Here is a 144,179-nt window from a genome sequence, read left to right on the forward strand (position 1 = left end):
GTCAGTAATGGGGAGAAGGCAGGTTAGAACCCAGTCTCTCCACAAATCCAATACTCTGTCCATGAACCACAGGAAAGAATTGTCCAAATGCAAGTATAAAAGTAAAACCTCTGTCATGTACTTCAGGAAAAATGTACATCTTGGGGTATTTATTTACTGAATAAACTTCTCCTGGCTGTCCACATGTAGTAGGTCCACTCTTCAGTCAAGGATACCTAATGGATGCCCATTGTATTCTGTTCTCATGCTGCTCATAAAGACATACCTGAGACTGGGTAATTTATAAAGAAAAGAGGTTTAATTGACTCAGTTTCACATGACTGGGGAAGCCTCACAATCATGGCAGAAGGTGAATGAGGAGCAAAGTCACATCTTACATGGTGGAAGGCAAGAGAGAGCATGTGCAGGGGAACTCCCATTTATAAAACCATTAAATCTTGTGAAACTTATTCACTACCATGAAAACAATATGGAGGAAAGAGCCCCCATGATTCAACTATCTCCAGCTGGCCCCAACCTTGACACGTGTGGATTTTTACAATTCAAGGTGAGATTTGGGTGGGGACACAGACAAATCATACCACTCATTAAGTGCCCAGCACTATTCCAGGTGCTGAAAACAATAAAAGTCAGATAAGACTCATCCACTGCATTTAAGGAGTTAGCAGTCTATTGGGTGACACAGACCGGCAACATAGTAGCAGGGCAGTGCATTGGTGCAGCCATAGAGACAGGCAAGCATTATTATGGGAGCAAAGAGGAACCTGCTCCAGGAGCCAAGAGAGGCTTCCAGACAAAGTGGCCACTGAGAGTATTTCTAAAAAATGACTAGGAATTAACTGAAAGATAGTGACAGAAGAATAATTTATACAGAAGAAACGACATGGACGAAGGCTTGGAGTCAAGAAGTAGGGCTGCATGTTTGAATGGGTGTGTTTGTGTGTATATGTGTACATGCATATGTGAGTATGAACATGTGTGTGTACATGTGAGACAGCAACAAGGAGCTCCCTGTGGCCTGAGGGTTAAGTGTGAGGCAAGGAGAAGGAGACAGGGTTCAGTAGATAGAGTCTTGTTGCCTTTTTCCAACCTCTCATTATGTTGTTTGGGCTTCATCCAGGTTGTCATGGGGAGATATAGCAAATAGGAGAAATGGGCACTTTATTATATTATTTCTCTTTTAGGAAATTTCCAATATTCAGTACATTATGGAATGTATTTGTTACTGAGCAATGGGCTCGCTGTCTGACGATATGCATAGAAGTGAATACTGTGGCACCAGCTTTTGAGAAAAGAAAGGCTTGATTGCAAGCAGACTGGCAAAGAGACAGGAGGCAGCACTCAAATCTATCTCCTGGAGCTGGAGTCTGGGGGCAGATTTTATAGGCAGAGAGTAACAATGAGTGACAGGAAAATGCAATGAGGTGTGATCTGATTGGGTCATACAGAGGTAGTGCTAGGTCCTTGGCTTTTAAGTTAGTACTGCAACAAAGCAGAGTACCCCTCACTTCTTGACTTGGTCTTTGATCCTTGATCCAAGTACTTAGGCTCTGCACGTGGTTGATTTTGTCATTGTGGCTGGCTTGGTGGGGGTCGGGGAGCGCACTGGCTTTCTCTGGACGTGCTCAGGTCACTGACTTGCAACCTGGGGATCCATTGCAACTGAAAAACAACTCACCATTTTGTTACTGACAAAATTGAACTGGTTCTGCAGTTACATATTGATGTGGCAAACAGTCATATACTCACCACCCAGAATTAACATAGGTTAATATTTTGTCCTCTTTAGCTTAGAACTTTTTTAAAATGTGAAACATCAAAGATAGGGTTGAGGTTCCTTCTTAAGGCTTCTAATTCCACTCCTGCTCCTTGGGGACAGATACTGCTATCAATGTGCAATTAAGGATGAAATTTCCTGGGCTTACTTTGAACATTGCACTCCATGTGCACATTTCCACCTAGATTGCCTTATGAGTTTTTGAGACTTACTTAAATGGTAATATTCTGTATGTTGCATTTTGTCACAAAGTATTTTTCAAATGACATCATGTTTTCCATATCTGTCAATACTGATACCTGTAACCCTAGTTTCCTCATTTTAACTAATAAGTAGTATTTCATGAGAATAAATAGAACTCAGCTTAAATATTATTTTATTGGTAAGAATTTTGGTTGTAATTTTTGTTACAAAGTTTACAATAAGTATTTGAACATGTGTCCCTGTGGTTGTATGTAAGAGTTTCTTTGTGGTATATTTCTAGGTATAGAGACTTGGCAACTAGTTATGTGGATTTTCAACTTTACTACATATTACAAAGTACTTATACCAGTTTACCACTTATTGCAACGGATTATACCAATACATACTCTCACCTACTGTAAAATAAAATGGTATCTCATTGTGGGATTTATTTGTATTTTCTATAGAACTGGTGACTTTGAGCATCTTTTCAGGTTTTTCTTTTTAATATTTATTGGCCATTGTATCCATTTTTCAAAGACTTGCCTATTCTTTTTTTTTCTCTTAGTTATTTTTTTCTTTGTGATTTGTAAATTATTCATTTATTCTGGACATTAACCTTTTGTCCATTATATTTTTTAAATTTTCTCTTTTGGTATGTCTCTTAACTTTTTTTTTTTTTCCTGAGACGGAGCCTTTCTCTATCGCCCAGGCTGGAGTGCAGTGGCGTGATCTCAGCTCACTGCAACTTCTGTCTCCTCAGTTCAAGCAATTCTCCTTTCTCAGCCTCCCATGTAGCTGGGACTACAGGCACGTGCCACCATGCCCGGGTAATTTTTGTATTTTTAGTAGAGACAGGGTTTTGCCATGTTGGCCAGGCTGGTCTCGAACTCCTGACCTCAGGTGATCAGCCCGCCTTGGCCTCCCAAAATGCTAGGATTACAGGCATGAGCCACTGTGCCCGGCTTTAACTTCTGTTTATGGTGTTTTTGTTGAACAAAAATTTTTACCTGTGATACAAATATGTTCATTGGTATTTTCTATAAACTGTGATTTTTTGGCTCATTAAAGAAATCCTACCCAATCCAGATACACAATATTTTTATATTATTTTTGCAAGTTATAAGCTTTGCTTTAAACTTGCTTGTGTGTAAGAAGGGATGTAATAATGTGAAGTAGTGATCTAATTTTATTAATTTACATATAGTTACTCAATTGCTCAACACCATTAATTGCATAATCCTTTCTTGCCCACTGATTAGTAATTTCACTTTATTTTTCAAGTTGATATATATGGGTGGATTTCTTTTTAGGATCTCCTTTCTCTTTCATTGATGTATTCGGCAAATTGTTTGGAAAAATGGTCAGAACTTAATGTGAAAACAGTGGTAATGGTGGGTTAACAGCATTTGTCACATGATTTTACTCTTTAATCCATCAATGTGGTAATTTGATTAATGGATTTTTCTAATATTGAAGCATTCTTCCATTGTGTGTGTGTGTGTGTGTGTGTGCATGTGTGTTTAAATACCTTGCTGGAATGCATTGGTTAATATTAGGATATTTACCTCTTTGTTCAAATGATAGTGCCAATATGTTTTCCTACTATTATCCTCATTTTTTTGGTATTGTTTACACTAGCCTCATAACTTAGATCTTACAATACCCACAGCAACGGTCTTAGTTTCAACCAGACATTTAGATTCTAGATCTGAGTAGGTCACACCTGGCACCAGGATACACAGAAGGATGCAGGCACCCCTTTTTGGTGATAGTCCTTGTAGCAGCTCACACAGCAGTCTATTGTCTAATCTCAGATCACACAAATGACAGCTCAGGTGCAAGGGAAAAAGACCACACAAGTGGATTTCAGAGCCATCATGTCTTAAATCCCCCACCTAAAATAAGATCCAGTATAGCTGAAACAGCTCCATGAACACAGTCTCTAGAGCCCCACAAGGGATGTGCCCAGTTACCAAGTGGCTGCACACGGGAAGGTCAAAGTTCTAGCTTCCCACCAGGTATGTATGATCTGTCCGTCCACAATCCTCCTAGGAATGATACAACTTACCTATCACAGAGCTTTCTAATTTTTTTCTAACCATACATTATGTTGCCTGGAACAGGGCTGACATTCCACCTTTATCAGTTGCCCAGGATTAATACTCAGCCACATTTGTCCATTGGGAAAGAGAGGTTTTTTGGCTTTTGACCCTTACCCACAGCTAGTGTACCTTTTTCTAGTTTCTAGAAAAGCTTGCATAAGATAGGAGTTGTCTATTCCAAGAAGGTTTGGTAAAATTTGCCTGTGAAATTATCTTATGCTGTTGCTTTTCGGGGGTGAGCAGATGGTTGACTACCAACTTAATTTACTGAATGGTCAATTCAGCATTTCTATTTTTGTTGAGTCAATTTTATTAATTTTAATTTTTCTGAAAATATGAATTTCCTTCAAGTTATCAAAATTATTGTCATAATACTATTTGCAGCATTGCTTAATGATTGTTAAAATTTTTCCTGAAGCTTAAGTTATATTTTCTTTGTTGTTGTTAGTATTGTTTGACTCATCTCTTTTTTCTTGAGCAATGTTATCAGAGAGCTGTTTTATCAGTGAACTACCTTTTTAAAAATAAACGTCTTTATGATGTCCTTATTTTCTATTTAATTGCTTTTTTATTTTATCTTTAAGTTTCATTCAGTTAATTCTATTTTTTCCTAGCTTTTGAGTTAAATATGTAACTTTTTGTGGTTTAATTTTTTTCCAATATATACATTTAAGAGAATTATTTCCCTCTAAGTATTCTTTAAGTTGCATTACTCAAGTTTTAATGCATAATGCCTTTATCATCATTCACTTCTAAATTACCATTATGCTTTCTACTTTACCTCATGAATTATTAATAGTGCTTTTCAATTTCTAAACATGTGTTTTATTTGTTTCTTTGCATGACTTCACTCAAGTAAGGTGTTAGCAGCCTATTCTCTTTTACAGCAATAAAATAAAAGGTGTCCAGAAAAGAAATTATGGTGGAGGCCACAAATACGTTGGGTTTATCTTACAGAACAAAAAGAAATAACCTTATTTCATAGATCAAGCATACAACTGCATAGAACAATGTTTATTTACTAAGTTTATTCTACTTTTTTATGGGTATGTTATCATTCAGCCGAGGTTTAGTTACTACACAAAATATGTAAGGAATACAGTTGGTTCTGAGGACGCACTTTATTGGAGTAACAAAACAAATATGTGAACAGCTCTGTGATGGGGCCAGCAGAGAGTCTATGGAATAGAAAAGGATTGCCCGGCCCAGAGATGAGTGGGAAATGAGGAGGGTCCACAGACGCTTCTGGGAGAGGATGGCAGGGCTGCACCTTGAGGAGGAAGCAGGAGTCTACCCAGAGAGTGGAAAATGGTTCTCCAGGCACAAGGATTAGCTGGGACAAATGTGTGGAGGAGGATAGAGTAGGTGGACTTGGCCATGATACAATACTGGCTTGAGTTCTGAGTCATTTCTTAGTGTCTGGGAATCACACCAGGAAAACAAGAGGATTAGAGGATTTGGATTAGGGTAGGCTCTTCCAGTGGTGGTTTGTATGTTGTGTTTCACTTCTATCCATAATCCTCCAGTCTTTCTGAGGAGGCACACTGCTCCCTTGCTGGTGGGCCCAGGTGGGCCTTCCTTACCGTCCTCCAAGGGATAACAAAAGCTGGTCAGTTTCAAAGCAGCTAAAATTGTTCAGCTGCCTCACATCTCCACAGGTGGAGAACAGAAACCATAGTCCACAGTGATTGGGCTCTCACCATGTGCCAGGCACTGTGCTTGGTGCCCTACATGTGTTATCTCATTAATTTTGGAGCAAGTTGGGGGCAAGTCCTGCTACCATGCTTCATATCACAGATGAGGATACTGAGGGTTCAGGCTGTTAAATATTTGCCCAAGGCCACTGCCATGAGCTGAATCATCCATAGGAAATAATTTCCCAATTTGGGGTGAGAATTGTCCCCCCAGATTCATATGTTGAAGCCCTATTACTTCATATGTTGATGGTTTCTGGAGGTGAGGCCTCTGGGAGATTAATAGGCTTAGAAGAAGTGGTAAGGGTGGGGCCCTCATGATTGGATTAGGGTCCTTATGAGAAGAGAAAGTAGAGGGCTTGCTTCCCCTCTCTCTACTTTGTGAGGACATAGTAAGAAGGCAGCCATCTGTCTGCATGCCAGAAAGAGAGCCCTCACTGAGGAAGTGAATTGGCTGGCAGCTTGATCTTAACCTTCAGGATTGTGAGAAATACATCTCTGTTGTTTCAGTCACATAGTCTAGGTGTTTTGTTGTGGCAGCCTGAGCTGACTAATACATTTTTACAGCTATTAGGTTGGTGCAAAAGTAGTTGCAGTCGTTGCCATTGAAAGCAATGGCAAAAACCGTGATTATTTTTGCACTAACCTAATAGAAAGTAGCTGAGATAGGATTCAGTCTCTTCAGGCCCAATACAAGAGCCCATGTCTCCCTCTGTCTCACTGGAAAATAAGAGCATGGGCTCAATCTGTGGGCCTCACACAGGTAATAATGCAGACTCATGAACAATTCTGAACATTGCCCAAAGCTCTGCAGCAGGTGCATGTATACAGCATGGTCTCACAGGTGAGCAAAAGCAACAGCCAGCTCACTGTGCAATATTTCAGGTAGGATGCTCTCAGTTAACAGTAACAGAACAGCCAAATAAACATGACTTAAACAATAGTGTTTTATGTGCTTTTTTTTCAACAATAAGCTGCCCAGAAGCAGGTGGTCCCAGTACTGACTCAGCCAGTACTGACTGAGCATCTTGACAATGTCATCAAGGACTCAAGTATTCTCCTGTCTTGGAGCTGTCTTTCATGGTGTACAAATCATATTGCCATACATGGTCCCAAGATAGCAATGGCAAAAGCAAAAGGGAGGCACAAGCGCTTTGGCATTTTTTATGTGTTTTTTTTAGTCTATTTTTATCATGGAGTGAGAAGGAATATTTTCTAGAAGTCTCCTCCAAACATGGGAAATTTCTCTTTATGTCTCATTGGCTCAAACAGATTCACATAGGCAAGCTGGAGAGTAAGAGCCCAGTATCTTCATTCCCATCACTGGAAGAAGGAGGGTCTGCTAGGGACAAAGAATAGGGAGGAGAATTGTTGTTGGCAACCCACAGCATCTGCCACAGAAGCTCAATTTAATAGAGTGTTGTATTGCTGTTTGCTGCTTTCCACTTATTGTCTGTTGATTTATACACATCTATGATTAATTTAGGAAGCGAAAAAATTGCTTTACTCTTTAAGAAAGAAAATTTGTTTGACGGAAACACTCTCAAAGCTGAGAGTCAATCATTTATTCAAAATGCAAAAAAAAAATTTACTGAGAACCTACTTTATGCCACGCTAGGTACTGTAGACAGAGAGATGAAAATAATTTTTCATATAGATAATAATAATAATAATAGTGGGTTCCTTTGTGGTAGAAGAATTACAATAACCTCTTACTTTATTAGCTCTCTTCACCTCTAGGGATGATGGATCAGTACTTATCCTAAACCATTGCACTCTCCCCATTCTGCCTCAGACAAGACACGAGCTGGAAAGACTAAAATGTGGGGCAATGCATGCATGCAGGATTTATCTCCAGGGAATTTATGAGCCAAAGCAGACAAACACCATGAGGTGGTAATTCGAGGAAACATCACATTTGCTGGTTTATTTCACAGCAAGTCCCAAATTTCATAGGTCATAGCATCCTGGGTTTTCCATTGGAGGATCTACATAATTTTACGACTTCTTATCGTCCCAGAGTTTACATTCCATGCAGGAAGCGGAATCCCACACCTGTGATCCCCTGACAACAGTCCAGGTCCCAGGTGTCATGAGCGAGTCAAGCAGAGGGAGTGGTTACTGGAGGAGCAAGCTGGCCTTGCAAGGCCTGGGAAGGGTGTGGGCAGAGCAGGGGTTCGGGCCCTTTCACCTGAGAGCTGGCTGCAAACAAGGCTTATAGAGGAGAATGAACAACAGCAACAACAGTAATAGTAAAAACGGCTCTGTAAGAGCACTCAGTATGAGTTCCACACTAAATTATTTAACCCTTACTTCAAACTTGTAAGGCAACTAAGGTACAGAAAGATTTAGAAACTTACTAGAAAGCAAGGGAAATGGGTTTTAAGCCAACATTTACCTGCCTCCAGATCTTTAACCAACACACTGGGATAACACGAGTGCACCTGTTGGCCCGGAATGGACTGTTCACATACATGTGGTGGAAGTTAGACCAGGAAAATAATTTGGGTCAGATTGTCATTTATTTGAGGGATGGCCATGAACTTCTTGAGAGTAGACATTGTGTTTCATTCAATGTTTACTCCTAATACCTGGTATATAACATGTGACTGATAGGTGTTTATTAATGAATGAATGGATGGAAAGATGTATACAATTTAGATCAATGGAAAGTCAAATTATGGAGTTTGGACTTCAACCTTTGGTTAATGGGGAGTCAGGAAAGTTTCCTGAGGAGGAGACAGGAGAATAGCACTGTTTCAGGATTGAGTTGGCAGTAATGTGTAAAATTTTCATTCCCATGTCCTATAAGGCACAGCTAATTTGATTGCATTCCACATGGGGAGTCCTGGCTCATCCCAGCCAGCTCAGCCTAGGTTGGTGATCTCGGCCTGCAGGTCCAAAGAGGTAGAGGAGTCTGGAATAGGCAATAGGGAAATATGGGAGCCAAGAAGTATAGCCAAATTCATCCTCCTCTGATATCTTTCCTGCCTGCCATGCATGAGTCCACCCAGACACCCCTGATGGCATTGACTTGGGGACGCTCTCCTGGTTCCAACTCCCATTTGCCACGTGGGTCTCCCATTTGCCACCTGGCTCCCCCATTTGCCACCACTGCCATGCATTTCCTGCCTGCCATGCATGGGTCTACTCAGGCTTCTCTGATGGCATTGCCTTGGGGATGCTCTCTTGTCCCAACTCCCATTTGCCACCTGGGTCTAATGGCGTCACTGTAAATTCCCTTCAGATCTAGCTTTTGCCCCCCTGCCTGTTCCTTGGGCTTAGCCCTTTAAACTCCTCCCTATTCCTCACACAATCATAGTCTCTTCTTCAGAAAGGCTGTCTTTGTTTTGTTTGAAGCATTCCCAGAGTTGTGAAATGTGTGCCTGGCTGTCAGAAACAATGATAGGACTCTTAATGTCTTGGTGCTTTAAAATGGATATGGATATTTCATTTGCTTGCTTTTTTATATTACCTTTGAAGTCTTGAAAGACAGGTACCCTCTTCTCACATTTTATTCAGATTGCCATTAGTATAAAATACAACTTAATTGACCCAAATTAGGACGCACTTTTGGAATGGAAACACACACACAGACACACACACACACACACACACATACACACACACACACACACTGGCTTTAATTTATCATTTAGTCCTGATTCTGCAGTTGAGGGCAAAGGAGCATGACTTTTGAAAGTGCCAAGGTATATGTAATTTTTGAAGGCAATGTACAAATTAAAAATAAGTTGCCAGCCTTCATGAGTTTTTGCATGTTCAGACACTGTTGATTGTGGGCAGTCAGGTGTATTCGGTGTTTCAGTGAGGCATGGAAGATGGATGGAAGAGAAAACATGGGGTTGTTAGCAAGGCCAGTGTTTGAGGAGCTAGGAAAATTCTCACTTTCTTAAATTGGTAAAGCTATTGGCAATATTTTGCTTCCAGAAAAGGAAGATGAGGAAGCTAACATCTGAGCAGGTACAATGACAAACTAATTTGCCTGCAAATTCCAAGTTCCATGGAATCTGTCCTATTCACTCTTTTCCTCTCAGAGCCTCCACACATGTGAAGGCCCCCTTCACAGGGAGCTGGAAGTCATCCTTCTGTGTAGCATCAGCCCACTGGCCAGTACCAGAATAGTTTTGCAGGGGCAAAGATAAGCCAGTGTCCTAGAAAGAGGCAGACATCAAAAGCAGCTAAGCCAGATTGGTCCTCATGATCACCCCACCTTCTACCCCACCCACCATCCAGATGTACCTGGGCCTGCCTGAGAGATTTCAGTGGGCCAGGGCCCGTGCAAGGGCAGCTGCTCAGAATCTGACTAAAGGCTGGGCTTTGTTTGGCTAATCGAGGTACAGGGTATGTAAATGGTTGAGATATGGAGTAGGGGCAAGGGTTTCAGACAATAGGGTGAGGAGACAGAGAGATGACAGCTTCTTTAGAGAAGGGAAATTTGAGGGAAAAAAATGCTTAAGGAAGAAATTCAGAAATTTGGGCATTGATGTATGTGATTTATTTCTATTCTTTGTAACCTTAAATAGCCTTCAGGAAGAATATTTTTGAAGAAATCTACCTCTCTTTTCCAGGTTTTAGGAGTTGATGTATGATGTGGCCGAGAGGGGGTAGTTTTGAGGTTGTGTATGTGTGTGTTTGTGAGTGTGTCGGTTTGTGTTTTCATGCTTATGTATTGAGAACAGACTTAAGTATACACTGGGGCAACCCAAGAGGTTTTAGCTAATCCAGGTTACAGCATTTTACAGACCTCAGAGTCCTTTAAAATGGCACAGGATGAAGGTGGTCAATGGAAAGCCATAACTTCCTCATCCTACTGTACCCAATTCTGAAGACTCTGTTCCTAAATACCTTCTTGGATGAGAATCCCAGGGCAACAATGAAAGTTCCTAACAGGAAGTTATGAGGGTGCTGCTAACAAGGTGACTGTAAAGATTTGACAAATATCTCTCACATGACTTTAAAAAATGGGGACCAGGACACTCACTAAATAGAGAAAATGCAAGGGATATTTCACACATTCTAAGTGAATGATAAGGGATATTGTACAACTGATATCCATTTACCATTTATTATTCCTAAGTAATTTTTGTTCCCTGGAGCTTGAAAGAGATGCTTGACAAGGTTTTATAAAATGCAGGTTGAAAAAGCACAGCTTGCAGAGTGATTAAAATGCATCCTTATTGTGTTCTCCTGCCATCTATTTAATATGTGTTCAACCTTCTCCTGCCCCTGGATGAAAATAAGGCAAGTCCATGACTTGTCTGGTGACTCAGGTAACTGGCGGTTCTACAGTCATTTTAAGTCTCCACCACTGCCTTGATTCAGTAATTGAGTGCTGAAAGATATTAGCCCTATATCTCAACCAGATTTGATAGTGAGTGTTCCTCCTTTCCCCACATCAGGTGTCTGTAGGCTAAAAGCTTGTGGAGGGAATGGTGGAGACCTGGGGCCTGGCTTCTCCGTTTCTCAGTTTTTGCTTCTACAGTCCCCTGAACCCCAGCTTCTCAGCACCTTATGACCCCTTGAGGATTGGAGAAAAGGGAGAAAAGGTAAAAGAACAGCACAAGTCCCTTGCAAATACCACCATCATCAGCAACCCTAGCACCCGAGGACCTGGTGGAGGCCTGGACATTCTTGAGCACTTCATGAATCCTACCACTGGGACTCCCCTGACGTTCCCCCAACCCAGATGGAAGCAACTTGACTTGGGTGGATGCTTCACCTTCTCCCTCAGATTCTAGGAATCGAGGTTGTTCATGATGGATCCCACCCCTACTTGGGGCAGCCCTATTAATTGGAATGTCCCCATCCTGGCTTTCTCTCAACCCATCTCAGTCCCATACTGACTCATGGAAAACATTCCCATGTTCTTTGTTCCAAAAAACAATGGATCCCCATGCAGCAGGTGCCCTGGGTTTTACCCCCAAAATGGCACATCAGCCCTCCTCCACCCACTGCATTTCCTGGTTAGCAGTTATATCTCAATTGCAGGGAACACATTCCAAAGCTCTTGGGGTGACCCCATGGAAGACTCACCACACTTGAGGTGACACCCATAAATACAATTGCATCTCTGAGGAAAGCTCCTCAGCAATTTTCTTTCTTTCATTCCCTTAACACTCTTTAAAACCACCACAAGGGCTGGGTACAAAGGCTTACACCTGTAATCCCAGCACTTTGGGAGGCCAAGGCGGGCGGATCACTTGAGGTCAGGAGTTTGAGACCAGCCTGGCCAACATGGTGAAATCCCGTCTCTACCAAAAATACAAAAATTAGCTGGGTGTGGTGGCACATGCCTGTAATCCCAGCTACTTGGGATGCTGAGGCAGGAGAATCGCTTGAACCCGGGAGATGAAGGTTGCAGTGAGTCCAGGTCGCACCACTTTACTCCAGCCTGGGCGACAGAGCGAGACTATGTCTCAAAAAAAAAAAAAAGAAGTAAAAGAAAAGAAAAAAAACCACAATGAGGAAGAGGAGCCTACTGCTTGGGCAGGTCCTCTGACATTTCCTTCGTAAATTCCATATGTGGAGACCTGGATTTGAATCTCTCATCTGTTACCTCCTGGTGCTTATCATGAGGCTTACCATGAGCCTTCAGTTTCAACATTCTGTTACAAATTTGATTCAAGATTATTTGTGTGCCAGGAGAAACTTTAATTTTTTCTCCCTTTGGTTTCCCATCCAAATGTTCTGTGCCTTTGTGGTTTTATGACTCAGACTCTAAGACACACTAAGTCACAAGATGGAATGACTCACACCTGGTCTGTACTCTCTCTAAAGCTCTAAAAAAAGGATGGCTATATTGAACTAAGTCTGAGAATTCTAGGTAAAGCAGATTTAAAATGGAGAGAGGTTTTTCATACTGAGAATTAAAGGAAGAGACCTCTGCATTATTCTGGGAATATGGTAGCTATAACCAGGTAAAAGTACCTGAAAAATGAAGGTGAGATATGGTAACATCTATTTCGGCATCTACTATATCCTAAGGTGAATTGCCGTGTGCCTTATATACTTATCATTGAATTATTAAGATTATCACTTAATCTTTAAAACAAACATGCCTGTCCCCTAGCTAGCCTTCATTAAACACCCCCATCCCCAACCTTATTGCTGAGGATATTTTAAAGAATTAAGGTTAAGCTGTCAATGTTTGACTTACTTCCTGTGCTTCCTCTTCATCAACCCTCTCCTGATGACCCAGATCTGGGCACCAGAAGAATGGAAGAGCTGTTGGGGTAATGTGGATGTAAGCAATCTAGGAAGAGTCCCCTTTCAAATCACAGCATCAGCTCAGCCTGGATGATGGTAGAGACCATTAATTACGTCCCTCCTACCTTTTCCAAATAAAGCATATTTTAAGTTAGTCAAGTGAACAATCTGGAAGTTTTTTCTTTCAACATATTTAATTCTGGCAGCTCTATTGAGTGCCTGCAGTGCTGGACGGGAGCTGAGTGTCAGGAGGGATTACGGATAGGAGTCCTGTATCTGTAGTCCTGCCCTCCAGGCATTCATTTGAAGGGGAGCAGACAGTGTTCACATGGATCCCTCAGATCCAGTTATGACAAAGGCCCTTGTGAGGGTAGGTGCCTAGAGCAACACGGGCCCAGAGGAGGAAGCTGCTGAGGAGAGATTGGAAGGGAGATTCACCAAGGGGAGCTTGCAGTTAGAGAAGATGTTGGGATTCAGAATCAAGGATTGTACATGAGGGTTTGTGTATGAGGGTTCTGGGCTCACTTTCCAATTATTCCTGAACTAGCCAATGGCACAAAAGGGAAAGCCAGAGAGTTGCCACCCCTGAAACACATTCCCTTATGTCTCGGGGACTTGGGCATTAATTTGCCTGGCATAATGGAGAGGGTATGGAATGTTTAAACACCTTGATCTTAGCTTCTATTCTGCTGCCAATCTGTCTTGTGACGTCACACAAACACATTTTTTACTCTAAGCCTTCATTGTCCCTTGAGCTCTCAGCAACCTGCAAGGCAGGCAAGTCAGGATTTATCCTCCTCATCTTGTGCTGAAAACAAAACTCAGTGTCAGGGAAGTGAGGAAGGAATGCTCTGATCTGAGCTTTACAGTTGCCCTGCAAGGTGAGCTATCACCCTCAGCCTCATTTCACAGATAAAGCAACATACTAGAAAGACTAAGTTATTTTCCCCAAACTTGTGCAGCTGGCTTAGGCGAAAGCAGGTGTTTCCAGCCATGCTGGCCTGCCTCCAGACAGTGTGTTCTTCCACTTCTGCTCACACATTTGGAGCACAAAACCTGGGGTGTGATTTTCAGAAAACGTGAAACATCACCTGTTCCAGAATGAAGACGTTTCATGCTTTAAAAAATCTAATAAGGCATTCTGCCTCCTGTAGCTAATCTCCAGCTCTGAGGCAATGTCACGAGTGGAGTATCATGGAAAAGACCATCGAACTTTGTGTTGCCATGCCTTTGAGAAACCATTTTTTCCCTTTCTAAAGCAAATTACATATGCCATCAGTGAAGCCTAATTTAATAACCCTTTGAAAATGAAGCTCTGGCCCTCATTAAAGTGAAAGCCACTCATTACCTTGTCTGTCATCATCTGGGGAAGTGTCCCATGACCTACCATACCCTGATTCACCCCAAAGCCTACAATCAAAGCCATCTTGTGCTATTATTCTTCCAAACTCTTTCTTCTTCAAATACTATTACATTTATAAAATCTTGAGTAAAATGACTTTGATCTAGTATCCCAATATAGAAAAACATCATTAATTTAGGTGTCATCAATTCATACAATGTGGAAATCTGGGCTTATGTGAACTGCATTTGCTTTTCTACTTTGTAGTTTTCTAAAAGCCTAATGCTTGCAGTTACATGAACTCATTTCATGTCTATCAAGTTCTGCTGGCACTTATTGCCAACTTTCCTTCAAATTGGTCCTTCTTATCTCCCTCTTTATTGTTTCCTCAATAGTCCTGGCCACAGCTGTGGTCCAGTTGCCCCAGACTCTAATTTTTCCAGGCCCAAGTCAAGTCTGCATAGAACAGTTGGGTGATTTGCAGAAAGACCGCATTTGCTCCACACACATCTCTGGGAACCTCCACTCTCTGCTGTCTACAAGTTGAAGTCTAATCCATCTCCTTTTCCAGGTTTTCAAGACTCTTTATGTCTCATACATGCTCCTCTTCTCTAGACCCCTCCCTCTTCACTATTATCCTTACTTGAACTCCACTCAAAACATATTCACCATCATACTTTCCCAAGATGACTTACTTTTTCTCATCCTGCATATCTGCTCATGTTGTTCCTTTTGACTAAAATTTTTCTCCTCTCCCACCTCTGGGAGACTGCTATTCGTGTTCTGGCTGGCCTGTGTTCATATTCAGGGCAAACTCAGAAATAAACTGTAAAATCTTCTAGGAAGATTTGCCTGACCTCTTAGTCCTCAAGAGGAATGTTTCCTTTGTGTTCTCATGGTCTCTCATACTTCCCTGCTGTTGACCAATCACCCTGAACTATTTGCTGCTTATTAATTTGTCTGTATCCCTTTTGAGACCATAAACCTGCAAGATTGGAATCACCCAGGTATCCTCAGAAAAATATCTGGTGCATGCAGATTCTCACTCAACATTACATAAATAAACAAACAAACAATTGAAGATAGGCATATTGATGATGAACGCTGCATGTAAGGAAACCACAGCTCAGTTTTAGTGATTTTAGTGATTTAACCCAACCGATTTATATTTTTCCTTCACACCATGCTTGATCCATCTCTGTGTCTCCAACTGCACCAGAATAGTGCCTTGGGCACACTAGGTGCTCAGTCAATGTGTTTGGATGAATAATAGTGCAGGTCATGCTGGCTCTGGCTATGACCAGGTGGTTTTCTAGGGGCTGGAACCCAGTGTGGCCAGGAAGCCGGCAGAGGGAGAGCTCAGTAGTCCCAGTGATCTAAAAGTGAGTCCCACTGCGTCCGTTTTTGTCCTCTTCTCTGTAGTCACCTCGAGAAGGATCAGGAGGAAGTAAAAACAGCTGGGTGATCCCATTAACAACCAATAATCTGGGAATGCTGCTGAATTCGTTTGAAACTGAACTAGCAGTAACTCCCTATGGGTCCATTAACCTGCAGCCAAAATTAGATTATGTAGAAATAACATTAAATAAAGAGCCACAGTGCTCAGTTAATTGAGAGGCAAACTTGTAAATTGTAAGATCATTCTCTTTGAAAGGCAGACTATTCCATCACCTCAAGACCCTTGGGGGCACTCATAAGTGTCCAGTTTGGTGTTCATTTTAGAGAAAACACATTTTCTGTAGAGGCACTTTAGAAATCTATTTGTTGTAGAAACAGTCTGAAATGAAAAAAATTACAAGCTTTGGAGTGAAACCGAGGTGAGGTAGATTTAAATCTTAGCTCTATTACACACTAGCTCTGTGACCTTAGAGAAGTGACTTAATTTCTCTGAGCCCCAACAGTCTTGCCTCTTAACTGAGGGCGATGGTGGTAATAATATGTATCTCCAAGTCTTGTGAGGGAGGCAGGCACATCTAAACATCATTGCAATACAAGGAAGGAACACATTGAGGGATGGTGTTATGGAAGCAACAAGGAGAACCTCACCTGACCAAGAGAGCCAAGAATGGTGCCTCGAAGAGATGCCAGCTGAGCTGAATTCTAGAGCATGAGCAGGTGCAACTGGATTAAGGCTGGGCCACTAGTACTTGCTTTGGAGACAATCTAGGTTTTGATCACTAAGAATACAAGGAGATGGAGGTCAATTTACTAATCAGAATTCCTCGAGTTTTGATTTTACCCCATGTGACTGAAGAAAGAGCTTTAATAATGTGCTCACAGTGAGGGACAAGCGTGAATAACTATGGCTGGTTTCCAGACTGCCTTGACTTAGTTTTGCACAGATTTGAGTCCAGAAGAGACTCACTAGGTCTCGGCATAATGAAACCAGGGCCTCTTGGTCATCGAATGCCCCTCAGAGCTCTCAGTCTCTCTAAGCAAACTCTGTACAAATTTTTAAATAACACTTCAAAAAAAAGCAGCAGCAGTCCTTTGGCTGGGTGCGGTGGCTCACTCCTGTAATCCCAGCACTTTGGGAGGCCGAGGCTGGCGGATCACCTGAGGTCAGGAGTTCAATACCAGCTGGCCAACATGGTGAAACACTGTCTCTACTAAAAATACAAAACTTAGCCAGGTGTGGTGTTGGGTGCCTGTAATCCCAGCTACTTGGGAGGCTGAGGCTGGATAATTGCTTGATCCCAGGAGGTGGAGGCTGCAGTGAGCCAAGATCATGCCATCACACTCCAGCCTGGGTGACAAGATCAAAACTCCATCTCAAAAAAAAAAAAAAAAAAGAAGAAGAAGAAGAAGAGGAAATGAACCAAACTATTGGTCTGGAAGAAGGTTGCCCAGCTCCATGAGAAACAAAATTGCAGCTCTCTGAGCTCGGGCCTCTGGAACTGTGATCACGTCCATCCCCACTTCAGGACAGCACCTGGCTCAAGACAGCTGCCTGTCCTTATTGGTGGTCACTTCGACAGCCAAGTGCTCCCAGCCTCTTCAGTCATAGGACTTGATTTGGAAACCCATCACCACCCTCTCTGCCCTGCTCTGGCTGTCAGGTTGTCAGGGCTCCTCTCTCCTCTCTGGCATAGCCCAGAACTGAGTACAGCAGACCAACAGGGGAGACTGGCCCAGAAGAGCATGGAGTATCCCATGTTTCCAATGGGATGCTATGCCCCTCTTCATGGTGTCTAACTTTGTAGTTCCTCCAGGACTTCACTTACACTCTGAGTATATAGAGGATCAAAAGGGGAAGTGGCATGTTTTAGTGGAAAAGACAGGTTGTGGCTCAGAAAATTGATTTAACCTCGGGTAAGGCACTTGACAATTCTTGGCCTCAGCTTCATAATTTTACTTACCTGTAAAATAAGAGTTGTTGTGGGAATTAAATGACAGACGGCATGAAAAAGCTTGGCACCTTACCTAATACATCGGATCAGCTCGAGAAATGGTAGGCTTCTTTCTGTCTTCTCCTTCCTTTCCTGCCTCCCTTCCTCCCACTCCTTCCTTCCTCTCCTCCTCCAGCCATGTCTCTCTCCCTCCCTCCCTCCCTTCCTTCTCTCCCCCCAAGCCTCCATATTTATTTCCTTCCTACTAAAATTTTCTTCCACATTCCCTCTCATCCAGTCCTCAATGAAGCCTGAGGACAGCTATCAGTGGTCACTCTCTTGGGCTTGAAATGGAACAGATCTTCTTGTTCCATCTCTTTCTGATAGCGCCAGTTCCTGCTGAGGACAGAACATTGTCTTCTTTTCTCCCTGCCTCAGGCAGATGGCAGGGAGTGTTGTGTGTTCCCACAAAGGAGCGCGCTGTCCCCGCTCCCGAGTCTCTCAGCGAGCCCTGTCATGGAAGGCATCCAGGAGAATGTGGAACTCCGCACCCGCTTTCTCAGAACAGAGGAGCATCCATGACCCTCAGAATCACAGCATTGAGAGGTACCACAGGATGGGCCCCATGTTTGAATGGTCTGTGCACTAGGGACCGAGACCCTGAGGACAAGCCTGTGATTGGTGAGAAGTCCTGCACATTGCACACTGTGCTTCAGCTGATGGGGGCGGCAGGACTGATTGTCATTGTCCCTACTTTACAGACTAGAAAACTGAAGCTCAGACGGGCTTAGCAATTTTCCCCAAATTACACAGTAGTTAGGAGGTAGACAAAGTTTGCATGCCTGGTCATGGGAATCCAAGTTCAGTATTCTTTCATTATGATGTTTTGCCTCTGTATATTAAAAAAACAAAACAAAAAAACAAACAAAAAAAAAACATGAATTTTCAACTGAATGTAGGTAAATAACCCAGGAACTTAATTATATTTTTTTCCTTCTGGTTCTGGCTTTGGCTTAGCTTCTACCTGAGAATCAACCTCTCCCTACAACAACTGTTTCTTTTCTGACATTCTACATTCTTTTTTTTTTTTTTTTTTTTTTTTTTTTTTGTGACTGGGTATCACCCTGTCACCCAGGCTGGAGTGCAATGGCTCACTGCAACCTCTGCCTCCTGGGCTCAAGTGATCCTCCCACCTCAGTCTCCCAAGTAGCTGGGACTACAGGCATGCACCACCATGTCTGTCTAATTTGTTTTTGGTAGAGATGGGGTTTCACTATGTTGCCCAGGCTGGTCTTAAACTCCTGGGATGAAGCAATCCTCCTGACTCAGCCTTCCAAAGTGCTGAGTTTATAGGCACAAGCCATCACACCTGGTCACATTCTACATCTTTGTTGGGGGCTGCACTACGGTCCCATTATTCACGCAAAACCTGGCAATCATCCTGAACTCTTACTACTCCTAACCCGTGCCCCACTCCCCGCTGGTCGCCAATGCTCTCCTTGCCATGTACAATCAATGCCAGGACCCGTACCTTTGACTTAACAAATACCTCTTGCATCTGCCCCTCCTCCCTGTACCAACTGTGCCCCCATCCGCTGCTCTGCCCCAGGCTCTTCCTCACCCAGTAAAGTGCAATGACCTTGAACAGTTTGCCTTTTTAAAGGTGTTTTCTGTAAATCTATGCTCCATGCATTGGTGGGAAGATCTTTCAACACCACAATGGATACATTCAGTGGCCACTCAGTTCCTCAAAGAAGCAACTGTTTATGAAAAAATTTGCCTGAGCCAGGCATGGTGCCACAGTCTTTGCACGCAATAGCTCTAAATCACAAAGTAACTCTACAAAGGAAGCTTTGTTATCCCAGTTTCACAGCTGGAAAGTAGCAGAGCTAGACCTCCAACACAGATCTGTCTGACTGCACAACAGTGCTCTCTTCATACCCCACACAGCCTCCCAGATAAAATCTTGTCTCCTTAATATCAGTTGCAGCCCCCGTCTCCTGCCTCCAGACACCTCTCACGCCCTGCTTTCCAGACACATCCCCCTTCCTGAAGTTCACTCATCTCCTGACATGGTTTTGTGTTCCATGGCTCCATTTGTGTTCTTCCCTCTGCCTGGGATGCCTTCCTCTGTCCAACTGTCCCCTCAAGCACCACTCAGCCGCAAGACTAAGGTTAGAATCCAGGATTATCTCACTCTGAACTCTTCTCCTTCCCATTGCAGAGCCCTGTCTCCCACATGGACAATTTTCACTTCATTCTAGGTTACGATGCTGTAACTGGCATGGACCAGGATGGAGAAACGCCACCAGGGAATGCTTCAGTTGGTAGTTAATATAAAGGGATAGGTCTCTGTTGGCTCTTTGTGGAAAATTATTTCAAGAGTTGATTTTTAAATGTAAGGGAAACAGGACTTTATTCCCTTGTCAGACTAATTACTGCACTCCTGAGTCATGCTGATGAGATGGCTTCAGAAAAACAACAGTTCTCCCACTGAGCCATAGGTCAAGGGGTTCTGGGTGTTTTCACAGAAGGTTATTGTTTTCAAGGGGGTTATTGATGGGCTGGAGTGTGAGGTTTCTTGAGGAATAAAACTATCACAATTAATCTGTTTAGAACTTCTGTGTGGGGAGAGGGTGTTATTCCTCAGCAGTGAATGACTCAATGAAAAACAGAATATTCGTGGTACATGTGCTCCATGCTGTCAGGCTTGTCAATACCAAGTTTGAAGACAAAAAATAAAATAAAATAAAATAAACAGAAAAAAAGAAGGCTTTTTTTTAAGTGATTAAGGATGAAAGTGCTGGCTGCTGACCTAGGCCTCTGTGAATTTAGAACCCAAGATGATCCCAGCTGTGTGATGGGGCAGGACCCTTAGTGTGGGAGCTGGGCTCTGTCCCTCACATGTGGGTAGATTGTGAGACCCATATGGAGTCAGGGGACCTGAAGCTGGGTAGGGTCTGCAGCTGAGCTACTGGGGACTTTCTGGTGTCTCTTAGCCTCCCTAGGACCCACATTCATTTTCTATAAATGAGGAGATTTGAGCCAATTCACTGTCTTCCTAATAATCACTGTTTTCTTGTAATCACACACCACTGTTCTCTTAAAGCTTTTCTTTCCAGTTAATTTAAATCAACCCTGTTTTAAGACTTTGCCATTTATGAAAGAATAATATCCATAAAATCATGGCTTTGATTTGCTAATTACATGTTTTCTAATTAACACTGTATCAGTCAGAGGGTCCTTGGTTGAAAGCAATTGAAAATCTTTCAGCCATCTTAAGCAGAGTGAGATCTTATTGGAGAGATTCTCGGGGCTCAGGTAACTTTAGGAGGCTAGAAGATCAGGCTTGAAGACAGTAGGGATTGAAGTTGTCCTGGTTGACTAGACAGCAGAACCACTGCATGAAACTGGGATGACTGGTCTCTGCGAAGCACCACTGCCACACCACTGTCACCACAATGAATGTGGCTATCAGACACCCATGTCACCATATCATCTATCTGCTCAGAATTCAAAATCACAGGGACAGAGTCTGGTTGGCCAAGCTCAAGTCACACTTGCACTCTGCCTACCTTGGGACAGGTGTGAGGAGGATGAAAATCTGGTCCCTTTGACTTCCATAGGTGGCCAAGGTCCTCAGGAGGATACAAAATGGGAGATTCCCCAATAGGGAAAACAAGGTGCTAATGGAAGACAGATTGAACAGTGGGTAGTAAAAACTTGAAAATAAAGAAAAAAACTCCCCAAAACAAAAAATAGGTATTTATTGCACTCATTAAAATAAATACATAATTATGAAAATAAAAAGTTTATTCGTGTACCATAACATCATAAACTCATGTATCAACCCCATGTACCACTCTGTAGGAAGCACTGGCCTCTCTAAGGATCTCTAAGGATCCTGCAGCTTTGACCTTTATTGTACACTAGTGAATACTTCCATTTTGGAAAGTATAGACTCATTTGTCTCTTTCTGTAAAACACTGACCTTGGCTTTTTTTGTTTGATTTGCATGGTAGCTATTCTTTACTTGATGCTTCAGAACCTGTATAGAGCCATTTTTTTACTGTTTTAGGTTGACTGTCCAGTTCCACTTTATTTTTGATGTGTTCAGAATATCATGCACCCACACATCTTTGCATTTTACTAGGAAAAGTAGCAAGCAGTTCAAAAAAAGAGGAACCTGAACCTTTCAAATGACCTTGATATCCTGCCATCTTTTGATCACAGTGTAGCTTTCTGGAATTCTCCAGGCCATGTGAGGGAGTGTATGTTCCCAATGTTCAAGATATAATTTTACACAAGAATTCTAGAGACAACATGTTCTGCATAGGGCATCAGAAACATCCAAATAAGTCAGAGTTCATTCCACTCTTCCTAAACATGTATTTGGCACTTCCTATTAAACTACCCTAAACTTCATCAAATAAATGTCAGTTTTAGAAGAAATCTTAGCAATAATCTTGTTCATTTGTATTGAGAATGCAAGTGAGACTTCCAAGATAAGGGTAGACTGGGCCTAGAATATTTTGGAATTTCTTCTGAAACCCATTATGGAACTTCTAGTTCAAATAACAAGTTACCTTTTTACTCTCTAACAGATCCCATTTCTCCTGTCAGGGAAGACCACTCCACAGTTACCTGATACTTTATGCAGAAATCAGATTACTTTATGAAATAAGATTCTTTCTAGCGATGGAATTCTGGCTCCACAGAAATTAAATACATCTAAATGCATAGTTCCTTATCCATAAATGAATGATAAGTAATCCCCATGCTTGTGTATAAGCATAGCATGCACATATACATATGGTGAAGGGAGAAAATAAATGGCTCCAAATATTTGGATGTTTTGTTACAGAAGTTAATATTAAAGGCGAAAATCCAAAGTATGGTTGGGAAGAAAAAGATTAGCCGCTGATCTGTTAACTATCCTTTTTAAGCTGGATAATTTCAAGGAGAGATTATGAAGAAGAATGAGAAGGAGAGTAGGAAGCAGGAGGAGGAGGAAGAAGAAGAAAAAAGGAAAGAGAAAGAGAGAAAGAAAGAAGAATGAGAAAGAGAAAAAAGAGAGAAAGGAAGAAAAGAAAGAAAAAGGAAGCAAAGGAGGAGGAGGAGGAATAAGAGAAAGAAGAGGAGGAGGAAGAAGAGGAGAAGGAGAAATAGGGGGAAAAAGGAGTTATCCTGGTCAAATGTGGAAAGATTCTATTCAAATTTCTGATGGTTTTTAGTGATTGAATGATAATAAGAGAGTCCTTATCAATAGAATTCTTTCAGCAGGATATACTTGATCAATTGGTGTGGTAAACAAACCTGAAAAGTATAGATTTCCGGGGCATGGCCTGCTAGAAAGTGTGAGTTTTGGGTATTTAATTATCAGAGTATAAAATGGATTTATTTCATGCTTAAAAGTTCCCTTTGGGTCAGTGATGAACGGTGTGCATCACTCAGAAGCCCCACGTGTTATACATCAGGGCACATTCTGATGTGATGCAAAAGGGCCCAAGATGCAGCATTGGTGGTCTCAGACTTCTCATGCTTCATCTGCATGTTGCATAAAAGCAGAATAGCTTTTTTGTATTATTAGTAAAGTTTGATACTGAATAAGATCTCTAATTCTTATGAGTCTGATTTGATAATTCCACCCTTTGTGCAATCTTTTTTTTTTTTTTTTTTTTTTTTTTTTTTTGAGACCGAATTTCACTCTGTTGCCCAGGCTGGAGTGCAATGGTGTGATCTCGGCTCACTGCAACATCTGCCTCCCAGGTTCAAGCGATTCTCCTACCTCAGCCTCCCGAGTAGCTGGGATTACAGGTGCTCACTACCACGCCCAGCTAATTTTGTATTTTTAGTAGAGGTGGGGTTTCACCATGTTGGTCAGGCTGGTCTCGAACTCCTGACCTCAGGTGATCCACCCACCTCGGCCTCCCAAAGTGCTGGGATTACAGGTGAGAGCCACTGCGCCCAGTCTCTTTGTGCAATCTGAATAGCAAATGTGGTAGAAGGCAAAGATGGTCACAAACTCTTGCTCTTCCTTGATTTCTTTGTCCCTTTTCCCCCACCATATCTCCTCTTCTACCTCTGGGCTCAGCCATGTGACTTGCCTGGGATGTTAGCCATTGTGACACAAGAGAGAACTGAAAAGCACTGGGCAATAGTGATTATTTTCTCTTGCTGCTGTTGGAACCCTGTGACATGTTAACGAAGCTGGACTAGCTGGTTGGAGGATGACAGACCATATGGACAAGAGACAAGTACCTTAACTGAGGCCCCTCTAGACCACCAGCCCTGACAGCTGGTGGAGTCCCAAGGAAAAGGGGCTGACTGGTCAATGTGCTAGAAGCCAATACTATGACACCAGATTCTGAGAAAAGAAAAGCTTTTTATTGCAAGTTGACTAACAAGGAGATAGGAATCCAGCTCAAATCTGTCTTCTTGTGCTGGCTTGAAGTCTGTAATTTGACTAGAAAAGGTTTAGGGGGTGGATTCTGAGATTAGCAGGTGATTGGTGGAAGGAAAGAGGAGGTATGGAAAGTCCTTGGGTATGAGCAGTTATCTCTTCACGCTATCTCATGGGTTATGTGCAGATTCAGGGGGAGTTAGTATGAAACGTGGTGGAATTTCAGGCTGGGATATCAGCAAGCTTGTTCTGCGCAGACTTCAGGGGGCTACATTGGTTCTAACTGATTTCAGCTAATTTTGTTCTCTTACAAGAGGAGGGAGTTTCAGCATTTCAGCAAGTTGTTTCTTTCTTTTTTCTTTTTTTTTTTAATCTTCCATCCTGTAAACTCAAGAATTTTTGTTAGTTACTGGTTTCTTTAACTCTTTGGGGCATGGTTTAAGTGGGACATGACAGATGTATGAGTGAGTCAGCCCAGCCCAACTGCTGCCCTACAGAAATCATGAGCTAAATAAATGGTTGCTTTAAGCTATTACATTTTGGGAGTGTTTTGTTACAAAGAAAAAGCCAACTGACATAGTATATTTAAAATCCACTGCGGCCAGATTCTAGCCTTCTTTTCACAACCCTCCCACTCCTCCTGCTTGTTCCTTCTCCTTCTATTTGGGATCAGGGCTCACAAACTGGTGGCCAAGGGTTGGCCAATGTGTCCCATGAAGAAATAATGTTCAGCCAAGATTCACTGCAAAGACCATACTTGTTGATAATGCTCAGTGTACGTCTGATTTTTTCAGGGCTCCTGCTATACTAACTGCTAAATATTTTCAGTATCAGCCCTGGTCCTGTGAACAAGTTTTGTTCTATTCACAAAGTATACATCAGAAGATTTTCCATGGAAATCTGGATTTATGGCTTGCCTAAAAAAGGGGATAGGGAAAGTCTGGGAATGTTGGACTAGGATTGGGCAGGAATGACCTGGAGCTGAGAATTGACTGCTCATTGTCCAGACAGGGCTCGTGCTGCCAGTTCATCACTGTCCCATCATTCCTAGGTGTAGCATGCTTGTCTTGTTTCACCTATGCCTGTTACCTGCCGGACCTTAGAGGAAGTTGGTTGTATGCATGACACATTGGCTAGCATTGGTTTGAGGGTGTAACCATGTACTGTCATGTTTTTACACATTTTGATCTTATTGCCTGGAATGTGCATCTACTTCTTGGACACTTTACTGAACCTCTGCAAATTCTTCAAAATTTAACTTAAATGCTTCCTGTTCTATGACATATTTCTCTCAATAAGGCTGGTTCACCTTGCTCTGTGTTCCATATGACTTTGCACATAATCTCTACTACAGCCTTAACATTTTATCCATCAGCATTGTTTAAAAACTGCCTACAACTATCATGTGACCTCCTTGAACACAGGACTACCCTCTTCCCCTACTTACCCCTTGAGTAGGGCATATGGCAGGGCCCTTAATACCTGTGATGGATTAAGGAATCAACTAACTAGACATTCTGGCTGAACGTCAGAGAATGAATTTAATGCAATTTGCATTTTGTGTAAAACCAAACTTATGATTCTCTATGACACATTCTCTGAAGATTTCTTTATAATCAACAATGTTCTGCTTTGATTTTAAAGAGCTTCTTTTGGCTTCAGGACAAGCAGCGTATAAAGGAAATAAAAATTATTTAAAGTATAAGAAAATCTGAGTCAAGTATCTTTGAAGAAGTATGTTTAAAGGAACCAAGAGGCTGTTGGCACCAGAATGATCCTTAAAGCTCCCCCACATTCCTAATAAAAGAGAATCTGCATTGACCAATGGAATTAACTAGTTTCTGTCAGGACAGGCTAGACTACACTTTGATAGCAATCCCCAGATCCAAGTGGCTTGACAGCAAACACACTGCTTTGCTACATGAACATCATAGTGGGCAGAGTGATCTATTCATCTTGGTCAGTCAGGGAACTGTGCCAATGGAGGCTCCATCTCAACTCATGCTTCCATGATCACTTGGGCAGAGCAAAGAGAACCTGTGGCCCATACACTGGCTTTTAAAAGTGTCACCTGGAAGGGACACATACCATTTTTGCTCCTATCTAGTTGGTTAAAGCAGAGCATATTGCCAGGCCTAACTTCAACAGGGCAAGGAACAGCAATTCTTCCACATGCCAGGAAAGAGACAAGTTGGAATATTTCTGAGCAAACAAGTACCTACCGAAATTTGTGATTTTACAAAGGACCTTCAGTTTTCAAAATGTATCATCATCATCTACCTGCCAATGACCCCCCCAAGGTGGATTTAAAGTAGAATTTGACCTCCATCAGCTGGGTTCGGGTGCTTCTCTACAGTTGTTTCAGAATGCAAGACTCCTTTATTTCAAACTGCCACAAGTAAACAGAAAATGAGAAGAAGAGACCAGACCCCCCCGCCTCCAGATTATACCCACTCTCGCAGACACAGAAGCAGTCCATGGCAGTATAGGGTGGAAAAGGTGGTGTTTGGGGGGATGTTGGGTGCTGTGGAGGCCCGGAAGAGGGACACAAAACTGGACTTGGGGCAGACGTGCTGCATGAGTGGAATCAAGGAAGAGGTAGGGCTTGGGCAAGACCTTGAAGGGTTCATTGCAGTTTGCCCATTGGACAGGGGTAGAGAAGATACGAGGTCCCAGAGGAGAGGGATATGGATGAGGTCCTTAGGGTCATGACTCTGGTCAAGACACGATACCTGCCCTAGAAGGAAATTATTTACACACATGACCTTGAGCAAGCGCCTTCCTCTTTCTGATCTGTCTCCTGCTCTACAAAACAGAGGTTATAATCAAAATCCCATTTTTAAAAATAGAGCTCGACAATCTGATTCTAAATTTGCCAAGAGTATAAATTAGTAGAAATAGCTAAGAGTATTTCAAATAAGAAATACAATAAGATCAACTTGTCTTATCACAAGTAAAATCATCATATTCTAGAGATATAGGAATTAATTTTGCTCAAAACCTGGCATTATCCAAAGACTGGCCAAATCAATTAAAAGAACAAAAAACAGAGTCCAGAATTCAATCTGTGGTATTTGAGAATTTGTGATGAGTTTCACTTCAAGTCAATTAGAAAAGAAGTAAGAGTTTAAGAAATAGTTTTGGCAATTTAATAACCATTGAAAAAGTTATCTTTTAAATTCACATTATATATAAGAATAATACACAGATTAAATGTTTTAAAAACAAAATTTAGAAAGCATTATAATAAATATAGAAAAATAGTTTTCTTACCTTAAGTTGGAAACATTGTCCTACAGAAGGTTTAAAATTCTTGACACCATAAACAAAAGACTTGCATATTTGATTATAAAATTTTTAATATCTTTTTTGTGGGAGAAAACATAACAAATTCAAAGAAAAGTGACAGAGTAAGAAAAATATAGCAATAGATATATAATAAATGATCAACAATCAGAATATACAAGAACTACTTGTGATCAATTATTAAAAATATTCATGAAAAAATAGGCATAGAATATAAGAGGACAGTTAATCTGAGTTATGTAAAGGGCTAATAAATATGAAAAAATTCTCAATCCCACAATATATCAAGGGCACATACATGGAAATCAAAAGATACAATTTTTATTAAGGTAAAAAATAAATAAAATTCTAGCTGTTTAAATCCATTGGTGCCTACATTGCTTAAAAATGGATATTCTCGTTAAGTGACAAGAAATTCAAACTGGTAGAAACATGGGCTATGAAGTCACACCACCTGGGATTGCATCCTGCCCTGTGTGACTTTAGGCAAGTTACTGAACCTCTCTTTGTTCTATTTTTCTCATCAATAACAGTGCCTATATTATAGAGTTATTTTGAAATTAAATATGGTAATCCATGGAAAATGCTGAGAATAGCACCTGGCCCATCGTGAGTGCTCAGTGATAATTAGCTTTTATTTTTCCACTGTCAGTGAGAGTATCAAAATTAGAAATGCATATGCAACTTTATTTATAGGAATCTGTCCTACAGAAATAACCACCCATGAGCATAAATTTAGATCTTCAGTAATAACCATTTCAATATTTGTAATGGTAAAATGTTGAAAACAACATAGATATTAATTAAAAGGAGAGGAGTCACATAAATTTTGCCTACCTCCTTTTTATAGTAAGTTGCATTTATTTTATGTAGCAGTTTACAAAGAATGAGACAGACTCCTATTTATTAAGATAGAATAACCACTAAATATATATTATTATATAAAAAACAAAATAGACCGGGCATGGTGGCTCATGCTTATAATTACGGCACCTTGGGAGGCCGAGGTCTGAGGATTGCTCAAGTCCAAGAGTTCAAGACCTACCTGGGCAACATAGTGAGACTCTAGATCTCTGTACAAAATAAGTAAATAAATACGTAAATAATTAGTTGGGAATGGTAGCAAATGCCTGTTGTCCCACCTACTTGGGAGGCTGAGATGAGAGGATCATTTGATTCCAGGAGGATGAGGCTGCAGTGAGCCCTGATTGAATCACTGCACTACAGCCTGGGTAACAGAGCAAGACCCTGCCTCAAACAGTAAAATAAAATAAATTAAAATAAATAAATAAATAAATCAGAGATAAATTTGAATAATACAATCTTTGGAAATCATTTCAAACATAATATTTGTAAATACATTGAATTTTTTAAAGAAAGAGTCACATCAGACTGTTAACAGTAGCTACTTTGGGGGAAGAGGATGTATTGGATGATGATGAAGGCAGATTTAAATTTTACCTTCACTAGTATTTGTTTTTTAAAAAAAAAATTTTATTTCAATAGGTTTTGGGGAACAGGTGGTGTTTGGTTATATGAATAAGTTCTTTAGTGGTGATTTCTGAGATTTTGGTGCACCCATCACCTGAGCAATGTACATTGTACCCAATATGTAGTCTTTTATCCTTCGCCACTCCCCACCCTTTCCCCTGAGTCCCCGAAGTCCAATGTATCATTCTTATGCCTTGGTGTCTCATAGCTTAACTCCCACATATAAGTGAGAACATGCGATGTTTGATTTTCCATTCCTGACTTACTTCACTTAGAATAATAATCTCCAATTCCATCCAGGTTGCTGTGAATGCCATGGTTTTGTTCCTTTTTATGGCTGAGTAGAATTTCATGGTAGATATATATATCAGCTGGGTTCAGGTGCTTCTCCACAGTTGTTATATATATATCACATTTTTTATCCACTCATTGATTAATGGGCATTTAGGCTGGTTCCATATTTTTGCAATTGCAAACTGTGCTGTTATAAACGTGTGTGTGCCAGTATCTTTTTTGTATAATGACTCCTTTTCCTTTGGGTAGATACCTAGTAGTGGTATTGCTGGATCAAATGGTAGATCTACTTTCAGTTCTTCAAGGAATCTCCACATTGTTTTCCTTAGTGGTTGTATTAGTTTACATTCCCATCGGCAGTGTAAACGTGTTCTCTTTTCACTGCATCCATACTAACATCTATTATTTTTTGATTTTTTTGATGATGGCCATTCTTGCGGGAGTGAGGTGGTATTGCATTGTGGATTTGATTTCTATTTCCCTGATAATTAGTTGGTCATTTGTTTATCTTCTTTTGAGAATTGTCTATTGATGTTCTTAGTCACTTTTTGATTTTTTTTCCTTGATGATTTGTTTGAGTTCTTTATAGATTCTGGATATTAGTCCTTTGTTGGATGTATAGATTGTGAAGATTTTCTCCCACTCTGTGGATTGTCTGTTAACTCTGCTGATTATTTCTTTTACTGTGCAGAAGCTTTTTAGTTTAATTAAACTATTTACATTTGTTTTTGTTGCATTTTCTTTTGGGTTCTTGGTCATGAAGTCTTTGCCTAAGCCAGAGTCTAGAAGAGTTTTTCAGATGTTATCTTCTATAATCTTTATGTCTTCAGGTCTTAGATCTAAGTCTCTCATCCATCTTGAGTTGACTTTTGTACAAGGTGAGAGATGAGAATTCAATTTCATTCTTCTACATGTGGTTTGCCAATTATCCCAGCACCATTTGTTAAACAGGGTGTCCTTTCCCCACTTTATGCTTTTGTTTGCTTTGTTGAAAATCAGTTGGCTGTAAGTATTTGGCTTTATTTCTTGGTTCTCTGTTCTGTTCCATTGGTCTATGTACCTATTTTTATACTAGTACCATGCATTTCAGTGACTATGGCCTTAGAGTATGGTTTGAAATCAGGTAATGTGACGCCTCCAGATTTCTTCTTTTTGCTTAGTCTTGCTTTGGCTATGCAGGATCTTTTTTCATTTTCTATGAATTTTAGGATTGTTTTTTCTAGTTCTGTGAAGAATGATGGTGGTATTTTGATGGGAATTGCACTGAATATGTAGATTGCTTTTGGCAGTATGGTCATTTTCACAATATTGATTCTACCTATCCGCGAGCTTGGGATGTGTTTCCATTTCTTTTGTCATCTATGATTTCTTTCAGCAGTGTTTTGCAGTTTTCCTTATAGAGGTCTATTAGGTTAGGTTTGGTTAGGTTTATTCCCAAGTATTTTCTTTCTTTTCTTTTCTTTTTTTTTTTTGAAGCTATTGTGAAAGGGGTTGAGTTCTTGATTTGATTCTCAGCTTGGTTGCTGCTGGTGTATAGCAGAACTACTGATTTGTGTATATTAATTTTGTATCCTGAAACTGCTGAATTTGTTGACCAGTTCTAGGAGCCTTTTGGATGAGACTTTAGGGGTTTCTAGGTATATGATCATATCATCAGCAAACAGTGACAGTTTGACTTCCTCTTTACTGATTTGGATGCCCTTTATTTCTTTCTTTTGTCTGATTGCTTTGATTAAGGCTTCCCATACTTTGTTGAACAGAAGTGTTGAAAGTGGGTATCCTTGTTTTGTTCCAGTTTTCATGGGGAATGCTTTCAACTTTTCCCCATTCAGTATACTGTTGGCTGTGTGTTTGTCATAGATGGCTTTCATTACCTTAAGGTATGTCCCTTCAATGCTGATTTTGCTGAGAGTTTTAATCATAAAGGGATGCTGGATTTTGTCAAACACTTTTTCATCATCTGTTGAGATGGTCATGTGATTTCTGTTTTTAATTCTGTTTATGTGGTTTATCACATTTATTGACTTATGTATGTTAAACTATCCCTTCATTCCTTGTATGAAACCCACTTGATCATGGTGGATTATCTTTTCGATATGCTGTTGGATTCAGTTCACTAGTATTTTTGTCTCTGTGTTTATCAGGGCTATTGGTCTATAGTTTTCTATTTTTGTTGTGTCCTTCCCTGGTTTTGGTATTAAGGTGATACTGGCTTCATAGAGTGATTTAGGGAGGATTCCCTCTTTCTCTATCTTTTGGAATTGTGTCAATAGGGTTGGTACCAATTCTTCTTTCAATGTCTGATAGAATTCAGCTGTGAATCCATCTGGTCCTGGACTTTTTTTGTTGGCAATTTTTAAATACTGTTTCTGTCCTGCTGCTTGTTATTGGTCTGTTCAGAGATTCTATATCCTCCTGGTTTAATCTAGGAAGGTTGTATATTTCCAGGAATTTATCCATCTTTCCTAGGTTTTCTAGTTTATGCATACAAAGGTGTTCATAGTAGCCTTGAATAATCTTTTGTATTTCTGTGGTATCCGTTGTCATATCTCCCTTTTCATTTCTAATTGAGCTTATTTGGATCTCCTCTCTTCTTTTCTTGGTTAATCTTACTAATGGTCTATCAATTTTATTTCTTTTCAAAGAACCATTTTTTGTTTATCTTTTGTATTATTTTTATTGTTTCAATTTCATTTAGTTCTGCTCTGATCTTTGTTATTTATTTTCTTCTGCTGGGTTTGGGTTTGGGTTTGGATTGTTCTTGTTTCTCCAGTTTCATGAAGTGTGACCTTACATTGTCTATTTGTGCTCTTTCAGACTTTTTGATATAGGCATTTAATACTATGAACTTTCCTCTTAGCACCACTTTTGCTGTATCCCAGAAGTTTTGATAGGTTGTGTCACTATTATCTTTCAGTTCAAATAATTTTTTAATTTTCATTTTGATTTCATTGTTGACCAAATGATCATTCAGGAGCAGGTTATTTAATTTCCAAGCGTGCATGGTTTTGAGGGTTCTTTTTGGAGTTGATTTCCAGTTTTATTCTGCTGTGGTCTGAGAGAGTACTTGATATAATTTCAATTTTCTTAAGTTTACTGAGACTTGTTTTGTGGCCTATCATATGGTCCATCTTGGAGAATGTTCCATGTGCTGATGAGTATGTATATTCTGCAGTTATTGGGTAGAATGTTCTGTAAATATCTGTTAAGTCCATTTGTTGTAGGGTATGATTTAAGTCCATTTGTTTTGTTGTTGACTTTCTGTCTGGATGACCTGTCTAGTGCTGTCAGTGAAGTATCAAAGTCCTCTGCTGTTATTATGTTGCCATCTATCTCATTTCTTAGGTCTAGTAGCAATTGTTTTATAAATTTCGGAGCTCTAGTGTTAGTTGCATATATATTTACAATTGTGGTATTTTCCTGTTGGACTAGTCTTTTTATCATTATGTAATGTCTCTCTTTGTCTTTTTTAACTGCTGTGCTTTAAAGTTTGTTTTGCCTGATATAAGAATAGCTACTTCTGCTCACTTTTGATGTCCATTTGCATTCAATATCTTTTTTTACCCCTTTACCTTAAGTTTATGTGAATCCTTTTGTGTCAGGTAAGTCTCCTGAAGACAGCAGAAATTTGGTTGGTGAATTCTCATCCATTCTGCCATATCCATTTAAGTGGAGCATTTAGGCCATATACATTCAATGTTAATTTTGAAATGTGGGGTACTATTCTATTCATCATGTATTTGTTGTATATCTGAATACCTTGTTAATTTTCCATTGGGTTATTGTTATATAGGTCCTGTGAGATTTATGCTTTAAGAAGGTTCTAGGATTTCAAGGATTTGTTTTAAGATTTAGAGCTCCATTTAGCAGTTCTTGTAGTGCTGGCTTGGTAGTGGCAAATTCTCTCAGCATTTGTTTGTCTGGAAAAGACTATCTTTCCTTCATTTATGAAGCTTAGTTTTGTTGGATACAGAATTCTTGGCTGATCATTGTTTTGTTTAAGGAGGTTAAAAATAGCACCCAAATCCCTTCTAGTTTGTAGGGTTTTTTTCTGAGAAATTGGCTGTTAATCTGATAGGTTTTCCTTTAGAGGTTACCTGATGCTTTTGCTTCATACCTCTTAAGATTCTTTCCTTTCTCTTGACTTTAGATAACCTGATGACTATGTGCCTCGGTGATGATCATTTTGTGATGAATTTCCCAGGTCAGGTGTTCTTTGAGCTTCTTGTATTTGTATGTCTAGATCTCTAGCATGGCTGGGGAAGTTTTCCTTGATCATTCCCTCAAGTATGTTTTCCAAACTTTTAGATTTCTCTTCTTCCTCAGGAACATGTTTAATATCGTCCCAAACTTCTTGGAGGTGTTGTTTATTTTTTAAATTTTTTTCTTTGTCTTTGATGGATTCGGCTAATTAGAAAGCCTTGTCTTCAAGCTCTGAGGCTTTTTTTCTACTTGTTTGATTTTATTGCTAAGACTTTCCAGTGCATTTGGCATTTCTCTAAGTGTGTCCTTGATTTCCAGAAGTTGTGATTGCTTTTTATTTATGCTATCTATTTCACTGAAGAATTTTCCTTTTATATCCTGTGTTATGTTTTTGATTTATTTAAGCTGAACTTCACCTTTCCTTGTCTTTGATTCACTTAATAGTTGATCTTCTACATGGATGAAGCTGGAACCCATTATCCTCAGCAAACTAACACAGGAACAGAAAACCAAACACTGCATGTTCTCATTTATAAGTGGGAGCTGAACAATGAGAACACATGGACACAGGGAGGGAAATAACACACACTGGGGCCTGTCCAGGGGCTAGGGGGTGGGAGAGCATCAGGATAAATAGCTAAAGCATTGAGGGGCTTAATACCTAGGTGATGGGTTGATAGGTACAGCAAACCACCATGGCAAACATTTACCTATGTAACAAACCTGCACGTCCTGCACAGTATCCTGGAACTTAAAATAAAATTTTTAAAAAATCAACCTTCTGAACTACCTTTCTGGCAATTCAGAGAATTCATCTTGGTTTGGATCCATTGCTGATGAGCTGGTATGATTTTTCTAGGGTGTTAAAAAACCTTGTTTTGTCATATTACCAGATTTTTTTTTTTTTAGTTCCTTCTCATTTGGGTAGACTATGTCAGAGGGAAGACCTAGAATTCAAGGGCTGCTGTTCAGATTCTTTTGTCCTTGGAGTCCTCCCTTAGATGTGGTGTTCTCCCCCTTACCCTAGGAATGAGGCTTCCTGAGAGCCAAACTGTAGTGATAGTTTTTGCTCTTCTGGGTCTAGCCACCCAGTGGAGCTACTGGGCTCCAGGCTGGTATTGGGAAGTGTCTGCAAAGAGTCCTGTGATGTGATCCGTCTTCAAGTCTTGCAGCCGTGGATACTAGCACCTGCTCCAGTGGTGGTAGGAGAGGAGTAAAGTGGACTCTGTGAGGGTCCTTGGTTGTATTTTTGTTGAGTGTGCTGCTTTTGTGTTGGTTGGCCTCCAGCCATGAGGTGGTGCTTTCCAAGGCACATCAGTTGAGGTCCTATAGGGAGGATGCAAACTTGCCTCCGATACCTAGTTAAGTATTCAGGTTTCTCAGCCAGTGGGCAGGGCTGTAGAGCTCCCAGGAGATTATGACCTTTGTCTTTGGCTACCAGGGCAGGTAGAGAAAGACCACCAGATGCAGAGAAGGATAGGCATGTCTGAGCTTAGCTTCTCCTTGGACAGGGTTTGCTGCAGCTGCTTTAGGAGATGGGGATGTGGTTCCAAGTCCAGTGAAGTTATATTAACAGGGGAATTATGGCTGTCTCTGCTGACTTATACAGGTTGCCAGGAGAGTGGGGAGGAAGCTGGCAGTCACAGGTCTCACACCTCTCCCATGCAGCCTGCAGTCCCAGAGGCTGGTCTCACTCCCACTGTGCCCCCATAACAGCACTGACTCTATTTCCAGGCAGCCAGTGACCAGGGCTGAGTCCATGAGTTTCTCCACTGAGAAAGCAAGCAGACTCACAGTTTTTTGGCATCTCAGGGAGACTGCAGCAGTGATCCAGTTCCTTCAAAGGGTCTGTGGATTCTCTCAGCTTTCCTGGTTTGTCCCTGTGGTAGTTCTTGGAGCAAAAGTTCATGCTGTGAATCTCCACATGCTGCTCTGTGCATCGGAGCGGGAGCTGCAAGCTAGTCCTGCCTCCTATTCACCAGCTTAATCCTAGTATTTATATTTTTGTACAATATATATTTCTTTAGGCACTCAAAAAAATATTTTTGGCTGGGCGTGGTGGCTCACACCTATAATCTCAGCTCTTTAGGAGGCCAAGGCTGGCGAATCACCTGAGGTTGGGAGTTGGAGACCAGACTGGCTAACATGGTGAAACCCTGTCTCAACTAAAAATATAAAATTAGCTGGGCATGGTTGTGTAATCCACCTGTAATCCCAGCTACTCTGGAAGCTGAGGCAGGAGAATTGCTTGAACCCAGGAGGCAGAGGTTGCAATGAACTGAGATCGCACCATTGCACTGCAGCCTGGGCAACAGAGTGAGACTCTGTCTCCCTGCTCCCACCAAAAATAAATTTTAAAAAACCCAATATTTTAAAATTAAACAATGTGGATTGAGCCCTATATGCACCAACTAGACATGCTTCTAACTCAAAGATTCCAAGTCTCTACTTCTATCCTCCAGGCGCTAGGGAGCTATGGATGGTTTTTGAGGAGTGATTGACCTGGTCACAGTCACAGGAATTTTTGAATAAACAGCTCTTTATTTTGTTGTTTTATTTTCCTCACCTACTCTTTCCAGTGTTTACATACTTTCTTCATTTTTCTTGCCAGCAATTGGCAGTTTTTCTTTAATTTTTTTCTTCACCAAGCCTCCAAGTTTATTTCTCTCTTAAGGTCTTTATTGTTTTCCTCTTTTCAGACAAAAATTAGTTGCTGAAGCTATTTCTTCTCTGCTGCTTGATGAGCCTCCAGAGACATTGCTTACAGCCAAAGAGCTTTATCTATGACTCCCCTAAGACAGTAATAGGTGGTGGGAAACAAGCCACAGGGATAAGGGGATGAGGCTTCTGGCCCTGTCTCAGCACTGGCCTGGGGACTCTCCCTCCCCAAGCCTCAGATTCCGTGCTAACAACAAGGAGACGACAGTGCAGAGATCCCTGAAGACCCCATCCTGTCATGACCATCTATGACCCCAAGGCAATGAGTGAACACTGAAGTTCAAAAACATTGGTCATAGAGAAAGCACAGAGCCCTGCAGAACAGCTTGTGTCTCTCATATTGAGAGCTCAAAACTTCCAGCCCCCTGCTGCCCACACAGAGAGTTTCTCAGTCACTGGGCAATGGCTGGGCAGTGGTTTGTTCTATGGCAGAGACCACGAGGGAACTAACGCTGCTGCACTCACCCCAGCATGCAGCCACATCAGCATCACAGAGATCAAATGCCTCCTTTCCTTGATGGGAAAAAGGTTCTTACAGAGATGAAGGTCACGTGCCTTGCCCAAGGTCATGTGGCTGGGTTGGGGGTGGAGTGCCAGTGATACAAACAGGAGGCAGGGAAATACTGGGTAGAAGAGGGCATTTACCCAACAAAGGCCCCTCCCTCAAGCCTGAAGACCTGCTGCCCTAAATGAGGACAGGCATTTCTGTTTTTGTGCCCAAAAAGTTGCTTTTGGCCTGCCATTATCCCCCTGCTGCCCCCATATAAACCTGAGACCTTAGTGGGCACACACACAAGCGGCTGAACATTGAGACCAGCAGATCAGCAGACGAGTGGACCAGCACACCAGCAATGGTGGAAAGATGCAGTAGGGAAAGAAAGAAGAGGAGGGACTACTGGACAACAAGGGGTGTTCAGCTGGGGTCGGTCAGAGAACAGTCTGGTTGCTGGGTGACCCAACTCCAGGAGAAGACCACCTTCCCACTCCATCCCCCCTTCCAGCTCCCCATCTATCTTGCTGAGAGCCACCTCCACCACTCAATAAAACTTTGCACTCATCCCTCAAGCTCAAGTATGATGCAATTCTTTCAGGACACTGGGCAAGAGCTCAGGATACAAAAGGCTGTCACACTGGCTCTCTGCCCTTGGGATAAGGCAGAGGGTCCATTGAGCTGATTAACACACAAGCTGTCTGCAGATGGCAAATCTGAAAGAGCTTTGTAGCACACACCTACTTGGGCTTCAGGAGTCACAGGCACCCACCTCTTGATGTTGCGGTGGGGCAGGAGCCCAAAAGTGCTCACCTCAGCCTCTGCACCTGCCTGTCTGCATGCTTCTCCTAGGGGTTTGAGCTGCAGGGCAAACAAGCAGGTGAGCCACACCCCTGTTGCACATCCTGCGAGGGAAATCAGGGAACTCTCCCTTTTCACCAGTTCATTCAATAAGAAGCTCTAAGAAATACCACCCCAGTTCCCACTATCTCCCCACTTCTACCTCTCCAGGGAGAGTGGTCTCTACTGAATTGGCATTGGGGTTAAACAGATCTAAGTTTAAAGCTTTGGTATGTCACTGACTAGCTTTGTGATCTGATTTTTAAAAGGCTCATATCTTCACATGGGTTGTTCTCAATTTCAGATGTTCTACTCCTTCTTCTTTGCCTACATCCATCTTATTCTTATCCTTTAAAATCTCTATCAGGGATCTTCTCCCTGAAGCCCTCCTGCCTCCCCCAGTCAGGTTCACTCACCCCTCCAACCCTCTTGGTAAGCCCTAGATTTAATTTGTCTCTCCCACTGGATGATGATGCTTTTTCCTTCAGTCTCTCCCATGCGAGACTGTGAGCTCCAGGTAGAAGAGGGCCACACCTATATAGCTCCCGGCAATGGGCACAGAGGACTGTAAAATGTGAGACTTTCACAGCTCAATGAAAAGGGCTGTGAGAGCACAAAGAGGACTAGAATGTAACCATCGCAGGCTCCCTGTAGCTGTAAATTCCTTGTGGATGGCAGGTGCTCAGCACAATGCTCTGTACAGGTTGTTGCTCTCAAAATATGAAACAAAAAGCTCAGAGATAAGTTGTTTCTATTAGTCATTTACACCATAGTATGAAGTTGACTGCATTGCCTGCCTCTTAGGGATGCTAACTTTTAAGTTTCTCTCCTTGAAGAATTAAAAACTTGTTCAGGACCGTGCATCCAGAAGCAGCAGAGAGGAGGAGGGAGGGGAAAAGAGAGGAAAAACTAAAGCTAAAGGATGTCAGCTTCTCTGAAAAGACATTTAGCCCTCGTGCCCATGCCTCAGGATGGCTTCTTTTAGTAACTCAGAAGTTTTATTTCCATGAGTTCTACCCCTCCTGTGACCCTCCAGAAGCATAAGATCTCAGCAAGGCCCTCTTCTGACGCTGATATCTCCATCCTGGGCCTGCCAGAGGCAGTTTGTTTAGTTGTTTACCTGCTGAGAGACACAGCCTTTATTCGGCAGGAAGTGTGAACAAACAGACCTGAGGCGATTCTTTTCATCACCACCTACCTCCTGGAACAACTGTCCCTTCCTCCTTCCCTCCTTCTTTCTCCCTCAGAGAGCTTTAATGCCAAGAATACCAAATGGAGATCACAGTTCTGGGTGTGAGTCATGGTTTCACTACAGGCTAGCTCTGTGACATTCTGCCTCGGTTTCTTCATCTGTGAAATGGGACAAAGTCCTCGTCATCTCTTCCACTATGCAGTCAGTTCAGGTAAATGCATCAACGTCATGAATTCAGCAAAATGCATCACATCTTTTTTGATGGTAGGTGCAGCAGCTGCAGAAATGCCTAAGACAAAGTTTGTGGGAAGGATTAAATGAGGCAGTGAGGAATAAGGACCAAAGTGTGGAATTATTTTCCAGAGGATACTTTGTCCATGTTCAGGACCTATGCTTTCCTGATCCATGGGGTCAGGTTCACTTCCTGGAGAGCACTGTGGTGCAAGGACGGTTGTGGCACGCGTGCCTCTTCGTCCACCAACCCATGGCAGAAATCACTGATCAACCCAACGTCATCTCAGGATTCTCCTCAATACAGGGCACCTGCAAGCCACTGACCATCAGCCAGAAGCTGAAACCTACATGCTATTACAGGAAAAAATAGCATAGCTTTGGAGTAAAACTAATGTGGTTTGAATCTGGTTCCTCTGAAACATTGAGCAAGTTTGACAGTCTCCTTAAATGAAAGTACTCATCCATATCTGTATAAAGAATATATTTCTGCCTAACTCCCAGGTTTCCTGTGATAATTAAACAAGACTAAATATCATGGAAGTACATATACATAGTAGTACTCCTTTTCTTTCTTTCCTTTTCCCTCTTTCTTTCTTTCTTTCTTTCTTTTTCTTCCTTCCTTCCTTCCTTTTTTTTCCTTTTTTTTTGCACTACAGAGTCTTGATTTGTTGCCCAGGCTGGAGTGCAATGGCATGACCTCGGCTCACTGCAACCTCCTCCTCCCAGGTTCAAGCAATTCTCCTGCCTCAGTCTCCCAAGTAGCTGGGATTATAGGCATGCACCACCACGCCTGGCTAATTTTCGTATTTTTAGTAGAGACAGGGTTTCGCCATGTTGGCCAGGCTGGTCTCAAACTCCTGACCTCGTGATCCGCCCGCCTCGGCCTCCCAAAGTGCTGGGTTACAGGCGTGAGCCACAGCGCCTGGCCGGTAGTACTCCTTTTCTACCCCTGCCCTTCCAATTCTAAACAGGTCTTTCCTCTGATTCTCGGTTTTTACCATGTGTAAAATATTATGCATAGTGCTGTTCTCACGAGGTTGTTTTGGAGTTTCAAAGTGCTGCCCCTTGCATATGACAACTCTCGATCATATTGAGGTAAGAAATTGTAAGTCTTGGCTGGGTGTGGTGGCTCACAACTGTAATCCCAGCATTTTTGGAGGTGGAGAGATCACTTGATGTCAGGAGTTTGAGGTATTTTGTACTCAAAATACAAAAATTAGCCAGGTGTGGTGGCATTCACCTGTAATTCCAGGTACTTGGGAGGCTGAGGCAGGAGATTCACTTGAACCTGGGAGGCAGAGGTTACAGAGAGCTGAGATCACACCATTGCACTCCAACCTGGGCGACAGAGTGAGACTGTGACTCAAAAAATGAATAAATGAATACAAGTCCTGACTCTCACCCTCATCACTGTCCTCTGTGCACAACTAAATCAATGTGCCCCTAGCTGAAGTTCTATCTTGCCTCAGTTTCCCTTCCATCCTCTCCCCAGTTTTGAGACTCAGTCAGCATAAGTTGGGGAAGGGCCATTATTTCCAAGCAAATAAAAGAGTTAGATCTTGGTCCAGCGTGTGTGTGTGTGTGTGTGTGTGAGTGTGTGTGTTTGTGTGTGTTGGGGTTGGTGAGGGTGGAGAGGGGAAAGATGAGTTACTTCATTCAGCAGCAGCCCTGACTACCTCCTCCTCCTAGTTTGCTCCATCCTGGGGGGTAGGGAAGTGGAGGCCAGAGCCAGAATGTTCCTTAGAACTCTTGGGAGTCTGGTTTTCCCTCAGCCCCTTTAGGACCTTTAGTACCTCAGGGAATAAATGTCCCCACTATGCATGCTCTTGTGAAGGAAGACAGCTGGTGTGTCTCAAAGGTTTCCCCAGCTATTTCCTCTTCCCCAGTGGATCCCACCAGGGCCTGATCAGGGCTCCTAGGACACAGAATTTAAGGGGGACCTCACTCCCAGCATCCTGCAAGTGCCCATCCTGCAATTAAGAGTGAGGGCCTCCTTAAATGTAGTCCTCAGTTCCTTGCCTGCCTCATCTAGCCTGGTCCTGAAAGTATAGAAAGAATTGAATAAAAGCATGAAATGTTAGATGGGAATGTTTGAAGGAGTGGGCTTTAGAGTTGGGCCTTCCAGGTTCAAATTCCAATACCACCACCACTTGAGTTATGGGACTTCCTGTAATTTAACTATAAATTTTTTTATCTGTAAATTGGAGATAATAATAGTACTACCTTCATACTCATGCTGTGAGGATTACATTAGGGACTGCATTAGCATAACCGAGGAAGCATTAGTAAGAATAAAAGAACAATTTTTATTAGACTGTATAATACTGAAAATAATAGGGATCCTGGGGAAGTGAAAGAGAACATATACCTACCAGGTGGCTGGTCCTATGCTGGGTACCTTATATATGTTTTTTCATGTTAAGCCTCAAAAACCTTCTCTATATCATGATGTTAAGAAATTAAGGCCACAAAGTTTCAGGAACTTGGCCCAAGACGTTCAATGGATATGAAAACGTTGCAGTAGTTGAGCTCATGTCCCTGAAATTCCAAATTCTCTGCTCTTACCTTTTGGCCTAAAGCCATCTTAGTGTGGAAATCCATGCACTGGGTGCATGGTTCCTCAGCTGGCTCTTCATTAGGATCATCTGTTTGGCTTTATAAACATACACTTGCCAGAATTCCAGGCTTGGCTTAGAATCAACAATGAATCTGTGTTTTGAATAGGAAGCCCTGGGATGGGCGTGAACTGTCAGGCTCGGGCACCATTGCAGGCTGAGTGACCTCTAAACTCTCTCTACCTCCAATTTTCTATGTAGAGCCTCATGAGAAAATGAGAGTGAAAATGATGATTAAACTGTAAGAATAAAGTGTCTTCCTAAGGAAAGGCTGGCACTTTCTAAGGACATATAATTAAAGCCCAATAGATTAAGATTCCTTTAAGAAATGAGTAATACAAAGATTAAGGCATATCTGATGTAGCTTCTTGAACGGCTGCTCAAAGATTTACAGGCAAAGGATAAATCAGCTCTTCTGAGAGAGAAGAAGATACATCTTATTGCTCACATCTGGCAGTGGAAGGTAAAGTGTGCAGAAAAGGAGAAGTGGCTGGCAATCTTCAAGCAAGGCAGCAGAAGTGCTTTTGCAAATATATTCTGGATGAAGAAAAAGAAAATCCCCGTCAAGTGAATGGTTTAGTTGTCAGTCATGAGTCAAGTGATTTGGCATGTCACATTTCTTTCTTGGGCAGGTTTTTTATCACACACAGAAAATGAGCAAAGGAACTTAGAGTAATTAGAAGGTAATGAAGTTGTCAGAATAAGCTATTGACCAAAGAGCAGACAAGGGAATAGATGAAAAATTTAAACGTTTCTAATTTAGCTGATCTGGAAGCTGCACATCCTTTGGCCATAGGGGAATTATCCTCAGTGCCTAATGAATGAGTTTTTCTGGGCAAAGCAGGGAGCATCCCAGAAGACAAAGGAAGAAGGAATTGGAATCAAAGTCCAAAACGTTAATGGTGATAGTAATAGAAATTATAATTAATCCCTTACATTTTTATCTGTCTTTGCAAAGCACTTGAACATATATTACCTCATTCAATTTGCACAGAAACCTAAGAGGGAAGAAACATCCAAGGATGTAAGTATGGAAACTTGAGGTCAGAGAGTGTAATCACTTGCTTAAGGGTCGCACATTACCCTCACTAGTGCAGGATTGAGACTTGAATTCTGGTCCTTCCAGCCCACAGCAAAGCCCTGTTAATTATACATTGACATGGGGAGCATTGAGGGTAATTAAAGAAATTGACAGACCGGTTAAATTAGATCCGTGCAATGAAAATTGCCAGACCCTGTTTCCTTTCTTCTTACATCCTTCCCTTCCTGCTTCCCTGGTCCCTTCTGCCCTCTCTTCATTATTCATTATTCATTATTTTAATCTAATGAAGTGGGTTCCCTGAAAAGAATCTGGGCTTCCTCTGTTTATTCTGGCTGGTGCTGCCAGTGGGGAAAAAGACCAAAGGATAATTATTTACTTAGCACAGTTTCTGTGTTTTGCCCATGATATGATTAGGCTTTGTGTTCCCACCCAAATCTCATCTTGAATTGTAATCCCCATAATCCCCACATGTCAAGACCAGGTGGGGACAATTGAATCGTGGGGGCAGTTTCCCCCATGCTGTTCCTGTGATAGTGAGTTCTCACAAGATCTGATGGTTTTATAAGGGACTCTTCCCCCTTCACTTGGCACTTCTCCTTCCTGCCGCCTTGTGAAGAAGGTGCCTTGCTTCCCCTTCACCTTCTGCCATAATTGCAAGCTTCCTAGGGCCTCCCCAGCCATGCTGGGGAGGTTAAGTCAATTAAACCTCTTTCCTTTGTAAATTACCTAATCTTGGGCAGTTCTTTATAGCTTTATGAAAATGGAGTAATACAACTCACAAGGTCTCTCTTATTCAGTGCTCAAAATCACTCTGCAAGGTAGGTGTAATTACCCCCTCTGTTGCGCATGCAAAAACTAGGACCCAGAAAGACTAGACAACTCACCCTAAAACTCCACTAGATAAGTTGTGCAGCTCCACCCAGTGTCTCCGTAATCAGTATTTACATTCTTTTTACTATTACTTCCATCTGCCAGGTCATGTTAGCTGGAGAACAACAGGCCACAGAGATGACAATTTAGCCATGAAGGTAAAGGCTGAGAGTGAATATGGCTCAACCTGCAAGTCTGCAAAGATCCTTCCAGTCATTGGTACATTGTTTGCCCAGGCTCAGCCTGTCCCATAAATGTGCGTCTCCAGAAATCTGTGCTCAACTCTCATCTGCTTGATCCACAGCCCTCCCCAATGATCTCTTCCATGTCATAGCTACAACTGCCCCCTTCTTATTGATAACTTCTCAATGTGTCTTTTTCACCAGACTTCTTTCCTGACCTAGAAATTTCCATATGCAACTGTCTGAGCAGCCCACCTGTCTGCTTCACATCCATGTCCTACTCAGCATATGTGAAGGTGACAAGATTACACCCCCTCTTTTGGGCTAAGTCAAACCCTAAGTCTTGACTCCTCCCTCTCCTTTGCACTCCACACTGAATTACTCATCAAGGTTGGGGTAATCCTATTTCCCAAAGTTCTCTTGAATCCATGCTTTTCCTTCTGGTCCTAATGCCAGCCTCATGTCAGCCCCCCATTCTCTCTCACCTATAACAGTTCCAATAGATTGATAGGTGGTCTTTTAGCATCTACTCTTTTCACATCTCCAACCAACTTTTCATTGTAATGCTGGAATGATCTTTCTAAAAGGAATAAATATCTGGCTGTACCATGACCCTTCTTGTGGTTCTCTTCAACTTCATGTTAAAATCCAAGCTATGCAGCATGTGATTAAAGGATGTTTGTTACTTGTTCCTGATTTCCTTCCCTTTCTCATCTTCTATGTTTGCTATCTTCGAACTTCAGGCTCCAGAAAGCCCGAACTGCCTGCACCACCCAAGAATTCTAGCCTCTCTCATCTCTTGATGCCTCTGTGTGCTATTTCTTCTGCCTGTAGCACCCATCTATTTCTTGTCCTTCAGAAAAATTTCTATTTATTCATCGAGTCTCATCTCAAGTTCTAGCTCTTCTATGAAACATTTTCTTACTCATCCAGGAAAGCTTAAGTGCTATTTCCCCTTTATTTACCCTGAACCTTGTTACGCACCTGTGTCCTGGCTGTTGGCATGCTGGGTAGGAACATCTGTAGGAATGACCGTCTTCTCCATTTGACTGGGAACTCTTCAGGGAAAACACCAAATATCTACTTATTTTGGTATCTCCATAAGGGTCAGGAAAAAAAAGTAAACATTTCTCAAATAAATTTAAGTAATCATCCAGTCTGTAAACCTCTGTCTGACCCAAGCACACTTCAAAATATATAGGCATAATAAGTCTTCATTAGGCAATTACTAAAGTGTTTTTCCATTAGATCAGAGGGAATAAGCTTTATTTCTGATTTTCCTCTAAATTATTGCCAAATCAAATTCTTTCTCCTTCTTTTCTCTGTTCTTAAAATTGCTGCCCTTATAAATTTTGCACAGATATTTTGTGTATGGAAATGAAATTGATACTATACGCACCTATTGGAATGGGTCAAAATGATAATATCAAGGACTAGCAAGGATACAAAGCAACTGAAAATTTTATGCATTGCTTGTGGAATGCAAAATAGCAAGCATTTTGGAAAACAGTTTGGCAATTTTTTATAAATTAAACTTCACTTACAATATGACCCAGCAATCCTATTCCTATTTACCCAAGAAAAAGAAAGATGCATGTTTACAGAAAAGCTGTACACAAATATTTATGGCAGTTTTATCCATAATTACCAAAAACTAAAAATAAGTCAAATGTACTTCAACTAGTGAATGAATAAACAAACTATGGTGCATAGTTTGTGTACCATATGCATAAGTGCATAAGCAATGCAGTCATTCTCAGCAATAAAAAGAAACAAACTGCGTAACACATTGTATACACATGCAGCTCAGGGCAGACCATACATGTGGACGTACTTCATGAGCAGTGAAGCACCTGAAGGTGCTTTATCATTTTTAGTCTGAGAATATTCTAACCTAGACAAAGAACTAAAACAGACTTATTTTTCTCCAATCACTGCCTAGATTTGTGTTTTGTTGAATTCCCCATCTTGTCCCTTGGCGGCATCCTAGGAAGACTCCATCACTCTCCTGCCACATCAGGAATAAAGTCCAGGCTGGCTAGTCCAATTGAAGCTGCCAATCTCCTTCCAAATGCTACCCTCGCTTCTTCCCTGACCTGCAGCTCCAAGCTTATGTGTACCTTAGGGCCTTGGTGTGAGGAAGCTGGAGGGTGTGCACTTTTATTCCTCTTCTCTTTTCTCTTCTGTGTCCCCTCCTGTCATAGAAAAGGGATGGAGGAGAGGAAAACACCTCTATAATGGGCCAATTTTTGGTGTACTCCTTGAAGCCCTAACTCCCACAGAGATGGTTTGTGGAGGTGGAGCCTTCAGAGGATGATGGGATTAGTGTTCTTATAAAAAAGGAAGAGAGACCAAAGTGCTTTTTCTCTCTCTCTCTCTGTCTGTCTCTCTTGCCCCCCCGCCACACACATACACATGCTAAGAAAAAGCTATGCGAGGACACAGCGAGAAAACAGCCATCTACAATCCAGGAAGAGAGCCTGTACTTGGAACTGAACGCTGCTGAACTCTGGTCTTGGGCATTCCAGCCTTCAGAGCTGTGAGAAAATAAGTGTCTGTTGTTGAAGCCACCTCATCTATGGTATTTTGTTATGGCAGCCTGAGCTAAGACAGCCTCTAACCAGTGCTGCCAAGCCCCTTGCTTGGCTGTCACTGGCCTCTGCTTCTTCCAAAAAGGAGCTTCAGATATGCATTTTCAACAAGTCTCTTTGCTTCCCTGTCATGAGGAATTGCATGTAAGGAGTCGGGGGCTGCATCTGCAAGCTTCTGGCAGGAGGAGACATGTGAAGTAGAGCTACCATTGATGTGCATTAGATTAAAGCCACTGCCAACCAGCAGCCAATTGTAATGTGAGCTAGAAATTGTCTATTGTTGTGAGCTGCTGAGATGTAGGAGTCATTTGACACCTCAGCAAACTAATCCCCTACTTGCCCAAGCAAATCAGCAGGTGACTACAAAAGCTGAGATCCAACCTTGGAATGTGATACCTAGGATGCACTATTTTGATTGGCCAGTCACCTGTAACTTCTATGAGAGATTCTCATGGAGTTGCTTTCTTTTGGCTTTGGGACTCAGAGACTCATCTCTTGCTATGTACACTGAATTCCAACTATGCTTCCCTGGGAAAATTCCCTTGATGTGCTAGTCTTCTACTTCTATCAGCTGGAGAGGGGATGGGAGGACAGGGGATGAAGCATAGCCAGCTCAGCTGTGTCTCAATAATTGTTGGAGGCATTGTCTCCTCATTGACCTTGCCATTATTTTTGGTTTTCTATAGATAGACTGTTCTCTCTCTCTCTCTCTCTCCACCCACCGCGCGCCCCCCACTCCCCACCCCCCGCCTCAGCATTGAGTTCTAGTACCCAGTTCCAGGATAACAGAAAACTTTCACTCGATAGTGTGATATTACTTCTATTAACACACACCCCAAGTGATAGTTGGGCAAGACAATCAAGCCATCTCTTCTCAGGTATAGGACTGCTAAGGCAGTCCTGCATTCTGAAAATATCACTTATTCACAAGATCATTTGCTCGTGCATTCATAACTTTAACAAATACATATAAAATGCCTACTGAACTTACACAGGTGATGCTTGAGAGACACCTGAGAATAATCTCTGTAAGGGCTTTATTTGTGCAGGAAATGGGCATGACAAAGGCATGGATGAGCATGAAGCCCACGGGGGGTTGCCAGAACTCAGTAGCACTGAAACATAAGAAGAGAGTTATGACTCATTCTGGTGCAAGTGAGAGAAACCCAGCTCCAATGGCACCGAGAGCAGAGGGAAGTAATGTTTTGGCCCATGCAGTTGACAAGCATGGGGATAAGTTGGTCCAGGTTCACAAACAGAGCTGCAAGAATCTGCCTCTGTCTGTGGCTCTCCTTTCTTTCCCGCTGGTCTCGCTCTCAAGCACTGTCTCTCCATGCTGTGGCCTCTAGCTGCACTCATCAGATTTTCTTAGGTTCAAGATAAGACTCAACCTCACTGGCAGAGTTTGTAGAATGAGCTCTAATTGGCTCTGGTTTGTGCACTTTGACATTTCTGAACCAATCTCTGCAGTCAGAGGGATGCACTATTCAATTGGCCAGGACTGGGTCATGTGACTGCTCCGAAGGCACAGACAGAGTTGGTATCACCTAAATCACAGCGATTGAGAGTGGGGGAGGGTGGTCCTCTGAAAAGAATTTGGATATTTTTCAGAAGAAGGGAGAAAGACAACTAGACAAACAGACCACAATATCTACTTTAGAGAGCACCAGGGACTGGGAAAAGAGAAGGTTGGAGGGGTGGACGGGCCCATCGTGACAGAGGGTAAACTCTATCTTGATGGTAGGCAGGAGCCAGGAGCAGCCAATTTATGTTTTTGAAAAATCCCTTTGATGGCAAGAAAAGGATGACTTAGTTGGGTGACGGTGAGGGGTAAAGAGAAATTAGGAAGTCAGGGGCTCTTGGGATGTTCCTCTTTAGTTATGAGGCAAAGTCCCGGAGCTGGGAAGGACAGAAGGGATGTAAAATCCTTTTACGTGCAGAATATAATTGATGTGGAGGCTGGTTGCTTGTGGTGGATGAAGGCATGGGCCCACGTTTGCAGGCTCGGGGTCCCTGGGCTCTGCAGGCTGGGGTGACTCTGTGAGATCCCAGGGAAGCACTGGTTTCTCCCATGCTGGGCCTGCTGAGCTGCTAACAAGCAACGCTGAAGTAACACACAATCTACCTGCTCAGAGTCATGGTCATGTCAAATTTTGGGCAGTACATTCTGGGTGGAAGTCCCAGGGGAGCTTGTCAGCTTGTCATTTCAAAGCTCTAGAGAGGTTTGGTCACCCAGCCCCAGGAAAATGCAAGCAATTTTGATGTTAGCAAAGATCTGCTAAACAAACAGAGGCCAGTTTTCAGAGCAAGAAAAGGCAAAGCAAACCAAAGGCAATTAGTTTCACATATTGCAAATGTTAACCTGCTCCTTGGAGTTGCAAATCTCCTTCAAACTCTGTCCAAATTATGAAGTTTGACTTAGAAAATTGGAGGAAATGGCAAACACGTAATCCATTTATATTTTTTATTATTGAAAAAAGGAAATGTCAGAATTAATAAACGTATACTATAATCACACACTAGTGATACCAAGGTTTGGATTCAGAGAATACCTCAATTTTAAGAGATTTTGAGTCAACAAATATTTGTTGAGTTCCTACTGTATACCAGATACTATATAGATAATTTTGCAACTGGGCTATAATTCTCAAATTACAATTGACAGAATGGAAGCCCAGAGAAGGCCCATGACTTATTCAAGGTCAGAGAGGAATAAAATGCATGTTTACATCACTTGGAGGGATCACATGAAGGTCAGGTGCAGGAATTAATGGTAAAACATTTTGCGAACTGCACTGGTTTGTAAAAATGGAGTTGGGTAGGCCGGGCACGGTGGCTCATGCCTGTAATCCCAGCACTTTGGGAGGCCAAGGCGGGTGGATCACGAGTCAGGAGATTGAGACCATCTTGGCTAACACGGTGAAACCCTGTCTTTACTAAAAATACAAAAAATTAGCCAGACGTGGTGGCGGGCACTTGTAGTCCCAGCTACTCGGGAGGCTGAGGCAGGAGAATGGCGTGAACCTGGGAGGTGGAGCTTGCAGTGAGCCGAGATCACGCCACTGCACTCCAGCCTAGGTGACAGAGTGAGACTCCATCTCAAAAAAAAAAAAAAATGGATTTGGCTATTTTTTATTATTTTTATGGAAGTACTTGCTAACAGACCACTTTACCATGCACATCCACTATGCAGGGAAATGCAGTAGAATGCTGGTTTGTCCCCATAGCCCCCTGAGCCCTGAGCTCACCTCTTTGAGATTCAAAACTCAAAGTGCAGTAATTACTTGGTGGAGAAGCTGATTCATTCTATCATGTTACTTAGCAAGACAGAAAGTAAAGAAATGAGGCTCAGAATCTGGAAGACCCAAGGAAATGAGCCTGAGTCCCCCTCAGGCCTCCTCCTGCACCCCTGGTTAGCTCTAAACCCTGCTGCTGACCAAATGAAGCATAAACCCTCACTTTGTCTGACAAGGTCTTGATGGCCTGGCCAACTTACTCCAGAGCTCATCACTTGCTCACTCAGCAACAGTCACTTGCCTGGTTTTCTCTTCCTCAGACATGCCATGTTTATTGCCTTCTGGTGGTTTTTGACTTTGTTGCTCCTTTTGCCTGCAATGCAGTTCCCCTGAGTCTTCACCTGGCTCTTTCTTCTCTTTAGGTCTCAGATGGGGTGTTTAGAGAGGCTTTCCCAGCCTGCATGGTGACACCAGGCCCAGACTTAGCCGTCTTTAATCTATTGCTGTCTAATTGTGTTCATAGCACTTACTAAGCTTTTCTTGTATATTTATTTGCATACTTGCTTATTGTATTTCATTATCATCCTCCTACCCACATCTGAATTTAAAAGTCCCGAGAGCAGGGCAGAAGTTGGCCTCATGAAGGGCCACAGTGCACAGAACAGTACCTGCTATGCAGAAGACACCTGATATTTATGTTTTACAAAACTGCTGCTTTATCACCAGAAAAAGATCCTGTAAAGTATTGCTGACTTTAAAAGCAAGGCGGGAGGAGACACTAGATGTGCTTGCATTGCAATAGAAACCCAATATCCAGTAACTACAGAATTCAAGAACCACGCCTTTGTGGAAACCTAAGGTCTGGAAATTTTCATGTCACCTTTTTTTGTTCCTATTTCTTGACACCCATCAAGGAAATCCCAGCTCTTGTTGATTTCACAGTCATCATCCAGCCTCAGCAGGGTCCCTTCAAGATGTGTACTCTCCCTTCACCATGCACAGGGCCAGAAGCTGCCTGTGGTCCCACCTGTGGACCTGCCTGTGGATGGCTACTTGCTCCCAGGAGAAGCTCCGATGGGGTGCTGCCTTCCTAGAGGATGGAGGTGCGAGAGGGCACCTTGAGAGAAGAGCTGAGTGCCTCGAAGGACCTGAGCAGGACTCGGCTTGAACCTGAAAGGCCCTGAGGAAGTGGAGGGTTCAGAGAGGCTGGGGAAAGCCAGGTATGCAACGTGGTCCAAATCTCCTGTTCCCTGAGTCTGGAAGCAGCTCCACCTGACACTTGTGCCCTGAGAGCACGGTCAGGTTCATTCCAACAAACTAAACCCAGGGTGTGGTGACTGAAATGGGGGACAGAAACAAAATACATCTAACAGAGGTGGTTTTGGAAATTGCCTTTGAGCCCCAAAGCCTCTCCGCCAAATGCTGTTCCTCTGATCTTGTCCTATACCTGACCTCAGCCTCTCGCACCCACCATCATCCTGTAGAACTTCACTCCCCCATGATCTTAATGTCATGCATTCTGGCATCTGACCACCGTCCGGTTCATTCCTACCTGTGCCCCAACCGCAGCGGTGCTCTGGCAATAGGAACTCTTGTGTTTAAAGCCATTCCCTACCCGATTAATGTCCTCTCCTCCGTCCTTTCCCCAGGGAAATTCCACAATCACTCTAATCCCTTTTGCATAATTTTAACTCTCCTTTTCTCTCTGTTTCTCTCTCTCTCTCTCTCTCTCTCTCCCTCCCTCTCCCTCCCCCCTCTCTCCTCCCCCCCCTCCCCCGGATTCACTTGGAAAAACTCCAACTCTAGTAAAATTCAGCTGCCATTCTATTCCTCCCCAGCACCCAGTGTGGTCTGGTGGGAGACAAACCCACAGCCACATTGACTGGTCTCATTGAAATCTATGACCTCAAACCTTAGCACCTCAGGTGGCTTTTCACTGCTGCTGGGTAACTGCCCTAAACTTCCGGACTTTTCATTTCCCTTCTCCTAGGCAACCAGCCTCGCCTTTTTGCCCGACAAGCTCCAGCACTTTCGCCCCACTCTTGGTTCCCAGTGGACAGCATTGCTCCCTACTTCACTCAGAATAGTGAGGTTAGAAAAAAAACAAAAGCTTCCATGCATCTCTTGCCGCACCCCGGCACCCCAGCCCACACCCCAGTTCATATCCCAGCTGCCTCAACTGTCACTGCAACCTTACCCACCCACACATGGGCACCTGCACCCACCAGTCTGCCTTCCCACCGGAGCTGCTCCTGGACCCGTCACTCCTCACATTCTGTTTTTGCCATTCTGCTGTGATGTTCTCTACACAGACGGGGCCATCCCTGCAGACTGCTTTTCAGGGTCCCACCTTGGCTGGCTTCCTGGTACATCTAGCCAAAGGGAGGCACAGGCAGGAGGTGGAAGGGCAGGGGAAGTGAGAAGCCAGGTGGATCCAGCTTTTCCCTGAACTTCCTGTGCTCCAGCCCACACTGCTCCATCTCCCAGTGGCTCTAACGGCTCCGGAGTCGCCCTAGCCCAGGGCATCCAGCATTTCTGCCCTCAATCCCCAAGTCTGGGGGTAGCAATGGCTTCTTCTCATCTCTGAGTTACCTCAGATCACTTGTTTGTCTTCTCACCTCACCCACCATCTGTGTAAATAATTCCCTGCATCAGCCATGCAAGATAAATAAGTTCTAGAGATCTACTGCACAACATCGGGCATATGATTGACAACACTGTATTGTACAGTTAGAAATTTGCTAAGCGGGTAGATCTTATATTGTGTTCTTACCACAAAAGGGAAAAACAAACAAAACAAAGAGGCATGGAGGAAATGTCTGGAGGTGATGGATAAGTTTATGGTGGTGTTGTGGTGACAGCTGCATGGTTGCGTACTCATCTCCAAGCACATCAAGTTGCATACATTAAATATCTATAGTTTTTGTGTGTCAACCATACCTTCCAAAAGTGGTTTAAAAATTCCTGCTGTTGCAAATATATAAACTTACCCTCTTTCTTGCTTAATCCCTGAATGATTCAATTCCTGGAAATAGAAGTGAGGTTTATCCTCTGAAGGTCTCAGAAAAGTGTCTTACTAAGGCATATGATTAAGTTTATGATAACCTGAAGTTATTCTCAAGGAAGATCCTGCTTCTTAAATCAGGTAAAAATATGAGGAGTTGTGATATAAATTACCCCCTTCTCCCTGTTTTTTCAAGTCATCATCAATGGCATTCATCTTTGTAATTCTCCCAGAGATGAGGTATTTGCTTCCATCCAGTGACAAATAATTGATCCTATTTTGACTGTAATCAGAAAACATCAGTCTAAGAATCACAGGATGGAGTGATGGAGTTGGGAATGGGCCCTCTCGCTAGTAATTATATGACCTGCTTACCAGGTCTTTTTGTCATGTCCGCTCAACCTTGGTCTCTGCTGGTCTAGAATTCTTTATTCCCAGGAGAGGACACTTCTCCCAGGGGACAAAACACTGGTTAGTTTAACCTGGAAGTTCACAGTGCTCCAGGTTAGTTGGGTCTCCTCTTTCCACTAAACCAACAGGCCAAGAAGGGGCTCACTATACTGGATGAATATAGTGAGCCCATAGTGATCCTGATTACCAACGGGACTTTGGGTGTTTGTTACAAAATTGGAGAGGGGAGGGTTATGCCTTTTACCAGGGGATTCATTGGGGCATCTCTTATAACTTTCATATCTAACAGTAAAAGTCAATGCAAAACTATAGCAACCGAATAAAGGAAGGCTTGCTGAAGACTCAGACACAATCCCCTACTCCCAGAAAATAAAAGAACAAAACAAATAAAAACCAAAATGCTGATTCAGGGCAAGAATGGTTGAGCTGAAAAAAGAAATTACAAGTATCAACCATAACCTCAGACAGAAGCCTGAGTAGCTCTGCATATCTTTGTTTTATGTATAACAAGCAATGGATATGCTTTTCTTTTTAATTCCCCTACTATTTTGTTGAAGAGAGTGGACGTTGCCTAACTTTACAACTTAGTTCCTAGGTCCCAGACCAGGAAGAGTCTGATCCAGACCTGGGGGAGATCCTGGTCTTGAGAAGGATGTGGTGATGATGGAACTTTGTGTCTCCCCTTGCTGGGGAGAAGGGGAGAATATTCTCTTTTTAATAACAGGTCATGTTTCCACCTAACACGAGAGAACAAAGCTATCATCTGATGGCTGCAAACAGATAGAAATGAATGTAAAGGAGCGAAAGGAATAGATTGTCCCGGCCCTAAAACTGTTTGTTTGACATCAAGTCCCTTCCTTCCTTGCCCCTCTCTTGTGTGCTAAATGTTACTTTGGTGGCTTCCTAGTGAATCATACTCTCCCTCTGAATCTGGTCTGGCCCTTGACTCACTTTAGCCTATAGATTGCAGTGGATGATATACCATGCAAATTATAGAAATGAGACTTAAGAAGACCTGGCATTTCTGTTTTCACCATGTTGGAATCCAACTGCCATGTGAAAGTCTATCTACCCTGAGAACTCCATGCTGTGAGAAAGTTCAAGCTAGCCACTGGCAGGGGCCTCATGGAGGAAAATCCAGGAACTCAGTGACAAGGAAAACCAAGGTCCCCAGACCAACAGTGCTAGCTGAGCTCCCAGCCAACATTCAGCAGCAATCCACCAGCCAATGAGTGAGCTGCCTCAGAGCTGGCTCCTCCAGGGGGCCCTGTGAGCCATCCTAGCTGAGGCCTGCTGAGGCACCAACAAGCAGTGGTAATGAAGCCCCACCCTAGTAGTAGAATAATGAGCAGACACAGCAGGTTTTATGTTTTTATAGTTTTTATTTTTTTTTACTTTTAGTTTCAGGGGTACATGGGCAGGTTTGTTCTATAGATAAATTGCGCACCACAGGGGTTTGTGGTACATATTATTTCATCACCCAGGTAATAAGGATAATACCCAGTAGGTAGTTTTTTGATCCTCACCTTCCTCCTTCCCTCCACCTTCAAATAGGCTCCGGTGTCTATTGTTTCCTTTTCTGTGTCATTTGTACTCAGTGTTTAGCTCCCACTTGTAAGTGAAAACATGCAGTATTTAGTTTTCTGTTCCTGCATTAGTTCACTTAGGATAATGGCTTCCAGCTCCAACTACATTGCTCCAAAGACCATGATCTCATCTTTTTAATGGCTATATAGTATGCCATGGTGTAATGTGGACCACATTTTCTTTATTCAGTCCACCACTGGTGGGCATCTATGTTGATTCCATGTCTTTGCTATTGTGAACAGTGCTGATATGAACACGTGTGTGCATATGTCTTTATTGTAGAATGATTTTTATTTTGGGAGTATATCCCCAATAATGGGATTGCTGTGTCAAATGGTAGTTCTCTTTTAAGTTCTTTGAGATATCACCACACTGCTTTCCACAGTGGCTGAACTAATTTACATTCCCATCAGCAGTGTATGAGCATTCCCTTTTATCCACAGCCTCACTGGCAACAGGTTTTAAGCCACAGGATTGTGGGGTAGTTTGTTACACAGCCAAAGATAACTGGAATAACCATTATGCACCATCGGAGAAGGGCTTGCCCCTGCAGGCGTTGTTTCACCAGGCAGAGTTTGGCCAGTGGGAGCCTCTGGAAGGAGACTGACAGGCTAAAGGGAGAGAGGAGCCTCAAGGTGTGTCTCTGGCAGAAGCTGCTGCTCTTCTGGTTCAAGCTGTTTCCAGAAAGACCCTCTGTGCTTCTGGTTTTGCAAGGCAATCCCAGCTCATTCCCCATTACACTGCCTGTCCCCTTCATCCCTCCAGCCTGGGGTTGGGAGTGGCTTTTGCTGTTGTTCATCACAGTCCTGTTTTCCTCAATTCTTCCATGAGTTGTGTAATTAAATGCCCACATTAAATTCCCTCTATGAAAAATAAATAATTTCTGTATTGCTGGTTAGATTCTAACTGATACATCTCCTGTTGCAATAAATAAGCCATCCCTGTTGTCTTCTACATCCTCATTCTTTTTCGATGCTCCCGATCTCCCATCAAAATATAAACATGCTCTTACCCTGAAAGCTGGCCCCTCTGGCCTCTCTGATACATCTCTCCTCAATACTCTGCCTTGCCTTGTGGCCTTTGCACTGGCTGCTCTGTCCGCCAAGGAAGCTCTTCTCTCAGATGTGAGCAAGGCTAATTCTCTCACCTCCTCCAATCCTCTGTGCAGGCATCATCTTCTAAAGATTTCCTCAATCCCTACTTAAATGGCAGCCTCTGGCCCTCATAGTCCCCCTTATTCTATTTCTTTATCTCTCCTTTTTTGCAGCGCTTATCATCTGTGAACATACAATGCAATTTTCTTATTTATCCTGTTTATTTTCTATTGTTTCTCTTCCCCGTTCTACATAAAGCTGATTTATCCCACATGCGTTGAACAGGGCTGGCACATGGCGGATGTTCAGTAAACATTTGCTGAAGACATAGATGAATGTCCAAAGCAGAGAAAAGCTACACCTTTGTGGATGAAGCAGATGAAAGGGCTGACCGCCCAGGCTGCTCACTCTTCCCCTCTCCCTCAGTGATATTCTCTTTAGGACCTCATGAACATAGTTTAAAACCCACAGCTGCAGAGTCCCTGAAAGCCCTGGATTATTTTGGCATATATATTTAGTGTGGGCTCACAACTTGTTGTCTATTATTTATTACAAAGTTTGTTTTACAAACACATTCACTGAGTTTTAACAAGTGATACACCCCAAGATGGTTTGGGAGGGGTTATCTAAATAAAAATACAGAAAAAATAGATTGTTTGCTGCAGAATTTCTCACAGCTTTTAATAAGTTCATGACTGTTATGAATTCCCAAGGGGGACTTGGAATATTTCCCAAATGTATTTGACCACAGAACCCCTTTACTACGAAAGGTCTGGTGGGACACTTTGGGGAATGCAGTTCTGTCTGCTGATATCAGCCATCCACTCATTACTATAATCATTTTTCATCACCATAAATATTTAACTCATATTCTTATCTTAATCACTAATACAGTTAGTAATTCTACATTAACATCAACCCTTCTGTTGTATGATCTTAATGATTAACTATTCATTTTAAATGATCGACTGTGGTTCACCCCTCAGTGCACAGTAATGAAATTCCAGTCCTAAGAAGAAGGTCAAGATGGTGGACTGGTAGAATGAGCTCTCTGGCGGAGAGTCAGACAAACTGGATCTGGTCCTGTCTTTATCACAGGTGTGTGACTTGGGGCAGGTAACAGAACACCTGTGCCTCAGTTTCTTGTTAGCAGAGCTGTCTTGAGTCAGTCTAGATATTGACGCTAAGATTCCTCCCACATGTAGCAATGAGGAAAGTAAGCACATGTGTCTCTGTCACTACCCAGAGGAGCTCTGCTGGCATTACTTGGTGTAGACCTGCAGCTGTGTATTATTCACTCTCTGTAGTAGGCACTGTTTTAATAGTCTCTGTCACAATGCCTACAAAAACCAGTGCTACAAATGCTTCAAATAAGAGTAATGAAGGAGAGAATGACTGGGGATACTTTACTCCATGAAGTTTATAGCTTCAATGCTCTGTATAGAGCTACACCTCTACAAACTCTTCTCTCTTTCTCTATCTATTTATCTATCTATCTATCTATCTATCTATCTATCTATCTATCTATCTCTAATGTGTGCATTAGAACTGAAAAACATTATGTTGCAAGAGTTTACATAAGTGTAAGAGACCAGGCAAGCTGAAGGAGTTTAGAGAAAGGAGAGATTATCTTTTCCCAAGGAAGGTTGTGGGGTCAGAGCTTGAGGGTGTTCTCTACTCAGAAAGAGTATTTCCATCTGTAATGAGAAGCAGGTCCCCAAAGGTTGAGTGTGAGTCAATAGCCCAGAGGTAGAATGTCAAATGGATCTGCTTGGTTGTTTAGAGGTTAGACTAGAAAAACTGTAAGAACATTTCCTTCTCCAAACGCTGCCTGGAGTCCCTGAGAAATCAGATACTAACAAATCAGACACTTACTTTTTCGGTCCGGTCCCTCCATGTGGGACAATCAGTAGTTGAGTCCATCTTCCAAAGGAAAAGAAACAGAGCACTTGAAATAAAACAGTTCTACCTGCAATATTTCCAAGTCTTTTAGCCTGTTTGAATCCTACAGGTGACATATTAAATTCATCTAGAGATGAGTCTGACCATATGCACTTATGCACTTGTACTCATCTGGAAATTATAAAGATTGACTCCAAAACCAATCAAGTCTGAAGGTGAAGGAAAAAAGTCTCAAATAGAGAATTCCCTTTTCAAAAACCTGAGAGAAGCTCTGACAAAGAAAGATGTTACCCAAGATTGGAGATAGAATAGGCTGTCTTCTCTGAGTTCCAGGACTTGAGCAATCTGAACCCAGGTCCTTAAAACATGCTGTCAATTAAAGCCAAGGAAATCAATCTCAGAGTAATGGGCATCTGTAAGTTCCCAAATCTGAGCCCCATGCCAAATATGAATGGGAAAATAGTGCAAAACAAATGAAGGAGGGTCCTTCAGGCAGGACCTGGCCCTCCCACTAATTCTCCAAGTGATATTTGGCAAGTCTTTTCCACACACTGGGCTTCAGTTTCCCCACTTGTAAAATTAAAGGATTGGTACAAGATAGAATATGGTACATGCATAGAATAGATTCCAACATTTGTGCTCTTATAGCAAAGATGGGAATTGTCATTGGGTCAAAGCACTCTCATCTACTAAGCACAGATTCTGCCTCAGAACCCTTCTCAGCATTGTGTTTGAAAACCTACCAGAGATCACCTGGGCATTTTTGGATCAATAATGTCAAAAATTCTTTCTGTGGTAAACATGCTTTTTAATTCTATGAAAAGCAGGCTTTTTTAGGTCAAAGAATTTTGGCCATTCTAGCGTCTTCTCACTACGTTAGTACCACCTTCACAGGTTGCCTTCAAATGTGTAAATAGTTTAAATAATGGCTTAAAATTTCTACCCAGAATGTGCATGAACCATCATTTCAAAGTATTTGCACCTGAAAGCCACTCATAACCTGAAGTCCTTGATGCTGTGGGCAATCTTCCTGATAAAAAATCCATTAGAAAGACAAAGTCATAGATGCTGGCGGGCATCTTAACGACTAAATCCCGACTGCTTTTAAAACCAAAAATGTTTTTAATTGGACTTCCTTGGAGACCACCTCCTCTGTGGTGTCTTGAGGAATGTTCTTGCATGGTAACCTTGTGTGAAGGACATTTCACAACTTCGAGTGCTAATTATCCTCTGGAGGAAAGAGGAGAGGGATCCTAACCAGAAGCTGATTCCATAATCTAGTCAACTCTCCGGAGTTGGTCTTTTGTTATTTCAATTTCCTCAAGCTCATTATTAGGAGGAACCTGTGAACTCTTAACTGGGCCCCGGTTGAACAGAATGCTCAATTTTCAGTAAGCTTTTCAGAGCTCTCCTATCAAAGAGCAAGAGGCAAATGATGGCACAACAAGTTCATGTGAAGGAACTCAGAACAGCAAAAGATGCTTAGGGAAAAAAGAAAGTATGGCCTTACAACATTTGTTGTATTATTATGTAATTTTGTTTGTTTATTTTAGTTGCTTAAAACAGCAACTTGTTTTTGCTCATGCTTCTTCCATGGCTCAGGAGTTCAGGCTGGGCTCAGCAGGGATGGTTCATTTGTGTTTCACATGGTATCAGCTCAGGCAGCTCCACTGGGTTACAGGATCCAAGGTGGCCTCACTCACATGCAGTTGAAAGCCTTGCTTCATCTCTACCAAATATCATTCTCTCCAGATGTTCTTTCATCAGCCAGGAATCTAGACTAAGCCTTTTACATGGCAACTGGATTCTAAGAATACATATTATTTTCAAAGCTTTAATTTTTACTTTCCCTGAAATATTAGTCTTTTTGGGAACATCAAGTTGTGGGCACCCATAACTTTGGTAAGGAAGAGGAGTTCTTGGTTCTTACTCCTGCCATTGGGATCTGCTTACTCTCACATCCCAGGCTACTTCTGGTTTGGAGATACAAAGTAACTAGGATGCTTAGACTGGGAAAACATTAGGAAGATTTCAGTAATTGGCTTTCTTTGGTATAAGTTAGAGTAGAAGTCTCTGTGCCTCTCAGTGTGAGATTTCTCCAAATTTATCCCTAGTACATAGCATTATGGAGTGTAAGCCATTTGTCATCCTTCAAATCCACTGCCCAAATGTACTGTGTCTGAGTTTATCTCATTACCCACCTGGCTGCAGACTTCAACAGCTGTTCCATTACCCCTAAAGAATCCACTTGTACCAAAGCATTAGTCAGCAATGTGGATTAATTGACAATTACAAAATGGAAAAAAATTTACATAGCACAACCCTCAGCAAAATTAAGAAGAAATATATATCCCCTGTTAGACATTTCTCTTTTCTAATTCCCATCTCCTTCACAGAATCTCTGGGAGATTTTTCCCTCTCCAATTTCCTTCCACTACACCCAGTCTCCCTGGATCCTTTCTCACCTCTGACAGATGTTACTAGGTCCTTCAAATTCATCTTGCCTCTATCATCCAGTGTGATTCAGCTCCTTCCTCTTAAATCTTGACCTTTTTATTAAAACTTTTTTCTGTTTTAAGAGCTGAGCCTATAAAACCTCCAAGGTAGAACAGAGAGGAGCATTCTGAGCCAATTCTACCCAATTGTTCCACCATCAGTATCACCTCCATCCTCACAACCAAGACAACAGCAAAAAGACGTGACTCTAGAAGCTTGTTCAGTGGCCTGGGTCTACTCACTCATTTATTCATTTACTCAACAAATATTTACTGAGAGATCTTATCTATGTCAGACGCTGTGCTAGTCAGTAGCACAAGACTGAACAACACATGTCTACATGGATTTCACATTCTGGTGCATAGAAACTGGCACACATAAATAGAATGATGTATAAATGGACTTCAGTGTAGGAAAGAAATAGTGTTTTGATAGGAAATAGGAGAAACTTTTTTAGACAGGATGGTTAAGAAGGACTTCCATGAGGATGGGGCAGTTAGGCTGAAATCTGAAGGATGAAGTGAAGCATTAAACTCTTTTCTTCATCCTGACATTTTCTTGCTCTCCAGGAACAATCCCAAAGAATGTTCAGAAAAGGAGAACATCAGCATGAATGACTAAATTGGCAAAGAACTTGGCATGTTCCAGGGAGAGTGGAATACTGTGAGTAAGGGGAAAATGGCTCAGAGTGAGGCTGGAGAGGCAGGTTGAGTCTTGCTTGTGTGGGACTTAGAGGGCCAGGTATTCCTCCCAGGGTTTGGTTGGGAAGTAGAGCCACTGCAAGTATTAGGAAATAAGGGATTTAGTATAGGTGTTGCTCCTTACACACATGTGGGAGTCACTGGGAAGTGATGTATAGAAGCAGGGAGTTGAAGAATGACAGCAACAACAGTCACTGAAACTCCAGCAAGGTGGACAGGTTAGAGCTGGCAGAAAAACCCAAATTCAGAAGCATGTCAGGCACCTAAAGTAAAACCATGAAGGGGCGCTCAGGATGGGTTTCTGGGAGCTGCTGTCTCTGGGTAGCAGTAGCATTTGTGGAACTGCTGCCTATGGAGTTGCAGCCAAGTGTCTGAGTTGTGGTCAGGAGCTAGGAGGGTGAGCTGGATGCAGTGGATTATGAACAAGTGGTGCCTAATGGCCTTCTCTGTGCCTGTTCATGGCCTTTTATTACCACAGCTACCTTCTGAGAGTTGAAACTCTGCTTTCCTTCCAACCAGCAAGTCCCCCTCTTGGTTAACTCTAAACCAGAACCATACAGGAAATGGGATTTTGGGAAACAGAGCATCCAACCCCTGAGCTGAGGGTTTAGCTTTTATGCTCATAGAAAGGAAAGTTCACTCACCTTTACCACTTCAGAGCCTATAATAGAAAACATCAGTCCCTTACCATCTACCTTTGCTTCCTTTTACTCCTCCAGCCACCATATTTTTTCTATATTTGATTATGACTAACAGAGTTATTAAGCATCAAATTCTTCAAGTCTCCCCTTTTCTGATAGACAACTGAGAGTATCACATATTCTTTTCTTGGGCATTTAAGTTCCTCCCTGAGTTAACAGATGTCAGTGCATGCTCCACCCCTTCACAGGCTTAAAGGTCTTGGGGCTGGAGGGAGGACAGGTTTTGTAGACTTGTCTCAGGATGCCCACGTGGGTACTATCCACTGAATGGTTATCAGGGGCAAGTTACCTGTATGTGCTCGCAACTCACCCACCTGTGAAAGGGTATGGCAAACCCTACCTCATAGAATTGTTAAGGAGATTTAATTAAATAATGCATTATAAGTGGACAGCTTGTATGCAACATGTTTTATTCACAGAAAGTGCTCAGTTAAAGTTAATTCACTTTTCTTTTCCTCCACCATGCTGCCTGGACTAACACACAACTTTGGGGTTAATCCTTGCCCACTGATATTATTGATTCCTATTTCTCTTCATTGCACACCACCAATATTGCAGCCTTTATTAAGCTACAAAGGCTAAACCAATTCTTTCATTTATCACCCTTTCTAATACTTCAACACTATAATTAGCTTTTTTTTATTATACTTTAAGTTTTAGGGTACATGTGCACATTGTGCAGGTTAGTTACATATGTATACATGTGCCATGCTGGTGAGCGGCACCCACTAACTCGTCATCCAGCATTAGGTATATCTCCCGATGCTATCCCTCCACCCTCCCCCCACCCCACAACAGTCCCCAGAGTGTGATATTCCCCTTCCTGTGTCCATGTGATCTCATTGTTCAATTCCCACCTATGAGTGAGAATATGCGGTGTTTGGTTTTTTGTTCTTGCGATAGTTTACTGAGAATGATGATTTCCAATTTCATCCATGTCCCTACAAAGGACATGAACTCATCATTTTTTATGGCTGCATAGTATTCCATGGTGTATATGTGCCACATTTTCTTAATCCAGTCTATCATTGTTGGACATTTGGGTTGGTTCCAAGTCTTTGCTATTGTGAATAATGCCACAATAAACATACGTGTGCATGTGTCTTCATAGCAGCATGATTTATAGTCCTTTGGGTATATACCCAGTAATGGGATGGCTGGGTCAAATGGTATTTCCAGTTCTAGATCCCTGAGGAATCGCCACACTGACTTCCACAATGGTTGAACTAGTTTACAGTCCCACTAACAGTGTAAAAGTGTTCCTATTTCTCCACATCCTCTCCAGCACCTGTTGTTTCCTGACTTTTTAATGATTGCCATTCTAACTGGTGTGAGATGGTATCTCATTGTGGTTTTGATTTGCATTTCTCTGATGGCCAGTGATGATGAGCATTTTTTCATGTGTTTTTTGGCTGCATAAATGTCTTCTTTTGAGAAGTGTCTGTTCATGTCCTTCGTCCACTTTTTGATGGGGTTGTTTGTTTTTTTCTTGTAAATTTGTTGGAGTTCATTGTAGATTCTGGATATTAGCCCTTTGTCAGACGAGTAGGTTGCGAAAATTTTCTCCCATTTTGTAGGTTGCCTGTTCACTCTGATGGTAGTTTCCTTTGCTGTGCAGAAGCTCTTTAGTTTAATTAGATCCCATTTGTCAATTTTGTCTTTTGTTGCCATTGCTTTTGGTGTTTTAGACATGAAGTCCTTGCCCAGGCCTATGTCCTGAATGGTAATGCCTAGGTTTTCTTCTAGGGTTTTTATGGTTTTAGGTCTAACATTTAAGTCTTTAATCCATCTTGAATTGATTTTTGTATAAGGTGTAAGGAAGGGATCCAGTTTCAGCTTTCTACATATGGCTAGCCAGTTTTCCCAGCACCATTTATTAAATAGGGAATCCTTTCCCCATTGCTTGTTTTTCTCAGGTTTGTCAAAGATCAGATAGTTGTAGACATGCGGCATTATTTCTGAGGGCTCTGTTCTGTTCCATTGATCTATATCTCTGTTTTGGTACCAGTACCATGCTGTTTTGGTTACTGTAGCCTTGTAGTATAGTTTGAAGTCAGGTAGTGTGATGCCTCCAGCTTTGTTCTTTTGGCTTAGGATTGACTTGGCGATGCGGGCTCTTTTTTGGTTCCATATGAACTTTAAAGTAGTTTTTTCCATCTCTATGAAGAAAGTCATTGGTAGCTTGATGGGGATGGCATTGAATCTGTAAATTACCTTGGGCAGTATGGCTATTTTCACGATATTGATTCTTCCTACCCATGAGCATGGAATGTTCTTCCATTTGTTTGTATCCTCTTTTATTTCCTTGAGCAGTGGTTTGTAGTTCTCCTTGAAGAGGTCCTTCATATCCCTTGTAAGTTGGATTCCTAGGTATTTTATTCTCTTTGAAGCAATTGTGAATGGGAGTTCACTCATGATTTGGCTCTCTGTTTGTTTGTTGTTGGTGTATAAGAATGCTTGTGATTTTTGTACATTGATTTTGTATCCTGAGACTTTGCTGAAGTTGCTTATCAGTTTAAGGAGATTTTGGGCTGAGACAATGGGGTTTTCTAGATATATAATCATGTCGTCTGCAAACAGGGACAATTTGACTTCCTCTTTTCCTAATTGAATACCCTTTATTTCCTTCTCCTGCCTAATTGCCCTGGCCAGAACTTCCAACACTATGTTGAATAGGAGTGGTGAGAGAGGGCATCCCTGTCTTGTGCCAGTTTTCAAAGGGAATGCTTCCAGTTTTTGCCCATTCAGTATGATATTGGCTGTGGGTTTGCCATAGGTAGCTCTTATTATTTTGAAATACCTCCCATCAATACCTAATTTATTGAGAGTTTTTAGCATGAAGGGTTGTTGAATTTTGTCAAAGGCTTTTTCTGCATCTATTGAGATAATCATGTGGTTTTTGTCTTTGGCTCTGTTTATATGCTGGATTACATTTATTGATTTGCGTATATTGAACCAGCCTTGCATCCCAGGGATGAAGCCCACTTGATCATGGTGGATAAGCTTTTTGATGTGCTGCTGGATTCGGTTTGCCAGTATTTTATTGAGGATTTTTGCATCAATGTTCATCAAGGATATTGGTCTAAAATTCTCTTTTTTTGTTGTGTCTCTGCCTGGCTTTGGTATCAGAATGATGCTGGCCTCATAAAATGAGTTAGGGAGGATTCCCTCTTTTTCTATTGATTGGAATAGTTTCAGAAGGAATGGTACCAGTTCCTCCTTGTACCTCTGGTAGAATTTGGCTGTGAATCCATCTGGTCCTGGACTCTTTTTCGTTGGTAAGCTATTGATTATTGCCACAATTTCAGCTCCTGTTATTGGTCTATTCAGAGATTCAACTTCTTCCTGGTTTAGTCTTGGGAGAGTGTATGTGTCCAGCAATTTATCCATTTCTTCTAGATTTTCTAGTTTATTTGCATAGAGGTGTTTGTAGTATTCTCTGATGGTAGTTTGTATTTCTGTGGGATCGGTGGTGACATCCCCTTTATCATTTTTTATTGCGTCTATTTGATTCTTCTCTCTTTTTTTCTTTATTAGTCTTGCTAGCAGTCTATCAATTTTGTTGATCCTTTCAAAAAACCAGCTCCTGGATTCATTAATTTTTTGAAGGGTTTTTTTGTGTCTCTATTTCCTTCAGTTCTGCTCTGATTTTAGTTATTTCTGGCCTTCTGCTAGCTTTTGAATGTGTTTGCTCTTGCTTTTCTAGTTCTTTTAATTGTGATGTTAGGGTGTCAATTTTGGATCTTCCCTGCTTTCTCTTGTGGGCATTTAGTGCTATAAATTGCCCTCTACACACTGCTTTGAATGTGTCCCAGAGATTCTGGTATGTTCTGTCTTTGTTCTCATTGGTTTCAAAGAACATCTTTATTTCTGCCTTCATTTTGTTATGTACCCAGTAGTCATTCAGGAGCAGGTTATTCATTTTCCATGTAGTTGAGCGGTTTTGAGTGAGATTCTTAATCCTGAGTTCTAGTTTGATTGCACTGTGGTCTGAGAGATAGTTTGTTATAATTTCTGTTCTTTTACATTTGCTGAGGAGAGCTTTACTTCCCAGTATGTGGTCAATTTTGGAATAAGTGTGGTGTGGTGCTGAGAAAAATGTGTATTCTATTGATTTGGGGTGGAGAGTTCTGTAGATGTCTATTAGGTCTGCTTGGTGCAGAGCTGAGTTCAATTCCTGGGTATCCTTGTTGACTTTCTGTCACGTTGATCTGTCTAATGTTGACAGTGGGGTGTTAAAGTCTCCCATTATTAATGTGTGGGAGTCTAAGTCTCTTTGTAGGTCACTCAGGACTTGCTTTATGGATCTTGGTGCTCTTGTATTGGGTGCATGTATATTTAGGATAGTTAGCTCTTCTTGTTGAATTGATCCCTTTACCATTATGTAATGGCCTTCTTTGTCTCTTTTGATCTTTGTTGGTTTAAAGTCTGTTTTATCAGAGACTAGGATTGCAACCCCTGCCTTTTTTTGTTTTCCATTTGCTTGGTAGATCTTCCTCCATCCTTTTATTTTGAGCCTATGTGTGTCTCTGCACGTGAGATGGGTTTCCTGAATACAGCACACTGATGGGTCTTGACTCTTTATCCAATTTGCCAGTCTATGTCTTTTAATTGGAGCATTTAGTCAATTTACACTTAAAGTTAATATTGTTATGTGTGAATTTGATCCTGTCATTATGATGTTAGCTGGCTATTTTGCTTGTTAGTTGATGCAGTTTCTTCCTAGTCTCGGTGGTCTTTACATTTTGGCATGATTTTGCAGTGGCTGGTACTTGTTGTTCCTTTCCATGTTTAGTGCTTCCTTCAGGAGCTCTTGTAAGGCAGGCCTGGTGGTGAGAAAATCTCTCAGAATTTGCTTGTCTGTAAAGTATTTTATTTCTCCTTCACTTATGAAGCTTAGTTTGGCTGGATATGAAATTCTGAGTTGAAAATTCTTTTCTTTAAGAATGTTGAATATTGGCCCCACTCTCTTCTGGCTTGTAGGGTTTCTGCCGAGAGATCCGCTGTTAGTCTGATGGGCTTCCCTTTGAGGGTAACCCGACCTTTCTCTCTGACTGCCCTTAACATTTTTTCCTTCATTTCAACTTTGGTGAATCTGACAATTATGTGTCTTGGAGTTGCTCTTCTCAAGGAGTATCTTTGTGGCATTCTCTGTATTTCCTGAATCTGAATGTTGGCCTGCCTTGCTAGATTGGGGAAGTTCTCCTGGATAATATCCTGCAGAGTGTTTTCCAACTTGGTTCCATTCTCCCCATCATTTTCAGGTACACCAATCAGACCTAGATTTGGTCTTTTCACATAGTCCCATATTTCTTGGAGGCTTTGCTCATTTCTTTTTATTCTTTTTTCTCTAAACTTCCCTTCTCGCTTCATTTCATTCATTTCATCTTCCATCGCTGATACCCTTTCTTCCAGTTGATCTCACCGGCTCCTGAGGCTTCTGCATTCTTCACGTAGTTCTCGAGCCTTGGTTTTCAGCTCCATCAGCTCCTTTAAGCACTTCTCTGTATTGGTTATTCTAGTTTTACATTCTTCTAAATTTTTTTCAAAGTTTTCAACTTCTTTGCCTTTGGTTTGAATGTCCTCCCGTAGCTCAGAGTAATTTGATCGTCTGAAGCCTTCTTCTCTCAGCTCGTCAAAGTCATTCTCCATCCAGCTTTGTTCCGTTGCTGGTGAGGAACTGTGTTCCTTTGGAGGAGGAGAGGCGCTCTGCGTTTTAGAGTTTCACGTTTTTCTGTTCTGTTTTTTCCCCATCTTTGTGGTTTTATCTACTTTTGGTTTTTGATGATGGTGATGTACAGATGGGTTTTTGGTGTGGATGTCTTTTCTGTTTGTTAGTTTTCCTTCTAACAGAGAGGACCCTCAGCTGCAGGTCTGTTGGAGTACCCTGCCTGTGAGGTGTCAGTGTGCCCCTACTGGGGGGTGCCTCCCAGTTAGGCTGCTCGGGGGTCAGGGACCCAGTTGAGGAGGCAGTCTGTCCATTCTCAGATCTCCAGCTGTGTGCTGGGGGAACCACTGCTCTCTTCAAAGCTGTCAGACAGGGACATTTAAGTCTGCAGAGGTTACTGCTGTCTTTTTGTTTGTCTGTGCCCTGCCCCCAGAGGTGGAGCCTACAGAGGCAGGCAGGCCTCCTTGAGCTGTGGTGGGCTCCACCCAGTTGGAGCTTCCCGGCTGCTTTGTTTACCTAAGCAAGCCTGGGCAATGGCGGGTGCCCCTCCCCCAGCCTTGCTGCCGCCTTGCAGTTTGATCTCAGACTGCTGTGCTAGTAATCAGCGAGACTCCGTGGGCGTAGGACCCTCTGAGCCATGTGCGGGATATAATCTCATGGTGTGCCGTTTTTTAAGCCCATCGGAAAAGCGCAGTATTCGGGTGGGAGTGACCCGATTTTCCAGGTGCTGTCCGTCACCCCTTTCTTTGACTCAGAAAGGGAACTCCCTGACCCCTTGCGCTTCCCAAGTGAGGCAATGTCTCGCCCTGCTTTGGCTCATGCACAGTGCGCGCACCCACTGACCTGCGCCCACTGTCTGGCACTCCCTAGTGAGATGAACGTGGTACCTCAGATGGAAATGCAGAAATCACCCATCTTCTGCGTTGCTCATGCTGGGAGCTGTAGACCGGAGCTGTTCCTATTCGGCCATCTTGGCTCCTTCCCATAATTAGCTTTCTTAACTGTAAACAGGCATGGTAATAATGGTCCCTAACTCAGATTCCTTATTAGGAGTGAAGGAGATAATGTGTGGAAAGGTGTTAGAACACAGCTTGGCACATAGGAAAGACTCAATGAATGTGAGCTATTCTTGTTACCCCAATCATCATTACTATGTACATTCCTTTTCCAAAGAAGTTGGTCAAGTCCTCTGTGGTGTGGTGGGAGGAGCCAACAGGGCACTGGACCCTAAAGTTTCCCCATCCTCATACAATGAGTGAGATCCTGGCTGGGCACGGTGGCTCACACCTGTAATCCCAGCACTTTGGGAGGCTGAGGTGGGCAGATCACTTGAGGTCAGGAGTTCGAGACCAGCCTGGCCAACATGGTGAAACCCCATCTCTACTAAAAATACAAAATTATCCAGGCTTGGTGGCGTTTGTCTGTAATTCCAGTTAGTTGAGAGGCTGAGGCAGGAGAATCACTTGAACCCAGAAGGTAGAGGTTGCAGTGAGCCAAGATCATGCCGTTGCACTCCAGCCTGGGAAAAAGAGCAAAACTCCATCTCAAAGAAGAAAAAAAAAAGACTGAGATCCTGAGACAAAGGTCAAGGAAAGGTGTTGGTTGTCCACCTTAGGAGAGCTCTAAGCCCGTGGGCAACCCCAAGAGGTCATGAAGTGAACTTTGTTCTACTTCTCTCTGATTTGAAACTCTGGAGCCTTGTTGCCCAGGACAAATGGGCAATTTTAACCTCCTTGAATGACTTTTTCCAGGAGGTTGCTGTCCTTTTGTAAAAAGTCCAGATTTGTTAGCTGAAGGGACAGACCCATTTTGTCCCTTTCTAGGATCTTCAACATATTTATAATTATTTTTCTAAGTGCTTATATGCTATTTCAGTAAAAACAATAATGTCTAACATTTACTGAGCACTTAATGTATACATGCCCTTATGTTGAATGCATGAGATCCGCTATTTATCTCCACGGTGACCAATGAAGTAGAAGTTATTATATCAATTTTATAGAGGATAAGACTGATATACATATATACATATATATGCACACACACATACATATATAAACACATACATGCATATACACATTTATATGCACACATATATAGAGATGTACATATATATAAACATATATTATATATATATACAAATGTTTGTGTATATATATATATACAAACATTGTTCTAGTGGTGGCTACTTGGCAGTCTGAAATAATCCAGGACCCTTCCTGCTACTACATACAACATACAAATAGAAATTTTGGATAAAATGTTATAATTTAAAAGACAAAAAACGCATACACATAGCTTGGTTTTCAAGTAAAGAAAATCAGCAAGTACCAGAAACAAAGAAGGAATTGAAAGTTCAAGTGTTAAATATAAAATCTTATAGTGTGGCCACTGAAGGGTAGGGAGTAGTATTGGACTCAGAAAAATGCCCAAATGTTTATGGGCCTAGATTTCAATCTCACGTTGACATAGGAGATATTGTCTGAAGTCTATGATAGGAGGAAAGTTGGAACCTAGACTGCATAAAGCTGGAACTGTAAAAAACAAAACAAAACAAAACAAAAACAAAAAAACAAGCCTGAATTCTTGGTGAACATAGAATTAGAAGCTGGGTGTGGTGGCTCATGCCTATAATCCCAGCCCTTCGGGAGGGTGAGGAGGAAGGATCACATGAGCCCAGGAGTTCGAGACCAGCTTGGGCAACATAGTGAGACCCCTTTTCTACAAAAAATTTAAAAAATTAACCAGGCATAATGGTACACACCTGTAGTCTCAGCTACTCAGACAGCTGAGTCAGGAGGATCACTTGAGCCTAGGAGTTTGAGGCTGCAGTGAGCTACAATTGAGCCACTGCACTCCAGCCTGGGGAACAGGGTGTGACTTTGCCTTAATAATAATAAGAAGAATTAAATCAGTTTAAAAAAAGAAAAATAAACAATTTTAACGAAAGTAGACAGGAAAACTCTAACCACCAACCTTGGATATTTATTTAAAAAAAAAAAAAAAAAAACGCCTCTCTCCATCCATGATTCTATGGAAAATAAAAACCCTAACCCTTCGTTGCAATTGGGTTTGGAAACTGAACTACACAGTGTGAATAGTTCAGAAATCTCAACCTACCAAATTAATATAAAAAATAATTTCTGGTTTATGGTACCTTTGGAGCCAAAACAAAGTGCTCAAAAACACAAATTTACTCTCCAAAATGCATGAATGTCCCACCAAGCAGAAAAATTAGCTCTTACTAAATATGTATTAACAATAAAAATGTACAAAACATATGAGGAAGTGACTCAGCACAGGGAGTTTTAATGATCACAATCATTAGGTGAACCAATGCTCCCAAGAAGTTGAGACAATAGAACTGTCCAAAGGGATGATAAGAACTTTTAAAAATTATTAAACAAGTAAACTGTAGGGGACAATTAGATATTTTTAAAAGACCAGATTACTTTGAAAAATTGGGAAGTTAAATGACTAGATATTAAAAACTGTTCCTGAAATTCCATATCCAATGGATTGATTGACTGTCAGACTAGACACAGCTGAAGAGATAATACACGAACTTGAAGGTCAGTCTGAAGAATGCCACACAGAGAATCAAGACATGAAACATACGAAGGAAGCATAAGGAAATCTAGTGGGTAGGATAAGAAAATCCATTGTTTCACTAGTAGGATTTGTAGAAGTAGAAAATAAAGAGATCAAGTAAAGGTGATTTTTACTAACACAACTATGAACTTTCCAGAGTGAATAAGATGTAAGTTCTTAGAACATAAGCCCTGAGTAAGAAGGGTTAGATGAATCTTTTCAAGGCAAAATAACTAATAAGCAGTGGAGTCTGATTCATATAGACTCAATCTGAATGCAAAGTTTTGCATTTTAACCAGCATTCCTAAAGTGCAAGCAAATCTTCGGTATCTTCCTTGAGAGCTCAAATTGTGACTAACTCATAGCACCCTTAGTTTTGTAACAAGAGTCATTCTCTATCTGGCTCAAATCCAATTACAATCATGAAGCTGCTGAGCCAACATTTTCTAAATGTGTGGTTTTGTAGTTGTTGTTGTTAAATTTGTCCCGTAAGATGTTCTTTTGAGGGTGGTGAAAAGTAGGAGTGGGGAGAGTTCTCTGATCAAATAAATTTGGAAAACAACTATATATGGTGTATCTTTTTGTAGAGGCATAGGAAATATTAGTATATTAAACTTCCTGATATGTCTGGAACAAAGACATCTGTTTGACTCCAGAACCCATTTCTCCCCAAATACCAACAACTATTGACTTTCGGAAGACTGTGTGTCACAGCCTTGTGCAATATCACAAATAATTATTCAAATCTGTTTGAATATTTTAATTTTTAGGTAATTCGCTACTGGCTAAGGTAGGCCTCTCTGCTTTTAGATGGCTTTTATTGAAAGTTTTTTTTTTTTTAAATATTGAAGGAAAGTGTTTCATCTTCTACCCATTGGTACTAATCATACCTTGTAAGATTACAAAGAAAATGTCTTAACCTGGTTAATTTATGTTGCAGTGACAAATGACCACTAAATTTCAGTGATTTACAACAAACCTTTCTCTTTTTTGCTCAGGTATGTATCAACTCCAGGTGAGTAGAAGCTCTGCTCTTTGATCATCTTTATTTCAGGACACATACTGAAGAAGCACCCTCTGTCTTGGTTTTGTGGCCAAGGAGAAAATGGATAGAGGAACCACACATGGTTATCAAAGCTTAATTATGGCAATCACTATGTTCTCTCACATTTCCTTGGTCAAAACAAGTCATATGGCCCAGGCGATTATCAGAGGATGGGAAGGTATGGGCCTTCCAAGGACAGGACGGCCGATATTTAAGAACTACCATACAGTCAATCACATAGTCAAATCTCTGTGTCAGAAACATTAGAAGACTGCTGCCATGTGCTCCACAGCCTTGTTTTCCCCAGCTTCTCCCATTTTCAGTTCTTTTTCTATTCTTTTATGATATTGAGCCTCTTGGGATCTTTCTTCCTTGGAATATGCTCCAGTTAATGTGAATATTAATAACCACAATGACTGCTGGTGAATATGTCTGTGGCTATGCTTTGTCCTTTACTGGCATCATCTCTTATAACCCTCACAACAGTCCTGGGGATAAGTGTTATTATTCCCATTGTACAAGTGTTCAGATAGGTACACAGAGGCTCAGCGAACTATATTAATTTAACCAAAGTCACACAGCTGGCACACAGCAGAGGCTGTCTGAAAGTTCGGCTTTATAGTCTGTCTATAAAGCTCAGCTCCTAACCTCCAAAGCAGGCACTGTCTCCCTGTGTAGCTCTGTTCCCTGGATATATAGGAGAAGCCTGAGATGAGTTGATGCCTTTCTCCTTTTAAGAGCATAGGCTGTCGGACGTAAATGTTCAAAAGTAAGAAGAAATTCTGTGATACAACAATTGAACCAAGAATAAGAATATGTTGGCACATCTTTCAGAAATGCAGTGTCCTCCGAGCACCTGGAGGCCCTCTATGCATTTAATGTACATTAAAACTGTACACTCTGAGTGAAGTTATCAACAGAGCAATTTATGGACATGATCTGGATCACAGATGTAAAAAACATTTTGTTTTATATATAAGGTGACCAACTTGAGCCCTGTGTTAAGGAGGATCTGGAGGCATAATACAGTGGCATATCCCACAAGCAATGTCTGATAAAAAGAAGGAAGAAGGAAGCTATGCTTCTATATACCAAGCATTTGTCATCCCTGTCCTAGGGAAAGCCACCCCTATGATCCAGAGAATAGATCTTCTTGGAGAAACACTGGACCGATATTTAATTTTATAAAAGGAAGGAGAAAGCTAATATTATTTTAGCACCTACCACTGAGCATACACTTCATTTCACTTACTTCTCACAACACAGTGCAAATGAGTACAGTGCTCCCATTTTCCAGTCAAGAAGACGAAGGCTCAGAGCTGCCAGCTAACTCTTTCTGAGACCCACAGTGAGTAAATGGCAGAAACAGGACTCAGTCTTAGATCCGATGGACTCTCGATGCTACACTATGGCACGCCACCTTCTGAAATCCTCAGAGCTCAATAAAAAGTCCCACTGTTCTATGAATTTGTTTTGCCCAATTTCAAGATATTTAACACTGTTCTGTTCTTGCCTTTCCTCCTTCTCACTGGCTGAAGTCTCACTCTTCTCAAAACACAAATGGCTATGAGGCGAGGCACTTTGTTGGACCAGATCGTGCCTCCTAAAGGTGGCAAGTTTGCATCACGACTTTACATAAATGCTCTTGGCACTGACAGCGGGAGGCAGGCAGGAGTGCGGCTCTGCCATGTGACAAATATAGAGCTGCTGTCCTTAAAGCTCTAACAAGAGACTAACCCTCAAGGGAGACGCCATGCAATAAATAATTTTTGCCATAACACATTTCTTTCTTTGCATAAATTTAACACCCTGCTCTCTGTACAATATGTGATCTTCCTGCTAGCTCCCCATAGACAGAAATAGCTCTGGTAAGATGTGATAAAAGACAAGTGGCAGAAAGGAAGGGAGACATGACACATTGGAGAACTTGACTTTAGTGTCGGCTTCTCTACAATGAATATTATCTTTTGCATTCTTTGTGGTTAACAATATACAAAGAAGGACTGCAGTGGGGCAGATCATTAGTCTGATGGGATCCCCATTGCATCAAATGAACTGTTTTTGGACTGTAAGATGCTGATTCCCTGTTTGCTCTGCCAGATGTTACCTGGCTTCCAGCCTTTCTTCTCTTCCCCATAGCAACGGTCACCAGACCACTTCCTTCACCCTAAACATGAAGGTAGCCCAGGCACCAGCCTGCAGAGTCAATCCTGCCTCCAATAAAAGGGTTCTGAGAAGTTCTAGTAAAACTCAGATATTTATCTAGCAGATCTCTGGTTTTGTGGCTCAGCTCAGGTTGTTGTGGAACTTTGAATGGGGATATGCAAATATACTTGGGGTCCTTCTTTCTGGAAATCAGAGCACTAACACAAAAGTCTGCCTTAGATGTTTCCAATCTACCTAAATAATTTGTCTCATATTTTACATCCCCCCAAAAGGGCCTTTTGGCACCTGGAAAATCTTTAATTTGGGGGTAGTATCCTGTGTTCCCTTTGATCTAGAAAGCCTGCAGAATCATGGTGCTCCAATCTCAAGGGAGGAAGCACATTGTTTAGGAAGTCCTCATTCCTGCAGATAGAGGATGCCCTGACTAGGTAAGGGTGCCTGGTCAATACTCCTTTATTGCCAGAATTCTGAGAGCAGCACCTTTTCTCTTGCATTGTCTTTCTCCCATCTCATGTCATTCTGTTGGGAATGCCAATCACAGTCACACATCCTCTGCACCTCCAAGCGTCAGTGTGACCATGTGAGCACAACCCCACCTCTGGAATCAGACAAGCATTTCACAGGACTAAAGTGAGGATAATCAATAAAGTGAGGATAATCAAGTCACATGCTCAGAACTGGCCAGAGTTTTTCAGTTTCAAGTGACAAAATCTCCAACCCCCAAAATAGAACACATAGGCCTATGTAAACTGAAAACCAAGAGTAGATTTACTTCCAAAAGAGTCAAATCAAGGACTTTGAGGATGTGGTCAGGTATGGGTCCCTCTCCATGGACTCCTTGTCTTTTCCTTCACCCCCATATCCAGGTCTCTGCATTTGTCCGCGTTCCTCACTGTCATGTGGTTCCTCCCGATGTGATAGCAAAGATGCCCGTGGACAAACCAGGCTTGGGTGCATCATGTTGGCAATCTGGAGGAAGCCGATCACTTTTTCTCCAACTGATTCAGTCCCAGGATTGGCTCTCATTTGCCCAGCTTGTGCAGGTGAGCCTATGACTAATCCCAGGTGTGATGGGTAACATTAGGTGCCAGCTTCACAGAAGTGAGGGATGCCTCATTGGCTGGTGGAGCATTGTTCTGGGTATGTCTGTGAGGGTGTTTCCAAAGGAGATTGACATGTGAGTCTGTGGACTGAAAGAGGAAAACCTACCGTTAGTGTAGGTGGGCACCATCTAATCAGCTGCCTGCATGGGGCATGGCTAGAACAAAGCAGCCAGAAGAAAGGGAACATTCAGCTTGCAGAGTCTCCTCTTTGTCCCCAGTTGGAGGCTTTTTCTCCTCCTGTCTGTGGACATCAGACTCCAGGTTCTTTGGTCTTTGGATTCTGGGACTTGCTCCAGAAGCCTTTTGGGAGCTCTCGTCTTCACCCTCAGATTGGTGGCTGCACTATTGGCCTCCCTTGTTTTGAGGCATTCAGACTTGGACTAAGCCATGCTACTGGATTTTCTCATTCCCCGGCTTGCAGATGGCCTATTGTGGGGCTTCACCTGTGCAACCACATGAGCCGGTTCTCCCCAATAAACTCCATTTTATATGTACATATATCCTACTGGTTATGTCTCTCTGGAGAATCCTCATATACCAACCAAATAGCTTAAGCCACCTTTAGATGGAATTCTGTCATATGCAACTGTGAGAGATGGACTAATAGGTTCCTTTCTGAGGGGTCATTGACTTAGACCTTGGCATATCAAGAACCCATAGAAAGGAGATTAAGGCTAACGGAAGACATACCAGAGCATAAACACATGTGAATTTGGGGAGATGATAAAAAGACAGAACTCAACCCCAGCTCACCTCTCTCATCTCTTTAGAAAAAGTCACTCCTGCCTAATATTGCATTAGTGGGAAGTTCTGTCAACCGCTGAACCTGGTATGGTGCATTCCTCCCTGTGGTGGTCAAATGGGCTTGGAGTTTAAACATTTTGTAGAAGTTTACACATGAGCATTGAGATTGATACTACATTGCTTTCTACCACAATGCTAGTTGGCATCAAAAGTCAAAAAAGCCTCCTTATGGCTGAGTATGGTGGCTCACACCTGTAATCCCAGAACTTTGGGAGGTCAAGGCAGAGTGATCACTTGAGCCCAGGAGTTTGAGACAAGCCTGGGCAAGATACCAAGACTCAGTCTCTACAAAAAGGTAAAAAATAAAAATTAGCTGGGTGTGATGGCACATGTTTACAGTACCTGGGCAGTAAGGCCCCATCTCTAAAAAAAAATCTCCTGGTTACTCTCAATGATTCAAGAAACATGAAAGATATGACATGAGAACAGTAATAACTAGGCTTCTGCTGCATTCCTATGACCTAGGCTTCCATTCTTATCACTCAGTCCCAGTCTAGGTCATTTGGTCCAATGTTTCAGTTATAGTTTTGGTTTCTGGCCTGATACATAAGTCCCCTTAGGACTTTGTTCCCCTAGAGATTGAAGCTGTATCCTTGAACCCCCAGCCAGTGCTGGAGAGCTACTGTGTGCTGGCATTCTTGCAGGATGACCATAGTCTGCCATATCGGTGAAAGTCATCGAGTCCCAAGCTCAGTTACTAAACATATCCACCGATACCATCCCCGAATCAACATGCCCAGAATTAATTGCATGCACCAAATCTCTTCTTCCCAATCTGCTCTTTCTCCAGTGCTCTCAGTTTTAGTAGATAGCGTCACGATTTCTCCATTTTCCCAATCCAGAAATTCAGAGGCCATGCCTGAGTCTGTTTTTCCTTACCCCCAACCCATATCTAATCACCCAGTCCTATTGATTCTACTTCTGATAATTATTGTGATCTGATTCTCTCTGTATCTACTGCTAGCTCCTTGGCCCAAGCCACCAGCATCTTTCATCCCAACTGCAGAGTTACCAGTTTACATTTTTGCCTTGCTCTCGCCAATTTTTCTCATAGCAGGCAGAGTGATCTTTTCAAAATACAAGGTCAATCCCACACATGCTGTCCTCCAATTGCTCCTCTTTGTCTCAGTCCCTATTCATCCTGTACATCTTAGATTAAATACAACTGCAACAGGTCAATTTTCCACGACAACTTTTATAGCATCCTACATCTAGTCTTCATAATGTTTATCACAACTTGAATATACCAATTATTTGTGTTACCATTTTATGTCTATTCTCCCAGGTAGATTAAGTTCTGTAAAAGGTAAATACTGTGTCTATTTTTCTCCCCATTTCTCCAGAACCAATTTCCCCATATAGTTAATGCTCAGTAAATATTTAATGAATAAGTTTATAAACAAATGTCACAGCACATTCAAGCAGTGTCTAAGCAGAGGCCAAATAGTCATCATTCTGAAATGTTGCAAAGAGAAACTTCTGCTGTGAAGTTTGAACTAGATAATTCTTAAAGCTCTAAGTATTACTTTGATTCCCTTTTAGAATCTCATTTTCCTAATGTTAAATACATGTCATCAGTGCTCAATGTTACAGCTTCAAACATAGAAGATATAAGAAGTAAATGCTGAGATTTCGCTATTTGTTAACCTATCATGGTAGGTACCATTTGTTGTTACAGTGTGTTCATTGTCTCATCTCATTTCCATTTTTAAGCCCTTTCTCCCAAATATGGGAGAAAGGGGCAAAATTCTATTGACCTGATTTATCATCATCATAAACATTTAAGCCAACCAATCCAATAAATTAGGGGATGGTTTTAGACCTTACGAAAGGATTCACCAAAGGGGTTCCTTGAAACAGTAAGCTCTCTGATGGCACTTAAAATTGGATTTGATTTACAAAAATTTGATTTGCACGTAACTATTCAGGAACATATTGATTGCTTTAAGTGAGGTACACTGGGACATAACTACCTTTAATCTTTTATAACAAAGGCAGCAATTGAAATTGCTTTTGCTAAGCAATTTTTGAAATTGAGGGTTCGATCTCTCTGCTGGCTTTTTCTCACTCAGAAGATTCCCTGTCTCCCAACACACTTTCCTTCTCCTAATTAAATGAGGTAACCATTTTGTATTATTTGTAGACTGCAGCGGCTGACAGAATCGTACTCGCGTCTTAGGGCTACTGAAAAAGCGGCCCTAGGGGCTTAATTTCATTTGCCTCCCTCTTTGTTAATACAGACACTTCTTCTTCTCATTTCTTGGAAGCATTTTAGAGAGAATTGGTTTGTTGGTTATTATAAAATGGTCAATTACCACGGTATTAGATGGACCCATATTCCCCAACCACAATGTCACTTTCATCCCATGAAAAAGTTTGCCCTTTGTGTGCATGTCTGTGTGTTTGCTTTATTTAGCTTGTGCTGTAGAGTGCCTAATAAGGAATCCTGACACTAGTTTGCACCATCTCCAGATTGAATTTCTTTATAGATCAGCCTTAGTAATTCATTTCCCAACTGGTTCTGATCAATACAGCTTGACTTGGCTTAAGGTTAGAGAAACTAGCACAACTGTGGCGCGCATAGGGTGCCTAAAAGCACCTCCTTCATAAAGGGTCTCTTTGATGGTGACCTGTCGAACAGATCCACGGCCTCTTAGTGGAGTCAGGGCCTGAGCTCTACTCAAGCCCCAAAACTGTCATTGTCTTGTTCTCTTTGATTCTGTGAATCCAGAGGCCAGAGAGGCTTCTACGAAAACAGCATGGTGTGAGGGCAAAATCAGCAATGGCACATCAGGGTATGTGAGCCCCTGGCCCAGTTGTACTAAGAACTGACTATTGAGCTTCAGTGAGTGGCTCACGTCCTGAGATTCTGTTTCAGCATCCATAGACTAAGGCAGCCAGACCTGTTGATATCTAAAGCTCCACTGAGCTCTGAAGTACTAAGATTCTGTGTAGAGGCAGAAAGTTCTGCTGTATTTTTAAGTATTTTCCTCAATTTTCAACAGCATACTCTGAAATGACCACCTTTTGGGTAAAGGGAAGGAAAATCATTGTTTCTAGATCATGGAAAACTGCTTTCCCTCTGCCATAAGGATCCCAAACCAGACTTTCATACTTCCCAGCTGTGTGGCCTTGGCCAAGTCACGTGATCTCTTCTAGGTTCTGTTTCTTATTTGTAAAATGGTGACACATAGTTCTTCCTTTTACCCATTGAGGGGTGAGGATCAAATGAGGTCACAGATTATGTGAGAAGCACTTTGGAAGCAAAGCAGAATGCATAAAAGAGACTGTTCAATCAGGTGGCCATTGCATTTCCAGAGAACGGCGGCATGAACACCCTTCTGGAGTTTTATAAATCTGGCTTCCTCCTACTCTGTGCCCTCCCACCCTCCCCACTGTGGCTGTAGTTCTTGCTGGGCCAGAAATCATGGCTTGTTTACAACCTATTTGAATGCAGAGACTCATTAATGCAGGCAATGACACCCATCCTTGGGGACTACTGCAGAGATTCAGCCAAATAAACTCAGCCATCCTGTTCACCCCACCTGGACAAAAGCCCTAATACCTACTTGGTCAACCAACCAGCCAGCCAGTCAATGCTCTGTCTAACACACTGCAAGTACAGGGCTCACAAATGCTCCAGGGCAGAATCAACCTTGAGGATGAGCTGACCTCATATCCTTTTAAGTCAATAGTGACATTCATAGACTATTCAGTGATGTTCTAACAGGAGGCATGTCTATACATTTTTTTTCCTAAAATATTACTCATTTTTCTCTTAAATGGCACATCTGTAGACCCTAGGATCTGGAAATATAACTATATTCAGCGATCATTTTTTAAAACTATCTATAATGTCCTGCATCCTTACTACAAGTTTCATATTAGACATGTTACACAAATATTCTCACTTAATATATTCTTTGCAACATCTCTGTAAAACAGATATTCACTTAACAACATTACTTGAATGAATGAACACATTAAAAAATTAATATAGTTAAATAATGAACTCTTGTTGAATGCTTTCTACATGCTAGGCATTTTGTTAAGCAATGGAGATATAGAAATGAGCAAAATAGGCAAGGCAGCCATTATCACTGAGCTTATGGTCTAAGTATTATAATCTCCATTTGTAAATAAACAAGTTGAGAACACAGAAGATGAATTAACTTGCCCAAGGTATTCAGTAAGACAATGTTAGGTCAAGGGATCAAAAGTTAGCCTGGCTCTGGCCACAATGAAATGACTGATACAAATTTCTCTTCCTGACCCAAACAGTGATGAACCTATACAAATTGTGTAAAGCAAATGTTTTCAGGCATTGGATGTCAAGCAGCACAGGACTATCATCCTGAAGGAAAGAGAATCACACAAGATGAGCCTCATATTTATCCTGGCTTTCCACTTCAGAGCACTCTCTCAACTTCAACACAGAGAAGTGAAACCCAAGTGAAAGAGTATTGCTAAACCAAGGAGGCAGAGCTCATGTTTGTTCAAGAGTACCCAAGAGATAGGATCTGTAAGAGGCACACAGGTGAGACATATGTTTGGGGGTTCCCGTTGCATGCGCACCAGGGCAAGACTACACAAAGCCTAACAGAGAGCAGCTGCTGAGAGCTGAAAACTGAAGAGAAGTTGCTGAGGTCATGGAGAGCTGTGACACATTGGAGGTTCAGCCCAGCCAGAGTAGATACCTCACTGAGCACCTCAAGTATTCAGCTGAGACCTCAAGGACCAACTTCAGAAGGGCCAAACTATAGGAATAAGGACCCAGCCCTCGATTCAGGATCAATCCTTAGGATAAGGGCAATATGAAGACAAAACCAGGCTTCAACAAATTAGAAAACCAGTTTTACAAAGGAAAGATTTGAAAAATTCCAAAATTGAAAATTATAATAATTAAATGTGTGTAATGACTTAACAGCATGTTAGAGTGACAAAAGAAAGGATTAATAAACTTGAGATAAAATCAATAGAAATAATCTAACCTGAAGAATAAATGGAAGGAAAGCTTGAAAACAGGAAAAGCACCTCATTGGCACACGGGATAATATCAACTGCCTAGCTTATGCATAACTGAAGCCTCCAAAGGAGAGAATATGCAGGAAAAATATTTCAAGACAATTTCCAGACCGTCCCAAATTTTATAAAAATATCAGCTTATAGATCTAAGAATCTCAGCAAACATAAAGCAAGGTAAATACAAAGAAACCCTGTAGTAGAAGATGACATAACAGTACTGATTTTAAAGACAACAAAGAGCTGACAAAAATATTATAAGCATATTTTTAGTAATAAATTCAACAACTTAGATAAAATTGAGATACGGACAAATTATTTGAAAGGCATAATGTAACAAAAGTCACACAAGTCCTTTAAAAATTGAAAATTTATTCTAAAATGTATATGGAAAAGCAAAGGACCTGAAAAACAAAATAGTCTTGGAAAAGGAAAATTTGGAAAACTCATACTATCTGATTTCTAGATTTACTGTAAAGCTACAGCAATAAATACAGTGTAGTATTGGCATTAAGGACAGACAATCAAATCAATAGAACAGAATGAGGGAATCTACAAATAAATCCAGACATTTGGATCAATTGATTTTTTAAAAAATCATGCTAGCAATTTAACAGGGTAAGAAAATTCCTTTCAAGAAATAGAGGGAAAAGAGACATTCTAACACTTTCCTAATCAAACATGAAAATCAATTTAAGATGGATCATGGACATATATGTAAAAACCAGTCCTATTAATCTTCTTTAAGAGAAGGAAGAATATTTTCAAGCTCTAGATAGAAAGATTTCTTAGAAACTCTACAAAAATAATCCAAAAGAAAAAAACTGATAAATTGAACTTCATTAAAATTGAAGACTCTTAGTCACACACACACACACACTTCTGTTAATAAAATGAAAGGGCAAATCATAGACTTGGAGAAATTATTCACAGGACCTATATCTTACAAAAGACTCATATTAACAATATAAAATAATATCTGCAAATTAATGATTTAAAAAATGATGTCAGCTAGGCATGGTGGCTCATGCCTGCAATCCCAGCACTTTGGGAGGCCAAGGTGGGTGGATTACCTGAGGTCAGGAGTTTGAGACCAGCCTGGCCAACATGGAGAAACCCTGTCTTTACTAAAAATACAAAATTAGCCAGGTGTGGTGGTGCATGCCTGTAATGCCTGTAATCCCAGCTACTCGGGAGGCGGAGGCAGGAGAATGGCTTGAACCCGGGAGGCAGAGGTTGCAGTGAGCCGAGATCGTGCCATTGCACTCCAGCCTGGGCGACAAGAGAGAGACTCCGTCTCAAAAAAAAAAATGATGTCATAAAAATAGGCCAATGACTTGAGTAGACACTTCACAAAAGACATATGAATGGGCAATGAGGTTGCAGAAAAAGCTCACTATTTTTAGTCATTAGGAAAATGTAAATTAAAGTCACAATAAAATACTACCACATACCTACTAGAATGGCTAAAATTAAAAACAAAAGAAGAAAGAAAATGTGGGCTAGAATGAGAAACAATGGAAACCCTCATACATGCAGTGGAGATGTAATGACAGACTTTGGAAAACTGTGGAATTTCTCACAAAGTTAAATGTACGTCAGTCCTACAACTTAGCAATTCCACTCCTAGGTATTTACCCAAGATAAATGAAAAGACATTTCTATGAAAAGACTTGTCTTAGAATGTTTATAAAGCTAAATTTAATATCTCTAATCTAGAAACAGCCCAAATGTCTACCAATAGGAGAATGTATACTCATGTAACACGTTAATTCAATGAACTGCTAATTAGCAATAAATGCTATGAAGTACTGATATCCACAGCAACATGAATGAATCTTAAGAACATTGTACTGAGTGAAGTAGCTGGACAGAGCACATACTCCATGGTTCATTTATATGAAGTTCAAGGACAGGCAAAACTAATCTATGGTGATTGAAATTAGAACGCCAGTTGCCTTTAGGGCAGTGAGGATTAAATGAGAAGAACCGTGAGACAACTTTCTAGGATGATTAAAACATCCTTTATTTTTACTGGTATTTTTTAGAGAGGGGTATGTATTTGACACAACTCATTAAAAAATACCTTTTAAAATCTGTTTTCTTATGTATAAATTTGTCTCAGTTAAGATAACCCAGTCTGTTTGACTCCAAGGACCACATTTGTTCTACCACGCTATGCTGAATATGAGGCAAAAGTTAACACCTGGAAATTTTGCTATCCTGAAATGAGGCAGTGCATTGTGGAGAAAAAAAGAATGGACTTTTCTATTAAATGAACGTAAGTGAGCAAGCTGTTTATAAACTATAAAAGTGACAAATATGTATAATTATATTTAAATATTATTATTACAAATTGTTAAGGCAGTATTGCACCCTACGGGCTTTGGAAACCGTGACCATTTGTATTCATTATCGATCATTGCATAAAAATAATCACAAAACTAAGTGGCTTGAAACACCAGATTTTATTCTTTCATTATCTGTGGTCAGGAGTTTGGGAGTGCAAACAGTCGAGCTGTCTGCCAGGGCTGCAGTCATCTGAAGGCTGGAAGGTCTTCTTCCAAGTTTGCCCCATGGTTGTTGACCTGTCTCAGTCCTTCACTGGATGTCTACAGGAGGCCTTAGCCCTCTCCACAGACTGCCACGAGTCCATGCGACATGGCAGCTGGCTTCCCCCAAAGCAAGTAGCCCAAGAGAAAGCACAAAACCAAAATGGAAGCTGCAGTGTCTTTTATACTTTTATACTCTAATCTTGGCAGTGACATGCCATCACTTCTGCAGTATTGTGCTGGCCACAGAGCCCTCCCCTGGTGCAAGTGGCAGGAGGGTGTTCCAGCATCACTATTTCAAGAGAAGCAGGGACCAGACTATCCTGGCCAGATAGTCTGCCTAAGCACTCTTACAGTCTGCCTGTAAATCTGACTTTTGAAAATGGCACCTTCTAATTTAGGCACCTGAATCTAGTAAGTTCAATAATCAACCTACATTTCGTAACTTCTCCCATCACTCTTATATGTTCCTCGTGTGCTTAGTATCTTTTTCCCTTTCCTTTCCCATTAGACTGTGAGCTCTGTTAAAGAAACTCTGTGCTTTAATCTTCTTTAAAATTTTCATGGGCACTGTTTGAAGTTCACATTGATTTTCACGTAGCCAGGGCTCAAGCTGTGCTTGCTGGTTACAAACATTTTACAAAGCAGAACACCCAGAAAGTAAAGGTAACTGTCATAAGGTATATCAATCAGTTATTTCCCCAATAATAGTGTATAAGAAACCACCTCCAAACTTAAATCCATGTAACAACCACTTATTCTCTTGCTCATGGGTCTGCAGGTCAATTGAGAATGGGTTGATCTTGGCTGGACAGCTCCACTTCAGGGTCAGGGTCAGCTGGGCTGGGTTTCTTGAGGCAAGTTAGACTCAGGTCTATGCCACCTGGGTTCGTTCTGGAACTCAGGCTGAGGGGCAGTGTCCATTCTGAGGAAGCTCCTCTCAGGTAATAGCAAAAGCACAAGAGGGACAATATAACCAGGCAATGCATGTCAAGTTTTCTTGCTTTGTGAATACTACCATCCCATTAGCCAAAGCAGGTAACATGGGTGAGCCTAAAGTCAGGAGCAGGGAAATACACAGTTTCTAGTGGGGGGAACTTTAAAGTCATATAAGAAAGGACATGAGCAAAGGAATAAAAATTGTGGCCAACAAATCTACTATGTACTGGCACAAAGTTACTAGAGCCATCTAAGAACTAAGTGTTGCTGAGAATATTTGACTTTCTGGAAATAATTGAGTATTCTTTTCCTTTTAGAACTGAGAAACACTTGAGAAGTAACTTAAACCTGAAAATCAACATGAGAGTGCTATGATACGTAGCATAGAATTTAGCAATCCTACTGTCCCCCACTTACTGGTTGGGGACCCTGTCACAGTTCTTTTAACTTCTGAGTGTTTTTTGGTCCAAAGTAAAGACAAGATAAAATCTATGCAGGTTGTGAAAATTAACATAAATTAACATATTACATATTGGTACTAGATGTTCTCAATGTCTGTTTCCTCATCTATCTTGCTGGAGAGGCAGGGAGGGTGGAGGGAGCTTTAATTTTCCAGCAAACTTGGGAACCTTGGACTCAGTCAGGGAAGGACTCAGCTTTCTTGAAATGAAAAAGAGGTAATGACAGAGACTCTATACCACATTCACCCTCATGTTGCTTAAAGACAAAAGCATAATCAACTGTCATTTATCTCGTGCACTGAAATACTACGTTATTGCCATAGACACATAATTATGAGTAATTAAATGGAAGTGTTTTCTAAAATCTTTTTGAATTAAAGTCTAAATATCTACCTTTTCACTCAATTCATATAAGCATAAGTTAAACACTGCAGCACATATCTTGTTTTGCTCCAAATCAAATCAGTGAGTTATTTGTGGCAATCTTATCAGAAGCAAGTGAATGAAATCCTCTCCAGCCTTATTGTGAAGGTACAGCTTCCACTCTTCCTTAGGAGTAGAATCTGGCTTACCAAAGCAAACTGCAGTATAACGCTGTTTTGTTTCTACATCTCTATAAAGGTCTGCGAGCGGGTCAGTAGCTTTTGAGAAAGCTCTTCCAACAACATTGGAATAAATTGGGGCTCTCTTTGCTAGAAAATCCCATAGAGGAATCCTTCAAGATTTGAAAGAGACCTGTGAGCTCTCATCACTTCTGTCTCTGTTCCTCACACGCTAGAATCAGTCCCCACCAAGCCAAAGTACATTCTGCACAACCCCATCAGCAGCAACTTGGGTTACAACTATAGCCTTTTTTTTTTTTTTTTTTTTTTTTTTTGGAGTTAAGAGTCCTACGCTGTTGCCAGGCTGGAGTGCAGTGGCATGATTTCGGCTCACTGCAACCTCCGCCTCCCAGGTTCACTAGGTTCAAGTGATTCTCATGGCTTAGCCTCTCAAGTAGCTGGGATTACAGATATGCATCACAATGCCCAGCTAACTTTTTTGTATTTTTAGTAGAGACAGGGTTTCACCATGTTGCCCAGGCTGGTCTTGAACTCCTGACCTCAAGTGATCTGCCTCAGCCTCCCAAGGTGCTGGGATTACAGGCATGAGCCACCATGCCCAGTCTATAGCCTCTTAAATGCTCTCTCTGCATCTACTCTCATCACCATCCCAATTCATTTTCACATTGCAACTACAGTGGTTTTTTACAAACCCAGAACCACATCACATGTCTCTCTGAAAAGAAGGCTGAAAAGCCTTCCAATGATTTATCATTGTAGTTAAGACAAAAACTCAAATTTGTTAAGGAGTCATCAGGGGTCCACTTGGGCCTGTTTGCTCTCCTGCTGGTCTGTATATACCTCAACCTCATATCTAGTTACTTAACCCCACTGTACTGAACTTTCTCCCAGTTCTTTAATATTCTAGTTCTTTCCTTCTCGGGATCTTTGCATAGTTGTTCCCTCAATCTGAACCACCCTTTCCCCTACCCTTTACATGTCTGGTTCCCCCTTATCATTCATCTTAATTTAAATTTCACCTCCACAAAGTGGTCTTCCTTGATTCCAATAGATGTCATCATTCACTGCTACCACTGCATTCATTTCCTTTAGTATTTACCCTAATTTGTTATTGTAAATAGATTTATGATTTGACTTGTTTGGTGTCTGACTCATCCATTGGATGTGCGATCCAGAATGACAGGAGTAAAATCTGTTTGTTCACCATATCATAACAATGCACAGCCCTGTGCTTGGCCCTGGAAGATGTCCAGTAATTATTTCTTAAATACATGGATGGATGAATAAATGAATAAATAAATGCATGAGTAAATAAAGGAGGCTAAGTCATCAATATTTACATGAATATCCAAAATATCTTCAAACTCCCATCAGATGGCTCTCCCTGGGGCATTGCCTGTAGAACCAGGAGTCTGCTCTGAAGTCAGGCATTGTCTCCAGGAGGACAAAGCAAAGCTTGGAAATAAGAGAGCCTGGATTCTCCTGGTCTTTGATCTGTTTCCAGTTTCCCACATGACCCTCAGCAAATTTCAGAGTCCTTCTGAACCTTAGCTTCCTTGTAGTTAAAATGAGAGTTTGCAACCAACTCAGGGATACTTAACTACAAGGGCCATGACCCCTATGGATGTCCATCTTATCTTATCATGGGGTAGTTAGCTTTCAAATTTTAAAATGTTTTTTACTCCAAAAAAGGTTAAGAAACATTGGCTTAGGTTAACTTTAAAGTCTCATATGCCTCTGATAATCTGTGTTTGTATAAAAGGAAGGCCCATGTACTGGTCAAGGTTAGATATGCTTGCATGTAACAGAGACCCCAAACGACAGTATCTTAAACAAGATTGAGGACCATTTCTGTTCCTGTTCTCTATAGGTCTGGAGGTGAGCATTCCAAGGCTGGTAGGGATTCCAAGCTGCCAGAGACTCCGGCTGCTTCTGTCTCATTGCTCCACCGTCCCTTGGGCAGGGCCCTTATCTGAGTGGATATTTCACCACATGGATCAATGGATATTCTAGCCAGCAGAACAGGGATAGGGGAGGGTAAGTAAGGGGAGTGGCCTCCATCTATAAAGACAGAAATGGAAATGTCACATAGCACTGCTGCTAACTTCCTATTGACTACACCTGGCTGAAAGAGTGGAAAATGCAGCCACTCTTTTGAGTGGCCGTGAGCTCAGCTAAAAATCAGAGATTCTAACATTGTGGAAGACCAGGGCAACAAAGAGTCTTAGCCAAAATCAGGGATTCTATGTAAGTCTTGAGAGATGTGTCAGAGCTTCCCACTGTCACAGGAGATGTGCTAAGTAAAGGGGAATTTGGCTTATAGGCTGCCTTGTGTAACTACAGAATTTACAGAACTTAGAACATCTAATAGAATATATGGCTGCAAAAGAACTCAAGAGTTGTATAATTGAGTCCTTTTGGTCTCTATCAATCTTTCTACAGCATCTATTGTGGTTTCTTCCTGAATTTATTTATATATAGAATTAATTATTTATTGAGCACTTCCATCTACTATGTACACAGACAGTGTTTTAAACTCTATATAAAGAGGCTCTGCTTTCTGGGAGTTTACTGTCTACTGGGGAGGCAGACAACAGACCTTCCTGCAGAAGATAATCTATTCTCATAGAAGACAGTGGGAGCAGAAAGAAGGGGACCCTATTCCACCTTCTTGGCCTTCTTATAGCTCAAGAAGGGCCCTTTGTAGGAGGGTCTCAAGCTGAATTTTGAAAGATGAGTAACGGACATAGTGCCCGGCAAGGAAGGCGGGAAGGAAAAAAGGAGGAGGAAGAAATGGGAAAACAGAATTTATTGCATTTTTAAAAAGTCACTAGAGGCTTTTAGATTGCTGACCTGGTAATGATTATAACTGATCTTAGACTTTATAATATTTATATACATAGTATTTTTATTATTGAATAAAATGGTGGTGATGTTTTCTGGAACAAACAGGCTATGCTTCTCTTTTTGTATGCCCTTTTCATACACTCATCCCATTATTCCAGGTGTCTGTGCTGTTCGCATGTCCATCTCCTTTCCAGATGGTGAGCCTCAGAGGGCACAGGTTGTGTCTGTTTATCTCCATAGACTCAGACTCCAGCAGGGCCTGGCACAATAGCAGTTTCAATAATTGCTTGGCAAATGAGTGAATGAGCAGGTGTTAGTCGGATGAAGGGGAGCAGCTCTTCTAAGCAGAGGAAACAGCATCAGGAAAGATATGGGAGGTGGGGTAAATTCATCTCTGTTGGAGGCCAGTGTGCATACTGGGGCAGAGGAAGTGAAGGCGGCTGGTCAAGAAGACCACCACTCAAATGTACTTCCTCAAATGCCCTTCTAAGCCCCCCATCAGGTATAATGCTAATAGCCGACGCCTTTCTTATATGGTGCCTATTACCATTTCTAACCATACAATTGAGAATTAGTGCATGGAGATTAAGAGTGCAGGCCCACTTCCTGGGCACAGATCTTGGCTCTGACACTTCCTAGCTGTGTGACCTCTGGCAAATCACTTAAACTCTCTATAAGGTAGTTTTCTTATCTGGAACATGAAAATAAAAGTGTCTATTTCATAGACTTGTTGGAAGGCCAAAATGAAAAAAATCACTTAAAGTGATTAGAATAGTGTCTTGATCATTAGTGCTTAGTAAATGTTAGCTATTGTTAGGTAGATTGTTAGATAGATAATATACAGATAGATTATATTTAGATGGAGACAGATGATAGATAGATGAATAATCTGTGAGATTAGTTGATTAAGGTATATCTACCATACTACAATATAAGAAAGGGCAAGAACACATGTTACTATTATGGAGGCAGCCTAGAAAAGTGTCTGGAATGGAGAAGGTGCTTAATAAATGTAGACTGAAAGCTACATTTACCGAATGCGAAGATGTGACTGGAAAGGTAGGAGAATGACATGGGATCTTATAAGCTGTCCTAAGAAGCCTGAACTTTTCCCTGAGAGCTGGTCCAGGTTCCTGAAGGAACATGAAATGATCTAATTTGCAGTAGCACAGAGACTGGACTGGAGGGTCACAGGTGGGGAGGCCCAGAGACCAGCCACTCCAGCTGAAAGAACAATCCAGGCCCTAGTCGATGAGAGTCTGGATTGAGGAAGAGGCAGCACAGAAGGAAAGAAAAGAGTTTTACGTTCTCTGACTTTATGCAAGTTGTCTCACTCAATCTTAGTTTCCTTATTGGGAGAGCAGAGCTGAGAACACTATACTCACAGGGTTTTTGTGGGAAATATATAAAATATAGGAAGAGTGATTCACATATACTTGGTGCAGTAGATAATCAGCATGTTACTCCACTTCCCTCACCGTTTTCCATCACTAAACACATTCCTCCCCCAAAACACACACGGTTAACTTTCTTTTCATTGGTCAATAATCAGGGAAATAGAACCTAATCTTCTAATCAGATACTCTTAAGGATGAAACAAACCTTTAAGATCAATTAGTCCTACTCAGAGATGTTTGTTTAGAAATGGAAGAGATCCTAGATCATAATTTCTCCATACACAGATAGACACAAAGAATCAGAAAGCAAAGGTGATTTTCCCAACATTGCACAGCTTATAGGCATTAGAGCTGGTCAGATTTATACCCAACTGTTGATTCCACAACCACTATTTCCTTCACCTTATCTGAAAGGTTGACCAATGTGTGGTGTGATGTGAGTGTTAACATGCAGGAGTATTTTTAACTATGTTCACAAACACCAATGTCAGTTAGCCTAAGGTAAAAAAGAAACCCTGGAACAATAATATCTATGATGTATAACACAAAAAGGGTGTTCCAGGGACCGAGACACTTTCTTTGTTTACATTCCTTCATTTCATCTTCATTACTATTCCTATTTTACAGATTTAAAAAAGCAAGTCTCAGAGAAGTAAATAATTGCTCCTAAGTGACATAATTAGGGCTCAAACATGTTAATACATTAAACAAGCTGCATTAAGTAGCTTGTATTGGAGCATTTATTGTTTGCTAAATACTCTGCTAGATACTAGATCAGTCCAACTGCAAACTGAGCTCTGTCTTTGTTCCAAATCAGTGCTCACTCATGCAAAGCCCCAGTTGAAAACACATGTATTGCACTCGTGGGCTAATTTTTCTCTAGGATTCTGATTTTTCTGTATTAATTATTATTTCCAACTATATTTTCATTGTTTTCAACTATATTTTAAATATCTTTATTTCCTTCCTCTAACATGTCAAATTCAGTCTGTTTAACCCAGTGGATGTTTAATTGAGTCATAACTATGTAAACACAACATAATAGAATGGATTATATGTAAATGTCAAATAAAACAGAATCCTTGCCCAGAAGGAGCTGACAGTTTCACAGTTTTATACTAGGTGGTATAAGGATTCAGTAGATGTACTAGACTGTGGGGTGGAGGGAGGAGAACAAGACATTTAATGAAGGCCTATCTTGTACCAGATACTGTTGATTGGCGCTTCCCATATATTATCATGTAAACCCTCATAAGAGTCACTTCTGGTGGATAACAGACGAACATTGAGGACTCAGAGAGGCTGACTAAACTACCCAAGCTCACACTGCAAGTGCTAGTGAGTGACAGAGGAGGGGTTCTGCCCCCAGCCTGACCCCCAAATCTACACCCTATTCATTAGGTCACACTATCCCCAGGAAGCAACCAAATAGTGGAAGAGGAGGAAGCCATAATTCTGAGTGGGAAGCTGTATCTCCTTTAACTGTTTTTTCACTCCCATGTTTAAAATCTAGGCATACAATGTTAAAATGGGAAGGGGATTTAGAGATTATCTGGTTCTAAGAAGGCAAGTAGGTATGTGTGCATGGCCAGTGGGAAAGGTAATTCCAACCTAACAGCTAACTAATCTTACCTTCCAATTTATCAGATGAGAAGTCCAGAGCCCAGAGAGGTAATGTCTTTGTGTATGTTGAAGACCATGAATTAATCCCAGGCACATTGATTTCTGTCCCATCCCTGCAGCTGTTGATGCAGTGTGAGTTGCTGGCATAAGGATGGCTTTGTTTAAGCTCAGGTGGCTGGAAAGGGGGAAGGATAGGAATGGCTGAAGTATAAAAAAAGCCTTGGAGAATATAGTTGAGATGGATCTGCACTTCCAGAACCAGATGAAGAACTCAGAATGGAGACATATCCAGAGGTTAGAAGAGGATGGTCAAAAAACAGATAAGAAGACCCAGGTACTGGCAAAAAAGAGGGCAGTCCTAAGACCTTGGAAACAGCCAAGAGTAGTGAGACAAAACCATGAGAAGAAGTGGGGCTTGAAATCAATAATGAGGCCATGTCACAGGAGGCAGATCAGTCCCAGAGCTAAGAGGAAAACAAATATTAACGACACCATGCTGGTTATTTTTGGATGCGCTAATTTATTTAATTTTCACAAATGTGGGCTAGGTATTCTAACCACTGATATGTATATGGAGAAACTGAGGCTTAGAAAGGTAAATAACTTGTCACACAAGTGAAACTGAAATCCTGATCTTTTATTTCTAGCAAATTGATCTTTTCACTGGCCTAAGGATTCTCAATTCTGGGTGATGTTTTCCCTCCCAGGTGTGTTTAGCAATCTTTGGGGATATTTTGCAACTGATGTTTCTACTGGCATATTGTGGGTAGAAGCCAGGGATGCTGCTAAACATCCTACAAAGCACAGGGCAACCCCTACTAACAGAGAATCAGCCAGCCCCAGATGACAACCATGTTGTGGTTGAGAAGCCTTGGTCTACACTGCTGGTGTCAAAAACAATATATTTTGAAGCAAGTGTTTTCTATTTGAAAGTATGCATTCACTCACTAGTCACACATGTATTGAGTGCTACTACTTCTAGGCACTGTTTTAGACTCTGGTAATACAGAACTGAACAATTAAAATTTTGTCACCTTGGAATTGATATTCTAATTAATATACCATCAATAAATACATCAGCCAATGACAACACCAGCAGGTAGGTAGGCAGTATACAAGCCATAGAACTGAAGGAGCTTATCTAATGACAGTGGCAAGAACATTCTAATGGAGGAAGAGAAATAACAGAGTTCTGAGCCCTTAACATTCAGAGATTGGAAAGAGGAACAGCATCCAGCAATGGGGCTGGAGAGGAACAGCCATGGGATAAGAGGAAAACCAAGAGGTGAGTTTCCAAGAAACCCAATGAAATGAGTGTTTCGAAACAAAGAGAGCAATCCTCTGAGTCAGCAGATGTGGATGTAACTTCTGGCCTCACCACTCCTCTCCAGGGAAATGGATCACTAGCTTCCAGGAACTCGGTTTATCTCCCAGTGGATTAATTTGTTCTTGTAAAAATAGGACTCCTGAAGTTTGCTGTGAGAATAAAATCAGTGAATGAATATGAAATATCTTTGTAAATTGCTTTATGAATAAAAGAGATCATCATTATGCCCTCCAGAAAGCCTGTGTGTCCAGACTTTGGTTTCATGGTTTGTTTGTTTTACTGAAACCATAACAAAGTGAAGCTATTGATGGGAACAAAGGGAGACGTTTTCTGATACGGCGTAGCTTACAACGTGCATCAGAAACAACCTGATAAAGGAGTGCAGGGACGATTTTTTTTCCAAATTTGTTAAGAATGCTTGGCTAAATATTTTTGTATAATTTATTTTTAATAAGTTTACTTAATAAGCCATTTGCTTGGCATTAGAGTAGAGCCAGTGCAATCTATAATCACACTCCATCGTCATATAGGGAGAGTATTTGAAGGTATTTCCCCAAAGAATATTTTGGGCTTTGGAAAAGGGAAAATAAAGAAGTAAGTGCTGGGTGAGCAGCCAAAAATACTTACTAAGGTAATCACTTGTCCTTTAAATCTGGAGCAACCTTAAATAGAGATCCTCAGTTTTTAAAAATAACAGGTGTTTACATTGCATTTACCATGCACCAGACACTGTTGTAAGCACTTTACACAAAAAATGCATTTAATCTTCACAACAACCTTTTGAGGTAGATACCACTGTGATCATTTTACAGATTAGAAAACTGAAATTGAGAAACTAACAGAGGTCACTTCGCTACTAAAGGCCAGAGCTGGGCACGCACCCAGAGCATCCAGAGTCTGTGCTTGTAACCACACTTTCACATCCCTTCGACTGTAGAGATAAGCTAACAAACACGAAGAGGCATAGGGACTTAGCCAGGCTTACTCGCTAGTTAGTGATGTAGCAAGGGCAAGTTTGCAGTTTCTTTGTCTCATTAGTCAAGATGATCAAATAGCCACTTTTTCAACAAATAGATTCTAGCATTTTTAAGGAGATGTATGAAGACAAGTGTCAATAGTGAGAAAGAGGAGGATGGCAACTGAGCAGCCACTACTCATAACTACTGGAAGCTGCAAAACACTGTCCCAACAAGGCTTGACTGATGCTCTTCTGTTTGCACCATCCCTAGGCCACCAGCTCTGGTGGGCAAAACAGCCTGGAAGGCCTATGCCTTGGGGATATCGTCAGTATGGTTTTGATGTTTTCAAAGGCTAAGCACCCATGAGAAGCAAAAGTCTCTGCCTCTGGCAATTCTGCAGCATTAGAATTCCTCAAGTACAGCTTCTCTGGCCATCCTGGGGAAATCAGTGACCAAATCAGCCAGATAAGTGTGACTCCCTCTGGAATCCATACAGGCTACAAAAGAATTAACAAGGCCAAATTAAGGGTTGTCAGAACTTGGGAAAGTCAAGCTATTTTCTACCCAGGAGCAATCAGTTAAGACCATAGAAATCTGGACAAATAACTAGAAAGCAGATCTCAGGGAACACTTTCAGACCAGTGAGCAATACAGAATGATTGTCCAGCTAAGCCTTGTCCATCCCGATTACCTCCAATCCTATTATTGGCAGGTCTCTGTGGAACCATCTACTCAATATCATCTCACCACAAGGTGCTACCCTGGATCTGCCTGAGGAGTTAATCCTCTTTCCTTTCTCTGCTTCCTCATTCCTCCCACTCTGTCCAGGAGAACTTCAAAACAAATTCTTCAAAGAGCCACATACTTCATTTCTGATCAATTCTGGTTTATTATAAACAAAGAGGGATATATATATATTATATTATATATTATTATATGTATTATAGTATATATTATAAACAAAGAGGAAGATATATATATTATTAGCACATATATATATATTTATTTATTTATTTATCCTTAGCATATATGTATGCTAAGGCTGATGGGAAAATACAGGAAAGGGTAGAATTGTTTCTGTATCTTTGACATTGAAAACCTGTTTTTCCTGATTGATCTTGGAGCTTACATTTTTCACTAATCAAGGAGAGAGGGCTTTTTAATACATTTGTTGTTTGTGTTTAACAATAGAACAAAGAACATCAGCAGATTCCCCTGCTTAATAAAACAAAACAAAATTTTTCCCTATCATTGAACATTTATCAAAATATACAGATGGATGGATGGTGAGTGTAGGGATATACATAACGGAGCTTGAGGTTTACCGAGGCATTGAAGTCTGGTACTGAGTCAGAGAAAAAAAAAAACTATTAGAATATCACTAAACTACAGTTATTTTTAGTTATCTTGAGTGTCTACTATGTGCCAGGGATGGTGTCTGAGGCTTTACAGGACTCTTAATAACCCCCAGAAATTGGTACTATTATTGTACTCTCTTCTCAATAAGAAAATATAAACTCAAAGATTGGGTAACACCAAAATTACAAAGCAAGTAATTGGCAGAGCCAGAATTTAATCTTGGTTTATATCCACCCCACCTCTCCCAGCACAGGCTCTTATCCATAAAGTCCTACTGTCTTCTACCAAATGATAATTGGTATTTATTTTGCTGAAATACAATAGATCTCATCCATCATGTAATCAGAGCCCTTGGTTCAATGGGGAAAATAACCATGAAACTCACACTCACGAAACCTTATATTCATATCCCAGTTGTGACATTGATAAGGTTCAGGACCTTGGACAAGCCATACCTTTTTGAGATTTGATTCTTCACGAAGTAAAGAAATGGAACTGCAATCTCTCTAAGATTTATAAACATTTGTACTGAATCAGATCTCTTGCACCACTTCCACTGTCCTTGGCTATATGCCTCTTGGGCCATACTGTAGTTCCGAGGGTCAACTGGTCACTGAGAGCACAGAACCCAACCCCTGCTTTGGCCATTCCCACACAGCCAGTCTGATCAGTTGCATTCATGGGGTTTTGGTTCCTTCCATCATTTCTACACTGGATGAAATGACACCATCCCTTAGGATGAGGGATCTGTCATTTTGAACAGCCACTAAAGAAGCCAGGTGCTACAACTCAGAAGGTCAGGTTAGTTAGCTTCTAGGGCTTTCATCCAGTAACAGGGTTGGGAGGCATATTTGTGAGTTATACAGTCATCCAAAGAATGAGAAATCCTCACTCCTTTGCCTCTAGGAGCTTTCAGTCTAGTAAGAAATTATAAAAGCAGAACTTACCAAAGGCCATGACAAATATAGCCTTATATTAAACTTAAATAGTTTGTGCTAACCTGTTTTATATTTTCTGGGACAGTTTTTTAAATTATCCATTCACTGGTACTGTGGGAATTCTAACCCAGTAGGAGGTTGTTGCATTGGACCCTATTAACTCCAATAGGGATGGCACCAGGTTCAGGAGGGTGAAGAAGAGACCTAGAGTCAGCATATAGACAGGGTTTTACTAGTAGGAAACGGACATGCGAAGAAGTCCAGTGGTGGTGAGCTGGGCAGGAGAACCACACCTGCCTGCAAAAAACATGCAGTTTATATAGCATTTTCACTTAGCACCTTTCCCCTAACGACCTCCATCTGGCAACCTTCATTTAACCCAAAACAAAGGGCCTCAATCCCGTGTACTGCCCAGGTTCCATGGGAGGGTCCAGGGGCTCAGATATTCCTCATAGATAAACATTGGATATATGAGTTGGCTACTCCTGGATTGCCTAGCTCCGAACTCCAAAGACACATTCAGGTGCATCTGCCATACAGGGTCATTCTCAGGTTATGCTCAAGTCAAGTTATTGCTGTGAAGTCCATCTACCATACAGAGGTAAAAGACAGAGGAAGCCTAGCTAATAAATTATCCCTGTATCCTCCTTGCAATAAGCTGCTCCACAGTGGGGCTTCTCCTACAAAGCCCATTGTATTAGTTCATTTTACATTGCTATAAAGAAATACCTGAGACTGGATATTTTATAAGAGAAAGAGGTTTAATTGACTCACAGTTATGCATGGCTGAGTAGGCCTCATGAAACTTACAATCACGGCAGAAAGAAAAGGAGAATCAAGCATGTCTTATATGGTGGCAGGTGAGAGAGGAGAATGAAGGAGGAACTTCCAAACTCTTATAAAACCACCAGTCTCATGAGAACTCACTGACTATCATGAGAACAGCCTGAGTGAAACCACCCCCATGATCCAATTACCTCCCTCCCTCGACACATGGGGATTACAATTCAAGATGAGATTTGGGTGGAAAAACAGAGCCTAACCATATCATTTCAAAACTAATCATGCCTTCTCAACAGTCCCCCAAAGTCTTAACTCATTTCAGCATTAACTCAAAAGTCCATAGTCCAAAGTCTCATCTGAGACAAGGCAAGTCCCTTCCACCTAGCAGCCTGTAAAATTAAAAGCAAGTTGGTTACTTCCAAGATACAATGAGGGTACAGGCATTAGGTAAATGCTCCTATTCAAAATGGGATAAATTAGTTCAAAACAAAGATCCCATGCAAGTCTAAAATCCAGCAAGATGGTCATTAAATCTTAAAGCTCTGAAATGATCTTCTTTGACTCCATGTCTCACATCCAGGGCATGCTGATGCAAGCAGTGGATTCCTACAACCCTGCGCAGCTCCTTCTCAGGCTGGCATTGAGTGCCTGTGGCTTTCCTAGGCACACAGTGTAAACTGTCAGTGGATCTACCATTCTGGGATCTGGAAGACAGAGGCCCTCTTCTCACAGCTTCACTAGGCAGTGCCCCAGTGGGGACTCTATGTGGGAGTTACAACCCCACATTTCCTGTCTGCATTGCCCTAGTAGAGATTCTTCATGAGGGCTCTGCCCCTGCAGCAGACTTCCTCCTGGACATCTAGGCATTTTCATACATCTTCTGAAATCTAGACAGAGGCTCCCAAAGCTCACCTCTTGTCTTCTGTGCATCCACAGGCCCAACATCACTTGCAAGCTGCTAAGGCTTGGGGCTTACACCCTCTGAAGCAATGGCCTGAGCTGTACCATGGCCCCTTTTAGCCATGGCTGGAGGTGGAGCATATGGGATGCAGGACATCAAGTTCTGAGACTGCACAAAGCAGGGGGCCCCTGGGCCTGGCCCACAAAATCATTTTTCTCTCCTAGGCCTCCAGACCTGTGATGAGAGGGGCTGATGTGAAGATCTCTGATGTGCCCTGGGGATATTTTCCCCATTGCCTTGGTGGTTAACATTAGGCTCCTCATTACTTATGCAAATTTCTGCAGCCAGCCTGAATTTCTTTTTGGAAAATGGTTTTTCTTTTTTACCACATCGTCAGGCTGTAATTTTTCCAAACTTTTACGTTCTGCTTCAACTTTAAACATGAGTTCCAATTTCAGATAAACTCTATCATGTTCAAAGTTCCACAGATCTCTAAGGCAGGGGCAAAATGCCACTAGTCTCTTTACTAAATCATAGCAAAAGTTACCTTTAATCCAGTTCCCAAAAGGTTCTTTATTTCCATCTGAGGCCACCTCAGCCTGGACTTCATTGTCCTTGTTACCATCAGCATTTTGGTCAAAACCATTCAACAAGTCTCTAGGAAGTTCCAAACTTTCCCACATCTTCCTTTCTTCTTCTGAGCCCTCCAAACTGTTCCAACCACTGCCATTACCCAGTTCCAAACTCACCTCCACATTATCAGATTATTTTTATAGCAGTATCCCACTCTCAGTACCAATGTAATATATTAGTTTGTTTTCATGCTGCAGTAAAGAGATACCTGAGACTGAGTAATTTATAAAGGAAAAAGGATTAATTGACTCACAGTTCTGCATGACTGAGGAGGCCTCAGGAAACTTACAATTATGGTGGAAGGTGAAGGAGAAACAAGCACATCTTACAGGCAGAAGGTGAGAGAGAAGAATGAAGGAGGAACTTCCATACACTTATAAAACCATTAGATCTCATGAGAACTCACTCACCATCATGAGAACGCATGGGGAAAAATGTGCCCACGATCCAATCACCCCATCCTTCAATACATGGGGATTGCAATTCGAGATGAGATTTGGGTGGGAACACAGAGCCAAACCATATCACTCATCATCTCAAGATAACCAACAAGTGGAGCAGATCCCCTACTAAGCAACTTGCTGCACCTCCTTGCAGATCATTAAATGCAATGGTCATTATGCTACTGCATGCTTTGCATTGCTTCTGTCCTTCTTTCTACCTTTCTGTCCTTGTCTTCAGCATTACTGCCCTGAGTGTGCAACTTCCAAATATAAAGCATTAATACTTAATCCTCATCTGTGGCAGTTTTTTTCCAGGGAACTCAAGAGCAGATAACAGTCATTGATACTATGTTTATATTTGAATTCAGTGTCCATCTGGTTATAACAACCCTACTTCTCACTCCCAGTCTGACAGAAATCTTCAGTAAACTCATCCTTCCTTCCACAGTGTGGCTCCATGGGAAGAAAAAAGCTCAGCAGTTGGAACATTTTGGTGATACCCCTCATATCTGTCAGAGCTCCTTTGAAATATTCTAGTACCAGTGAATTGGAAAATGGCCCTAGAATACACAAAACAGGTCAGTGCAAATTATATAAGTTTAATATAAGGTTATACACATCATGTTTTGTTTTGCTTTATTTGAGACAAGTTATCTCTCTGTTGTCCAGGCTGGAGTGCAGTGGTACAATTATGGCTCACTGCAGCCTCGACCTCCTGGGCTCAAGTGATCCTTCCTCCTCAGCCTCCTGAGTAGCTGGGACCTCAGGCATGCACCACCATGCCCAGCTAATTTTTGTATTTTTTGTAGAGATGGGGTTTCTCCATGTTTCTCAGGCTGGCATATCATGGTTTATTGTGAGTTCTACTTTATTAATTTCCCACCAGGCTCAAAGCTCCTTGAGAGAATGAACTGAGAATTTCCCATGCTGTGGATGACTATGTAGCCTACAAATATTCTCCTCCACCACCGCATACTAGATGAAAGCCCAGTGGCCATGTCTATATCATATAACCCTAAGTCCCAGCCACAGCTTTTTGATCCCAGAGAGAAGATCCAACCCTCTCTCCTGTGAATGTTAAGGTTAGAACAGAAAGAACAAAACTAAAAGGACATTCAAAAATTCTCTCTTTACCAATAACTAATGCAAAGTGTGATTATATAAAACCACTACAAGAGCCATGTGGCAAGACAAGGTCAATGATGTAGAATAATCAGCTGTTCTCCTAGCAGCTGAATGTCTGCAGACAAAACACAGTCATGGTCCCCAGTGAGATCAACAAATATTAATTGAAAGGACAAAGAAGTAAATGAATGAATTGGTGATGGCTTCTATGACATTCTGTTAGAGGCAACTTGCCATGTCCCCTCTGGTTCTCACTCAAAGTCTACTTGAGGAATCTGAACTGTTCCTCAGACCCTGAGGGTGAAGGTCTCCCTCTAGCCAGTCCTTGACCTGGGTGTGAGACCCTAACTGGCCCTAAAACATGTGGACAGCTCTCAAAATGCACAAGTGAGCTTAGACTCCTTGGTCTTGCATGGTAGTTTCCTATAGATTTGTCTCCCCTCTCTCTTGCACCCGCCTCCCTCCTAATTTCCCACTCCCATTACACTTGTCATCTTCCCCAACCAAATAAATGACAAGTGCCTGATCATCTGTGGTTAGATATTACCTTAAATTGGATTCAGTGCCTGTCTAATGCTCATTCATTCATTCAGTAAATATTTATTGAACATCTACCATGTTCCAGGCCACTGCAGATAGAACAGGGAACAAAAAAATAAAAATTATTTTCCTTTTGGGACTTGCATTCTAGTGTGGGAAGACAGGCAACAAACAAATAACCATAACAGTTATGAAGAGAAATGAGGCCAGGTAGGTAGAGCTGGTGAGTCATACCCATTCATTCAATAGAGTTGTGAGCACTGACTGTACAGGGACTCAGAAGGAAACGGGAACACATCTGGACTTCAAGAGGCTCAGAGGCTGGGAGGAGCAGAGACCAAGGGCTGCAGGAGATGTTTGTGCCAGTTCAAGTAAAGGTGAAAGAAGGGAGTGGTCCCTTCTACTGAGGGGAAGGGGATGGCAAAAGAAGCTAAGGAGGTCTTTGAGAAGCAAGGGGTACTTAACCTGAGCCTTGAATTCATTCTCTGAGCAAACAAAGAGGAGGCCTATCTTCCAGTTTGAAGGATATTCTACTTCATAGCTTTGCCACCCAAAGTGTGGTCTGCAGACCAGCTATATCAGCATCACCTGGGAGCTTATTAGAAATTAAGACTCTCAGGCTGACCCCAGGCCCACTGAGTCAGAATCTTTATTTAAATCAGATGCCCAGGTGACGCCTATGCAAACTAAACTTTGAGAAGCCCTTTCTCAACTAGTGGCTTTCAAATTTTGTGGTACATTAGAATTGCCTGGGTTGGGGAAAGGGCAGAATTTTAAAAATCCTGATGCCTAGGCTACAGCCCCTACCAATTACACCAGAATATCTGAGATTGGAAACAGACACAATTAAATTAAAAACTCTTCCTGGGGTGAAAGCCCTGCCTGATAAAATTTCTTTTTCACCTCAACCTATGTGCATTGTCCTCAGTAAATACTCAAGGGTCACACAAAGGGACTACTTTGTGAAACAAGAGATCTTAATTCTCACTTGACAAATAGGGCTACATTGGTCATAAACCCCCAGAATGCTTAATCAGAGAAAGAAGAACTTCCAACTGGTAAGTGGGGGAGGATGCGAAAATTTTCACCGAGTGTGAAATGGATTTCCCTGCCTGGTGACAAGCTGGCAGATCCGGCCTCCTGCAGATGGCTGGGCTGCTGCAGACACAGTGCCGCATATCTGACACATACGTGTTGGGCTTAGTGTTCCTTCCTGCGCCAGAGCAGACGGATTTGGGAAGAGAGGACAGCAGTCTTTGGCGGGAAGGAGAGCACGCTGTCCCAAGTCCTCATCAACAACAGGCTCTGTTCTTGAGGAGCAGCCAAAACACACATTTCTCACCAAAACTGAGTCATACTGAAAAAGCAAGAAGTGGAGCCAAGATGTAAACTTTTCTCAAGAACTTTCTTCCCAGATCTGCATTGGGTACCACTTGCCTATGTATATCTTTTGAGCCATTCCTCCTCAAACTCTCCTCTCCCAACCCTAAATCTATAGGAAGTGATCAGAGCTAAAAGCATGGGGGAGTGGAATGCTCTTGACTGGAGCATCTGAGACTTTGATGTAAATCTTGGATCTGGCAGTACTTGCCATTACACCTTTAAAAAGTGATGTGAATCTCTGAATCTCTTTCCTTGGAATGCTGTAAAATATAATTGTCCTCATTATTTATACTTTCTGTTCTTTCTCTTGTCCCTTTTACCTCACTGTTATCAAGGTTGGGGGCCAGAGATCTACTGGCTCTTCCAAGAATATGACGATTTAAAGGCAAAGTCAGAGGCCATGAATTTCAGAATGCTGGATGGGTTCAGCCATGAGTCAGTCTATCTCCAACTCTCTAGTTGCTGGTTTCTGTATTCTTACTCTATGCTAGTTAGCTCATCCACTCTCATGGGTCCATCTATGTCTTCATCCCAGTGGCTCACACATCTGTGTCTCTGGTCCCAGGCTTAAGCTCCTGATTCAGATTATCCAATTGCCTCAAATTCAAATGTCCCAAACTAAACACTGTGGTGTCTCTGTTACACACACACACACACACACAGACATCCATGCAAGCAGAGTCACACTCAGCAGAACTTGGGTTTCCTCCAGCATACCCTTTCAGAGAAAGTCACCACTATTCACCCAGTTACTTGTCAAAACTTGGCTCTCACCCTTGATTCCCTACCCTTTCTCCCTACAACAAATGGATTACCAGCCCTTATGGATGCCACAGCAGAAATGTCCCTCCATTCCTGTGCATTCTCCTGTCATGATCCTAACCCAGACCACTGTCCTCTACCACCCAGAGCACTACCCCAGTCTCCCAGGACTGTCCCAGGCTTGAGTCCCTTCCATCCACTGTTCTCATGGGAGCAGAGTAATAGATCTGTAATGCAAATCTGATTACGACCTTCCTTTCCTAGAGACATTCCTATGGCTTTCCACTGTTCCTAGGATCAAGCCCAAGCTTCTCAGCCTGCCTTCAGGAAAGACCCTTCAGGAACAATAGCAGGTGCCTTTGAAGCCTCAGCTCTCACTACCCCTCCTCACACAGGCTGCTCTCAGCATAGTAAACGTCTTTCTGTTTCTCAAATGCTCTGCATACCCTTTCTCATCTCTAAATGTGGGTGCATTTTCCTTTCTCTCAATGCTTTTTCTCCCAGCTAATTTTTCCTGTCTTTCAGGCCTTGGATTTAGTTCTGCTTTGTACAGGAAGTCTATCCACACAGAAACTGGACTGAGTGCCCTGTTAATTGTTCTCATATGCTTCTGTGTCTTCCCAGTCACAGAGCTTAACAGACTGCTACTGTTTACTGACCAGAGCCTGGACATGATAGTAATCTCCATGAGAAGAGGAGGCTTGTCTGTAGGGTAATAGCTCTGTTCTCAGCACCAGAACAGACACTTATCAAATATTTATTAAATGACTGAAAGTCCCCTCCTGATCTCTCAATACCACATGAGGACAAAGTCTCATCAACCCTTAGTAGTCTGCAAATCCCACTGCAGCTCAGCTAAGACTCTCATCTTTTAATCAAGCTCCTATCACAAGACACTCCCCAAATATTTTTCTGTCTTGAGTTTGGCCTGTTTTCTACCCAAGAAGCATCTTTCTGCTTCCATGTCTCTTTGATCTTTTCTCTTTCTCAGTTAAAATCTTTCTGTAGATAACCATTGTCTTCAGGATAAAATATAACCACTTCAACATAGCAAACAGACCCCTCTGAGACCGGACCCACAGAGTCATCACCTCAGCTTCATGTTCATCAGTTTCTACCTTCTTCACATCTCATTTTTAGGTTCCCAGATACTTCAGGGCTGCAGAGCTTTCTTATGCTTTTTAAAATATGGCTCTTTCTGCCTGCGGTCGCCTTTGCCTTTCCTTGTTTTCTCTGTCCTGGCTTGTAAACATCACATTGTCTTCAAAGATTTATCTCACCTATTTATAAAAGTATTTACTGGCCATCTACTAAATGCCAGGGCCTGTACCCAGCAACAGGAGCACGTTGTTGAACAAGACTAACATGGGCATTACCCCTGATAATTTGGAATCTCCTGGGGGAAAACCAGAGGCTTGTGGTTGCCTTCCTAAATGTTACCTTTTCTACTACCTCTTCCCCTACTTTATGCCCTGCTGTGCTTGTTCACACTTCTATTCTTGTCTCTGTTTACTTGGCTTATGTAAACAAAACCATACAGATCATGCAGGAAAGGGACCATGCCTGATTCATCTTACAGCCCCCACACTGAGCTCAACGTGGTCGATATTGAATAAATGTTTGTGAGATGAATAAATAAGAAGTTAATAATTTCTTAGTTTTTACCAGTAATTGAGGCTCTGATGAGACACAAAATTGGTTAATGTGATGAATAAGATGGCATAAAAATGTTGTTCCTCAGAAGAGGGATGGTTCAAGTTGGGCATTCCAGTGGTAATAGCTCTATAGCCAAGGGATAGCAGAAAGGCATTACTCAGTGAAAATGAAGGTTGTGACTATGACAGAATGGAGGCCCCTCCATCGAAATCTGTATTTTCCTACTGGACTGTCAATCTGTGTTCCATCCCCATCTCTTGCATATATTAAGATGGGCTTAGTTGTTGTGAGTTCAGAGCAACACCTTCAGTTTTCATAACCTAATCATGATTTAGCAACCTTGAAATATTAAGATTCGATATGCCTTTGCCACATGACCTATCAATATTTTGGCAGTGTTGTGCTAATGGGAAGCTGAATCTAACTTCAGTGTGTATTACTAAGGAAATGGACTAATATAATATAGTGGATACATGCTTCAAAATTATAATCAGTAGTAAGCAATGAACTTGATGGGCTTACAATAACATGGATGGTCTTAAGAACACAGTAGAGAAGTAGTCAGTTTAATAAAAGGAAAAACAAGATTTACAACACAATAACATTTATATACTTAAAATATACACACTCAAAATGCTATACATTTTTCACAAGGATACAAGCATAATTAAGGAACATGTATCACACATTAAGGTGGGTAACTAACCGTTCAAGGGAAATGAAGAGATTGAGGAACAAGAGGAAAAACAAACTGGAATGGAATCTTAAACTGAATGATGATGTCAATGTAATGTGAACGAATATGTTACCTGTCCCTAAGGCTTAATTTTAAACATTATTGCAAGTGTATGGGATTTTGACCCACTATCAATGTGATATCAAGTAGCCTCATACTCTAGATGTTTGTTGAGCTGATCCCTCTGCCCTTCCCTCTATGCTAGCCACAGTCCCAGATTGTTGAAGGGTACAATTATTCTTGGCTTAGACCCAACCTGGAAAAGAAGGTGAATTAAATGTAAAATCTTGCAAGGCTCTATCAGAAGATATAGCATAGATTTTAAAAAGGAGTAAAATCCCCTAGTCCTAGAGGACCAAAGCTTTTAAGCCTGAAATGAGTTACTGTCTCCTCAGGAGCATCTAACCAGATCCCTCACAATAAAACCTTCTGAGTCACTGTGGAGCTCTCCTCGGTGCTGAAAAAGAAGTCCCTCTGGCGTCTTTCCTGCCATAGATCCTGGTTTTGCTGGCAGAGACCTTCCTGTCTGACCCTACTCTGTGACGGCTATTAACCGCAAGTGTTTACTAAAGGTAGAGGTTGTATCTTAGAAAGAAATAGGTGGTCAACCTAGTTTTTATATATGACTATAATTGAAAAAATTATGCTAATGATTCTCTGTCTGGCTCAGCCTACTGCCTACCCCTGTTGTCTAAGTCTTTGTCTCTACCCCTGTTGTCTAAGTCTTTGTCTCTGAGTCAAGCCTTGTGTAACTTGGGTATGTAACAATGTAATGATACCTTGTACATACATGTTTCCCATGTTAGAACACCTGTGTCTCTTGGGAAAAGAGAAGTGAGAAAATTACAAAAATTGGGCTGAAAGAAAAAAGGTTTAGGGAGTACATAATTTACCTCATTTCAGCTTTTCCTAATAAATGTCCTGAATGAGTTTCTAAATAAATAAATTATTAATCTTCTATCTAGAATATCTTTCTCTTTCCTATCCTAAAGGAAATTCACCTAAATGCTCCTACTATACTTTATCTTGGAATTTTTTCCAAACAATAAAACAAGTATGGGCAGGTACTCTTAAAAACAGAATTCTGGGTCAATAAAATGTGGTCCAATTTAAACAAAGAGCACTCTAGAAAAGCAAAAAGTTCTGGTCTGAGAGCACATATCATATAGGATAGCACAGTACCTGAATTCTTATTAGAATAACACAGAAAGGCAGATAATAAACATATATTGAATATGTACCGCAGTTTATCCTTAGAAGAACTACAAAAAATAGGTATTTTACTCACATTTTCTAGGTTACAAAACCAAAGTTCAGGAGATTCAGTAGGTTGCACACACTGAAACAAAACTAATAAACAGAACAAGGATTTAAACCCAAGCCTAGTTGATTCTAAAGGCCCTTTAATTTCCTTTATAATGATAAAATGATTCCTAGTTATTAAGCACTAGCAAGGTTGGCCATGATACTAAATATTTATATGTATCACCTCATTCATTTCTGCCAAAAGCACTAGAAGGTAGACATTGTTATTATTTACATGACACTAAAAAATTTAAGGAAGAGGCCAATCAAGCTCTTGTCTAAGGTTACACAGTTGATGAGTGGTAGAGATTGGATTCAAATAAGTTCTAGTTTTATCCAAAACCTCTGCTCTTACCATTCCTCAATAGTTCTTTAACCAACCTCAAAATAGATAACTCTAAAGTTCTTTCATCTTGAAATTGTCTTGATTTTTTTTCACTGTAAGCACGATCCTAGGACTGAATGCCTATCTGTATAGACTCTGCTCCAGAAATTCATTCGTGTTTTGTCATTAGTGGATCAATGCCTTAATAACATTTACCTAGGTGTCCTGGAATTGAATCAGAGGACACTATTGGAGTTTTTCATCTTAAACTCCTTTCCCATAAGTATGCCTGCAGGTGACCACAGAAGAGACCAGGAGGAAAAAGTGGAAGCTGTGATTTCCACCGGTATTGGTGGGGGATGGAGAGAGAGTGACAGGTACATCATTTGATTGATACAACATGTAAGCTGCAAATAATAATATCTGGCAAACTACTAGCTTTTAAAGTAATTTCCATCCTGTGGAAAATTGAGGAATAAATATTAAAGATGATGTCTCTGAGCATCTTTCCCCCTGGAGGTCACCGACCATGGAAATGATATGGTTGGCTGAATATTTAGATGAGACAGGGTACCCTACTCAAGTGGCAGAGGATTGATCCAAGACTCTATTTATTCCCACATGCCTTTCCTTGTCCTAACTTCCTTCAGGGACATGAGGATACTTTAGGGAATGATCTCATACAGAGGCAAAGAAAGTGATTTCCTGACTGATGTGATTTACCCCCTAACTTTCCCCACAGTTGCTCCATGAAACCTAAAATATTGTCATTAGAGGCACGACTTTAGTTGGAAAGACAGCACTTAAAGTGAAAAGATCATGTTATGTCATTAAATGTTCTTTGCAAATATGACATTTAATAAATGCATAATATTCCATTGAATATTTGTATTATTGAAAATTAAGGTCATTTCCATTTTCTACTGCTTTAATGCTGCACTAATTTAATACTTTTATATATACATCTCTATAAAAATCTATTATTTATTTAGAAGCGTATTCTAAGAGTAGATTACTCGGTCAAAAGTTCTAAAGCTGGTGGAGATGTGCATTGTTAAAAATTTTTGAATAACTTTTTTCCAACCTCTACAATTTTGAAACTTTTCAAATACTTTGCATATGGGTTGCTGTTAAACCAAGTCCTCCCTACCCCCTACTTGTGCCATTGGTTTTTTGTGCCTGTGTTCATTTAGCACATCGGGTTACCCTTATTACCCTTGTTAAATGCACTCTTACCAGTGTGAGCCCATCACCATAATTGCCCTTTAGAGTTTTGCTATGGCCTCAAACATATGATCTCCCCCTCCCAACATTGGGTCAAAACTAAGTATGTCTTCTAAGCCTCTAGCTGGATCATAGTTGAGGCACACCACATGAAGCCTCTTTCTAGGTGGAAATGAATCCATTAATAGAGCACAAATGTTCATCCAGCTCCACATCTATATCAGTACATTGTGAGTAATAGACTGTCCATAAGGGTGCCCTTGAAAATCATTTCTGACAGCCCCTTGCACATCATTTCAGTGACGGCATCAGTAATGGAAAATTACCTGACACAGGGTTGCATTGGCTCCTGGGAATTACTATTTCTTTTATGTACATTACCACCACTTCCTCCCGCATGTACACATATAAATCTGCAGAATACTATGTCATAGCATGTTTCTGGGCAGGAAGTGATGTCCACTCAGAGGGTATGATAGTTAAACTCAAGACATGAATAACAAGGAGGGTCAGTCACAGGAACATCGCGGGGAGAGCGACATCAAGGTTGAAAACTCGCAGTCTCCCAGGACCAGGGCAGAGGACACTGCAGGACAGCGAGTGGTGGGTTTGACAGAATGGAAAACAAGGCCTGAAAGCTGTGGCAAGAGGAGCCAAGAGAGATACCATCTGGCCAGAGCTGACAAAGAAGTAGAGTGGAAGCAGCAAGCAGTGGGTGGATGCTGTTTTTATGACATTTTCTTCAAGTGGTTTTGAGTTCTGTTCTAAGATTTTGTTCTCCTTCAATCCAGAAACAAATCAGAATTTGTTTTTCTATTACTGATGATGTTACATGTCATCTATTTGTTTATTCCTTTTTAGTTTATACCAGAAGGATTCTTTCCAACTCCAAACATGGGGGAGTATTTGTGTGTACATGCACGTGTTCTTTAAGAACATGTGTATGCCACCCAAGGTCTGGCGGAAGAAGATTTGCAAGTCAATGTTGAAGCATTACAGGAGACCAGAGCTGTCCCTGGCACCTCTCTGTGAAATGGAAGGGTCAAGTGGGGCTTTGCCAAATTTGGCCAAAGGTGCCTCCTATTACTAATGAACAAGAGTTTCGGAGTCAGGAGACAAGGGTTCAAATCCTAGCTCAGTCACTGTGACCTTGACCAGCTTACTTCACCTCTGCCTCAACTATCAAACAAAAATTCTCCGGAAGAGTCTAACAAACCCACTCCTATGCCATCCTAGTCAATAGAAGTATACTGTCTGCTATAGCAGAAATTTGAGTCATTGTTCTAAAACTCTCCTTCCACTCATATCCCACCCCTATTTTCATCCTGATGAGACCTACTTGAGTCCTTCCCCCTAGTTCTGAGCTCTGGATTTCTTACCCTGTACTGGATGATGCTCTGTCCACCCCCAGGCTCCACTATCTTCTTGGTTCTTCTAGGCAGATGCACCAATTCTTAGGAGCTAGGGTGTAGGCACCCCTCTGGCAGAATGCAGCAGGACAAAGGAGCCCTGGTTGTGTGCTAGCTATCACTTGAGCAGAAGTCAAGACTGTGTATGCCAGAAAGTTTTCATATGCTTCCTGGACTCTTTCTGTGTCTTTATCTCTTGCTCAACTTACTATTTATTGGAGGTTTGGAAGATTCCACTGTGGCTCAGCTGTGCTCTGAGCACAGAAGTGGAGTTCTAGCCAGGCATAAACTAGAGCATTGAAGACAGGACAGCAGTGCCTTGGGACTGGTGGTGGAGCAATATTTACTCCCATTTTTTGAGTTCTACTTTAGGCATTTCTCTGACCCACCCTAGCCTCAACCTCCACCTCCACCTTGAGGAAACTCAGGAGAGAAAGCCAAGGATCCAATGAGTGAGATGGGGCGAGGCCACTGAGTTTCTTGGCAGCCTCAGGACACCCACATTTTCTGCAAATCTATGTGATTAATTCAGAAGAGTACCTGGCTCTCTGCCCCTGCGGTGGGAAGGCCTGAAGGTTGGGCTGGACAAGTTAAATTTGGTGGGAGTGGAAGGAGTAGGAAACTCAGTTTGTCATAGCCACAGATTCCAAACCCACCTGTTCATTTATAGACCTGATATTTTTATCTTCATTTCTCTGACTCTTGCATGTCACCTCCTGATCTATTCCAAATTTGAAGGATATACAGGTGTTGTCTGTCATCCTTCTTAAAGTTCCGCACGTTAAAGATTTGTGTGGAAGCTTCAGAGGTAGTCATTGGAATTGTCATTTGGAGCCCCAAATAGTGCAGAGAGACACCGTTTCTAGCACAACCAAGTTGGAGGCTTTGGTGCTTCAGAAAACCTTGGTCTTACAGGATTTTCACCTGTGGTTTGCAGCATTTTCTACTATGGCTTTTTGTGTGACTGTTAAATGACACCAGCCAAAGACTATTGGTGAACCTTGATCCTGGAGTCTTGCTGGCTGATTCTGACTAGAAGAGTACCACTGAGGCAAACATCAACTTATAGGAACAGGAGTCTTTCAGGCTCAGGGAAGGCCTAGCTCAGTGCAGGCAGAGCTTCAGTTTATGGGCTTTTTAGTCTGCAGTGGGAGGAAATATATATATGGTTCTTTTACCATATTTCTTAGCAAGAACTCTAAGCCAGGACTTAAAATTGGAAAAGCTACAAAATTCCACATGGATGACAGAGGCACTAATAGATGAGGATTAGACCTTAAAATGGAAATGCTGAGGCTAAATGAATCAGCTGCCCCACGCATGTTCTGCGAATCAGTTGCACCCTCACACGGATACGTTAGTCCAGGCTGTGATTTGGATTTCAGAGTCCCAGATTGTTGCTCCACCCACAAACCAGTGATGGATTCATCTGTGACAAAAGGAGGAGCAGAGCCCCGTAGGGCATAGGGTTAATGTCAATGTCTCAGGTTGAGTTAGAAGACAATGTAATAACAGTTTCACAAATCTGATAGACAATAAAGATACTAAAAAGTTCTGTGTATAGGAACCTTTCCTTCTAAAATCATAGAATAATTCAACTGTTTGATAATAAACACCAGATTTATTGTCAAGCAGGAAAGAAAAATGAGGATGATCATTTTTCTTTATTGTCAAGCAGGAAAGAAAAATGAGGGTGATGAAAACCCAGGGAAAATGCAGGTGATTTTTGCAGTGTTTGAGATCTGGGTCAAGTCTAGATAGCCAAGAAGGTTAAGTCCCAGAGGACAAGCTGGACAGGTGTGAAAGGAGGCAAAGATGTACCTAGGCCCAACATTCTTAAAGATGGAGCCAATGGGAAATAAGTGGTTTTGTTGTTACTAGGTCATAGAAAGCAGTAGGAACCAAATAAATCTAATAAAAAGAGAGTCAAGAACTGAGAGAGAAAACCAGAGTGACTCTTAGAAAAGGACTCTAGGTCCAATAAAGTGTTTAGAATATAATTCCCGAAGTTCCAGGTACAGACCACAGTTGGGGAAATTTCTTGGACTCCAGGATAGCCATGCCAAGTGGTTACACAGGTCCGAGAGGGGTAAACTGAGGCAGCTGGCACTATTAAGTAAGCTCAGGTGGAAATGGTGTAGAGAAATGTGCCCTGAGGGTGAAAATCAAAATAATTTATGGAATTGGGACCTAGGGAAGAGGTCATCATGATAGGAATACTGAAAAGTGATCAAAAACTACTTCAAGGCGTAGGCCACCTGTTGGCCTGATGGAGGAACCTGTTTTAGAAGGGATGCAAAATTCAGGAGGGTGCATCTGGTCAAGAGTTGTTCGAACTATGGATGATTCTGGAAGGCCCAGCTCTCCTTGACTTCATTGTTTTTGCTGTGCTTTACTCACAGGAGAAAATCTAGACGATGCTTGAAAACCAAATTCCCTTGTCAGTAAGACAGCCAATGAAAAGAAAAAGGAAAGGAAGAATTTCAGCCAAGAAGGCATAAAAGGAAAGGAATCCATTTAAGATTAAATATGTTAAAAGTTCAGCCAATCAATTTTGAAGCGAGTTTAGAAACAAGGAGAAAGTGGACCATCAGAGGCACACGCCATAACTGCAGGGAATGCATGAGAGAGGGCATATTTAGCTGCTACTGAAGTCGTGCCAATTACCCAGACCTGAACAATTGCAGAGCTAGGGAAAAGCAAAGCTCTGGGCATGAGGCCATGGCAGAGGCACCAAAACTCCCCAGGCCTGTAGGTTCAGAACTTCAGAAGCCTAACCTGCATCTCCAGCTGAGGAATCTGCTAAGGATGCTTCTGCAGCTGCAACCAAAAGATGTCACAGTGGAGGCAGGGGTGCAGCCACTGCAGCTCAAGCCTGGACAGAGCTCACACTCCTCATGGCAGAGTGGGACAAGGTTACCCCAGAACTAACAAGAGGGATGAACATGAAGAGTCTGAAAGCAAAGCAGCATGAGAAAGTAGAGAGTCTTAGGAGGTGGCCTGCAAAAGAAAAAGTATAACACACCACGGGAGTATCTCAACTTTACAAGCAGACAGAAATATCTCAGGTGCCACCTTCCAAGAGCAGAGGCAGTGTGCATAGGGGGATAGAGTTAACACAGCCCCAAAGTTAACCTCCTAATGGGAGAGTTATTTGCTCACAGCTAAGGAATCTGGATAACTGGCTTAGACTTGTCAATATCCAGAAACCAAGTATTTCTTCACTTTCCCTAAGATATCTCTGAGATTTTCCTCTGGTCTTTGACAACAGAGATAATATAGTCTAGATTAGGAACAAGGCCCTGGGAATATCATTTTTCTAGGGATAACTAGTACAGGAGTTAGGATTTTCTAAATTGATTGTGGGGTGGAGGTTGGGAACAGTTGGGGGAGATTGGCACTGTGTTGTTGTTTTAACTATTTAGACTTCTTAAATGGTAAGACACATTTAAGAAGATAGTCAGGTTTCAATGAACGTGGTGGACTATATGGTCGTATACCCATTCTAGTGAAAAGTTGCCGAGGAGCAAGCCCAGGTAGGCTGGTGCCAGAGGGTTCAGGTGTCCAAGTCACCTCCCTTGCAGGGTCTTTATGTCACCATTTAATCTCAGTGCAGAACATCTGGGGGTTTCCATTGGACAAGATGCTGGACTGAATAACAGAGAGTAAATTTTTTTGCCTAGAGTTCAGGGAACCTCACTTTGGGTCTTCCGTGGAAAAGGTTAAACTTCTACCAGCAGTCCCAGGAGGAAGAAGAAAGAAGAATTTGGGGGAACCTATAAAGATGGGGGCAGTGCTTTCAGATCTCCTCCTCCAAATGTGAGAGCTGCAGCCCTGTCTGATCATCTCACTGGATCTGGAGGACAAGGAGTCTTCAGTAACTGTTCGAGGGAAAAGCATTCCCCTTTTGGATCAAACATGCACTTCCAGCTGCTCTCCAGGTACTTAGTTTTCTGCCCAAGACAGAAGAGAGATTTATCTAATTGGGGAGACTGAGTGGAGGCAACGGACATCTTGTTCCTCTGTTGGGGAACCCTGCCAGGTCAAATGCTGCTCTTGCAATTTGGGATTTTCGAGTTCAGTTCAAAGGGAGATAGATTAAGAAGCCCAGGTATGTTCACACAGCTAATGTCCATTCTTCAATCCTGCTTTTCCATAATAAAACTTTATTTTTAAATCTCTCAATTTGCCAACTGTTGTGAACTGAAGTGATGTTATGGATTCTGCCATCTCAGACCTCAACAGTAACTTAGTGAGTATCAGGGATAATATCAGAGATTGTGGAGGGACCTCAGGAAAAGTGGAACTCTGCGGATGAACTAGTGCTGCTTGCCTCACGTGCTTCCACACCCCAAGATTACTTTCCTCCTTCCAGTACTCCAGACCCTCTGTGATCTGATATGCTGAGAGGCATTCCCCTTACACAGAATGATATCCCATGATAATTTATCAATATGTCAGGTACAAGGCTACATGCTTTGTTTGTGCCATCCTACATGAATCCTGTGAGGAAGTTCTATTTTTATCCCCATTTTATAGACAAAGAAACTGGCTCAGAAAAGTCGTCCATGGTTAGGATAATAGCAGGCAGCAGAGTTGAAGATTCAGCCCTGGCATTGTCTGACACAGGGCTTATGCCACTCCATTCTAGGGCCTTTCCTGACACTTCATAGAGGCAAGGATGAGGTCTATACCCTAACCTCCAAAGTAACTTCCACAGGACTTTCAACCAATATTGAAAAGGTGGCAGTGAAATTAAAAACAATGAAGAAACTCCCATGTTGTCCAGGGCATGGGCAAACAGGAGCTCATATATACTGTAGGCATTTAAGCACAATCTTTACAGAACTCAATTTATTGATGTGTAGGAATTTGTTCTAGGAAAATAATTATAGCAGTACACAAAGATATATGTGCGATGCAGTTCTCTAAAACATTATTTGAAACAGTTAAAAAATGCTTTAAACAACCTAAATATCCATCTCCAGGAGGACTGGTTAAATGCATTAGAGTAAATCCATCTGATGCACTGCACTGTGACCATTTACAATGATAATATAGATCTATATGTATTGACTCAGAAATATGTTAACTGAAAATGGCAAGTTACACAACAGTATGCATAATAGCATCTCGCTTCTCCAAAAAAATAAAAAAGTGTAAATGAGTCCACATAAAAAAGACTAAGGACCCAGAAATCAAATCTCAGCAGTGAGGTAGTCTGCTCAGTGGTAATGAAGGAGGGCTGTAGCCAGGGGACCTAGATCCCTCTCAGTTCTTGCTCGTGACCATGGACAAGTTCCTGAACCCTCTCAGCCTCAGTCTCCTCATCTGAAAAGTGGAGATTGCTGTTGCTGTTCTTATCTTTTGCTATTGACTTAAGGATTAGATGAGATGGTGCATGTCAAGTCTCAGCATAGACTATGGCACATTCTAGATACTTAGCACATGGCAGCAGTCTTGATATTTATGGGGGTACCTGTTCTAGTTATCTAGTGTGGTAGAAGTAACTCCCCCAAAACTAAGTGGCTTCAAGCGATAACCACTTCGTTACGTCTCACAAAGTCAATGGGTCCCAAATTTGGGCAGGGCTTGGCTGATTCTTTGCTCTCTGTAGCATTGCTGGGGTTATTTAGAAGTGCTTGGTTGGTGGATGTGCTGGTTGGAGCACCCAGTGTCATTTCACTCCCAAGTCTGACACCTTGGTGTGGATGGCTGGAAACCTGGGCTCAGCTGAAACTCTTGATTGGAGTACCGATCTTTGGCCTCTCTAGTATGATGGCCTCAGGGTAAATGGACCTTTTACATGGGGCTGGCTTCCCTTAAAAATACTGTTGTTGTCATCTTTGGAAAATATAATCTGCCACAGAACCTATATCTTACATCTCAGTGTTTTGCAGATATAAAATATACACATCAATAATATAAAGTATATCTCTATAGACAGAGCTTTAGGAATAACTTTATATAACTGAACACAAATAGAGACACGTATAAAGATAAGTATACATTCTGTAGCAGAATTGCCTTGGCTGAGGAGGCAGGCCTGTTGCATGTGAAGTCTGAAATGTTTGTGCAGAAAAGCGATGGAAAGAAGAAGGAGACACTCGCTTGTATATATAGCGTAGGTTTTGCCCTTTACAATAAAATGATGTATTTCACTTTGCTTCCCCTGTTGCTATGGTATCTGTCACCTTATTTATAACTGTGTCTGTTCGGTTGCATCCATATACTTGAGAAGCTTCTCTGCTCTAAGAAAGAACCACAGCAAGCATGGGGGGTGCACTGGGGTGGGGCGGGGGGTGTGGTCAGGATGTTCTTGCTTATGCTGTTTCTCTGGTCTCCCTGAGTTGCCTCTCCAGTTCCCCACAGCCCTTAGGCAGAGGGGTCTTGCATGCATCCTGCACTCCCCACAACTGGTCATGCATGTCAGAATTGAGGTCTGCCCTGAGCTCTCTGTTACATTGCTAGCTGTGTGACACTGGGCAAGTTACTCAGTCTCTCTGAGGCTCCCTCTTCTCTTCTGTCTTCCCTTGGTAAAACAAGAAGGCTTTAGCAAAACTTACTAAGGCCTCTTTCCAATCTACCATGCTACATGGTTCTCTCAGTTTCTGGAGAAACCTGATCCCTTTCCACTTGATGGCCTTCGCCTACCTGCCTTCCTCTGCCTGTTAGACTCTTCTTCTGCTCCTCATCATCCTTAATGTCACTTCTTCTGAGGAGCCTTCCCTGATCTGCCCATCTGTCGCAGATGCACTCAGTGCTCCACCTTTAGGCTCCCATTTCCTTAGATCAGATTCTTGGCAGTCTTTGGCACCCTGGCGTCCTGGGTGTATTCACTTTCAGCAGCCGGCGCCGGAACCTCTTCAGCCTCAGTCTGCTCTCTGGTTCCCAGAAGCCACCTTGTCTGAATGCAAGGGCTTGGGGATGTTTGTTCCCAGGGCTGAAGGGTGCAGAAGTTTACCTGCTTCAGCACCCTCATTCAATCAGGAAAACTCTGCCCTATCCTATGTCCAGAGCTCCCCTGTTGATTGACAAGGATTTGGCTTGAATTCACTCACTTACTCGTTTCCTTCCCTTCTCCATTATACCCACCATCCCACTTCCCCACTCACCAGGTTGCCCTGAGAAGACTTCATAACACAGGGCTGTCACTCATAAGCTCTTCACAGGGTCAACTTCTGGGAAACCCATCGTGAATCACTCTCTGAACTAGCTGAACTAGGTCCCTCTGCAGTGCTGCCTAACTCTGCATCCTTTTTGTTTCCAGGACGCCAGGCACATAGCCCAATCCATATGCATTTTTTAAATTTATAAATCTCTCTCAGCCCCTCTAGGCTGTGTGTTTTGTGAAGGCAGAGGCTATTTTTATCATGTGTACTATTTTGTGACATGATGTAGTTTTTGGAACAGGAAATGTATGCAACAAATGTGTTAAATGAAAAAATTAAAGAATAATAGAACGATTATCTTTTTATGATGACCACCTGGGCACCTTCATCTTTGTTCTCCTTGCTGCCTAAGATATCCTCCCTACCATGCTTCCATCTAAATTCTTTTACTAATTACAACCAGTAAATAGATGCTTGGAAAATGCCCAATGTCACTATTAATTTACAAAAGCAAATTAACATTAAACCAAACATATAAAGAGCTCTTACAGCTCAATACGAAAAGGACAACCCAATTAAAAATGGGTAAAGGACATAGGTTGACATTTCTCCAAAGACATACAAATGGCCCATAACTCTATGAGAAGATGCTCAGCATGACAGTCATCAGGACATGCAAACAAGACCAGGCCTGTAAAGAAGACTGCTGGGATGTGGGTGCATAGGATGTTCTACTCTGTGCTTCCAAATTTTCTGTAATGTTGATATATTCATTTTATACTTTTAAAAATATCCTGTAACTTCTCAAAGCTCAATGCCAGTCCCAACTTCCATTTGACACCCATCCAGAATAATCCCCCACGCTGCATTGTTCTCTCACTTTTCCAAATTTTTAGCTGATTTATGGCTTATATGACGTGATCTGTCTTGTGGTTAAGAATATTGATATTGATACCTATCATTTATTGAGTGCCTTCCAGAAGTCAGACACTTGATATAGAATATCTTACTCAATCTTCTCAATACCCTGAGTATGTAGGTACTTTTATACTCCATTTCTGGATGAAGCAATAAAAGATGAGAGAAGTAAAGTAACTCATCTGAGGCCATACATCTATTAACAGTGGAGCTCTGACACGTTCCTGGGCTCCCTGGACCCTTCCTCTTTAGCAGCCCACCAGTGGCAGCTCCAGCGTTTCTACAGGACAGACAGTAACAGACACCTTTGGCGCCTGTCCACATGCTATTAGTGCTTGTCTTCCCCACTGGAAACTTTCTGTTCCAAGGGGGTGGGACTCTCTGGCTGAGGGATTCCTCTGGGCTCAGAGCATGGCCCCCCTATGCAGAGGGCAGGCCAGAAGTATGGAGGGTGAAGAATTCCAGGAGAGGCCCTCGACCCGTGTGAATTGGAGTTGGTGGATAAGTACCCCAGCTTCCTCGCCCCTTGGGTAGAATACACCAGAGACACGTTCTGCCTGGTCTCCCAGAAGTCCCCATGGGATTGGGCTTCAGTTGCCCACAGCAGTGCCCTGCTCGCGGATGCACCATGTGTTAGCTTCCTTCTCTTTCTTTGGGCCCCTCCCCATGACTGCTTCCTTGTATTCACTTCCAAAAAGAAAAAAAAAAAACACCTACTTGTGTCCACATATCCTTGTGTCCAGGTCTGTCTAGGGGAACTCAACTTAGACAAGGGCCATGAGGAGGGACTTACATCTGGAAGGAAAGTGGGTCTAGGAGCCTTGCCCTGATGCAACCTTTTTTTTTTTTTTTTTTTTTTTTTTTGAGATGGAGTCTCTCTCTGTTGCCCAGGCTGGAATGCAGTGGCATGATCTCGGCTCACAACAACCTCTACCTCCTGGGTTCAAGCGATTCTCCTGCCTCAGCCTCTCAAGTAGCTGGGATTATAGGCATGTGCCACCACACCCAGCTAATTTTTGTATTTTTAGAAGAGACAGGGTTTCACCTTGTTGGCCAGGATGGTCTCTGTCTCTTGACCTTATGATCTGCCCATCTCGGCCTCCCAAAGTGTTGGGGTTACAGGCATGAGCCACCAAGTCCAGCCGCAATGTTTACTTAGTTTTAAATGTTATTATTGGGGGTGGCCTCAGGGGAAGGCTAGTAAAGATTATGGGTGAGGGGCAAGGCAACCATAAATCTCTCCTGATTATCTGCTGCAAACCAGCCTCAGATACTCACACTATGAGCACCTGCTGTTGTCGCCTGCCCCTCAGCCCCTGGCACAGTTCTGACCACCTAGGAGTTATTAAGCACTTGGTTATGGGTTTCACATGCCGACCTTATTTTGCTGAACTGCTGGCTACTTTTAGGATAAGAAAGAAGACTGCAAGTTGAGAAATCACATCTCCAAGCCTCAAAGGGTCCTGTCATGTGGAAATGCAGATCTGCTCTCCCAGCAAGCCTGGTTGGTCATCCTCAATCTTCTGCTTCCAAGCTGTGTGACCTCGGGTAAGTCACTTGGCATCTCTGAGCTTCAGTCCCCAATTGTGTGATGGGAACATAACAGTGCCTAAGTGAGGGGGTGAGTCTGGGGACTGAAGGGGAAATTGGCATGAAGGGAGTGCTCAGGATTGGTGTTCACAAGTAAAGATTAAGTAAAGTCTGCTGCTGTGGGTTGCTGGAGTATTCTGCAGCTCTGCCTGCTCTGCCCTGGAACAGACTCTTGACCCTGAACCCCAGACTTGTGACGGGGGCCTGTACTTCAAGTAACCTCTCACATCTGCTTCAGCCCAGCTGAGCTCCCCTGGAGCCCACTGGTGTCTGATGCCTCCTTGGGGCCAATCTCTCTAGGGATGCACTTGTCTCCTCTCAGCAGCTGTCCTCCTAGGGTGTGTGCTAGACCTCGGCTAATAATTGGGCTGCTCCAAGATGAAATAATAGTAATAGTAATAATAATTACTATTATTATGTATAAGCTACTCTGTATTGGGTATTGTACATCTATTTTCTCTGGTTCCCTAATTATTATCACTATTTTACAGATGCATCCAAAGGCAATGAGTGAGCAAGGGGCTGAGCCTACACTGGAGCCTGAGGTCTTCCCAGACCCAGAACTTCACTGCCTCATGGACTCATGGAGCACATCATCAAGTCAGATGTAGCTCCAAGAATCCCTTTGTCAGAAAATTTCAGAAATTGTCAGTTCATCCCGGATCCACCCTGCATGCTTTCTGTGTTGTGATCCCAGGTATGCACACAGGCTTAGGAGAGGTAGGTGAGGCCCTTTGTGCTTTGGAGAAGCCCAGGACCAGAGCGGGTGTGCAGCTTCACAAACAAAATGCTTCCCAGTACCAATTGCTCACATTGGGCAAATGAGGTCTGAAAACGAATACAAACCAGCCTACCCATGTCCTGAATTGCAGCCTTGTCTAGGCACTGCCTCCTGGCTAATTGCTTTTCTTAATAGTAGACAATAAAGCTGTAAAATCCATCAACAGCTCAGGGTCCTGCTGGGCTCCCCATGCCCTGCAGCCTCTTAGGCAAGCCCCAGCACCTTGTGCAGATAACAGAAGGCATGGGATGCCGTGGGCCAGTGTGGAGAAGGTGTCCCCAAACCCTACCCTTTAAAGGTGGGGGTCCCCTCATTGGAAGGCTCCAGATATGGGATAAGAGGGGATTGGATGGATACTTGGAAAGAGGCTGAGTCCCAGGCAGACTGGGACTGGAACACTGGTCATCATCATTCACAAGCTGTGACACCTGGTTTGCCTCACCTCTTCTTCCATCCTCATCATAGAATGGGGATAGTACAAGTGCTGCTGTGCATCTGCCTGAGGATCCTGTCTGAAAATCTGAGAATATCAGGTACAGGACCCAGCACAGTGCCTGGTACGTGGAAAAGTTTGGGGCTCCCTGTCCTTCCCTAGCAATAAGCCCTAATTTTCCCTTCAGGCCTAGAATGAGGACTTTTAAAAGGATGAAGAGGGGAGGTCGAGCCAAGATGGCCGAATAGGAACAGCTCCGGTCTACAGCTCCCAGCGTGAGCACCGCAGAAGATGGGTGATTTCTGCATTTCCATCTGAGGTACCAGGTTCATCTCACTAGGGAGTGCCAGACAGTGGGCGCAGGACAGTGGGTGCAGTGCACCGTGCGCGAGCCAAAGCAGGGCGAGGCATTGCCTCACTCAGGAAGTGCAAGGGGTCAGGGAGTTCCCTTTCCTAGTCAAAGAAAGAGGTGACAGAGAGCACCTGGAAAATTGGGTCACTCCCACCCTAATACTGCGCTTTTCTGACAGGCTTAAGAAACGGCACACCAGGAGATTATATCCTGCACCTGGCTTGGAGGGTCCTATGCCCACAGAGTCTCCCTGATTGCTAGCACAGCAGTCTGAGATCAAACTGCAAGGTGGCAGCAAGGCTGGGGGAGGGGCGCCCGACATTGCCCAGGCTTGCTTAGGTAAACAAAGCAGCCAGGAAGCTCCAACTGGGTGGAGCCCAACACAGCTCAAGGCGGCCTGCCTGTGACTGTAGGCTCCATCTCCGGGGGCAGGGCACAGACAAACAAAAAGACAGCAGTAACCTCTGCAGACTTAAATGTCCCTGTCTGACAGCTTTGAAGAGAGCAGTGGTTCTCCCAGCATGCAGCTGGAGATCTGAGAACGGGCAGACTGCCTCCTCAAGTGGGTCCCGGACCCCTGACCCCCGACCCCCGAGCAGCCTAACTGGGAGGCACCCCCCAGTAGGGGCAGACTGACACCTCACACAGTCGGGTACTCCTCTGAGACAAAACTTCCAGAGGAACGATCAGACAGCAGCATTCACGGTTCACAAAAATCCACTGTTCTGCAGCCACCGCTGCTGTTACCCAGGCAAACAGGGTCTGGAGTGGACCTCTAGCACACTCCAACAGACCTGCAGCTGAGAGTCCTGTCTGTTAGAAAGAAAACTAACAAACAGAAAGGACAGCCACACCAAAAACTCATCTGTACATCACCATCATCAAAGACCAAAAGTAGATAAAACCACAAAGATGGGGAAAAAACAGAGCAGAAAAACTGGAAACTCTAAAAAACAGAGTGCCTCTCCTGCTCCAAAGGAACGCAGTTCCTCACCAGCAATGGAACAAAGGTGGACGGAGAATGACTTTGACAAGTTGAGAGAAGAAGGCTTCAGACGATCATACTACTCTGAGCTACAGGAGGAAATTCAAACCAAAGGCAAAGAAGTTAAAAACTTTGAAAAAAATTTAGACAAATGTATAACTAGAATAACCAATACAGAGAAGTGCTTAAAGGATCTGATGGAGCTGAAAGCCAAGGCTCGAGAACTACATGAAGAATGCAGAAGCCTCAGGAGCCAAGGCGATCAACTGGAAGAAAGGATATCAGTGATGGAAGATGAAATGAATGAAACAAAGCGAGAAGGGAAGTTTAGAGAAAAAAGAATAAAAAGAAATGAACAAAGCCTCCAAGAAATATGGGACTATGTGAAAAGACCAAATCTACGTCTGATTGGTGTACCAGAAAGTGACGGGGAGAATGGAACCAAGGTGGAAAACACTCTGCAGGATATTATCCAGGAGAACTTCCCCAATCTAGCAAGGCAGGCCAACGTTCAGATTCAGGAAATACAGAGAATGCCACAAAGATACTCCTTGAGAAGAGCAACTCCAAGACACATAATTGTCAGGTTCACCAAAGTTGAAATGAAGGAAAAAATGTTAAGGGCAGCCAGAGAGAAAGGTCGGGTTACCCTCAAAGGGAAGCCCATCAGACTAACAGCGGATCTCTCAGCAGAAACTCTACAAGCCAGAAGAGAGTGGGGCCAATATTCAACATTCTTAAAGAAAAGAATTTTCAACCCAGAATTTCATATCCAGCCAAACTAAGCTTCATAAGTGAAGGAGAAATAAAATCCTTTACAGACAAGCAAATGCTGAGAGATTTTGTTACCACCAGGCCTGCCCTAACAGAGCTCCTGAAGGAAGCACTAAACATGGAAAGGAACAATCAGTACCAGCAGCTGCAAAATCATGCCAAATTGTAAGGACCATCAACGCTAGGAAGAAACTGCATTAACTAACGAGCAAAATAACCAGCTAACATCATAATGACAGGATCAAATTCAAACATAAAAATATTAACTTTAAATGTAAATGGACTAAATGCTCCAATTAAAAGACACAGACTGGCAAATTGGATAAAGAGTCAAGACCCATCAGTGTGCTGTATTCAGGAAACCCATCTCACGTGCAGAGACACACATAGGCTCAAAATAAAAGAATGGAGGAAGATCTACCAAGCAAATGGAAAACAAAAAAAGGCAGGGGTTGCAATCCTAGTCTCTGATAAAACAGACTTTAAACCAACAAAGACCAAAAGAGACAAAGAAGGCCATTACATAATGGTAAAGGGATCAATTCAACAAGAAGAGCTAACTATCCTAAATAGATATGCACCCAATACAGGAGCACCCAGATTCATAAAGCAAGTCCTTAGTGACCTACAAAGAGACTTAGACTCCCACACATTAATAATGGGAGACTTTAACACTGAACTGTCAACATTAGACAGATCAAAGAGACAGAAAGTTAACAAGGATACCCAGGAATTGAACTCAGCTCTGCACCAAGCGGACCTAATAGACATCTACAGAACTCTCCACCCCAAATCAACAGAATATACATAGTTTTCAGCACCACACCACACTTATTCCAAAATTGACCACATAGTTGGAAGTAAAGCTCTCCTCAGCAAATGTAAAAGAACAGAAATTATAACAAACTGTCTCTCAGACCACAGCGCAATCAAACTAGAACTCAGAATTAAGAAACTCACTCAAAACCGCTCAACTACATGGAAACTGAACAACCTGCTCCTGAATGACTACTGGGTACAAAACAAAATGAAGGCAGAAATAAAGATGTTCTTTGAAACCAACGAGAACAAAGACACAACATACCAGAATCTCTGGGACACATTCAAAGCAGTGTGTAGAGGGAAATTTATAGCACTAAATGCCCACAAGAGAAAGCAGGAAAGATCCAAAATTGACACCCTAATATCACAATTAAAAGAACTAGAAAAGCAAGAGCAAACACATTCAAAAGTTAGCAGAAGGCCAGAAATAACTAAAATCCGAGCAGAACTGAAGGAAATAGAGACACAAAAAACCCTTCAAAAAATTAATGAATCCAGGAGCTGGTTTTTTGAAAGGATCAACAAAATTGATAGACCACTAGCAAGACTAATAAAGAAGAAAAGAGAGAAGAGTCAAATAGATGCAATAAAAAATGATAAAGGGGATATCACCATCAATCCCACAGAAATACAAACTACCATCAGAGAATACTACAAACACCTCTATGCAAATAAACTAGAAAATCTAGAAGAAATGAATAAATTCCTCGACACATACATCCTCCCAAGACTAAACCAGGAAGAAGTTGAGTCTCTGAATAGACCAATAACAGGCTCTGAAATTGTGGTAATGATCAATAGCTTACCAACGAAAAAGAGTCCAGGACCAGATGGATTCATAGCCGAATCCTACCAGAGGTACAAGGAGGAACTGGTACCATTCCTTCTGAAACTATTCCAATCAATAGAAAAAGAGGGAATCCTCCCTAACTCATTTTATGAGGCCAGCACCATCCTGATACCAAAGCTGGGCAGACACACAACCAAAAAAGAGAATTTTAGACCAATATCCTTGATGAACATTGATGCAAAAATCCTCAATAAAATACTGTCAAACCCCGAATCCAGCAGCACATCAAAAAGCTTATCCACCATGATCAAGTGGGCTTCATCCCTGGGTTGCAAGGCTGATTTAATACATGGAAATCAATAAATGTAATCCAGCATAGAAACAGAACCAAAGACAAAAACCACATGATTATCTCAATAGATGCAGAAAAGGCCTTTGACAAAATTCAACAACCCTTCATGCTAAAAACTCTCAGTAAGTTAGGTATTGATGGGACGTATCTCAAAATAATAAGAGCTATTTATGACAAACCCACAACCAATATCATACTGAATGGGCAAAAACTGGAAGCACTCCCTTTGAAAACTGGCACAAGACAGGGATGCCCTCTCTCACCACTCCTATTCAACATAGTGTTGGAAGTTCTGGCCAGGGCAATCAGGCAGGAGAAGGAAATAAAGGGTATTCAATTAAGAAAAGAGGAAGTCAAATTGTCCCTGTTTGCAGATGACATGATTGTATATCTAGAAAACCCCATTGTCTCAGCCCAAAATCTCCTTAAGCTGATAAGCAACTTCAGCAAAGTCTCAGGATACAAAATCAATGTACAAAAATCACAAGCATTCTTATACACCAATAACAGACAAACAGAGAGCCAAATCATGAGTGAACTCCCATTCACAATTGCTTCAAAGAGAATAAAATACCTAGGAATCCAACTTACAAGGGACATGAAGGACCTCTTCAAGGAGAACTACAAACCACTGCTCAATGAAATAAAAGAGGATACAAACAAATGGAAGAACATTCCATGCTCATGGGTAGGAAGAATCAATATCGTGAAAATGGCCATACTGCCCAAGGTAATTTATAGATTCAATGCCATTGCCATCAAGCTACCAGTGACTTTCTTCACAGAATTGGAAAAACCTACTTTAAAGCTCATGTGGAACCAAAAAAGAGCCTGCATCACCAAGTCAATCCTAAGCCAAAAGAACAAAGCTGGAGGCATCACACTACCTGACTTCAAACTATACTACAAGGCTACAGTAACCAAAACAGCATGGTACTGGTACCAAAACAGAGATATAGATCAATGGAACAGAACAGAGCCCTCAGATATAATGCCGCATATCTACAACTATCTGATCTTTGAGAAACCCAAGAAAAACAAGCAATGGGGAAAGGATTCCCTATTTAATAAATGGTGCTGGGAAAACTGGCTAGCCATGTGTAGAAAGCTGAAACTGGATCCCTTCCTTACACCTTATACAAAAATTAATTCAAGATGGATTAATTCAAGATGGATTAATTCAAGATGGAAACCCTAGAAGAAAACCTAGGCATTACCATTCAGGACATAGGCACGGGCAAAGACTTCATGTCTAAAACACCAAAAGCAATGGCAACAAAAGCCAAAATTGACAAATGGGATCTAATTAAACTAAAGAGCTTCTGCACAGCAAAACAAACTACCATCAGAGTGAACATGCAACCTACAAAATGGGAGAAAATTTTTGCAACTTACTCATCTGACAAAGGGCTAATATCCAGAATCTACAATGAACTCCAACAAATTTACAAGAAAAAAACAAACAACCCCATCAAAAAGCAGGCAAAGGACATGAACAGACACTTCTCAAAAGAAGACATTTATGCAGCCAAAAAACACATGAAAAAATGCTCACCATCACTGGCCATCAGAGAAATGCAAATCAAAACCACAATGATACACCATCTCACACCAGTTAGAATGGCAATCATTAAAAAGTCAGGAAACAACAAGTGCTAGAGAGGATGTGGAGAAATAGGAACACTTTTACACTGTTGGTGGGACTGTAAACTAGTTCAACCATTGTGGAAGTCAGTGTGGCGATTCCTCAGGGATCTAGAACTAGAAATACCATTTGACCCAGCCATCCCATTACTGGGTATATACCCAAAGGACTATAAATCATGCTGCTATAAAGACACATGCACACATATGTTTATTGGGGCACTATTCACAATAGCAAAGACTTGGAACCAACCCAAATGTCCAACAATGATAGACTGGATTAAGAAAATGTGGCACATATACACCATGGAATACTATGCAGCCATAAAAAATGATGAGTTCATGTCCTTTGTAGGGACATGGATGAAATTGGAAATCATCATTCTCAGTAAACTATCGCAAGAACAAAAAACCAAACACCGCATATTCTCACTCATAGGTGGGAATTGAACAATGAGAACACATGGACACAGCAAGGGGAACATCACACTCTGGGGACTGTTGTGGGGTGGGGGGAGGGGGGAGGGATAGAATTAGGAGATATACCTAATGCTAAATGACGAGTTAATGGGTGCAGCACACCAGCATGGCACATGTATACATATGTAACAAACCTGCACATTGTGCACATGTACCCTAAAACTTAAAGTATAATAATAATAAAATAAAATAAAAATAAAAATAAAAGGATGAAGAGATGGAACTAGAGTTGGTAGGGGAGAGCATCACAAAGCAGAACCATGGGCTGGACTTTCTGGAGAACTCCTTCTTCCCCCTCATCAGTTTCTCCATCAGGAAGCGAGACCCCTGGGACCAGGAGGGCCCATAGCCCTGCCATTGAATGTGGCAGGGATAGGACAGTGATGGAGGCCAATGCTCTGTGCCACCTTGAGAGAGAGGAGGACTGAGGAGGGGAGGGGCCAGGAGGGGATGGAGGAAGTAGAACGGGACTGAGCTGTGGTGCCACAGAAGGAAGCCAGGAACCTAGGGGCCAGGAATCTTGGGGAACCTAGGTGCTTGACAGTGCCAGGTTCCCCAAAACAGAGACCCTTCCAGACAGGACCACCAGACCCTGGTGCCTCCCACCCAAGGGGATTTGGACTCCTTCTCCTGCAGCTAGGAGGCATTTTTTCACAGATATGAACAAGGGAAGGACAAACAGCCTCACTGGCTTGGAGTTCCTTGGGGGCTATCAAGGAGGGGATGAACCCAGGAACCCCCTGCTCTCAGGACTGTCTCCAGCCACTCTCTCCTTCTTTGCCTGCAAATTTCCCTGCCTTTCCCGGTCTGTTTGTAACTGGCTGTTGCCAGCTTCATCATTTATCGATACGCTCAGAACAGTTCCTGGAGCCCTTGGGAGGCAAAGTACTTCAGAGCCTTGTCAGATCAATACACAAGGGTGAGAAATTGTTGGAGGATTATAAGTAGTGGTTTACCCTGAACTCTGCCTACTGCAAAAGGAAAGGCCAAAAGGGAAATAGTTTACTTTCACTCCTGTATGGCTTTGCCATTTCAAAAGACAACATGAGTTGCTTCTAGCCCATGAGTGGCCCTCGCCTTTCCAACTGTAGACACCTCTTCTAATGGAAAAACTGCACAGATACGGGGTTCCCACCCCTGCTAATTAAAGAGTACCTGTTGATCCTGGAAGAGTCACTTATCCTCTCCAAAGATCAGGTGCTGCTTCCATAAGACTTTGATTGTATTAATAACTAAATTACATGGAGGATAGCATTTTATTTTTATTTATTTATTTTTATTTTACTTTAAATTCTGAGATACATGTGCAGAACACGCAGGTTTGTTACATAGGCATACATGTGCCTTGGTGGTTTGCTGTACGTATCAACCCATCATCTAGGTTTTAAGCCCCCCATGAATTAGGTATTTGTCCTAATACTCTCCCTCCCCTTGCTCCCCACCCCCTGACAGGCCCCGGTGTGCATTGTTTCCCTCTCTGTGTCCATGTGTTCTCAGTGTTCAACTCCCACTTCTGAGTAAGAACATGCGGTGTTTGGTTGTCTGTTCCTGTGTTAGTTTGCTGAGGATGGTGGCTTCCAGCTTCATCCATGTCCCTGCAAAGGACATGATCTCATTCTTTTTTAGTATTTCATAGTATTCCATGATGTGTATGTGCCACATTTTCTTTACCCAGTCGATGATAGCATTTTAGATCTATTTAGATGTTAATTCCTCCTCTGATTTTTCTCTTATGCTCACTGTGAACTTTCTGCTTGTCCAGAGACTTTAATCCCCTAATATTAGTAATGCCTTTGTTTTCTAAGCTTCCATCTGGAGAAGAATTAACAATATCATTGAGAAATATTTGATGAATAAATACATAAATGAATGCCTTCACCAGTTAATCATAACCTATAAAATTGATGATGGGAATCCAGAAGTGGACTAGAAAGCTTCCTTAAAGTTTCAGGACTGCTATGTGCCTGGAGAAACCTTGGCCTTAAATGGAGAGGAGGATGAACATGAAGCCCAGAAGGACAATTTTTAATCTCAAGGTAAGCTAAACAGAGAGAGACCTTTCAGAACACAGACAGAGATGGTGGATGAGAAACGGGGTGGGAACAGAGAAAAGGAGTTGGGGGAAAAAGGGGAAAGGTGGTGTAAAAGGAAACCAAAGAGCCCAAAGCTAAGGTCCCACACTCAGAGGGGCTGAAGGTGGGTACCAGAGGTGGGTTAGGCCATGAGAGTGAATTGAAGGGAGGATAATATAGCATCAACTATCTGCATCTGTAATGGTGGTCCAAGCTTGGATCCCATCATTTGACCTGCGGCGGTGGGACCCTAGGGGGAAAGCATTGATGTCTCAAGTCCTTTTTGGAATAAGCTGCGATGGAAAATATTAAAATAAAAGTAATAAACAACAAAGGAGATAGAAGCTCTGATTCTGTAAGGTTGAAATCCATCATCTGAGCCATGGTAGGCTGTCCTCGGCAGTCCCTGCCTACCCCGTTTACTAGATGACAGTAAAGCTCTTAGGCAGAGCTAGGGCCTTCTGTCTGTCAGCAGGTGTCAGGCACCAACAGTGTGAGCACTAGTCCATCCCAGTGAGGGAAACAGGAATGGAAAGCCTGGCCCAGCCCTCACAGGACTTCTGGCCTAACACAGCATCAAACACAGCATGACAGAACAATCCAGAGAGTGTGGGCACAAGGAAATGCTGTAGGAGTCTCACTCAACAAACATACCAACTATTTTAGGATTCTGTGCCTGTGCAGAGAATCTCTGCTGCTGTGCTCTCCCTCCTCTACCAGTGGACAGAGGCTACTCACCCTTCATGTTCAGGTAGCAGAGCCTCCCTCCAGGAACACGCTGTACCCACTCCCCCTGATGGAGTAATGTAGTTGCGGTCTTAACCCTCTAGCATGGGGGCTTCCTGAGGACAGAAACTGGAGCACATGTGGCTAAATAGTTGTTGGATGAGGCTGGGCATGGTGGCTCACACCTGTAATCCCAGCACTTTGGGAGGCCGAGGCCAGCAAATCACGAGGTCAGGAGATTGAGACCATCCTGGCTAACACGGTGAAACCCCATCTCTACTAAAAATACAAAAATTAGCCCGGTGTGGTGGTGGGCGACTGTAGTCCCAGCTACTCGGGAGGCTGAGGCAGGAGAATGGCATGAACCTGGGAGGCGGAGCTTGCAGTGAGCCGAGATTGCACCACTGCACTCCAGCCTGGGCGACAGAGCGAGGCTCCATCTCAAAAATAAAATAAAATAAATAAAATAAAATAAAATAAAATAAGTTGTTGGATGAATGAATAACTGATGGGTTTCCGAGCCAGCAGTTACTAGCCATGAAATGCTCAATGTGGTTGGCCTCTTCTAGTCTGAGTATCCTCATCTATAAAGTAAGAAAGTGGGTAGAATTTATGATTTTTTAACCCTTGCCCCACCAATCACAAAACTTTATCCAGATTTGCTTTTGCTGTGGCTTGTACTGCCCTCCCAAATTATGTTAACTTCATAAATGTAAAGTTATGTGATAATATTTAGTATGATTTTATAAACTATAAATTCCACCCCCCGACCCTGCCATCCTTCCCCTCTTGAGAATCACTGGTCACTCATGGCTCCATCCTCTCAATCTGAGGGTGTCTCCAGTTCTCAGGGGCAATTTTCACCAGTTTCCTTGTTCAGTACAAGTTCATTAAGCATCTATTATGTGCTCTGTGTTGGGATAGTCTGTGAGCAGAGTGTCTCTGCTTTCATGGAGCTTACCAGCCAGCAAAGAAGGTAAGCAATGAGCAGGCAGTGAGGAAATGGTTCCACAGCTGTGGCTGTGATGAAACCAACATAGATTGAAAGCTTATGTGAAGCCAGGCACCGTGCCAAGGGCTCTACGTGCAGCATTTCATTGCAACCTCACAAGAGCTGTGTAAAAGCAAGTGCTACCATCATTTCTTGTCTTATTATTGTTCAAACAGACTCAGAAGGGTCAGGCCATCCGTGTAAGGAAACAGCTAATCAGTGGTGGTCTTGCAGTTGGACCTGGGATTGAACACGTGTGGTCTGTCTTCTGCCTATGTTCTTAACACCTAGACCAGATTGAGTCCTATGTTAGAGAAGTCCAAGAAGCTATGGGAGCCATAGCAAAAGCAAAAGCCTTTCAACAGCATGTACAATGCCCCAAGGCACAAGAGCAAAGTCTATGTGAGGAAATTCACTACCACTACAGTGGCAGGGGGGTCAAGTGCAAGGAGGAGAAAGGCCAGACACTGGACAGGCAGCTCTTCTCTGCTCCTCCTCCTGGGTTTGGGGATCCTCAAGCCCCAGGTAGAGATAAATCTTTTCTGGTCAGGCACAGTGAGTTGGGCCCAGAGCCATCCTAACTAATTGCCTAGAAGTGCTGTTTTCTTTTTACCTCCTGCCTTCTGGTCCCAAGACCACTCTTAGCTTAGCAATTTTCCTCTTTTTTTTTTTTTATTTTTTATTAACCAGATCTGACAGGCACAAGGATGGAGCCACTACTTGTTTCCATAATCGTTTGACGAGCACATAATGAGAATCGCTTATCAGATAAATATGCTGCAATTAGCTTGGAACCACAATGCCATCTGTGTTTTTTTAACACCCAAATGTGGTTGAAGTTGACGGCAAGAGCTCTTCTGAAGATGTAGAGACAGGCAGGATGACACCTGAGGGGGATCCCAGGAAATGACATGGCCAGGTGTTAGAGACAGAAGTCTGAAGAGTCTGGGCCCTTTCCTGGTGACTCAGGGCTGTAGGGTCAACTCTGGCTGGGGATCTGAAAAGAAAGTGTCACTTCTTAAGGTTCTGAGCTCCGGAGGAGAGAGAGGTGGGACGAACACGGCTGTTCCTTTCTTTCATCACTTCGCTAATTGGGTCATGAAGGGAATGAGTCTTTCCTCATGGAGAACACAGTGTATTGTTCATAGCAGTCAACGAATAAATATCTTCAAGATTGAACTGCATAAAGGTTTCTGTTAAGTCTAGACTGACTCTCTAGAAGTCTTGGGCAAGATGCCTGAGCTCAGAGAGTTCCTCCAAGTTTATCACCTGGAGGTGAGTGGTGGGAAGGATCCATGTATCAGAAGTAAAACAGATCCAAATTTGGAGAAGCATAGTTTTGTTAGGTTTGCTTTTGAACAGTTAACTATGAAATGGGATTGTAAGGTTTCTTAGCATCCCTGGGCAAAATTGTGGAGGTGATTAAGTTCGTCCTTCAAGGCACCTGCTCCTCTTATCTTCATCTCCCCTTTCTCTCTTTTTGAGCTCCCAAGGCAATTCCTGGAAAGCTAGTTAACACTGGTCCAAAATGCCAGCCTCTGTTAGGGCTGACGTTTGGCTGCATGAAATAAGAACCCAGCCAGGGTGACATAACCAAATGAGCATCTGAAGAGAAGTATATCCTACTAGACAGCAGAGAAATAAAATTAAAGCAACAAGAATCTATTTTTCTCACTTAGAAGACTAGTAAAGAGCTAATATTTGTGAGACTGTGGAGAAAAAAGAACTTTTATACGTCACTGGCAGTGACGCAAACTAGGAAACCACATAGGAAAGCAGAAAGATGATATCTGGTGATGTTGAAATAAGCCTGCTCCACTGTCCTGCAACTCCAGTGCTAGCAGTGCCCTGGGGAAACACCACAGGTGTGCCCAAGCTGTCATGCCCAGGATGGGAAAGCCAGCATTGTCTGTAACAAGTGAAAAAGAAGGAAAGTCGGGGGAGAGAAGGAAGAAAATAGGAAGAAAAGGGAGGGGAGGGGAGGAAGGAGAGGGGAGGGGAGGGAAGACTAAGGAAAGAAAAGAAACCTATTTATTTATCAATAGAGAAATGAATAAATTGTGAATACAGTTGTAAAATGCAATACCTAGCCATTAATGAACTAGACATACATCTATCAACATGATATCGAATGAAAAAAGCAAATCGCAAGATCCATAAGTATAAAACCATAAAAATATATATGTAAATATTTTAACATATACAAAACTGTTATTGCTTCCAGAACCACACATACATAGTAAAAACATGAAGCTATGGTTCAATAGGAGGGGTACAAGTTTTAGAACCTGATTACCACCAGGGATGAGAGCTGGATGGAGGGGTTTCCATTTTACTTATGTTTATTTATTTTACCATTTAGTAGTATATGAAGAAAATATCTGATTGGAGAATTTTTGTTTATCATTTGCTGTACTTTTTAGTGTAATTTTATAATTTAGGCAATTAAAGATGAGCAGATGCTTGCAAGTGTGGCTGTCAGAGCCTGGGTAGTGAGAGGACCCAGTGAAACCACTGGTCCTCAGCTGGCTAGGACAGGAGGTCTCCACCCTTTTCTAAGGAGTGAGGTTTGGCCTCTCCTCCTGGTTCACCATATCTCATTTTCTTGGGTTTCATCTTTGAGATTTAAAACATAATCAGCACCTCCACGTCAAACCCCAGATATTTCTGGCCATCTCTTAATAGATCTAAGATTGTCTCTGGCTTTTAAGGATATTATTTTATTTACTTTTATATACCAGGTAGACTGGATTCTTAGCCAGGACCTTAAAAGGATATATACAAACAAAATGAGGAAGTGCAACAGAGGCGTTCTATAGCAATTTTGTGGAAGATAAAAGAGAAAACAAAGGCAAGTTTTTATGCAAGTATCTGGTCCCCTAAACCTATTCTACCTTTAAATGAAGTCAAATAGGGGCAAGGAGGAAGAGAGTCCTAAATACTTCCTGCCTATCTGCACAGCTTAATTTATTCTGTTTGAACACTAAACTTTCATAAGCCTAGTGTCCTCAGAACAGCTGATCTCATCTTGCAGATAAACTGATTCACATTAATATTGATAATAACAACTATGGGTGGGGTCCTTCCCGCTTGCCAGGCACTGTGCTAGGCATTATATACATTGTCCCATTTAATCTCCACTACTGCTGTAAGGGAGGGGATGCATGTGCTTGTTCTTACTGTATGTCTGCAAAGAGGTGAAGAAATGTGTCCAAGGGCACATGACTGGTAAGTGGCAGAGCTGGAACTCAACACAACAGCACAGCTTTGTGTGTTTGTGTGTTTATACATTCCTTATTGAATAGTGCCTGTTTATGCCATTCATACACTGTAACAAATCGTATCTGTGGTCCTTTGCACTCCCTCTGCTCCGCACTGCCTACCTACCATCCTCACTGGGATGTCTAAAACACATGTTGAATTTAATATGGATTCCAGGAATGTTTTCTTTCATAAACTGTTTCTCCCCAAGTCTCCTGTTTCAGTAAATGGCATCAGCATCCACCCAACAACCCAGATTGAAAACTTAGAAGATGCCTCAGGTTTTCTCTGTTTCTCAAGCTCCTTCCCATCCATCAGCAAGTCCTGATGTCTTTACCTCCAAATAATGATACGGATCTGGCCACTCACTGCCCCACTACTAGATCCCATTCCAAGCCACCATTGCCTCTTCCTCAGAGGACAGCAACACCCTCCAAGCTGGTCTCCCTGCTTCCATCCCTCCCTACCGCAGCCCCTCCAACCCACTCCTCCAGAGCAGTCAGTGATTTAAGTGAAATTACTCATTGTACCCCCTGATTTCTACTCCCCAGTGGCTTCTTACTGAGGAGACTACATGGTGAGTACTGGCTTACCCAGCCCTATACACAGCCAGCTTTGCTGGTGTGCAACCTGTACAGCCATGCTCAGAAGGGCCCCTTGGTTTAATGCTCTGCTGTTACTGTCCTGGAATTCTTAAAAATATTTGAACAAAGGGGCCTGCATTTTCATTTTGCACTGGGCACTATGAGTCATGTAGCTGGGTCTGTCTACACACTAGTGTGAACGTTGGCATTTTTTTCACTCTCTATCTAGCTCCATCTGGTCCAGTGACACTGGTCTCCTTGCTGTTCTTCAAACACACCAGGCTTATGCCCTCAGCAGGGCCTTTTTCCTTGCTATTGTTTCATCCCAAAATGCTATTCCTCAAGGTGTGTGTACAGTTCCTTTCTTCCCATCATTCAGGAATTGGCCCAAGGGCCACTGCCTCAGAGAGGACTTCTCTGATCACCCCAGTGAAGAAAGCCCATTTGTGTGCCCAGTTACTCTATCCCATTACCCTGTCCTACTTAATGCATAGTAATTACAACTATCTGAAATTGCCATATTTATTGTTTTACATAATTCTTATCTGTCTTCTACTAGAAGCAAGTAGGCTCAAGGGCTTGGTAATTTTAACCAGCACTGAGTAGGCACTTGGTGAATATTGGGGAAGCGAAGAGGGAGGAGAATGGAATGGACCAGCCCAGGCCATTCTGACTCCAGAACCCTCACTCTTGTCCCTTTAGGAGATGTAGAATCTCCTAAGCAACCCTGCTTGCTCACCGCAAACTGGTTCTAGTTTCTGGAGATACAGCATCAGAGTAACAATTTCTGCATTTTGCAGGTCTTCGCCAGAACACAAATAAAAAACCCTGCTCTTTCAATGATCCTACTGGGCATTGCACTGTCTTCAGCCCACCTGACTACAAAATTCTACCCATAGTCATTCTTGTAGCCATAGCTCATTCCTTATGTAACAATGTGCCGGGATGAGTAACATTTCCCATAGATGCTACAATCCATATGGGTCCCATCAAAAGTTATTAAACCACTAGGAGAACTCCCATTATGCAACACTTTCCCCATTGAATGTGTGTTCTGATTCCTCTCACAAAACTGGCAGATGATGAAGCTTACTGATATCATCCTGGGCAATTCAGCTTGCTTTTCAATAACTATTCAGAGCGTAGCCAAGGCATAGAACACAGAGTCCAGTAAATGCTTGCTTTGTAAATAAATTAATGACCACCCACTATATGTCAGGCACTATGTTACGTATGGGAAGCATATATTAATGGAACATGGAAAGAGCCAGAATCGAAGTGAGAATTACATTCAGCAGGAGCACAAGAAAGGACGGATCCATTCTTGCCATGAGGAATGTGAATTGGGTCTAAAGGATGTCTAGTTTGTGCCAAGCAGAAGGGCAGACAGCCCTGGTAGCAGAAAGGCGCATGTAAAAATCTGAGACCTCAAACTACCCAAGAATCTCTGCAGGCATTTTCACAAGCCCCTGCAGTTAGTAGCAATTAGAATCATCCCCAGTGTACAGATGAGAACACTGAGACTCAAAGAAGTCAAATAACCTGCTCAAGGCCATGGAACAGAGCCTGGTTTGCCATCTTTTCAACAAGGTTTTCTCAGGTGTTTTCCATCTTCTGGAATAGATCTGCACTTGTTCCTTGCCCTTTCAAGTCTGTTTGGACATCCAGAGCTTATAGTGAAATGAGCTGAGTTAGAGCGGTTGCTACAGCAGAGAGACTCAACAGCCAGAGTTGTGGAAATGATTCATCTAAATAGTCTGCATCTTTAATTGGAATTTATTGAGGAGTTTAAAATCCTGGTTTGAGCCCTGGCACTAGTTTGCAGAGTAGTCTTACACATACTAATTGCCTGCTGAGCTAGTTTTCTCATATGAAAAATGGGCTTACTCTCATGACAGAGTAAATCCAATGAATAGGATACTCCATGTGATGGTATTCTGTGTGCTCTAAAGAGCTATATACATGTTGAATTTATTATTGTATTTTATTATTATATATCATAGTATATATTATGTTATAATATGCTAATGTCATATTATATGTATCATTAATAAAAATATTTTCACAAGGAAAATATATTTTAATAGCAGTTGCTTGGGACAAAATACCATAGCTTAGAAGAGTTCTTCAAACTTCAGGTCACAATCCAATCACAGGTCCTGAAAACAAGGTGGCATTTTTTTTTAATGTAAGAGAATACAGTTCCTCATACATAATGAATTGTGACATAAAATTTAGCACTGCTGAAGGCTCTTGATCATAAAACTCTTAAAATCTCTACAATCAGAAGAAAAGCCTAGCAATGTTAGAGACCAGTGATTAAAACGGACCTTGGAGATGGTCGAATCCCACCACCTCAGTGACTAGATAGAAACCTGAAGCCCAGAGAGAGAGGCATGATTTGATCAAGGTCTTACAGCTGTGAAATGGCAGAGGCAGCTCTCAAAGCCTGGCCTCTGGGATAAGGCACTAAACCAGAAAAAGACGAGCTTAGAAATGAGAGCTCTTGCCTTCTAGGAAATGTATTCGAGTATTTAATATTTATTGAACAGCTGCTCTGTGCCTAGACCCATGCCTAACTTCAAGGAGTTGCTTATTTTTTAATGAAAGTTAGAAAAATATTAACAAAAATAGTACACTGAAAAATAAAAACTATTGCTGTTTGAAATAAATTCAAGGAAGGAAGTAAACAAAGGAAGAGATAAAGAAGAGTGGGGTCGAGTCTAATTGAAGGTGGTCAGAGAAACCTTTATCAACAAGTGACGCCAAAGTCGAAAGCTGATGGGTGGTGTCTCTGAGCTTGTCTTGGTCTTTTCTTCGTGATCACAGGATGGCTGCTGCATGTGGGGTATCGTGCTCTGTTCAAGTCAGGAAGACGGGGTAGAGGAGGGACAAAGGCGATGCCGTGTGCTTATTTTTAATGAGAAAACAATTATTACCGGAGGAGAAATTTCTGATATTTTTTAGATTAATACGTGTGACCTGGCTTTGCCCAGCTGCAATGGATGATGAGAAAGCAAGGATCTCATTTCAGCTGATCACATTGCTTCCAAACGAGAGTGGGCTTTGATCATCAAAGAAGAAAAAGATGATGTATATTGGGTAGGTGGCTAACAGTGATTGCTACACATATCATTCTATTACCTATTCCTGTGCATTTCTTCATGGAATTCCTTCTACTTGGCACATGGCTTTTTTATCTAATGAAAGAAATTAGCCCATGGCAACCCTGTTTTCCCTTCCCTCGCCCTTCTTCCTGACTCACACAAAGCACGGCGCCTCACATTACAGCAGCCATCCTGTGGCCATAAAGGAAAGACCAAGATACGCTCAGAGACTTTCATTCTGATATTGACAAGCAGCTGAACCAATACGAGCAATAGGCGACTTCCAGATGTCTCTTTATATAACAGAAACAAGGTATATACTTGTGTAAGCCACTGTGTCCAGCTTTCTCTTACTTTTAGCCAAACAGAATCCCAACTGACCTGTGGCAGAGTGAGAAGCGACTTTGCACACCATGCAGGACACCCATGAGTTGCCTTCCTTACGTGATGTGCCTTCACTTACCTGTGCACCTTGGAGAAGGAGGGCTCCACATCTCCCTGGAATTCATTTCTGCACTGTCACTCAGGTGTCCAATGTGAAGTCAGAGCCACCACAGAACCACAGTCTCCAGGAACAATGTGATGCCTGCTGCCCTGCCCGCCTGCCTGGCTGAGAGCCACTGACCTCTGATCTTAATCATCCTGCCCTGTGTGATGTTGGACTCCTCCACAGCTTTTAATCTCAAACCCGTAAGTCTGGAAACCCCGCCCCCCCGAGTCTGTTGTCTCCCATGTCTCATTCCTCATCTACCTTAACTGCCCCAGTCTTGGTTTCCAGCTGCCTTTAAGAAGGACCCTGGAATGATATGACCATGTCTGATCGTATTTTAATCTATACCCTGTAAGATAGTGAACTTTGTTTTTCTAATAAGCAGCACATTTCCTGATTCATAATTGATTATACATTATTAGCCCCAGCTTTTTTCGGCCTGATTGTTTCACAAATTGTAGGCTCCCACTTTAAATTAATGCTGATTAGGACTTTTCCAGGTGCATTATCTTACCCTTATCTATATTAAATCTCATCTCATTTGCTTCCAAAAGCTCCCATTCTTCTCTGTTCTTTTAGTCTCTCTGATGTTTGTTGTTGTTTGGAATTTGGTAGCATCTGAAATGTAATCAACTTTTCCTTCTTTCTAAATCATAAATGAGCTTAGAATAAATGTCTCTAACATGTATAGGAGAAGAACCAGGATTTATTGCCTACTGACTAGGTATCTCAGCTGAGATTCCCCCAAAAGTGCACACTAAGGTGAGGATTTGGCACATGATGTTTATGTGGAAGGTCAGTGAGGGGATGGAGGAAAGGAAGCAAAGAGTATGTAATTGAGGGGGTTATTGAGACTAGCTTCTGGGGCTCAGCCTACAGAAGACCCTCTGGGAGACTTCATAAAGTATTCCTCATGGATTCCTGCTCACCGTGACTTGATGGTTACTTGTGGTGGGGTGTAACATGGTTACCTCTTTGGCATTTACAACTGAGCTTCAGCCTAGCAAGCTGCTGTAACCAGAAAATGCTTTCAGGCAGAGATGGACACGGATGTTAGAGTAGGAAGGCTCGTCCACAGGGCTGTGGTGATCTCAGTGCTAAGGATATATAAGCGGCTGCTACAGTTCACCCTTTGCACCACTCAGATCCACTCTTGCCACCCATTAAGAACACTTTGTCTTCCCACTGGCTCTGCAAGGAATACTGGATATTCCTTATCTCCCTCCTCTACCATTCATTCGGGATTGTCCTCTGCGTTGGCCGGTACTTCTGCTGGTATAAGTTGTTTTTCCAGTGGGGAACTGAGAGTTTCATCATTGAGGATTAGGAGCTCTTGACAGTATGACAATGTGGCAATGTCCTTGTCACATCATGGCTGATGCACTCCCCATTTACAGTTATGACCACCGGGCATGGAAGCACCAAGAAACACGCCGGTCAATCTGTTGAACTCCACACTTACTCCTCTCTGCCCCTATTGTAACCAGCAGCCCCAGCTCTTCCTGATAATCAGTCATTTACCTTTGCAAGTACAGGAACTCTCTGTTTTTATTTTTATTTTTTCTTTCTGGTCCACCAGCATGAAGAGTCCAACATAAGCAGGAAGCAACGATAACCTTAGGCTTAATAGGATTCTTAATGTGTTACTTGGAAGAAACATCCTTGTCCTAGGAAATATGACCTTTAGTCCATCAGGGCAAACAGTTGTGGGTTTGGGAGGTAAAAAATTTTCCAAAGAGATTTACAGGGAGTGATGGTGACAGGCCAACATGACTGATGCTCTTCATGTCCACTCCATGGGTCTATCCACATGCGTCTTCCCTAGACTTCCTGGCCTTCAATCCTCCAATCATATGTCTTTAGATTTCATCCAACCAGTGACGCTATTCACCCCTGTGTATAGCCTTTCCTCAGACCAGTTCTACCTCCACACAAAGTGGAGGCATGCTGAGATGTCCCCTCCCCACTTTCACGGACACTCCTGAGTGGGACTGAGTGTGGCAGCAGACTGTGGTCAGCATACTAGCAAATCTAGGTGGCCCGCCAAATAATTAGGACTGGGATTTTCCTACTCCTTTACTGGTCATAGGAAGCCCCATAGGACAGCACAGGTGTGAGTGGTGGGAGAGATTCTGTTGCAACAGAGGATCTGGGTCAGCTGTTCGTGCAATTTATCTGTGCCCTCCAGACCTGCCTGAGCTTGACCAGCATGGGCCATTTTCATCAGAGGATGATTGTTGCACACCTGCCCACCTTCATGACCTGGTAGATCTGACAATACCCAGCTTCTGCTGAGCAGCATCAACTGCAGGGTTATTTGATGTTCCATGATCAGATATTCAGTCTTTACTGAGATCCAGTAACATAGCAGGATCTGCTTTTTGAAGAGTGTATAATTCTCTATGATAGAAACACATCTTTGATCCAGAAACCTAGATGTCTACTCTGATATTACCCTGTTGAGTTTGTCAGACTCCCCTCACAGTGTCCTTATTTACCTTGGATGGGTCTGGTATCATAAGATCTGCCATATTACGTGGCTTCATGGCAGAGAAACTTACTGTAGTCTGAACCTGTTGCAGAGCCCTCTCTTTCTTTTGGCCCTAATCAAAACTGGCAGACTTCCAAGGCATCCAATAAACTGTTGGAGCAGTATTCCCAAATATGGTCCATGCACCTTTGAAATTCAAAGAGGCCCACTAAATACTGTGCCCATCTTTTATTTGTAAGAAGCTCAAGGTGCAATAACTTGACCTGTAGTTTGGAGGGCATGTCCAGATATGCCCCAGATGATTAGACACCTAATTTCACTAATGTGGCATTCACCAGACTCCCCATGAGTTCATCTTCCATCCTTTAACAGTGTCAGGGGTGCAGAAAATGATACCCCAAAGTATGGCACTATGACATGCTAAATACTTTGAACTGAAGGCTATTGGGAGGGCCTCAGGCACAAGGTTTCTCTGATCTTCCAACACTCCTTTCTTTCTTCCATATCCTTTTTTTTTCCCAAGGGGAATCATAGAAACCAGAATTCCTCCTGTCCCCCAATGCAAGCCATATAGCCTAGAAGCTTACCCTCTGAGCTACCTCCCCTGAAAATGGGTCATATGATCCTCATTATAGGGGGTCCTGCCTCATACCCAGGGTGATATGGCTTGGCTCTGTCCCCACCCAAATCTCATCTTGAATTGTAGCTCCGATAATTCCCATGTGTTGTGGGAGGGACATGGTGGGAGATAATGGAATCATGGGGGCAGTTTCCCTCATATTATTCTCATCATAGTGAGTAAGTCTCATGAGATCTGATGGTTTTATAAATGGGGGATTCCCTGCACAAGCTCTGTTATTCTCTCTTGTCTGCTGCCATGTAAGATGTGCCTTTCACCTTCCACCATGATTGTGAGGCCTCCCCAGCCACGTGGAACTGTGAGTCCATTAAGCCTCTTTTTCTTTACAAATTACACAGCCTCAGATATGTCTTTATCAGCAGCGTGAAAACAGACTAATACACAGGGGGAAGGAATGCTACACGAAGTGGCCAAAAAGAATCTAAACAAACAGGCCTTGCTAGGCTCTCCTCCCAAGTGCATTAACATTAGATCAGACCCTTCTTATCCAATCATGTTTCTCCACAACTGTCCACTTCTTTCTTAAGATTTAGCATAAAAATACATCATTTTTCCCTGGCTCTTTGGGTCTTCACTTCTGGAGGCTCCTGTGTCACACAAAACTTTGTTAAATAAATTTGCAATGCTTTTCTGTTGCTACACTATCTTTTGTTATAGGATTGTCAGGCATGACCCTTGTGAGGAAAAGGTATTATCTCTTTGCCCCTACAACAGGCATGTGAGTTTTGGTGAAGACATAGCAATCTCTGGCATGTACATGGATACATATACATATGTGTATATATATCTAATTGTTTAGATTTGTCAAACAGTTCATCCTAAGCTTTGACAAAGGGAAGCAGGAGCAGAAAAGGGAAGAATGAGGATTGTCCTTCTCTTCCGTACAAGCACATTTCACTTCAGTTTACCCAGAGTTACAATAACATCTGAGTGGTCAATATTATGGATTCACTGAGGTAAGAATCCATTCACTGAAATCCAGAAATTATGTGGAACTGTACAGACTAAACAGACTTCAGCACAATTAATGCTGTTAGTAGATTCACCAATATTCCAGTTATTTGCCAATTCCATATAGGCATAATAGTATAAAGAATTAAAAGAAACAACAAAAATTAGAAATTGAGGGTGACATATGTATTAATATCATAAAGGAGTCAGAGGGAACTTTCTAAGCAAGTTTTAAGCCACCCGGTTTGTGGTACTTTGTTATAGCAGCCCCAGAAATTATAAGGAAGGAAAAGAATGTGCATAGACCACAGAATAATTAAATTCTTTTGCATGTCAAGAGAGTATAAATCAAAGCCAAAAGACAAATGATAGATTGGGGGAAATATTTATAACTCCTATGATAGATAAAGGTTAATAGACAGAGCTCTTACAAATTAACAAGAAAAATGCCAACAACTCAAAGGAAAAAAATGGGCCAAGGATAGGAATGGTTAATTCAAAGCAGAGATTATCCAAAATGCCAATAGACATAACAGCTCCTGGATAGAAACTGATTCATTTCAATATAAAGCCTCCTCTTCTGCACATTGGAGAATAATTTCATGCCGAATAGAATGGAAATAAAGTGGCTAAGCCACTTGGAATAGGGACAAAAGGGGTGCAAATGTGAGCTCTCTCTGATTTGAGCTCAGTGGAGCAAAACAGAGCTCCCAAGTTAAGCTACCTGGGAGACTTCCAGGCACCAAGAAGTTGCTGGAAGGACTTAGGAAGGCACAGAAACGCTGTGATCCGTGATTCCCATTTTGGTAAGTAAGTACCCACTTACTTACATGCAGACTCCATCAAGTCTGGAGAATGGAAAAGAGCCAGATCTATATTTGAGCCCATCACTGACATTTACTAGCTAAATGGCCTTGGCAAGTGTTATGGATTGAATTGAGTCCCCAAAAAAGATGCAGTGAAGTCTGAACTCTCAGTACTTTAGAGTGCCACTTTATTTGGAAATAGGGTCATTGCAGATGTAATTAGTTAAATCAAGATGAGGTAATAATGGAGTAGGGCGGGGCTTTAACCTATGTGACTAGTGGCCTTACAAGAAATGAAGAAGAAACATGGAGACACATAAGAAAAAGTTGGCCATAGACAGCAGAGGTGGAAGTTAGAGGGATGCATCTAAAAATCTAAGGAATCGCGGGGATTGCTGGCAAACACTGGAAACAGGAAGAGGCAGGGAGGGATTCTTTTCCCTTATAGGTTTCAGAGGGAGCACAGCTCTCCTAACACTTTGATTTCAGACTTCTCACCTTCAGAACTGTGAGCCAATAAATTGCTGGGTTTTTGTTGTTGTTGTTGTTGTTTGCTTTGTTTTGTTTTGTTTTACAATTCCAATCCTTATTTATCAGAAAATAAAAGCTCTCTCAAGGGTACAAAATAAAATGCAGCTGAGCATGATATACAGACAACATTTTCCATTTTTACATACAGCAGTTTTTTCCTTGGGACCAGAGCATTTCAGAGAGGTGTCTTTCTTATTGTGGTCTCTAGGGTATATTTGCATAACCGAAGATCTGGCCATGGGCGCATCCCACTAGTCCCTAAAAGGCAGAGTCTTTCTGTTGTTTTAAGCCACCCAGTTTGTAGCGCTTTGTTACAGCAGCCCCTGGAAACTAATACAGCAAGTGCGGTGAAGGTAGATGCCGTGTTAGGTACAAGTGCCTCCCACATAGTAGCCTCCCCCAAATCTGCGTCTTCTTCAAGTGTTCATGTGTTCAAAAGGAAGATACAATGCTGACCTTCTATTTTCTATTAACATGTATATAGAATACATTTTAGAAATTAAAAGTGCTAGAGCGCGGTTGGGTGCAGTGGCTCATGCCTGTAATCCCAGCACTTTGGGAGTCCAAGGTGGGCAGATCACCTGAGGTCAGGAGTTCGAAACCAGCCTGGACAACATGGTGAAACACTGTCTCTACTAAAAATACAAAATTAGACGGGTGTGGTGGCACATGTCTGTAATCCCAGCTACTTAGGAGGCTCAGGCGGGAGAATCACTTGAAACTGGGAGGCGGAGTTTGCAGTTAGCTGAGATCGCACCATTGCACTCCAGCCTAGGTGACAAGAGCAAAACTCCATCTTGACAGAAAAAAAGTGCTAGAGTGATGATTCCCAAATTGAATCTTAAAATAAGAAATTTTAGTCCCGTCTTTCTTCTTTGGGATCCAGGATGTCACATCTTATTTCAAAGGGCCCAGGAGATCTGATGTGCAGTCACATTTTGGGAATCACTGTGAGGAGGTAGAGGCTATATAGACATCTGAGGAGTACCAGTAACAGTGGGATAGACCACACAGCAAGAAGTAGCAGGTTACCTTAGAAATAATACTAGATTTGGAGTCAAAAGACCTGGGTTCAAGTCCCAGTTCTTCCATTTCCTGGCTGTGTTTCATTAAGTAAGACATTTTCATTAGTTTCCAATGTTTGTTGTAATAAATTAGCACAAATTCGGTGGCTTAAGAGAACATACATTTTATTTCTTGTATTTCTAGAGGTCAGAAGTGTGAAACCATTTACTGGGCTGAGATCAAGATGTCAGCAGGGTTGCTCACCTTCTGAAGGCCAGGGAAGAATCTGTTTCTTTGCTTTTTCCAGCTCTAGAACCTCATTCCTTACATTCCTTGGCTCTTGGCCCCGTCTTCTACCTTCTAAGTTGGCAGTGTACCATCTTGCTTCAGTTATTCCACTGACTTCTTCTTCTGTGGTCACATTTTCTTCTGATTCTGTCTTATAAGAACACTTATTATTACATTTAGGACCTGCCCAAATAATCCAGGATAATCTCCCCATCTCAAAATCTGTAATTACATTTTCAAAGTCCCATTTGCCGTGTATGGTAACAGTCAGAGGCTCCAGGGATTAGACCTGGATTTCACTGGGCCTACTACAACCTGAACCTCTCTGAGCTTCAGTTTCCTTAAAACTGGGAT

At 42.0% G+C, this 144,179-nt stretch overlaps 2 long non-coding RNA genes across 2 annotated transcripts; both read left to right on the forward strand.

Moving 5' to 3' along the window:
- The first annotated feature begins 17,879 nt into the window (after nt 1–17,879).
- Nucleotides 17,880–83,107, forward strand: LOC134731009 (uncharacterized). Its single transcript, XR_010113035.1, has 6 exons — nt 17,880–18,263; nt 71,518–71,534; nt 74,597–74,773; nt 77,180–77,292; nt 79,919–80,174; nt 82,815–83,107. It is a non-coding gene; the product is annotated as an uncharacterized LOC134731009 (long non-coding RNA).
- A 21,916-nt stretch (nt 83,108–105,023) lies between these two features.
- Nucleotides 105,024–119,320, forward strand: LOC117981511 (uncharacterized). The gene is made up of 3 exons (XR_004673080.1): nt 105,024–105,158; nt 118,289–118,427; nt 118,961–119,320. It is a non-coding gene; the product is annotated as an uncharacterized LOC117981511 (long non-coding RNA).
- The last annotated feature ends 24,859 nt before the right edge of the window (nt 119,321–144,179 follow it).

The sequence above is a fragment of the Pan paniscus genome, chromosome 7, assembly GCF_029289425.2.
Source record: "Pan paniscus chromosome 7, NHGRI_mPanPan1-v2.0_pri, whole genome shotgun sequence".
In the NCBI taxonomy this organism is placed as follows: Eukaryota; Metazoa; Chordata; class Mammalia; order Primates; family Hominidae; genus Pan; species Pan paniscus.